General features: G+C 40.7%; 10 protein-coding genes across 21 annotated transcripts in view; 5 read left to right on the top strand and 5 right to left on the bottom strand.

Moving 5' to 3' along the window:
• The window catches only part of LOC140359705 (sentrin-specific protease 7), a 6,700-nt gene extending 4,725 nt beyond the window's left edge, over positions 1-1,975 (top strand). The window contains exons 14-22 of the mRNA XM_072444804.1: positions 170-286; positions 353-469; positions 537-632; positions 715-851; positions 931-971; positions 1,058-1,101; positions 1,186-1,254; positions 1,322-1,472; positions 1,567-1,975. Coding sequence (XP_072300905.1) covers positions 170-286; positions 353-469; positions 537-632; positions 715-851; positions 931-971; positions 1,058-1,101; positions 1,186-1,254; positions 1,322-1,472; positions 1,567-1,704 — 910 coding nt within the window. The 3' untranslated portion in view covers positions 1,705-1,975. The remainder of the gene's footprint in view (positions 1-169; positions 287-352; positions 470-536; positions 633-714; positions 852-930; positions 972-1,057; positions 1,102-1,185; positions 1,255-1,321; positions 1,473-1,566) is intronic.
• Positions 1,976-2,756: 781 nt separating this feature from the next.
• On the top strand, positions 2,757-13,630 carry impg2a (interphotoreceptor matrix proteoglycan 2a). The gene is made up of 21 exons (XM_072444803.1): positions 2,757-3,035; positions 3,127-3,333; positions 4,284-4,450; positions 4,526-4,551; positions 4,636-4,668; positions 5,098-5,138; positions 5,358-5,422; positions 5,502-5,657; positions 6,320-6,378; positions 6,459-6,479; positions 7,423-7,628; positions 8,084-8,127; positions 8,909-9,062; positions 9,219-10,045; positions 10,118-10,387; positions 10,482-10,701; positions 11,267-11,477; positions 11,703-11,891; positions 12,466-12,667; positions 12,768-12,847; positions 13,572-13,630. The coding sequence occupies exons 1-21, from the start codon at positions 2,957-2,959 to the stop codon at positions 13,612-13,614; spliced, it is 3,300 nt and encodes a 1,099-aa protein (XP_072300904.1). The 5' UTR covers positions 2,757-2,956; the 3' UTR covers positions 13,615-13,630.
• An 18,087-nt stretch (positions 13,631-31,717) lies between these two features.
• Positions 31,718-48,559, top strand: abi3bpa (ABI family, member 3 (NESH) binding protein a). 6 transcript variants are annotated; one of them, XM_072444798.1, is made up of 23 exons: positions 31,718-31,959; positions 37,617-37,796; positions 37,865-37,933; positions 38,013-38,145; positions 38,489-38,679; positions 38,801-38,847; positions 39,506-39,554; positions 39,944-40,006; positions 40,153-40,230; positions 41,191-41,676; positions 41,980-42,057; positions 42,356-42,535; positions 42,954-43,019; positions 44,500-44,562; positions 45,234-45,356; positions 45,643-45,732; positions 45,809-46,018; positions 46,233-46,338; positions 46,783-46,862; positions 47,208-47,237; positions 47,336-47,494; positions 47,591-47,713; positions 47,796-48,559. In XM_072444798.1, the coding sequence occupies exons 1-23, from the start codon at positions 31,872-31,874 to the stop codon at positions 47,909-47,911; spliced, it is 2,808 nt and encodes a 935-aa protein (XP_072300899.1). In that variant the 5' UTR covers positions 31,718-31,871; the 3' UTR covers positions 47,912-48,559. The 6 variants fall into 6 exon arrangements, with proteins under 6 accessions (XP_072300899.1, XP_072300898.1, XP_072300900.1 ...); XM_072444797.1 differs by having other exon boundaries at positions 44,497-44,562; XM_072444799.1 differs by lacking the exon at positions 40,153-40,230 and having other exon boundaries at positions 44,497-44,562.
• Positions 48,560-48,961: 402 nt separating this feature from the next.
• Positions 48,962-54,664, bottom strand: tfg (trafficking from ER to golgi regulator). Of its 6 annotated transcripts, none has more exons than XM_072444791.1 (8): positions 54,526-54,664; positions 53,387-53,587; positions 52,338-52,421; positions 51,786-51,932; positions 51,499-51,666; positions 51,278-51,421; positions 50,275-50,364; positions 48,962-50,058 (listed from the first exon to the last, which is right to left on the bottom strand). In XM_072444791.1, the coding sequence occupies exons 2-8, from the start codon at positions 53,568-53,570 to the stop codon at positions 49,655-49,657; spliced, it is 1,221 nt and encodes a 406-aa protein (XP_072300892.1). In that variant the 5' UTR covers positions 53,571-53,587; positions 54,526-54,664; the 3' UTR covers positions 48,962-49,654. The 6 variants fall into 6 exon arrangements, with proteins under 6 accessions (XP_072300892.1, XP_072300894.1, XP_072300891.1 ...); XM_072444793.1 differs by having other exon boundaries at positions 53,387-53,584; positions 54,526-54,656; XM_072444790.1 differs by having other exon boundaries at positions 53,387-53,582; positions 54,514-54,646.
• Positions 54,665-54,834: 170 nt separating this feature from the next.
• jagn1a (jagunal homolog 1a) lies at positions 54,835-55,996 on the bottom strand. The gene is made up of 3 exons (XM_072444051.1): positions 55,889-55,996; positions 55,525-55,623; positions 54,835-55,435 (listed from the first exon to the last, which is right to left on the bottom strand). Exons 2-3 carry the CDS (start codon positions 55,611-55,613, stop codon positions 54,973-54,975), a joined length of 552 nt encoding a protein of 183 aa, XP_072300152.1. The 5' UTR covers positions 55,614-55,623; positions 55,889-55,996; the 3' UTR covers positions 54,835-54,972.
• Positions 55,997-57,967: 1,971 nt separating this feature from the next.
• On the bottom strand, positions 57,968-66,657 carry col8a1a (collagen, type VIII, alpha 1a). Its single transcript, XM_072444789.1, has 4 exons — positions 66,588-66,657; positions 60,594-60,879; positions 58,320-60,509; positions 57,968-58,129 (listed from the first exon to the last, which is right to left on the bottom strand). The coding sequence occupies exons 2-3, from the start codon at positions 60,868-60,870 to the stop codon at positions 58,573-58,575; spliced, it is 2,214 nt and encodes a 737-aa protein (XP_072300890.1). The 5' UTR covers positions 60,871-60,879; positions 66,588-66,657; the 3' UTR covers positions 57,968-58,129; positions 58,320-58,572.
• Positions 66,658-79,421: 12,764 nt separating this feature from the next.
• dcbld2 (discoidin, CUB and LCCL domain containing 2) lies at positions 79,422-88,571 on the top strand. The gene is made up of 15 exons (XM_072444788.1): positions 79,422-79,572; positions 80,587-80,811; positions 81,549-81,686; positions 82,069-82,120; positions 82,197-82,269; positions 84,054-84,187; positions 84,266-84,306; positions 84,396-84,593; positions 85,048-85,172; positions 86,222-86,369; positions 86,452-86,580; positions 86,649-86,742; positions 86,810-86,859; positions 86,939-87,073; positions 87,206-88,571. Exons 1-15 carry the CDS (start codon positions 79,485-79,487, stop codon positions 87,550-87,552), a joined length of 1,977 nt encoding a protein of 658 aa, XP_072300889.1. The 5' UTR covers positions 79,422-79,484; the 3' UTR covers positions 87,553-88,571.
• Positions 88,572-89,391: 820 nt separating this feature from the next.
• tmem30c (transmembrane protein 30C) lies at positions 89,392-92,591 on the bottom strand. The gene is made up of 7 exons (XM_072444785.1): positions 92,071-92,591; positions 91,815-91,928; positions 91,638-91,745; positions 91,421-91,511; positions 91,206-91,352; positions 90,750-90,962; positions 89,392-89,665 (listed from the first exon to the last, which is right to left on the bottom strand). Exons 1-7 carry the CDS (start codon positions 92,263-92,265, stop codon positions 89,478-89,480), a joined length of 1,056 nt encoding a protein of 351 aa, XP_072300886.1. The 5' UTR covers positions 92,266-92,591; the 3' UTR covers positions 89,392-89,477.
• A 143-nt stretch (positions 92,592-92,734) lies between these two features.
• Positions 92,735-110,882, bottom strand: cmss1 (cms1 ribosomal small subunit homolog). Of its 2 annotated transcripts, none has more exons than XM_072444786.1 (10): positions 110,774-110,882; positions 94,179-94,318; positions 94,028-94,099; positions 93,785-93,923; positions 93,632-93,691; positions 93,450-93,552; positions 93,317-93,377; positions 93,163-93,250; positions 92,991-93,079; positions 92,735-92,915 (listed from the first exon to the last, which is right to left on the bottom strand). In XM_072444786.1, the coding sequence occupies exons 1-10, from the start codon at positions 110,820-110,822 to the stop codon at positions 92,841-92,843; spliced, it is 876 nt and encodes a 291-aa protein (XP_072300887.1). In that variant the 5' UTR covers positions 110,823-110,882; the 3' UTR covers positions 92,735-92,840. The 2 variants fall into 2 exon arrangements, with proteins under 2 accessions (XP_072300887.1, XP_072300888.1); XM_072444787.1 differs by having other exon boundaries at positions 93,785-93,920.
• Positions 100,862-110,026, top strand: LOC140359695 (filamin A-interacting protein 1-like). The gene is made up of 4 exons (XM_072444784.1): positions 100,862-100,983; positions 101,068-101,235; positions 101,982-102,160; positions 107,354-110,026. The coding sequence occupies exons 1-4, from the start codon at positions 100,888-100,890 to the stop codon at positions 109,893-109,895; spliced, it is 2,985 nt and encodes a 994-aa protein (XP_072300885.1). The 5' UTR covers positions 100,862-100,887; the 3' UTR covers positions 109,896-110,026.
• Positions 110,883-142,132: the final 31,250 nt, after the last annotated feature.

Below are 142,132 nucleotides of genomic sequence, written 5' to 3'. Positions count from 1 at the left end.
ACAGAGCCATTACAAAAACCAACAGTAAGAATCACTGACTGTATTGCAGCTTGTTGAAAACACAGTGCACGGCATGTGTTAAATGGGCAAAATACTTCTCAAACTTCTACGCTAATGTGCATAAAATGTGCTGTCATTCTCATCCACTGTGCCTTTCTTATCTGTTTAGGTTGATCCAGTTCCCTCCACCTCCAATGAAAGGTGGAATCACAGTAACAATGGAAGATCTGCAGTGCCTTGACATTGGCCAGTACCTCAATGATGTTATAATTGACTTTTATCTCAAGTAAGATGACAAAAGACTGAAAGATTTTATTGTGGTCCAGTGAGTTTATAGTGTTCTTCTCTTTAGGTACCTTCTCCAGAATGCCTCAGAGAATGTAGCAAAGCGCTCACACATCTTCAGCAGCTTTTTTTATAAACAGCTCACGCGCCGGGACAACGCCAGTGAAGGCAGCAACAGTGAATCGTGAGTGCGATCTTTGTTTACTTTCAGCTTGGTTGAAAACGCTATCATGAATTTCTGTGTCATTTAGTTGTCAAAGGCAAAAGCGGTACCAACGTGTGAGAACTTGGACGCGGCACGTGGACATCTTCTCAAAGGACTTCATTTTTGTGCCTGTTAATCAGGAGTAAGTCGATTTAACTAAACTGCACAATTATGAAGGACGTGTCGGAAACGAATGGCCAAACATTGATTTAATCTCTCCTCAGGGCTCATTGGTATTTAGTGGTTATTTGCTTTCCTGGACTGGAGGAGGCAAAAACTGAATCATTGTCTGAGGATCAGGATGAAGCAGCAGAAAGCCTAAAGGAGAATGCAGCTGACAAAAGTGACTCCACAGACACAGGTACCGTACATTAATATAATTTTAAATGATCAGTCGCTGGATAGTGTATGACTTTACATTGCATGTCTTTTAAATACAGAAAAAGAAGGCGCTTCCAATGTCCCAGGGCCTGGTCCAGTGGTAAGACTTATGCTGTAAACAAAGTCTTTTTTTGTTTGTTTCAATGTTAACTGTTTGTCTGTTGTTGTTTTTGTTTTTATCTTTAGAATTGTACTGAGCAGACTTGCAGAAGGAGGACCGTTTGGAAGAGGTGATTATGCAAATAAGCCACATTTAAATATACAACAGAACAGCTGTATAGACCATATTAAATGTCATGGCTGTGTCTCCATAGGCCCTGCATTCTGGTCATGGATTCCCTCAAGCGGTCACCTCATGAGAGAGTCTTCAAGCTGATTAGAGAGTAAGAGCTTTCATGTCGGAGGCGGAACCTTCAAGAAGTGACATTCATTTCATACATTTGTCATCAGGTATTTGCAGTCGGAGTGGGAAGCCCGTCGAGGCTCATCGCGGGAGTTTGGGCCAGACCAGATGGAAAGCTCACATTGTGAAGTCCCGCTTCAGGACAACAGCAGCGACTGTGGCCTTTACTTGTTGCATTATGTTGAAAGTTTTTTGAAGGTAAAATTTAGGGTTGTATATATTTTTTAATATTTATGATATATATTTTAAATGCAGAGGCTCTGTAATAATTCAAACCAATGTATCTTTCTAGGATCCTATAGTTCACTTTGACCTCCCTCTACATTTGAGGTTTTGGTTTCCACGACATCAAGTTAGAAGAAAACGAGAGGAAATCAGAGATCTGGTACTCAAACTCTATCGAATTCAAAATATGAATGTTACACCATAGAAGCCATTTGTATTTCCCACTGTTTCACATTCCTGTCAATGTTATACACCTTTGCTCACAGTGAGCAACAGTTTTTGGTTTTTTTGTCATTTAAATAATCGTTATACACATTATGGAATGAAAAAGTAATGTAGTCAATAACTGTTATGTTGTCAACTATCAAGGCCTTTTAGTTAAAAAAAATGTACAGTACTGTTTTTATGTTTTTTATTACTTTTATTAGAGCATTATTTTAGATATTTATCAAATAAAATAAACATAAAACACACCATTAATGATGTGCTTGTCTTTTTGGCCTTGCTTCATGCAAAGAAAGAAGGGTGAAGTCCAAAGCTTACTATTTATAATATACACTGTACTACTATATATTTTGTATATATGTATCTTTTAATCTTGTGTGCTGCAATATCTACAGAAAGTCCACTGCTCCACCCCCGTTGCAGCTACAAATTTAAGGAATTAGTCATCAGTGAAGTGGTTATTCCGGTGCTGCCTACAGTAATAGAAAACTGGTTTATACACTTGATATTCATCTTCACAAAATACAGATTACATGTTCTTCTCATTACAAGCTAAATATCAACTCGCAGCAAAAGTTTGGTTTTGAATAATAAATTGTGCTGGGTTGAGGGTCAAAGGTCACCTCCACTCTAAGCTCTTGACTCTCACTCTGCAGATGAGAGGATTTGTGCTCAGCCCTTGGCCTTTTCTCCAGTCCTGGACGTACCTGTCTGGTCTACAAAGTTAAAAATGGTATCGAGTGTGATGGTATTATGGATTAGCCAAGACAAGTAGAACTATTTTTATTTTGCTCTACACTTAACACACGTTAATAATTGAAGTAATTAATACATCTTCGTGGTTACATTTCTGTATTTAAATCTAGGTTAACAACACATCAACTTTCCTCCCTTTCCAGTGTTGCTCTAGTAACTTCTTGGTCAGTTCCTGTTAAAGGCTTAGGCTAAACGAGATTAGAGGGCATTAAAAATCCCCAGCTCTTCCTATGGCCATCTGCTTTCCAACCTGAGACACAAGCTCAGGCACACCTCTGCAGAGACCAGACCGAAAGACGCAATGTGATTTTAAGGGCAAATGATGTTTGTTTGGTAATGAAGTCTAACTCCAGAAGAATGCCAAACTATGCAAGCTTGTAAAGAAACCACTTCTTGTGACTTAAGAAGAGGCGCGTATTATTTGGATCTATTTTCAAGTTTTTGGACTGAAACCTAGAGGTGATCACGGATTTAGCATGTTCACCATATTGTGGAGATGCGTTTTCATCCCTGTTCTGATCACTTCTGTCGTCTTGTCTCTGGATTTAAAGACAGGTACGTGTTTGCATGACTTGATCAGAAAGTATTTGCATTTGAACCCATTTGCATTTTGAGGTAGCTCATAATTCTAACTTTGTTTCTCTAGATGCTGTTCTGGAGGGCTCCTCTATGGGCTACCTGGATGTACGTCAACAGATAGTTCATGTGTCTGATGTCAAGGCAACCAAAGGAAGCCATACAATTATTGTGCGTCGAAAACGCAACATCCTCTTCCCAAGTGGAGTCAGACTGTGTGCACAAGAAACCTTGCAGCAAGTTGTTGCTAATCATCTCAATTATTTCAATCTCAGAGGTAAGAGCCCACCCACCCCCTCCCAAAAAAAAGTATGCAAAAGTTTCATGAAACATAAAAAGGAGACTAGAGTCTTGAGTAATAGGACAGTGTACATCTAATGTCTCCAGTCTGGATAATATACACGTAAATGGGATCCAGATCTCATTGTTAAGTAACTATGGAGATTTTAGACTGGCAATAACCAGACATTAAATCGTTCCTTTCTTTAATTTGTAGTTGCAAAGAATTTACATTTTATTTCTGGTTTGTTATAATACTTTCAATATTCAGCTCTTCTACAAAGTGGTGAGTGCTGGTGAAATATGACCTGTAGTGCATGTGTGTTTTACATCAGTGTTGATGGTGCTGGGAGTGGGCAGAGACCAAGTTGTGTGAGGTTCTTGGGCTGGACAGACACAGAAGAAGGTGTCTGCTTTAGTGAAATGTTTGGATTTGTTACATAAGATGGATCTGACCGTTGGGCCCCTGGGGACAAGGAGACAGTGTTGATTAGGGTAAGAGTTTTAAACATATGTCTGAAAGCTGATTTTGGACCAATGCCCGGTCGACTCATGAAAGCAGTTACGTCTCTGCAGGCAGTGACTGTGACCTTTGTTTCTCCTAATGGCTAGTATCCGTTTCTACATGAGGACATCTTGAAATCTTTGTATGCATATATGGTTATGGTACACATTATAGTCCCTGTAAGGACATTTGTCCTCTGCATTTGACCCACCCTTCAATGGCGCTGGGGCGGCCTGCCAGGATCAGCGCAGCGCCTGGTGACCCATCTCCACATCTTGAGTTAGGCCTGGCCAGGACTACCTTAGCTAGAGGATTTTTTTTTACATGTTTTGGGTTGATGAGGGAGACCCAGGCGGCCCGGGAGTTGAACCTAGACCTTCTTGCAATGAGGCGAGAGTTCCTCAGAGAGAGAATTTGATTGATCCTATTGTTTTTTTTAACAGTCTGCCAGGAGACCATATGGGAGGCTTTTAAAATCTTCTGGGACCGACTCCCTGAGCAAGTGGAGTATGAAAGCTGGATGAATAAATGTCAAGACGGTTCCATCACAGCACACGATGTTGGCAACTACTTCAGCCACTCAGATGAACATCAAGCTCTAGTTAAAAAGGTTTGAAGATGACTATTACTTTGTGTTAATTTTGGGGGAAATAACTTCAAAGTACTTTTTTCTTCTATATTGTAGAAGATGGCACTGACAACTGTGAAAAGGTAAGAAGCTTCAATCACATTTATATTTTTATTATATGCTGAGAGACTGACTCGTGTTTGCTGTGTTCTTCCTACCATTTGTAGTGAACCCACCAAGTCCTGGCTAACTATGTGCAGGTAAGGTTGAGAACCTTACCTGACATATTCCTGTTTCAACCTCCTAATGGATTCTGTAAATTAGACTTGGATACAAGCATATCCGAGCTCTCTGTTTTTGTTGTTAGTAACAAAGTTAAAAAGAAACCATGCTATGATTTTGTTATTTCATTGTTTAATATGGAGCGTGGATTGTTAAACAGTAGCCCACAAAAGCACGGATTGGATGGATTAAAATATTGTATTGTGGGAATCACGTAACAGACCTTTGACCTCACTAAACTAATTTTGACCAAAACCTATACGACACTACTAAGCTTGCAAACTAACATACCATGGTTCTTTTTACATTGGAGTCAGTCACAACTTCCCATGTTATTGATAACTAAACACATGACACCACCTATTCATATTTTTGCTTATATTTATGCTAAATCCTTATGTTGACAGCACTCCGACCCCAGAGACACTGCAGCCCGCTCCAGAACTTGGTGAGTAACACTTTTGGCTGGTTGTAGAGTGCAATAGTGTTTTTTGTTTTTGTGTAATTGGTGTTCATGATGGACTTTAGACAAAGTAGTTCCATTGTGATAATTTGACTTTCTCCCACCAAGTGATACATGTGCTGAAAATGTGCTAGATTAATACACTAAACCAGCTGAAATCATTCATGAAATAACCCAACAATCTTATTGTGGTTCTAATTAAAGATATGGATGGCAAAGAGGAAAAGGTAGAGGAAGCAACCTCTGTTCCTGAGCCAGAGGATAATTCTGTGAGTAAAATTGACACCCCAGAAATGACTTTGCACACCACATTTGTTTAATTATTAGTAACTTGTTGTTTTGCCTCAGTTGGATAATGACATCCCTCTAGAGTCACCTACGCCCATCATTCTGGAGCAGGTGGTGGAGCTAAATATTCTTCTGACGGGTGAGACGTTCAGTGATGAGCTCAACAATCCAGCAAGTCTCCTGTTTCAAACACTCAGCCAACAGCTCACTGAGAAGGTATATCTCGTCTTCTCTGTCCAGTCACATTGCCTGGCTCACTGTCTCTCTCACTTTATAACCTAGCAATGAATGCATTTTTTTAGGGGGCTTTAAGTGTAACAAACTCCACACATATCAGTCTGGCCAGGTTAGTTTAAGGGTGTGTTAACACTTGATTTGGTCCAGATTGAACTGTGTTTAGCCTTATAGGAACTGTGGTAGTTAAACCGAAGCTACTTGCCTGGGTTCCAAATGCAATGGATAATATAGTACACATGATTTTGGTCAAAATAAAACTAACTTGACGGTGTGTTTTGGGAGAAGGCAAAACGATGTGTGGCTACTATCATTAATAATTGTAAAGTGTGGCGTGTATTGCAATCACTGGTGAAAGTTTTTGACAGCTCTCTGCAATCTTCCAACATTAGGTCTGGAGAGGCAGTCTGAGAAAACATTCACACTCTTATATCCTTCGACATGATTACATAAAATAGGCTGTGATTAGGCTGTACATAGAGTTTAGTGCATGATGACCAGATGTAAAGGATATCTCAGGAGTTATTTATGTGTTACAGTCGGTCTGTTTCCAGAATAATGAATCTGCCACATTAGGCTATAAACTAAAAAGTTGGATATTAAGGTTAATTTGATGCTGATACTCTGATACTTTCTTACTACAGATTGAAGATGCTTTGGAGGGCCTACCGGGGTTCAGGCATGTGTCTGTAATTGACTTCAGGTAAGTTATTTTCTGTAAGTCTAAATACATCATATTTATTTATATTCCAAAAATAACCTTTTTCAACTTCTTTGGCATAGACCACATAAGGACTCACAGGGGTAAGTTTGAAGCCTAAACAGTAACAGCTAGACACTGATTAGGTCTCTAGAGTTCACTGTCTTTTGCCTATCAAGTCCTGCCCTTAACCGACAGATCCACTTCAGGCGCTGCTAATCCAGGGTACAATGTCACTGTGTGGGCACCGTCCTCTCGCTCCTTAGTAGTCCCATGGCCACGTGTTAAGGTGTCACTGGTTGCCTGTGTTAATGGTCTTAGAGTGGGCACTCACTTGTTAAGTGGGATTACGACAGGACCAACGGCGAGTCCAGGTGCACCTTCATAGAGACGATTATCTTGGCTTTATGTTTTCTACAGTCTGCCATAGGTGACGGTGAAACTGGAGAAAAGTAAAAGCTGGGAACCTGTTAAAACCTCTTAATTAATATATACCACTGTTGAGATTAATGTTGGATTTTTTTAATTGACAGTTCCAAGTAAAAGGTCTAAGATTGCATTGAAGGCACATACACATTACTCACAGTAGGAGCAGAGTTCTAACTAAAAGGGAAAAACTGTATTTGACTGTGGTCGACTGTATGCCGTCAATACTCAGCCGTCCGCCAGAAAACCTACAAAGTAGGTCAGAGTGGAGGACTCCCAGTAGTCAAATGAATGCTGATAGACGACTTTTTCCTATGTCTGGAATCTCATGTGAGGTTTCCATGTTTATGATGATGATATTGATCATTGCGCTGACTCTGCCATTTTCTGGACTTTACAGTTGAGCTCCAAGTGAGACTAAATCACCCAAATCATTAGTCATCTGCAAGTGCTCCAAGTCTGATGTTAAATCAAAGTAGCACCTACAGTTTTTGTACTATGAATGGCTGCCTCTTTATTTAAGTTATTTCCAGTGTGTTTTAAGCAAATGAAAGGATGTTAAGGTTTAGATAAAAAGTGCTATAATAGCATTAAATGTAAAAAGCTTGTTTCTGTTTTCAGGCGGGGTGTGGTTGTGGACTACGCTGTCACAGTTTTAGTAGATGGAACAGGAGTGACCAGCGAACAACTAGACTATTTGACTTTGCAGTCCAATCTGGTGGAAAACTCCTATCAAATGGTGAAGGAGCTGCCCACAATGGTGTACACTATCAGCGAGGTCAAAGGTGCGGTGACAGAGGCCCTGCAGCTGTCAGAACTGGAGAGCGGTAAAGACCAAACCTTATGAACCTATGATATTTAAAAATGTACTTTTGTTTAATAATAATAAAGAGTCACTGTATATTTTGCAGATGGATTTTTGCTGGACTTATTATTAGCATAGAAACATATAGTGTAGCTGTAGTATAGTGTATCTTGATAACATTTGGATTTTAGTTTGACCAGAAATCTTAAAAATATGATCAGGACTACTGGTATTATTATGAGAACCTATTACTATAAATTGTGACACATGAAGAGATGCAGATGTATTTTCATACGGATGACACATGTGGCTGAAGCTTTCTTCTTCAGTATAACATCACATTATTTTAGCAGATGTGAGGCAACTGTAAAAACTGATGATATGAGCATTCCTTATTTCATAGAATAAAAAGGCAATTGGAAACATTTAGATTTGCAGGTCGGCGCTGTTAATTTGTTGTCTTTACTGCTTCCACAGTGTTGGAGGTCCCAGAGTCTGTCAACACTGAAGACAAAGCTACGGTAAGAGCTACTTTATAACTATCAACACAGAAACCGCTCTGCATAAATCACTTTTCTATAAATAATCACTTTACAGCGAGCTACCGCAATAGGAGTAACGCTATGCTAAGAGGTAGATGGCTGTGGATGTTAAACAGACCAGACCAGTGCAGGTAGAGATGAGTGCAACAGTAAGGATGAAGAGGGGCTTTCAGGATTACTTTGCTCTTGCCATAATAATCCACTGCTATTTTGGGGATGGGCTGCAGTATGCCTGATGCTGTACAGTATGTGTTCATTCAGACAAACCCCACCGTCTGATCCGTTTTACTTGAGTCGTACTTGTGGTTGATTCAGTCCTTTCTTTGTAATTACTGTTAAAATTGCAATAACGTTCTTTGCGGCTTTGCCTTACAGCTCGGTCTCCTCAGTGATTAATAGGACTCATTATATGAATTGGGAAAGTTTTACAAACTCCTCTTCTGTAATTGATTCACAGGAACAAGCACAGAGCTACTGTGGCACAAACGCAAAAGGCCAGTTTGGATTTGAACATTTAAGATATTGTTTATTTCAGACATTAATCTGGTTGAAATTGGAGTAGAGTGTAGACCACAACATATACCAACATTTAGATGCTTTGGAAAGAATTAAATTGCTCATTATATTTTCCAATGAGCAAGGGCTTCATTTAGATGATTTAGTTTGTGGTATTGGATGTTGATATTATAAAGAATGAAGGGCTATATTATTTATTTATTTTCTTCTAATTTTTATAATTTATATAATGTTTATTGTACAGATCATAGAGTCAGAGGCTAAAGGAGATAATTTCCTACCTGAGATGTCTGAAATCAGCACCGTGGCTACAACAGGAAATGATGTCATTGTTGTGCAGGAGATCACAGTGGGACCTCCTGAGGTTCCTCTGACCCCTGCTCCACCTGCCTCCAGCGGTAAGGATCCTTTATTTTAATAAAAGGTGCCTCAGTTTCGGTTTAATGTTCTTTTATCCACCCAGCCGTTACAATGTACTTGTTCCAGGGATTTTCCATAGACTTTGGAGGTAGCAACTGGAAACGTACAATTATCTCTCATGTATGTTTTTCCAGGCGTAATCGAGGATAGTCTGCTGGTGGAAGACACTGTCCAGACTTCTGATGTAGAGAGTCCTCCAGCGCAGGAGCCCTCCCCAGAGCTGCCTGACATCACCTCCCTGCAGGAGGCTGAGGCCTCAGGATCAGACATAAAAAATCTAGATGATCTCTTCTGGACTCCTTCAATTGAAGAATTGCCCATTGAGGAGACTGCTCAAACGGCAGATGTAAATACTGAGGACGAGGAAACGGGAGAAGTGAAGGTGTCAGAAGTTGTGCCAACGTTAGTGCATGTCCCAGCTCTGGACGAACACAATTTACAAGAGATAATTGAATCAAACTTTGAGGCAGAGCTTGAGCTCTTCACAATCACCACAGAAACAATTGAGGAAGAGGGCCTGGCTTCTCTTATTCCTGATCCGGAAGTTGTTGATCTTACAGGTGAAATTACCCAAGCAGAGGAGACCGAAGTAGCTTTACTTCCTGTCAATGAACTCCCAATAGAAAATGAAGTGAAGGATCTCTCCCCTGAAGAAGAGGGAAAAAACACCAATGTAGTGTTGCCTGTTCCTGGCGAGGCAGTGATCGAGGAGAGTGAACCTGGGGAAAAGACAGAGGAGCCTTTAGATTCAGCTGAGGACATCCCTGAGGCTCCCAGGATCTCTACAGAAGATCTGACAGATGACGGGATTATACTGGTCAATGTGAACATAAAAGATTCTGTAAACTCTGCCCAGCCAACTGCACTTTCTTCAGAAAAAGAGTCTCCATTTACACGTATCTCTGACGTTAACCCAGCCTCAGATGTGCAACCTGACATCATCATCACTTCAACTGTGGAGGTAAATCAAATTATATTAATTCCAAGTTGAATAATTAAAACATTTAATGGTATAATGATTTGTCCTCCTCAGATTCAGACCTCTGATCTAGACATAGATGGAGATAAGGGCTTTGAAGTGATTCATTATGGTATATTTAACCACACAGAGGAGGGCAGCACTGGGTTACCATTTGATGGAGCAATTCTAACAGATCACTCTAGCATTGCCATGCCGGCCAATCCTGGTCGCGCTCTCATGGTCTTCTTCAGCCTGCGGGTCACCAACATGATTTTCTCAGAGGACCTCTTCAATAAAAGCTCATCAGAGTACAAAGCTCTGGAGCAACGATTCCTTGAACTGGTACATCACCTATGTGTATTATAAATGGTATTATTATCATGTTCTTTCAGTGTTACTTTTCTTACATGCATGTGTGCTACTGAATATTTTCTAGCTTGTACCTTACCTGCAGTCCAACCTGAGTAACTTTGAGAACTTGGAGATCCTCAACTTCAGAAATGGCAGCATTGTTGTCAACAGCAGAATGAAATTTGGCAAGCCTGTCCCACGTGAGACAACCACAGTGGTCTATTTAATCCTGGAGGATTTTTGTAACACAGCCTACCAGACCATGAACTTGGCTATTGATAAATACTCTCTGGATGTGGAGTCAGGTGAGTGACGTATTATCTAATGTCTATTTTGGATCTATATAGTTCCTTTTATTATACTCAAAGCTCACTGCACCATACTCTGTGGTGGTAAGCTACTACTGTAGGTGCCAACTATTGTTAGATGTGTATCGTTTTACAACAGTAATAACTTCGGATGAGACTGTAATGGGGGAAGCAGGTGCTAAACGTCTGACAATTCTCTAGAGGTGAACACTCAGGTCAAATTAGTGGGAATCAGATGATCAGTGCCATTTAAGTTAACATACTTCACACTTTGACTGATTACCGTGTGCAGCTGTCACACTTTGCTCATATTTTGCTTCAGTGCTTTCATTTCTTGTCATCTGACAGTGCAAATATGTATTTAGTCTACTGTGTGAGTGTAGATTATAATCATAATCTTGTTTTGACATTTGAGATGTGTCAGAATGTGCCAGAATCCTACTTTACTGTTGTAATCCCATGTTTAGAATATGATATTCCACAAGTATTAATGTTGCTGTTTCTCTGCAGCTGAAATATCTTATATCCTTATAAATCCTTTTGGTCTCTTTTTGACTCTCAGGTGACCAGGCTGACCCCTGTAAGTTCCAGGCCTGTAATGAGTATGCAGAGTGCAAAGTCAACAAATGGTCGGGCGAGGCGGAGTGTGTGTGTGATGCAGGTTACTTCAGTGTGGATGGACTGCCCTGTCAAAGTATCTGTGAGCTTCAGAACGACTTCTGCCTCAACGATGGCAAGTGTGACATCATCCCTGGCCAAGGAGCCATCTGCAGGTGAGTGAACACCCTCTACCAATGTCCAAAAACTACTCAAATATTGGAAATCACTTGATAAATAATATACATCCTTTAGCAAACATTTTTATTACACATAAGCAGTTGTTTTGGTGTTGGGGGGTTGTTTATTTGCATTTTAAAGTTGGTAGTGTTTATTCAAATGACATAATTCAGTACTTGAGTAAATTGGCACTAGATTGACAAACAAACATTTGATGTCAGGTGCCGTGTTGGGGATAACTGGTGGTACAGAGGAGAGCACTGTGAGGAGTACGTCTCTGAGCCGCTGGTGGTGGGCATCGCTATAGCCTCTGTGGCGGGCTTCCTGCTCGTCGCCTCTGGAGTCATTTTCTTTTTGGCCAGAACTTTACGAGACCAGTATGACAAGGATGAGTCTGAGGACCCGATACGGTGAGCAATACTCACAAAGGAAATAGGGTATTTACCGTAGTCTAAATCCTATAAACATTGACCGCTGATGATCCACATGTATAGATTTGATTTAGCATTTCAAAATGAATGTTAAAATGATTGAAATTGGTATAATTCTTCTTCCTATTATGACTGTATTGTGAACGTATCAAAAAAAAATATCCACACTGTTCAAACCTCAAAAATTCAATTAAATAAATCAAAAATGTTCATTTCCAAAGTTAATGTTAAAATACGCTAACAAACACAAGATACATTTTCTAAAAAGCTGAGTTTTTCCAGATAAAAAAATAGATCTTACTCACAGCAACGTTAACGTGTCTTCTTATCTAATTAATGGCTCTAGTGTGATGCTGTCCCAGTCAGAATTGGACTTAACCTTTCAGGACAATACGCTTTGTGATCTGATAATGCCCGTCTGGCGTAAACAAAGAGAGGTTACAAAAAGTTTAAGAGGTTAATTGGAAGCTACATCCTCATCAACCACTTGAATCTTTGCCAAACGACCGCACGCCTCACTTACTGGACTGCGTCTTGTGTTTTCACCGTTTAGTCAAGTGGAGAGTGTGCCATCAATGGAGCGAGCCACTAAGTACAACCCCATGTATGAGAGTGAAGCCACCACAGGATACAGCCACTACTATCGGCGGTATCCAGACGTCCCCATGTACAGCAGCGCCAGCGCCGAGGCCTCCACAGACTTCAGCAGTGAAGAGATACGGCACATCTATGAGAACAGTGAACTCACCAAAGAGGTACAGTTAAGCTTGGGTTTTAATGGCCAACACGCTGTCATACCATCTGTTGTCTATTGAACAAATGTATGTGGGTGTCTGAAATCACGACTCTTTACAGGAAATCCAAGATAGGATAAGGATCATTGAACTCTACGCCAAGGACCGGCAGTTTGCTGACTTTGTCCGGCAGCATCAAGCGTGAGTGTGCTTTAGTGCAAATAAATACTATATACAAATATGAATACTGTAGAAGAATATAAGAGTTAAAGCCATGTTTGAGATTTGTGGTATTGAATTAAAACTAGAGGTGGACAATATATTGAAATTTAGATATTTTGGACATATGCAAAAAAGTAATATAGAGCTTTGTTTATTGTAAAACATGCTATAAAAAGAGCTAATTAAAAAAAATGTGCTAGAGTATTCTACATTTTTGTGATTAATTTGCCGGTCATTTAACATCTGATCATTTACCTCAACAAATACATTTGAAAACATAATATTTTAACACATTTCTGATGGACTAACATGATATTGTCTGACTATTGTTATGACTCTATGACTTTAGTCGTCTTAGTCAATCAAAAATGTTTATTTGTCCACAAATTCGTTAATTTAGGAAATAAGAATTGATTTGGTACCCCTGCAAAAAGGAGACGTGGAGTGTGTTAGTGCAAAAATTTGGTATTGAACATTTTGTCATGTCATTTCCTAGTACTTTTCTGTATGAATACAAATTTGTATACATAAAATATATGCATTTCTGTCCATATCTATCGCTCACCCCTATTAAAACTAAAGAAATCAAATGCAAATATTTATATGTTAATTGAGTTTGTATGCCCTCTTTGTAAGCCTACACATTTTCTATTCCTATGACTTTAAGGACGATTCATTTACAATTCGTTTATTTTGATTGCAGTGTCCTGGATACTCGAAGAGAAAGCTCCTCCATCCATACTTAAAATGTCTCAATCAAAAGGTATTTATTTTAGATGCTTAACCTAACTCGTTTTCTCTTGTTCCACATTTCCAAATCTGTACTATCTATTTTGTAAATGCCTGTTTCTTGTGTGTTCTGTCCTCAGCCGGTGACGCTTTCTGTCAGGACACCTCTGGAAGTCTGGGCTTGGACCACAAAGAACCTCTCCTTCCCCTTTCCTCTGTGCCTTCATTTGTCAGGATGAGCTGTTTGTGACATCTAAAGACACATCTGCTGCTCGACTGAACTCTTTTTGGAGAGAATCTGGACCACATCCTTCTACTTGAATCAATTTTGCATCGATAAACCATGGTGTAACTTGGCATGCTCAGCAAAGTTTGTTCGAAATATTAAGGACTTAAACCTGTAAATATTTGTACACGGTATTAGAAATGTATATTTCATTTTAGAGGTGATATTTATATTTGTACAGGCCTTGTAAAAGCATTGTCAGGCGAGATGGAGGCAATGGTGCTACTCTTTGTACTTTCATCAGATACAAATTACTTTAATGACTACTGTGAAATATTGTTAGATTCTAAATTATGAAAATTGTGTATCTAAAATTAGATTAGCACTTATGTCTTACACCTACATGTTAAAGAGGTCAAAGACAGTCATGTTATGTCTGTGGAAAGTGAACACCTGGTTTCTTAATAGCAGTTCTTTTTCTGTTCACTTCAGGGCTCGTTTTATCATAAGCATTGTGTGTTTGTGAATATTAGTAGCCTTCAACAGAGTGGAACAAAAATAAGGGGCAATGGCAGAAAGACATGGAGAGCATGAACTTTCTATAGCTCTGGGATTTAGAAATAAGTGAAAACACATTTTAGTGGAAAAATACTTGAGGGGAAAGCTGCTCAAATCGTCTGCATTCAGATGCCATATGTAGAGCCGAAAACTGAAAGAATAGAAACAATTATAAACTGCCCCCTGGAAAATCTGTCTGCTTGTCAAAACTTACAACCCCACACCCAAACTCTGGCCTTCGAAGACTTCATAGGCCAATGTGACCTTGAGAAACTGATTGTTTCTCTTGATACTGTGATGAGGTCGTGTCTTGACCTCTTTCAAGTGGACAATCACATCTGCGGCACAAAAGCCAATATGATTCGTGGTGTTGGCGACCATTGTGATGGTCAGTTTTTGAAGGTTAAAATCTGATCTGCGTAGATAATGTCTTAGCATCCTGTTTACATTACATGCCTGTCCTCTGATGTCTACACAAGGGGAGACACTGTCAGTAACAGTCTCATGCCTTGTGCAACAACTGTGTTGTTTTTGTCTGCTGTATTTTCACTCTTTCATAATCTCAACTGAATAATGTAAATATGTAAGAAAGAACTGCCATTTTAAGGCTATGATTATATATTTAAAATGCATGTTCTCACCATTGTTTTATACACCATCTACCTGTTCAATTTGTTGTATGAAATAAACGTTTGTTTAAAAAATAAATCAAATTCAATTGTAGTTTTTACTTTTGAGTGATATATTGGCTTCTTCCACTGTGCAAGGTGTTTAGCCACAGGAAGATAATCCAAAGAAGATTAAAGCTGGTGAGTATGGATTAGTCTTGTCTGTGGCCATGACGGTTTCTAAAAGAGCATGGAGCAGTAATCGCTTGCGTCACTGTCATGTGCCAGGATGTGGCAGTCAACAGAAGGTCAGTGTGTAAACATTAGGGACAATATTGAGTCCCAACATGGCAGAAACATTACATTTGGTATAGCAATGTTCTTAGGCCTGTTTGGCACTGTGTTGTCATCATTATTATCACTATCATATGTTAATCCTAATTGTGATTGTCACTGGCTCATTGATGAATGGGGGAAATAAAACTAAAACTGCAGTAAATGCCATCGCTGTTAAAAATCTATGATGCACGATCTAATAAATACTTGGTTGCTTATGGTTTGGTCTGTGTGCTCTCAAAGTGCTCTGTTACATGTAATGATACAATGGCATTACGCCATATAAGGTAATGCACTTTTGTCTTGTGTTACCAATTCATTTCACATTTATGTCTCTGTGGGGCAGGGCAATGAGTGAATGAGGACAAGCATCCATGGAGAGGGGAAATCATTACTGCGCACTGACAGGTCGACATGTAATGTGCCCTGGGAAGACTTGGACGAAGAGAAGGGGAACAGATGAGGTATCCCACAGTGAAGTACATTCTGGAGCAGGTGGGAGAACTTTCACCAACCAAAAAGAGCATCTGCCTTCCACTCACTGCAGGCCAAAATGCATGCCATATAATTTGTGGCAACGTGCGTTCCCATGGATCCTACTTCTGGAAAGTACATGGAAAATGAAAAATTATGAAAAAGTTATCGTAGAAAAGGCCTCGTACAGTTTTAATAAATGAGGCACGAGGCAATATTTAATCAAACAGGAAACCGATGAGCAAAGTGTAACTGATGTTAGGGCATCTTCATGTTTTACTCATAAAGACCTTGTAGAGGTAGACAACTATTGTACTCAAAAAGAGTACCATTACTTTAAAAGAATTAAGAGTTACTAAAGTAGAAGAACAAAGTAGTGGTCCAAGAGATTACTTGAGACTAAAATGTATTTTGGGGAAACTACCACTCAAGTAATTATAAGATTAACTGTCTTGGTGTGACTTCGGATTTGTTATTTGTAAAACAAAACACTAAGAAATGCACAATATCTGGTATTTACATTTGAAAGTTAGACCTAAACAAAAACTTAACTTTTGCAAACTACTTACAGAAGAAAAAAGTAATGGAATTGAAAACTACAGAATACGGTAAAGTCTTGATTTCTATCCATACAAACCTCTAGGATTTCAAGCTCTCTATTGATGCACCGAAGAGTGATGCAGCATAAATTCAGAAATATGAGCAATGAAGTTGAAATAATTAATTTGCTGGATGAACCTTTCTGGAATACCACCAAATGACATGGTGTTTTGATCTCCAGTGAAGGAAACTGTCAAAGCAACAGGCGCAAATGACACAAAACACAACACAAGAAAAAACCTAGTGGCACGGCGCCACACCGTTTACAACTCCAGTAATATGTCCATTATAAATCAGTGCCCCCATTTTATTATAAATACGCTTTATTTTTATGAGATGGTTTCTAAGGGAACTGTTGTGTTTTTCTCCATCCACAAGAGGGCCATAAATATGTCTGAAAATTACACCAGATGCTTCAATCACAGTTCAAGTTCCCGTTTGAGATTTGGGGAGTCAGAGGAGTTCAGACCATTTAAATGTCATTGCCTCTGAAGTACTTTTGAGTGGGAGGGACGGATAGGATAAATCAGCCTTGTCATGTTATTCCTACTAAAACGCATTGGAAGTCGAGAGTGTGTAAGGGAATCTGGGTTTGGATAGCACAGATATTACAGGATTCATTGACTCAAATCATTTCCCGTTGCCCGCCTTGGCACAGGAGCGTGTAATTACCACGATAAGCCTGCTGAGGTGTTATTTGATATCTCTATAAGCTAGGTCCCTCTGGCCTGTGCTGACTCTCGTTAAATGTCTTATAAAAGGCCACTGATTTACGAGCAGATAAATGACAGACAGGGCAAACTTGGCCCTGACCAGTGGAGCTTGTGTGGCTGTGAACAGCAAACCACAAAGCTTGGAAATTTACCTGTGTGTTTCCTATCACTGTGAGTAAAAGCAGTGCCTGAAATCCTGTCATGGTCATGGCCTTGTTTTGCGCACTGCAACTGATGTCTGTGTGAGTGTGCGTGTCACTTGGAATAAACGAAAAGAGTGAATTTGGGGGAGAGAATGCAGGAAGCACGTGTCTGGATGAATGCAGAGTTTGAGGCTCACGTGCCTCTCTCAACTTGCTGCATAGTTGTGGGTGACCAAGAGTTCAGTGTTTGATAGGAGTGTGCAAACCATCATCAGCTTCTCTACAGCCTGTCAGCCCTGTACAACCGCAAGCTCAAAGCTGACAAAAGAAAAATAGATTCTCTCTAAGTGCTGATTTGAGGCTTTGTTAACTAGTAGTCACAAACCTCTCCTCTTTGTGGCAGTCCCAAGCTCTAGCAATGTAATTATTTGTGTAAAACCTCTCCTCCTGTAAAGTAGTAGCTTTCTGTGTATTGATGTTGAGTCCTGTAAACCCCAAGCCTAAAATGATTGTTTGAACAGGTTAGACAAGAGTGACTACAAGCGACTTGAAGACCAGTGATATATATATATATATATATATATATATATATATATATATATATATATATATATATATATATATTGTATATTTATATATGTATATGTGTCCTCTTCCTGGGCAGGCCTGAGCACATGGTGGTAAGACAATCCCGCACCTAACTGCAGGGTTCAAGATGCTGGCAGGGACAGCATACATGGAGCGCCATAACCAGGTGGCTGACATAGTGTTCAGGAACATCTGTGCAGAGTACGGGCTGGAGACCCCATGGACAAAGTGGGAAACACCTCCAAAGGTGGTGGAGAACGACCAAGCCAAGGTCCTCTGGGACTTCCAGATACAGACAGATATGGAGCATGAAGGTATCGGTGGTGGCCGTAGTGATCGGAGCTCTTGGGGCAGTGACCCCCAAACTTGAGCAGATCCCAGGAAAAAGATCAGACATCTCGGTCCAGAAAAGTGCTGTGCAGGAACAGCAAAGATACTCCACAGAACCGTCAAGATCCCAGGCCTCTGGTAGAGGACTCGAGCTTGAAGGGGGAGAAATAGAGCAGAGGGTGAGGAAGAGTTTTAAAAAAAATATACATTTATTTAATTTTAACAAAAACTCAAAGAAATTTAGATTAAATTAAAAACCAACAACCTTTTATTCAGAAATGGCCCTTTCAAAGCTGTGTTATGTTTCCTGTCTAGACGCTTGTGGCATTCTAAATTACACTGCGAGGCACCTGTTAACACTTTAAATGCACATATAATTCATATCAGGGACACTTTAACAACATCCACTTTTGTAGATACATTAAACATAATGTGGTGCTGATTCCATGTTGTCATTGGAGTCTTTGTTTTTTAACTTGCCTTCCTTTTTGTCAGCCAAAGCTGAATTCCCCTCCTAATTTCAGTGTTTGCAGCCGTGAGATGATGCATTGCCATTTTTGTTAGTTAAATTCCTTGTTGCTAAAAGTATTTTTCTTGTGTGTGGCTGTGAGAGCCAGTGCTTTCTGAAGTAACCTCTCTGGGGCTTGATTTATACCTCACAGATGTTTTCAGATGAACAATTTCCCTGCTGTGTGTCTGAGAAAAAATTGCCCTGGTTTTAGATACAAAACAGTGCAAAGGAAAAACACTTAATGGCGCCTAACAGACTTATCTTGAATAATTTTATTTTACCTACTAAAAAGTGCCAAAAAGACATGTTTTCAGATAAGGTTTGCAGAATTGGTCTTAAAGTCAAAGTCAGTCAGCATTAGTTTGATAATGCACATTTTCAGACGTGCTTTTCTGGCAGCGACCTGAACCATTTGGCCTTATCCCACTTGGTATCAGTTGGATGTTTGGCAGTGGTTGCAACTTTGTTTTGGTGATTGTTGTTGTGCTGCACAAACACTTACAGCCGTGCAGCTAATGAAAACTAAAGTCATGATGAGGCATTTGTCTCAGCGCATGCTACAAAAATGAAGGCATTTTCCTTAATTACACTATAACCAGGACTGATGGTATTATTTATAGCAGCGCTGCGTGAAAAAAATGTCCTCAGCTGTCAGCGCTAATATGTGGGAAGTGGGAACAAACATGGTCTTTAAGAGGATGTCTAATGGTCTCAGCATGGGGCAACAGTGCGGCAACGTTGGAAGAAGCGGCTTACATTTTCCCCACGCAATTTAAACCATAGCGTCTATGATTGTTTTGGTGCCACCTAAATAAGGAATTTAAAACATTCAATATTGCTTTGTATTGTATTGTATTGAGTGAAACGTTTTTGTTTTTTTAGGTGAATCCATGTCTGTTCTGTCGTTTGTCTGATTGTCTTCACCTCAAACTCCTGCGCATGGTCTTTAACGGGTTTGATGTCATCGCAGTTGTCTGGTCGTCTTTGTTTTCTCCATTTAGACCGTTAACGTCTGTTGTGTCACAGACGGCAGAACAAATTTACATCAAAACCTCCACCGCTTCGCTCAGCTGTAAGTGTGCCGTGATCGTCGTCATTTCTTGCTCTGCTTTCTCTCTCTCTGGAAATCGATCCAAGCCAAACTCAGACCGCTCTACGGCTATGTTCGCCACATTGACCCTATTGATTCAGACAGCTCATGGAAAATAAAAAAAAAAAAACAAGTAGCCCCCGTTTTGTACCCAACTTATGTCAAAATTAGTGTTTGGGATTGGCTGCAGGGCCCTTTTTCCATCTTAACCCCGTGCATATGTTTCTGTGACTGCGTTTTTGACCCGGCGGCTGCAGCGTGGAGCCAAGATGTGTATCAAAGAAGGCAGTGTGGAAAAGGACAGAGACAGAGACTGGCATGGACAGTGTGCAGGTGTTAGGCCAAACAATCAGGGCTCTGTGTGACGGAGAGGGAACAGCGACCGTCACGACACGCTGTTTACGTTCAAAAGCGGAGAGGTAAATAATCACTTGCGTTTGGGGAACATTTGGGGTTTGCCGTGGCTCAATATTGAGAGATGGAGCAAAAATGACGTGAAATATGAGGCAACCATGGAACAGACCCCCTACAAGCAAGATGATGAGATGTTTGTAAAGGGGTTCAAGCTCCATCTGTTTGAGTTAAAATGACTGGTGACATCTTCTGCCTTGTTATAGTGTCATAAAAACATGAAGTGTGATAATAGTTCTTTACTGTTATGCTAAGCTGCACTATGTTAGTTATGTCATCTCTGCTCTGATTAAAATGTCTTGAATTTGGCCCTAAATGACCTGATAATGATTTGATACAGTTTGGACTTTCTCTTGTGTTGCAGGTTTCAATGCTTTTTGAGTTCTTTGAAACATATTTAAATAAACATGAACTACACCAGGAGTAAACCAGGACTAGAACAGGACCAAAGCGGGGAGGTGTGAGCCTCTGCCAGAGCCTGTGTAATACGGAAAGCAATCCGCTGGAGGTTTTGTCAGAGCCACTTGTGACTCCATCCGAATCGGGGCCAAGCAAGAGCTGAACGGGACGTCCACAGTCCCTCAGAGGCTGCTTGGGTGGAAGTGTGATCACTCCAGCTCCAGCTTGCTGCAAGAGTCAGATCTCCTTCAGTTGCTACACACTACAGGAGAGTCTGAAATACAACTTTAAACGTGAAACAAAAAGTGTACCTGTTCTCAGGTCTCTGCACTGGCTCCTGTGGCTCAGAGAAGAGACTTTAAAGCAGCTCTGCTTGTGTACAAGTCTCTCCATGGCCTAGCACCAAAGTACATCGTGGGCATGTTAGTGCCATATCAACCATCTGAGGACCTCAGGGACCGGCCTCCTGCTGGTGCCAGAGTCAGGACTAAACATGGACCGGCCTCCTGCTGGTGCCAGAGTCAGGACTAAACATGGACCGGCCTCCTGCTGGTGCCAGAGTCAGGACTAAACATGGACCGGCCTCCTGCTGGTGCCAGAGTCAGGACTAAACATGGGGAATCTGCGTTTCAGTTTTATGCAGCTAAAACCTGGAACAGTCTTCCTGAAGATGTGAGACAGCTTCTACTCTGACAATGTTCAAATCTAAGCTAAAAACAGTTTTGTTTAGCTGTGCATATGACTGAAAGGATTTTCTTTGCACTCTTCTCTTTTATGACTTAAATTGTTTTTAATTAGTTAATTTTATTGTATCTGTCATTTCTTTGTGATTTTAATGCATTTTTCCTGTTCTGTGAAGCACTTTGAATTGTCTTGTGTATGAAATGTGCTCTACAAATAAACTTGCCTTGCCTTAAACCACAGAAATGACTCTTATAAGGATTTAAAGCTCCTCCTCGAGGCCCATGCCAGCCTTGGGCCCTAAAGGACCCCAGAGTTAACAATGAAAGGTTTGTTTTCATTCTAAAATTCTTGTGTAGGAAAGAAATTCAATTATCAAATCAAATATCTCACAGCATCTTGCGGCTTTGGATATGGAGTCAACAGTCTGATGCAGTTATGTAACAACCATTATGTCATACTACAGACTGTGGCATCATCTTCAGATTCTTGAAAGCTGTGAGTTGTCTGGACAGGCCATAAGTTATCCGGCCTGCTGTGTTTGTTTAGCTTGGCCGTGGTCTTGGACTGAGGTGGATGGTTTTCAGTCAGAGATAATATTTGAAATACATGGATCACTGTGGAAGAAACAGTGGTTAACCCACCAATAACTCAACACAAGAGGATGTTTTAAATCATCGTGAATTAGACCAGTACTTTGTGGAATATTTTTGATTCCTCTTTCTGGTTTTCTATTTTATGCTCAAACCCAACTCTTATTTTATAATCACGGCTGTTTTATCTCAGTTTTAAAAGTATAAAAGGGACTGTCTAGTTGACACATCCTTGAAGAGCAGTCCAGGAGGATGTTGAACTTTTCCATTATTTCAAAGAAGTGTTTGAACCAATAAGGAATATTTATTGTACCTTTATTACGCATGTGCTCGAGTAAATGACTTAAAACAATTTTGTATGGTGTAACTGATACTACTGCTACCGCCCACGTTGAAATGAAAAATATTTTTCTTCTTGCAGTGACTTAAAAGAGTAGAAATATTCAACACAAATTGAATTAGAGTACTGGTAATTGAAGAAGTAGTGTAGAGCGATCATGACCATTCATGACTAGGATGCACTGATCTACATAGGAAAAATGTAATAATAAATAATAATATGTATAGACCTGCACAGTCCTGTTCTGTACAGACTCATTAGAACAGTCCTGTCACATTTTGAGTGATAGAAAGTGTCCAAAAACAGCTTAATTTGTCTCTTTTAGTCAATTGGCAAGTTCAAGCTGAATACTGGCCTGAGCTCTTGCCCTAAAGCCAATCGGCTCAACTCATTGGCCAAACAATATATCTGTCTGTTTGTAATAAGTAGTAATCAGGTCTAATGTCTTGGGTTGTCAGTAAATTGTCCAATCTAATTTTTTGTTGGAATAATTCTTAGGTGTAATTTTTCTCACATAACTCATTTAGCTGTTTTAAGCTCTTTATTCTCTCTAGGATACAACAAGCCCTTTTACTCACAACCACTTCTAGTAACGCTGATATGTTGCACTTTCTCGCCAATTGTAGAAGTGGATCCTGACAGCCATATGGACTCCAGATGCCCGCGCATGTAATCAAGAGACTAACCTGTCTTTTGGAAATAAACAAACCACTTCAGGCGATGAGCTGCTTTTTGCGTAGTGTAACACAATCTTTACATCTACCGTGTATCTCCTCCATACGTCCTTGGCTCGCTAAACGATGCCAGTCCCTCTCCATTGTTTAGCTCTGTGGTATGCATGCATCGGCGCAACACTTGGCGTCTACATCTGCTGCGAATGTAATAATGTATGAAGGTTTGGGGCAGAAAATGTGCGTCTCCATACAGCTCATGTAGGCATCTTCACATGTGTGTCGTGCGTAATAAGCCCAGGTGGATTAAGGAATGTTATGGAAAACGAAAACAGCTTGTGAAGCAGAAGATTGTTGTTTAGAAATGGATATTGTCTTTTTTTTGTTTTTTTCCCAGCGTCCACCATTTTGCCTGATGGTCACCTGCTCACGATTAGACGTCTGAGCTCCTTCCTTCCTCGATGGCCTCCGCTGTTGGGATGAGCCCTCACACGAGCATCAAGACGGTAACGCTTAGCCACCTACGTTTGTCCCCGTGTGTTCAGCTCCTATTGTAGTAGTGGAGCTTTCAGAAAGACGTATCTGGTTGCCAAATCTGCTAAGTGGGCCGCGGTGTAAAGGGAGGTTTGAAAACATCTTGGTCTTGTGTTATTGTGTTGGACATGAAAGTGGAAAAGTGCGGAGAGGCTAAAAAAAGTGAGAATGAGTTGGAGCAAATGATCCCTCCAGCCATGCCTAGAACGTGCTCGTGTGGAATGCTTAAACCAAATATCAGATGTTTCTTCATTATTTTATTTGATATATGGCACATTTGTGAGACATTAAAGAACATTGTTGTTAATAAATGGAGCAAAGTGACCGGGCTAAACATGTGAACGTGTTGAAAAATTTAGTTGGAAAGCATAATGGCTCTTGCAAGTTGAAAGCCAACTGCATCCGATCAAGATAAATGGTTGTGATCTTTTGCTTAACCACACACTGCAGAGCTTTGGCTGCAGGATGGCAATGATTTTGACAGTGGATTTTCCAATAATATTTAATGTATAGCTTGCAGTGCTGTTATGTATCTGTTACAAGAAGACGGACAAAAGCATTTAGTGCAATTGTTTTTTCAGCACATCAGATCTGCACTTAAATCACCTACTGTACTCTGAAGATTGACTGAGCCAGGTTGTTCTTCCAATACTTGTTTTCTTTGTCTTGCAAAAAGCAGCTGCACTATAGTTCACATTTTTAATTTGGCGGTTTAGTCAACAATTGCCACTAATGATTAAAACAGCTATTCAACGAAGACAATCTGTGGCTTTTCACACAAAGAGAAGTAAAATAGTGGATTTGGCAGCTGGAGGTCTGCAGAGTTCTGGATGGTGTTCAGCACCAGAGCTGGAGCCTATAGAGTTCAGCCCAACTGTCTGGCTGAGGCTGCAGCAGGTACTACCTGAGGGTGGCTGTTTCAAATCCTCTCTTCAGTCACTGGAAACTATTTTAATGGGAAACACAGGGTTGAACTGTAAAAAAGGACGAGGAGGAGGAGCGTCCCTCTTCTTCAGGTCCAATTAGATGTTGCTCTGTCGGGAATCTTTCAGCAGTTTTCAGTAATCCATATTTTATAGCCGAAGACGTACATCTCAGTCCCCATAAGAATGTGATTTAAGGAAACAAATGGTCTTTCAACACTGTCACTTGTGTTTGATGCCACATGACAGCAGCTCTAAACCTTTTAGGAGACAGATTATTTAATAATTACTCTGGGTAAATTGCTTGATAATATGCTCATTTGTATCAAATTGCAATCAGGCAGTAGCATGGTCATTTCAGGGTTGGCTTTTGTGCCGCCGTGGAGAATCTGTCCCACATGCTGCACATGACGACGGGTTAAGGGCAGTTCACTGCAGCACGTTGTGGCCCCATATACTGCCAGACCCCTCAGGTATGTTTATTAAGTTGTCTGTGATGTTCTTTTTTCTGCACCAATAACACTAGAGGACACTTCTATATGCAGCAACTTCACATTGAAACAAAGAACATCCAACTTTCCTAAAGTTGGCAAAATATTTTTGAACAGAAAATAAAACAGTGTGTACTGCTTGGACATACAGAATGAGTTAGTGTTAATGGCCTAATATAAGACCTTATGTATCTCTGTTTCGGTCTAAAAGGTTAGTGCTCGAAAAGCCATATCATGTATAGTGTGTAGTATTGCTCTTGTCTCTCTCACATGTGAAAAGCTACATGATGTGAAACATGACACTGCATCTTTCTAACATTCTCCAGATGCGAGCCTTCGCTGCTGGAGTGTGTGTTATCTCACACATCCATCCACGTTGTGTATGACAGAGTTTGTCCTTCATGTCCAAGCCGCAGGCTGTTTCTTTAATATCAAATGTTTTAATTTCTGTAAAATAACAAGTGACTGCGCCTCACTGGACAGACTATGATGATTTATATTCGTCTCCTACAGAGTAGAAAGTCCAAGTGGAATGTTGTTGTAATGATGGACTATTGGAGACGCCTTAAACAACACTTTCCTATTTAGCCAGCGCTGAGGCATGAGGCAAGTTGTGAGTCCACTGTGAGTCTTTGCTGAACACTGACTGAAGGAAACGACATTTCATTTTACAGCTCGAAAGATGATCGACCCATTACTGTCAACACTTGTGGTCATTTTGATCAGTGAAATCCTAGACATCATTTTAACCACTGATCACCCGTTTACAGCTCAAAACGCACTGGTTCACAGCAGAAGACTAAAGTAAAACATAACCAAATCAATTTCAGTTAAACATTTTTTTCTTCAGTTTATAATCGATCCTATACTGCAGTAAGGTGGTACCTGGATTTTTGTTTTGTTTTTGCATTTCATGTATTTGTTATGCATTAGTGTTCTCTTTGGTAAAACAGCGCTTCCCGTGCTACTTCACACATTTATCCCTTTAATCTGTGGTGAACATCATGCCAATCAAACACACAAACCCCTAATAGGCCTTGTAGGATCTGCAGGCACCTGTGAGGTTGAACAAGGACTACATATGAAGCTTACTTTTGCCATTGACAAAACCTGATTTACTTTGTCCAACACCAGCTAAAGGGAAATCCTAAGTTTGTATTGCCAACTTCAGGCTGTTGCCTTTCTATAGGAGTTTTTGTTTATAAGAGTTCTTCTATTGAGTGTTTTTTTTAAACTTCCTATATGTTATCTGTCCTTTTCCTCTGTATCTACTGCATTGTATCAATGAAATTTCCCCATGTGTGGACAATAAAGGATTATCTTGTCTGTGTGAAGTAAAGTGGTATGTGATTATTAACACATTTTCATCCTCCTTCCATCACACCTTCCAAACTTCTCAGCTCTAAACAAGTCTAAAACCTCTGTTGGACAGTACCTATCTAAGTTTGAGTTTATTTGTCTTAATCACTCAGAGGATCAAAGAGCATAGACGGCTTAGCATAGTCATATTAGGAAGCCAAGAAAGCAAACTCCATTCAAAGGTTAGAATGTTTCATCTTTGTCTGTCTCTGTTCTGACAAGTCCTGTAACAATCAAATCAATAGAGAAATTCATACAAAGACTTTGAGAGTTCCAAATCTCATCTGAGCTCAGAAGCTCAGCAGAGTTTGGCCTGGTTAGCATGTGTCGTAGAGGGTCAGCAGTGGCTCAGTGGTTAGAGCATAGAGTGTCAGTTTGAGAGGAAAAAAACAAATCATACCTTCAACAAGCTTAATAAAGATGGCAAAACAAATGAATGGCAATATGATCATAATGATTTAATATGCATATGAATGTATTTATTGGGGACAGTTTATGTTAAAGTTTGCTTTCCCAAAAACACTCACACACACTGCCTAAGGACACAACAACTACCACTGCCACCCCACTACAGAACGTGCTATTCCCAGAGGTTTCCCATCCAGTACTATCCAGACCCTGCCCTGATCAGCTTCCCAGGTTGAGATCGAGCATTAGACATTAAGGGCACTTCACTGTGGCACGCTAGTCGCACATTGCACAAGTTCACATCAAGTTCACATCATTGTTCTATAATTGTGGCATTGCACACTTTTTCAGGCAATTTGAAGATAAAAACCTCAAATGCGTTCCTAACACAAAAAGACAACATTTAATTTAATTCTACAAATACAACACATTTTGCTGCTGCTGAAGGAGAAAGATTTTTTTTTTTTAAATAAAAAACCCACCCTAACCCCATCCTTTTTTGTTTGACCCTTTGTGATTCTGACTGTGAAAACTCCCATTTGCTTTACTACATGTCACTTAATAGTAAGCTTACAAGGCAATTGTACTTTGTCTTTGGTTCTTAGCTTGAACGTTTTCTTTGGTTGAAATCCTAACTACAATTACCAGCCAATGTTCCTCTATAAAAGGAAATATAAGCTTTAAAACTAAGTCATAGTAGTTTTTTATTCAAATATAGATGGGGTTGAGTGGTTTTAGTGTGCCTTGGCTGGTAAAGAACTTAAAAGCATCTGTTTTGTGATTTCAGTCATAATGCATCTCTGTTTTCACTATTATCAGTGAAACCTCGTCGTTTTTCTCTGACCTGTCTGTCTTTTGCATTTGGGGGCTTTAATGGACTGGTGAAATTGCAGAGAAAGCAGTACATCTTGTAATATATGATGGCTGAGTGGTTAATAACACACCGCGGTGCCCAGGATCCGTTTGGCATTTCTTTATTTTAGCTTGAGAAGTTGACATTTTTTCTGATTCTTGTAAAAAAAAGCAGATTTTTTTTAGACTTAGTAAACACGTGATTGAATTGTCACTAGGAAAGGGAATTGCATTAGATACAGAGTCATATGTTGGCGTCCTTTTAACTGCTCCACATTGGAAACACTTATTTAGCAGGTAAATTACCACTCAGGTAAATACATCTCTTGTCTGTTCATAGAGGAACAACAAGCTGTGACTGCTGTGCTTGCATTAATTAGGCTTCTTATCTTAACATATCCTATCCATCCACGCCATCTCCTTTCTTAAGTTGTAAAAGTGATTTTGTGAAGTTTATTGGATTTCTTATTTCTGATTTGTATTATTTGTAATGAGTCATTTCCTGATTACCTGGACTTATTTTGGCAGGAAATTGGATGTTTATTTTGACACGTTGTGCATCTCTACTGTGTTTACCCTTCTAAAAAGAGTAGAGATTGTAGAGTAGAGATACCGTTTGAACTGGCAAACGGTCAGAGCAGGGATACGGATCCTACAAAATGCTACACATTTTTTTCACTTTGTTCATTGCTTTGAAAACTTAGGCCTTGATTGGAGTATGAATAATCAGAATTGAGGTTAACTTAAATGTGAAATGTGTTCATGTCTGCTAAATTGTTGGTCTTGCTTGCTAAAATACTTCTTTTAAATGTTTTGGGGAAACAATAAACGCATATGTCAAAATGACATTGCAGATTATAATGTAAAACCGTTGCAGTAGCTGAACAGTAAAAAGTGTGACTTTTATTGTTCCGACATCTGTGGGCATTTGCATGGCCAGAGTCTCCTCTCCTATCTTTCAGCCTGAGGCTCCCATGCTGTGGTTATTTATCTTGCAGATGGAGGATCCATCCATACATAAGGGGCACAATGAGCCTATTACACACAGGCGCAAAAAGGCACACAAAATGAGAAACACATTGAGTGTTTTGGTCTTCTGCTCTCTGTGCATGAGTTATTCTCTCGAGTCAGCCCATCTTCTTTTTTACAGTCTTGTATTTTTAACTTGGTTTTGGCTAAATTCTTCACTCTTCCAGATTTCATCCAGATTCAAATGTTCCCTATGGCTCTCAACGTCCTACCACATGGAAGTTGGCAGTCTGCATATCTGAAATTATGAGATAATTTCAGATATGCAGACTGTGCTCACCATAACCCCAGTGGAGTCGCTTGTGTGATGGTACATGCGTGAACATATAGAACATACCAATGAGCAGTAGTCATGTTGTGTAGGTTGTTAAGCATTAACATGTGTTTGTGTGTGGAGGAGGGTGTGGACAAACTGGGCATAAAGCAGCATCAAACTGTGTAATCATCAGTGAAGTCATCCCTCTGCTATTGTCAGCGCGATAGGTGTGACAGTGTGCGTGCTCTTAGAGAGAAGAGAGGCGAGTGAATTGGATTTTGACCCAGAACCAGTGCAAATGATCAAATCCATACATCATATTTTCCACAATATGCAGATCCGCAAATCTGGCACAAAAGCCAGACTCTCTGCCTTACCACACACTCTGAACGACACGTCATAAATTTATAAAAACAGAGCTGGGTCAGAAGTTTTCTCTCAGTAAATGTATCAGGAATGATCCAAACGGTGTTGACAACCAAGCCTTATTTTTGTAGTACACAGTGGATGAACAGTATATGCAATGTTTAATGTCACCAACATTTTTATCCTCAAACCGCTATGACCTACAATGCAAGACTGTAATTTAATAAGCTCCTTCTCTCATGGCACCAATACATGAAATGGCCTTTGGAAAATGTGCATGGAAAAAAATCCAAATCATTGTCTTTTTTCCGTCCTTGAAATCATAACCAGTGGACATAAATGCAACAGATTCATAGGCCCTTACTCTGAACTGTGGATGAAGGGATTTCTGCTGCTGTTAAATAGTCCCTGAAAAAAGGCCTGGTGCTGCCATGAACAAGTAAACTGTGTAATAACCCAGAAGTTAAACAAAGCAATGACCATTATTATCCGCTGACTGAATTCTTTAATTAAAGCTTATAAATTAAAATTTTCAAGAGTAATGATATCTAAACTATCCACTGCGTTGATAATCTTGACCGCTATATATATATATATCAAAAACAAATGAGAAAAAGGTAACCTGGTTTTGACAGACGAAGCATTTGAAAGTCTATGTACATTCCAGTGGAGGACCACCACAAGGGAATTTTCTTGGAAAAATGAGTCAGGTTTTATTTTTCATAACACCAACTGTTGGAGAAACTGTGGCAGTCAGGCGGGAAACCACTATCACAAGCTGCTGCTCAAAATATTAAACTGAAACTGAAAATACACTGCAGACTGTTTTTAGAACTATGTGTTCGGGACTCATAACTCCTGCCACAGACACAATAAACGGATACCTTTGGAACATAGATTTGGCGGCAGGAAAATAAATGACACAAATCACACCAACAATCCAAGACTTTTGGACATGGACAAATTTGATCAAGTTTAGACTGAATTGTTGAGCATCGTGTGCGGTTGTCTATCAATGACCTCCTTTTCATCTGCATCAGGTGTAACTGAGGTTTCAAAACAAACAGAAAGGACAAAGTGCAGGTTAAAAGCACAAAATCAAATGAAGGAATAGTTGTGCACAAAGCATAATTTCACACAGTTATACTGTGACTGATTGTGAATAGTGATACATTTACATTCCTTACCTAAGCTATAGTAATGAACAACTATGATCTTAGTCACACCCTGTCACAACATGATAAACTTGATATAAACCTGAATCCATTCCTCCTTCACACTGAGAGCCACTTGAGTCAGTTTGTCTTAAATGTATCCCTTGTGGAGGGGCTCAAATATGTCCATTTGTGAGGGGATTTTGGGTGCGTTGTCTCTTGGATGATATGGGAACACAATGAGCACAACTGGGGAGAACAAGCATTCCCTGCTTAGGCTCTCTTTACAACACAGCTGTGGTAAAGCTGTCGAAGATGAACTGAGCCATTTTTCACCAGCAATTTTTAATGTTCTACAGAACAAATCCTTTTGACTAAAGGGTTTCCAGTGTTTTTATTGCTCTCTTCAGATGGTGATGAATGCATAGTTGATGGATTTTGACCGTTTGTGCTCCGGAGTTCCACATCAACAGGGACTTCCTCAGAGACACACCCCTTTTGACGGGGAACATGATTTCCTGTCTCGTGCAATGACATGTGGATCCTAATCAAGTGCATTTGCGAGCAGAGATTTTGGACGAGTCAGTGGGAGTTGACATGAAAACTTAGAAGCACAGCTGACCAAGAGCAAACCCGGACTGGCAACACATTATTAGATAAACAGATGCACAAAATCACGTTTTAGACCGAACAACTTCAAAGGATATTTATGTGGATTTTTCCTTTGTAAATGGCACCGTCTGTTTGAATATGGATCTTGTGTGTTTTCGTCACTGGCAGAAATTGTATTTATAGATAGAATGATGAAAGACATTGTTTCCATTGAATATCATGGAAGGATTTTGCTGTGTACGCAAAGTTTTGGATTGTCATGGATGAAATGACTGTTCCAATACTTGTCAATTTCCCTTCATCCCTGCACTGGTGTTTTTATGACATAGTGGGGACTGTTAATGTTAAGTGACCTTTCAGGAACAAGAACTGCATTTAAAGCTAACCACATAACATTTCCACATAAAACATTAATCGGTGGCATTTGTACCAGTAGTGGTTTGTTTGGGTACTGGATGAGTTCACCAAGGGCAGTAATTACACTATTATAATGGAAATTCTAAGTTACACAGCTACATGCAATGCTCTTTTGAGAGAATTTGTCTAGTGGAATTAAATATTTACACCATTAGTATTAGTTTTAAAGACCTTAGTAAGGGTGAGAAGTTAATATTTACCGTACGTGATGCTGCGGAGGGAGATTTCCTGTTCTGAGTGGCAAGAAATCCCACCAATATCTTGCCTAAATGTCTGAAAATAATAAGTATTTTTTTTAGTTTAGTTTTTAATGATAAACATATAAATTGGAGTTCAAAATATCGTAGTAGAATAAAAGAGACAGAGGAGTGGAAGATGGGTGGGTGTGGCCTTAACATGTCGGCTCCTCCTCCTGCCACAGATGGAGGTATAGATGGTGCACAACAGCCTGCTGCATCCAGACCTCTGGTTCAGTCCAGTGAGCTGCTCTAGTCCTGAGAGGCCCCTTCTCAGTGAAGTAGACCAGCCACTGCATCCCCACCCTGCATTATCCTACACTTTTCTCCTCTGCACCTTGAAGGACGCCACAACAGGCTTGAGGATGCAGCGCCCCCACAGCTTCCCACTCATCCTCCTTTTTGTCGCTGGAATAGTTTTGTCCGGTCCATCTACGCCCATTAGAAGCAGAGGTAGGTCACACATATATGTAAATGCTATTAGTTTCAGCTACTAATATGTCATAGTTAGATTTGTTTTAAAGTTGTGTGCACCAGGCAGATGTTCATTATTATCATTCATTATTATGTGATCCAACTCTCTGCAACCTTTCCTAATGCAGGTATTTATTGCAATGATTACGTAATTGCAGAAATGTAATTGCACAATTGGACCAACTATTAGGCACATTTTTATTTTCTGAGGTCCATAATATAAAAATGAAACTATCATCATTAGGTGTCATTATAGTTCTGTCTGGGGAGGAAACCCAATGCTACTTTGATTTGACATGTATGAAACATTTCCTCTCACTTCATTATTGGATGACTCCACAACCAGTCCAAAGTCAACAATTGGCCACCTGAATGCTATAAGCTTGCCAATCGTGCTCTCAAAATATTATTTATTTTTTCAGTAATTTTCTACCAAATCACCAGAACTGGTATTTAAAGGAGTATAGCAGACATTGTGGTTGGCATGTAAGTGGTGCTCAACTTCATATAGTGTGTCCAAGAAGTCTGACTGAGAAACACATGTACTTGGATTGAATTAATAGAATCATTCACTCATGACTTCTTTCTTATTTTTGGCGCTGTTCTTTTTATCCTCAGTCATGGTGTTTGTGAGGGTGGTAATACCATGGTGGTGATCTCAGGTGAGCCCCTGGAGTTAACCCAAGTGTTAGATTCTTGACAAATCTCTGTTTGAGGCTATTTGGCCACAGATTAAAGCTGTCATAGGTTTGTGCTTTTACTTTGGGCAAAGAGTGAAACATCTGAGTGTTATGGTGCTATTTGTATGACGGCTTGTGTCATGGATACACCTTTATAACACAATATTATGGAGATATAATAGTGTCTATAATACATTAATGTAGGAGCCAAACAGACATGGTCATATGCACCACATGAAGAAGGGTCGAACAAAGACACAAGTGTACATCAGCTATTCGCAATCAGTCATAAGTATTCATAACATTTGAGGCACACTAAGTGGATTGGTTTAGTGGACAGATGGCTCCTGACACATATAGGCCAGTGAAGATGAAGAAGGCGAAGGAGACGCATGGGAATAAGATGCAGCTGTTGAGTCTTACATGGGATATAGGGCTATATATGTGTGTGAACAGACAGAGATGGATGTGGTCTGAGCACTCATTTGCCTCAAAAGTGCTGCTGAACAAATTTTCTTGGATCAGATTTGTTCAAGCCAGAGTGAAGATTATACAATTTAATATGTCAGCTTCCAGCTAGATTAAAACTTCGCAATACTTTTTTTAAGAGTGCAAATATATATTTTAAAAATATATGACTATGGCCACCTTTTATTGATGGTTTTGCAAATTTTGTCAAGCATAAACTCTTATACTGTTGTTGTTGTTGTTGTTGTTGTTGTTGTTGTTGTTGTTATTATTATTATTATTATTGTTGTTGTTGTTGTTGTTTTTCCCAGTGAGCCAATTCTAGACAAAAGTTAATAGTTAAATAATCTCTTTGCTGCTTGGTGGTCGTGCGGTTAAGACATGTTTGTTCAATTTACTGCATGTCCTCCCTTCTCTCATCCCCCATTTCACTCTGTGCTTTCCTGTCAATAAAGCCAATACATTTAAAAAAAAAAATCTTTAAAAAAAGAAGAAAAACTTCTTGTGGCCAGTGTAATCTCCCAGTAGGAACTCGGTATTTCCTAGCAATAAAGCCTGAATTATTTCACCTGGCAAAGTCAATGCAATATTTTTACACCTCATTGCTTTAAATGAAGGTGACTGTCATAGCAAAAGCCATTGAACATCTGTCTTTTCTCAGTGTGTATGAGCCAAATCTCTTCACCACATCTCCTCAGTTCTGCGTCTCGAGGCTGCATAATTTGCCAGAGGTGTCTAAAAGCACAAACGTCCCTGAGGTACAGCAGAGCGTGTCTGTGTTGTTGGGAGTCTGTCACATAGTCTATAAATAGTTATGGCCAATATACTGTACTAACAAGAGGAGTTATAGCCTCATTTGGGCAGAAGACTTTGCTGAGCCCACTGCCAAGTGGTTTTACTAAGGGGTTTTCCCTCCAAACAAATTTCATCAAAACTTCTATTTAATTTTCTACAAATGTTTTTTTATACTGTGTAGTTGTATTATCAACTGGTAATGTAAAGGAAATACATTTGACAGGCACAATACACATAAATGTAGTGCCATTGCAGAGTATGTCATGCTGACGACCTCATTTACCCCCTCCCTTTCCCCCTGGACCGTTCACCACTTCATCCGAGAACACAACACCTCGAGCCAACTCTGTGTTTCAATTTAAGGGTGTTCCTCTTTCCTGGTGTAGGATACACACAGCACTGGACACCAGGACGAGGGCAATGGTAAACTGCTGTGGTATTGTTTAATGTAACCATCCATATTTAGTTACTTTCTCCCACTAGAGTGAAAGCATAATTAAAAGTTAAGATCACTGTGATAGAGTTACTCCCTAGACTACCTATTCTTTGAAATAATATTTTATGCAATATATAATGCATGGATGTTTTTGCATTTACATATTCTTACTAAAAAGAGGATATTGCTTGAATATCTGTGTGCAGGTCTGGGGACGAAACCTTTACAATTGTGAACTAAAAAGAGTGTAGAGCAGCAGCTCTTTTTTTTGTGTGTATTTTAGTGCTTTATTATTATTATTATTATTATTATGCAGAAATCCCTGAACATGAATTTAGCTATATGATACGCTTTTAGTTTTAGTTTGTTTGATATTTACATAAAAAATATGGATGTAGTTACATGCCATTTATTAAAATCATAAATCAACTCACAGTTTGACGTACCCCTGAAAAAAATACCCACCACTCATCAATCATTGTGCTCAGGTGAAATGAACATAAACAAACAAATGAATTTTACAGCTTAGCAGTACTTTTGGCTCATTCTACCTTGAATGTTTCCCTCTGTGCTATGGGTGATTGATTATAGGGACTGTGACCAGAGCCATTCTTAAAGCTTTATTCACTGGAAATACTGATAAGTCTTAACAGCCCTGAGCAGTGTGTGGGCCAAATGGCTTGCACTGTGGAGCCGTCTGAGCCAGCATTTTCTTGTACTTGCTTTAGAGCCAATTTGTTTTATACTGTTTCATATATTCTCAGGGCTCTCTCTGTTTTGGAGATGGGACCACTTGGAATTATTGATAGGGGAAGCAAAACAAATGCTGTTTTGATAGGAAACACTTTTCTGGAAAATCCTGGGCTTCCCTCGCGTTCACTTCGTCTGTTTTGGCATCTGACAGCTGCTGGCATTAGTCCTCAAGCAAAGTTCCACTATTTCATTTAACACTGAAAAATGAGCCAGGGACGTAACCCAAGAGCCTATAGTCCCAGGACAAGCTATGGTCCACTTTTTTTTGAGTGCCATTGATGATGATGTTGAAATTGCAGTTCATTTATTATTTCCACTGTAGAGGAGAAGTGAGAACTGCTGATGCAAATGCAATTCAGTATAATGAGAGTATAATCGCACTGAAGTATCATGTTGTACTTGATAATACGATCTGTCTTTTATGGAACCTCATTTTGCCACAAATGCATACACTGGCTTAGTTGTAAAATGGTAACAAATATATAAACAAACATATACCAACATTGCTACTATAGAAGAAAACTGTGCTCTTCTCTCCTCTATTGTTGATTTTTTCCCCCCTGCAGAGGCAACTTGTGTGATATGTTTCTACTTCTGGTGGGATAGATGAGGAATGCAATGCAAAATGTGTGTTTGTCGATAAGATGACACTTTGTTTAACTAATATTTGATCAAAAAGCATTAATGTGTTCGCACCAAACACGATTGCAACTACACAGCGGTCGGATGACATGCAGCCTGTAAAGATTTATAGCTGTCCATGTGAGCGCGCCAGCTACCATGTCAAATGTCACATGTCTGGCCCAGCTGCTCCATCACAATTTGCAGATGTTGATTAACATGGTGGTGGTGGTGGTGGTTGTAAAATAGTTTCCATGTTCTGTGCAGCCATGTATGGGTAATTAGGAATGAAGAAAATAACACATTTTATTTTGTTTTTGCTGGAGTAGTTTCTTGGGTTGACCCGTTCTAACTAGTTCTCATTTATTGTGAAACTTTGACTTGATTAATAATTGTTGGCATGCATTTGGTTACAGTACAGCAAATCTGTGTTCCATTAAAGAAACACATTGCAACCTCCGCTGAGAAAATGTTGATTGGGTTAACTATGTTTTTTTTGACTGGGTGGTTCTTTTATTTGATTTGTTTGGAAAATAGTCCACAAACAATGGAATTTTATAAATAGGAAAAAAAGAAAGAAAAACCAACGACAGTATCTCAATCCAGGAAAGCAGGCTATTGTGACATAGCGACCATGTTTATATTATTTTTTTGTAACGATTTATAGCGTAAAACACATTAAAAGTAACACAACAACAACAACAACAACAGCAAATTGTGACATAGCATTATCCCTGCAACCACAAGCGGACTCAAGCTGCAGTGCACATTGATTGTTGTGGTGTAATCTTAAGTTTGGATACAATACTGATTTGTGGGCTGTTGCATGGAGTATTTACCACTGAACTAAAATGTTCTAAAATTAGCTTCATAATTTCAGATGAAGGGCACATACTCCTCAAACTTGCCAACAACTGACAACAATCACATCTTTGGGGTTGAATAATGGCAGCACTTTCTGAACTTACGGTGTGAAACTTATTTAACTTACATTTTTTGACTAAATAGACCAGATTGTGTGATGTGTGGATAAGCCCAGTAATTACAGACATTAAACCAGGTCTTTTTTGCAGTTTTGAGCACGACTTAGGCTACCCCAAATAAATTGTCTGTTTGCTGTAACCCGAGTCAACATTTTTGAAGTGGCTCGGACGGTAGGCAAATTATTTTTTTTTTTACTTTGAAGGCAAAAAAAAAAGATCAAAATTTTGTCATTTTTTGACTCGGAGTGACCACCAGGGGTCAGGCTACAACAGTCAATGACGGAAAACGTCTCTATCAACCCGATCGGGAGACTAAATCTCATCATTTTAAGATATTTTAATCGACCTTTTGTACGCCGCTATCCTTTATTTTGGTAGCTAAGGCGAGCGGGGGGAACATGCGGGGGACATGGGCGCCGCCATGTTTGTTGTGATGACGCTGCTGGGCGTGTTTCAATCCCAGAATACGTTTGCGTAAATCAAATTTCACACCCTGACAGAGAAACACATGTCCTATGCAGACGACAGTGGCGCCGACAGAGGCAAATAATTTGTTAAAAGTATTATGTGGACGACTGAAAATGAAGACGTACATGTGTAGAGCAGTGCGTCATCAGTCCTTTGAGTTGAAAGATAGGTTTAGCAGCGTGATAAAAATATTCAACACGGCGGTTCAGGAAAGACCGATCGGTGAGTCGGCGAAATAATTGAAAAATAAAAGATTTTAAAGTTTTTTCAACAAAATGCAGTTTTTTTTTTTTCAGTCGGCTAGTTTCATAACGGGTCAGTCGGGTTACGGCAAACAAACATATTATTTTGCCTAGCCCTATCTGAGGCCAGGTCCAACCTAATGCTGTGAAAAACATATACTTACTCTCACTTGTTTGTGTTTTTGTGTAGTAAGACGACAAAACATGAAAGTGCGCATCAATGCTACAGGAGACACCATCGTTATGAAGTTCCTGCGGCCCAATCCTGACACCAAACTTGAGGGTTACATCCTGGGCTACGGCAGCAGCATGTTCTCCAAACAGTTCATTCAGCTGCCGGAGAATGGAAAGCCCTACGAAACAGAGTTTGGTAGGAGATCTTGAAATCCCTCATATAAAGTCATATAAGCACAGTAAGCTCAAGTACGATGGTTTCAGATGCTGAGCCCAAATATCTTATTGCTGTCCAGCCAATTCCAGCCAATGACGTAAAAAAGCAATGCACAGGTAGATTATACGAGACTGTGGTCTACATTGATGTGAGCTACAAGAAACATTAAAGGTACTTATTGTTGATTTATGTTAGGTAAAGTTGAATTGGAAAAGCCACTTCATTTGGTCATTGGCTCTGTGACGCCTACATCGGTGCTTCTGTCGTGGGGCACCCTGCTGAAAACCCCCTACGAGACCAACATCATGAACGACTGTCTGGAGGACGGGTGAGCCATGACACTGCTATGTTTCACAGATGTGCTGCTGAGGAGAAAACCACTCATAACAAAGAAAGACAAGGATTGTATTGATGATTGTCTTTGTGCAGATGCTAGATCTGTACAAACTCTATACGACTCCCTCAAGTATCTCAGGTTACTGAGGGGATCCAGGACTGACCGCAAACAGGTGTCGAGAGAGTCCACCCACTCAGCTTACAGAAAGAATGACATTTTCCCAAATAAATTCAATCTAAATGTCTTTTATAGTGTAATGATCCATTTTTCTGGTCCACCTGGATGATTCAGGAGAAAGAGCATTAACAGTGGTTTTCCGATGTCTGTGGCCCAGATACTACACGGTTCGATATCGTGAGAGGAACAGGAAGTGGAATTATCAGACCTGCCCCACAAGTGATACAGTCATCGACAACCTAAAACCCAACACTGTGTATGAGTTTGGTGTTCAGCCCAACACCAAGGAAGGCAACGGACACTGGAGCAAACCTGTCATCCACAACATCAACAACGGAAGATCGGAGGGTAGGATGTTCTGTTTATAGAGTCCTCAAAATGATGTGACTGAAACCCATGAACACATTGAGAATTATTTATTCTTGTTTTATAGATTTTATTTGTAAATGTAATGTTTTCTTGCTTGTAGACAAGACCCAGGTCAGAAAACCAGTCAAACGACCCATAAACCATTTGGTAAGAATTACTTTTTCCTTTGCAGCTTTGTTCTTGAAACTTTTACATTAGAAAAACAATGCTTAGAATGCTGGAACAATGTAGAAAAGGTTTCAAAAGTAGTAACCAACCATCAGATTTGAAATAACTTCTGGACGGAGCCAAAACATCTTTATTTGAAAAGCAGTGACTTCCTTTGAAACCTGGTCTACCTTGGGCCACTCTCGAAAAAATAGTGATTATACCAACGCTAGAACAAATTAATGATCAGAATAACATAATATATGTGCATGATATGGGATATTCTTAGTATTGTTGGCCTTTCCATCCTGCTCACTAATGGAAAGAGTAACTAGGCCAAAAGTAACTGTAACTAACAACTGTCTAATAAATCTTACGGGCAAAAATATATTTTAAAAAGCAAGACAGATGATCTTTACATCATAACAAACAGATGAGCAGGCAGGTTTTGTAGTTTGCATGTCTCCAGTCAGGTACTACTTTTTATAGATGTGGAAATAAAGAATAGAATAGAAATTTCAAGTATAAAAAAATTGTGCGAGTCACAAAGTAATAAAATAACTCTATTATATTTTATTATAGGAGTATGTAATGACCTTGATGACAAAATTATAAATGACAAAATCTTTCCTCTGTTTCCTTCTCTGTTGCCCACCAGAAACCTTTCACATCAGGCCAGCATCCCCCCCCCTTCACTCCCCGTCATGGTAAGCCAAGAGCGCTTGTGGTGGAGCCCAGTGCGCCTCATTTACTACAGCAGCAAGACTTTTATATGATACCATAATTTATTGTTGCTTACACACTTTTCTTTCAGCTCTTTTCACCAACCCTTGACTAAATGTTCCCTGTGAGATCAATTAACAGCAACTTTGATTTATTATTTTATCGTCAATCACACAACATAACATTTTGTCATTTTGGATATAAAGTTACTGTGTTATTCCTTTACACTGCCTCCGTATTTAAGTAAGGCGTCCTTGTGGAATTGCAGATATCGTATGTTTTTTACATAACAGAGGATATAACTCTCTTTCAGGCTCTGAAGGCATCTCAAGTGTTGACCCTTGACTTTAACTGTGCTCCTTGTTCCTGTCAGTTTCCCATAACAGGACCCAGGTCAGACCGCCCCTCATCCAGAACCTCCCAAAGACAACTATTGGTAATTACTCTTTTGACCTCAGGTTCCAGTCTCACTGCCAATCTGTCTTTTGTTTCATTTATGGACCGTCTGTATCACATTTTCACATGACATCGTTTGAGTCGTATCCAGGACTTTGTTAATCTAACTTTAGCAATGTTTCTCAGCTCCTACCACTACTAGGCGAGCTTCTTTGTTGACACCTCGGCCCACAGTCCCAGTTGTGACCAAACAGCCAGCCAGTGGTAAACCATGACAATCCCAATGGGTTATTTTTCCTAAAAGCTTCATGGCTTTAGCAGTGCTTTTGCCAGATCCTGTGGACTGGAGTTGGTGCTTTAAAATGGCCTGTGTAATTGCTGCATGCTCGGTGGCATGTTGTGAGTCCAGCAGTTAGGCCCTCGCCATGGAAAGGATGATGGAGTTGGCACTTTGTTAGTTTGTTATGAGGTAGGTGACCTTGGCTGCATGGCATATGTGTTTGATGGTGTGAAATATCAGAGGATGGAACATTGTGGTAAAATTGGTGTGTTAAGTTGGCTTGTTCCTAATTGCTGCGCTTGCTGTAACATTACATTATACACAGAATGATGTAATGTTTTTAATATCTGTACAATATTATGTTTATGTTTATTATCTCATTCTTTCCTCGTGCAGTTCAGGGCTCTGTCTTTTGTGTTGTGCAGTCCTGCTGAAAATCATACAGTTTTACCCAATGTCTTGCTTGTGCTTTCAGTGCAGTGTGAAGTCTGCATGACAAGGCTGCATGAATGAGACGTTTTATATTGTTTTTTCCAGGTTTGAGGACAGCAAGATGCCTATACTGTGTCCTCCATGCTCTTACTCTTCTTTTTTCCAGCCTTTTTTCTTTGACCTGTTTGGTCCATCAAAGTCTTAAAGCCAACAGTAATGAGTCATTATTACTCTGGAGTGTAGAAGTAAAACTGATGGATTTTCAATGCCCATCACTCAAAGCCATCCTTGACCTGGTAGTTGTGTCTGTTGGCAGTAACATGGTTGTTACATTAAAATGCTTCCATATGGACCGTCTGCCTTTGAATATTGAGGCCCTTTCAGACCAAGGTTCAGTAAATGGGATTGCATAACATTTGAGCTCAGGAGCTCTGAGGGAGATTTAGTTGAAATTCTAGTTTATTTACTTGTTGTTATTGTTTGACAATATTTTCTTTTCCAACAAAATACAGGTAGAGAAGATGTCATCAGTTTCATTTTTCCTCGTCAGCCAATGAAAAATGAACTAAATCCCAAGCTTTTTAAACCAGCCAAGATTCGACCACACTTCCCAAAAAATCAGACAGCCCGAAGTCAAGTCTTCAAATCTTCTCCTTTCCAAAAACCTGACATTAAATCAACACTGCAGCCTGTTTATCTACCTAACTCCCTTCCACCCAAATTCCCAACCAAGCCTCCAGCCACAGCCTCTCCCACATCGAAACCAAAAGCCCAGACAACTCCACCAAAGATCAGTCTCCAAACTGAAACCAAATCTACAATAATGTTAAAGACAACACACACGCCCAAGGTGCAGAGCGTCCCGTCCTTATCAGAGACACACGTCCTGCCCAAAGTTCCAGGACCTCGCAGGAGACTGCCAAACCCCCAACTACAGCCCAGGCGTCAGTCTCAGGCCCGCCCTGACCCTGCTGCCCCTAGGCAGGCTCATCCCACTGGTAAACATTCAAACTAAAACTAAAGTGCATTCTTTAAAAGAGGCATATCATATTATTCATGATAATTGTTCATTTTAAAAAAGATACACATGTAGAATATTTTCACATTTTAGCAAACATTAGCTTATATCAAAGACATGACCTAAATCATTGAATATCAAATTTAGCAATGTGATGATGTTATATTTTTATACAGTAACAATTGTAAAACAACATTGTGCCTCTTTTAAAAGCAAAGAGATTTATTGAACTATTTAGACGCTACTGTACAACTAAATATACAGTACATTTTCTCTTACGCAGCTCCTAGTCCTCCAGAAGAGGGTAAGCCTCTGCAGAGACCTGCCCTGGCTACAGAGAAGGCCGGTAGTGGCCACCGGGGTAAACATGAGATGTTTGTCCCATTGCAATGTCTGTTTTGTCACCCACAACCCAGTGAGAAGTGCTACCAGTTTGAGTAACACTTCATGGTTGTCCACTGCTTCCCCCATTTTCATGTGTCGCATCACAAGCCATCGTCACCTTCACTGTTTGTATCTTGTGTGGCAGCTTGTTTTTTTCAGCCTATCATTCCATTTATTCATCTTAACTTGTCATCCTGCATTTTATTCCATCCAGGACAGAGCTGTAATGCTGAAAAAGTCCCTCCTAACCTTCCCAATGAACTTTTTTCATGTAGGTACTGGCAGCCATAGACCATCCACTGGCGATGGGTCTCATTCTTCCACTAGCTCATCTACAGTTCCACCAGTAGAAAGAAAGCCTCCGTCTCGTGGTCGTGTTGCACCTCACCCCTCTCGCACTGGTGACAAACCATTATCTCAGGCCAAGACTTCCCACTCCTCCAACACACCCAGGGGTAAACACGCACATTTATTTTTATTCCAATCCACACAAAGGTTGCTCTCTTTTGCAGGACGAAAATTCAAAACTCATTTGAATGCCTGCGGTTTCCCATTCCTTTGTCTTTTGTTCTCTTTTTCCTGCCATATTTGCTCTATGGATTAGGATTGTTAACATGATTTATGGCACCTCAGGTTGGCTAGGTAACTCATAGCTTTGTCCAGGAACACATTTTACACCAACTGTGAAAAAGCATTGCATTACGCAAATGGAATATACAAAAACCTCTTCGTTGTTAGGAATAAGTGAAAACCATGTGCGTCCTGTTAAGTCTCACTCAGATGTTATTCCTCTCAGAGACAATAACTGATTGCACTTTTCTTTTCTAACTGTGTCCCAAGTGGATTTTTTATAATGTGTTTTCCCTCCAACAGCTGGTGGGGTGCCTCATAGGGGCAATGCTCTCCCTAAACCTGTCGAGTGGCCCAAAGAGAAACCTGGTAAAGACCAACCAACATAACCACTGCTCAATCTCCCTCACGCACTAACCGCCAAAGCACCATTATGTCCCGTCCAACACAGCTGCCCCGGTCTGTGCTTTGAGCTCCTCTGTCTGATTCGCTCTGTTTGTCCACGTGACGTTTTGGTCATGTCTGTGTTGTCCATTATGTGTATTCCCAGTGGCTTGTGCTTGACTGGGATTGAAGCCACCTGTAGATTCCTTTTCATCACTTTCTTGTAGTGTCTATGGTGTATTAGCACATAGTATGCACCTCTAATGGGAAATTTTGATTGAATTATGTTTAGTCTGGTTCTGGTCAAAGTTGAATGTGATTTTTACAAAAAAGTATTATTTTTAGTTCAGACTGGCTCTTTTAATTAGAGTAATCAGCTCAATCTGAAGTAGCAATTGAAGCCCACGTCTGGACCACGTACAGTATGTTATTAATGTTGACACTGTTTGCTCCCTCTTTGGAGCCGGGCGCTTATGCTTCAGTCCCATGTCACAGCTGGCATGTGTTATTTCTGGAAACTTGGACAGTTTCAGAGGTCTTCAAAGAGTTGCGAGGCTCTGTGGAAGCATCTCTACAGAAAATGGAGCTTGGCAAACCCATGCATTTCTAATAAAACAATAAACAATGGAGAAATGAAGTTGAGATGGCAGAAATGTGTCCAGGTCGCTTGCAAATTATAGTTCAGCATTCAGAAAGCCATCTCTAGGTTAAGAAGCAGTGGATGAAAGCATTACACTGTCCCTGTCTGACTTTTTAAGACTGTATTCTGGTGTCGTTGACCATACTTGGTGAACACATGTTGGTCATTAGCTGATCATGTGAGGCAGAAACATTTTTAGAATGCACATTTTTGTTTCTACAGATGTTGGCTGAGGTTTCTCACTTAACTTCAACTTGAGTTTATGTGCCAAAGTACTTAATTCATGTCGACCAGGGGGAGGTGAGCTGCACAGCACTGAGCGATAGAAACAGAGCCCAGCCAACACAAATGTTTTTGAGGTGTTTTAGACTTGACGCAGAATAAAGTAACAAGATGACTGTTAAAGTGAGCAGATAAGACGGTGTCGAAGAGCAAAAGAGTTAATGTCTGTGGACGCCTGGCTTGCTGCTTGAAGGATGGAGAGGAAATGTCGTGTGTCAAGCCTCCCGGAGTCTCCCTAATTCCTCTGTGATATTAATGCAGTGTTTATTTTAGAACATTGGATTTATTACAACAATCCATAATTCAAGTTTGTGTTTTAAGATAGCCAACAGCATTTCAGATTAGATCTGTCATATCATACGGCTCTATGTTTCGTAGATTGCTTGGCTTTTATGCACTTTTATGTGTTTTGTATCCTGTGTTTACTTTAAGGTTTTTATCACAGCATCCATGGCTTTTGCGCTGCTCACCATCACTTTCTTCATTCATTTTTCATTGACAGTTGCTTTTTTTTTTGCTTACAAGGCTTCTCTTTTCCAGTAGTTCTACAGCCCCCGTCTCCAGTCAACAAGAAAACAAACCTGGTCGGGAAGCCTAGTGACCATGGTGAGAGAAGTTATTGTTTGTGTGTAACATGTGTGTAACGTGGGCTTTAACTACCACTAAATATCTAATACTTGAGGAATCTATTTTAAAAGTATAATTTTGGAAGTCTAAGTTCTTGCTGTTCCCACAAAATATTATTGCCGACCCGTGGCTTACTTATCATTACACAATTTTAGATTTGTTTTTGATCGGTGCAGTGGCAATCATGGCCATCTTAATACGATTAGATGAAATGTGCATGTCCTTCAAACTCTTTCTTCTCTCTGCCTCTATTCTGCAGTAAACCTGGCAGGATTTACACAAGCTAAGAGAAAGCAACTGATTGCATTGCTTATCTTTTATTTGATCAGCAGGTACCTCCGTAACCAAAGCAAAAAGCAATGCTAAAGTGTTTAACAGAGGGACATTCAAATGGCAGCTTTGCACCAATGTCATTTTTGGCATGCACTTTTGTCTGTCCTGCTGGTGTGCTTTTGGTTATCCTTGGTGTATTCTGGCACAGCTCTCCTTCCTTTAAAGAGCACAGGAGCTATTGCACAAGCCATCTCTGATCTTTCAGACGCCAGGAAAAGGCCGTTGGGTTGCTCAGTGAGGATGGCCAGAGCAGATGGAGCGCTATGTACAACTGTGAGTCAGATGATGATTCTGTTCCTACTTCTCACTGTCCTCAGATAAACCCATGGATTTGAAGCAAGGAGACAAGGAGTCCATCTTGAAGCCATTCCCACTGGTTACAGCAAAGCCTAAGCTTGAGCGCCGACAGCAGACAACCACCTTTGCCCCAGCAGTAAACAGTAGGACAAACATGTATTTCACTGTGGTTTACTGATTACGTTTTTATAGATTAAATTGCATGGATTAGGTTGTGGGTGTGGCCTAAGGCTGGTATATTTTTTGAATTTCTTAGCATTTAGTTTGCACGACAAAATCAAAGAACATGAAGATGTAACATTAAGAGAGCCAGATCAAATCAGTTACAAACATGGTCGGTAACAGCGGCCAGGGTTCTAAATCATGGACACAACGCCCTGCATGAGGCTGCTGGCACATCTAACAAACCTATCCTGTCGTTTTCTGCAGACAGTCGCTTTGACATAAATGAGAATTCATCTATATTCAGACCTCTACCTGCATCAGACGTTGACATAATGGGCAAAAAACGGTTTGTTGGTACGAAGTCACACATAATATAAGCGACACAGTATTTATTTTTGTGATGCTGAGTTAACCTTTTCAAACCCTGCAGCTTCTCATGTGATCTACAAGACGGACAAAAGGCCGGATGAGCCCTGCTCCATCACATCCTCTATGGCTTATTTCCCAGACGAGGAGGGAAATGACATCAGTGTCACTGGGCCTCCCAAAGTCCCCCCTTCAAACGTCACCGTGGTCACTGTGGAGGGCTGTCCATCTTTTGTCATCCTGGACTGGAAGAAATCTGACAATGAAACAAGAGGTACAATCTGCTTTGATTTTATGTAAACATTTTATGTGTACATTTAAGATAAGATAAGATATTCCTTTATTGTCCACACATGGGGAAATGTCATTATTGCAATGTAGGTAGATTAGGTCTACAGGTTGATACAGAGGAAAAGGACAGATAACTTATTTAAAGTGTTTATATGAAAACATTTACATATCTTAAGTTTTCCTTTAATTTTCCCTAGAGTATGAAGTTACATCAACGACTAAAGGCCCAAATGGAGAGGAAGTTTCAGTGCTGACTACTAATCAGACACATACAGCTGTGGAGAATCTGAAACCAGAGAGCAGGTAAGAGGCTGATAGACCAGAGCCAGGCACTTTTATGCATCTGGACCAGAGATGATGTGCTGCAAATTGCATGTTTAAGCAAAATAATATTTTATGTCTTGTAAACTACTTCGGATGTCAAACATTCTATTCCCTTGCCGGACATGAATTTAAAAGCACCCTATTTGTGTCAAAGTGAGCAAATACATCCAACAGCGAAAAGGCCTGGGTGGAGTGGAATCCTGGGCCGGGATACAGAGCCTTTAATTAGCATCTGGAGTCTGGAGACTGAGTTCAACCCTCAGTGGGATGGCTTTGAATCCTGCTTTTGCCAGGACATCTGAAAGCAACACATGGAATAAGAATCATATTTGTGTGTGCGAGGGAGAGCAACCCATCAGCACTGCTCATGCAAGATCTCTGAAGAAACTCACCTGTTGTTTACAACGCCTTTGTGTCCTCCAGCTATAAGTTCCAAGTAACACCAAAGAATGAGCTAGGAACGGGACCATCCAGTGACCCTGTGACCTTTAGCACAGAATCAGGCAAGTTTTGACCACTACATCATGCATTATAATGTCGTAGATGTACACACTACAACTTTATTAAATTTGTTTTACACTGCCTTTCCCCAGACTTAAAACAAAACTAAAAGGTAAAAACGACTAACAACAATGGAATGATTAAATATGAAGCTCTCTTGTCATCTAAACTATTCAATTTTCAATTCAGCTTATTTTTGTAACGCCCAAAATACCAACAGCGGAGATACTATATGTAGACAAGTTACACCAAGCTTCAAATAAGAGTTTCAAGCCTTATTTTAAACTGTGAAACAACTCACTGACTCTCTGATGAATTATTACCTTCAACCTTTCTCATCTTTTCAGCGGATCCACGTGTGAGTGAATATGTAGCAGGTACAAAGCTTTTTCTGTTTCTTTTACTGGAGTTTGTGCCAAATGTGTTTACTAGTTCACTTACAAAAAAAAAACTGTCTCTTTTAAATATCCCACAGGCAAAGATGCCATTTGGACACAATTTCCATTCAAAGCCGATGCATACTCCGAATGCAATGGAAAACAGTATGTAAAGAGAACGTGGTACAGAAAGTTTGTGGGCATCCAGCTCTGCAACTCATTGAGATACAAGATCTATCTAAGTGACTCGCTCAATGGTAAATGGCCAAAAGACCTATGTAGACTCAAATAAGAGGGTTAGGGTTATGTATGTATTAGACAGTTATGTATCATGCATTCTTTCATTTTTGTAGGAAAATTTCATAACATTGGTGACCAGACTGGGTTTGGTGAGGACCATTGTCAGTTTGTTGACTCCTTCTTGGACGGACGAACAGGAACGCAACTGTTGGCTGATCAGTTACCAAGCCGACAAGGTAAACTATTAACTATTTAACTTGAGCTGATAACTGTCATAAACAATTGAAAACCATATTGATTGTTGTATATTTATACTAGGGTTCTTCAGAGCTTTGCGACAGGAACCAGTCCACTTTGGAGAGATCGGAGGAAAATCTCACATCACTTACGTGGGCTGGTACGAGTGTGGCACGCCCATACCTGGAAAGTGGTGAAAACATGAAGACCTTGAGTGCTTAGGCCGTACACACCTGCTGTTTAAAGGTGGTGGACCTCTTTAACACGGACAGGAGCCCCTGAACTCAGTTGTGTGTAATTGTAATATTAGTATTATCTATTTATCAAACATGTCTCCATGGACACAGTTTGTGTGCTGAAAAAGGCTGAATATAATCAGACAAAACTTTGGGAAGCTGGCTCCCAAAATGTAATAACTTGTATAATATTATTTATCAATGGTTTGTTAGAGACTATTTTGTACGACTCAGTACAAGCATGAGAATGAGATTTTGTTTTTTTTAAAGTTCTGTAAAAAATCTAATTTGAGGAGTCTGTGTGGTGTTAGGATAAATGTTGCACATTTTAGGTAGTTTTGTTTACAAAGATCCCTTTTGGTAGACTAATAAAGTAAACTATAAACACCATTAATGTATGCAATACATTCTTAATACATTTTTGCCAAGAAGTAATTATAATTCCTGTCTTTGCCATTTCTATGTATATTGAGTAAAAGGATGCTGTGTGGTGGAATATACTGTACTAAAATATTGATTTAGAAACTAAACTGTAAAATATTTTTATTTACTTTGCAAAATGTATATAGTTTTGCAATTTAAAAAAATAAAATAATGTTTTCTGTGAAATGGGTGGTGCTCTCAAGACATTTTGTTGTTACTTGTTTGTGCCAAACAGCAACATTCTTAATAAGCCACATTATGTTTGTAGTATGCAGACATACCACAAAACACAAAAGAATAAAGTTTATTGTGATATTTACATACAATTCTTCTCACTTAACAGGGCAGTGACGTGAGAGAACCATACGCTCCCATGGCAAACTTCCCAGCTAACCACAGCCCAGAAGAAGGAAAAACAAAATACCGGCATTACCACACTTTTTCCAAATCCGGTTTGGGAAGAAAGGGCAGAAAGAAGCCAAACCTAACACGCAGACATGAACTCAGAAAGCATGAGCAGCATTGAGACAGACAGACATACATACAGCCAAAAACTGTTTTCTAAACAAAGTACAAATGTACTAAAGATGGGTTTCAATCATTTATTAGGTTCCAGAAAAAGTTACACTTCTTTACATACAGTTTATACAAACAACTAATCTCACTTCAAGGTGTAATTTGTGTTGATATATTAGTAAAACCAATGATAAGATAAAGCAGTATCAAGCCATAGGGTGTGATTCAACTAAACAAAGCCTTTCCAGACACTTTGCTTTTACTAGTGTTCCCAACATGGGCAGTTTCATTAATACCGACATGGTGATAATAAAATCATATGACGACAGGACACAAACAAAAACATACAAGGCTGTAACATTTAATTTAGGTTATATCGAAGTCTAAATTAAACTATTTTAGCATGTGGAGCTGCAGTCGATTCTCATCCAGTCCACCAAATTAATTGTTACTGGGGCAACAGGTTTTGGTCTTCCAGGCCTGTGATGACAGACTGATAACTACATGATAGATTCAAGAGGATTGTTCAAACAAAGAATGAAGAAATCAAACAAAAAACCAACATAATACATAAGGACAAGGACAGAGTGGTATCTTAAGACAGCTTACAAACACCAACCATCAGACTGGGAAGATTTGCTTGTCATGTTTCGATATTTATTCAATTAGGGGACAGAGCAGTAAACCGGGGATCCTTACCTACTCCAGCTGGAGCCACAGAAGAGGGAGCACGGTGCACAGGGGTTAAACATTCGTTTGACATTTTTATCGATATCCAGGGCCAGGCTGAGCGTAGCCCTGGCCATAAGGGGGGCGGTTGCGGGCATAGGGGTTAGCAGCTCCTGGTGGAGGGGTGACTGTGCTGCCGGGAGGAGGGGTGTATGCTGGGCGCGGCTGGTACCCTGGACCGGGCTGGGAGCTGGGTGGCAGGCTGTAGTTGGCAGGTTGTGCGGCTTGAGAAGTATAGTTTTGGGAAGGAAAGGATCCCGGTGGATACTGCTGTGGTCCCTGAGCTGAATGAGGGGGCTGCTGCCCGCCCTGAAAGCCAGGGGTAGGGGAAGGACCAGGGACAGGGGCCTGGGACGAGGGAGGGGCGTAGTTCTGAAACTGCGGCTGTTGAGGCTGTGGTGGGCCAGGCTGAGGCGCTCCAGGCTGAGGGCTGTATCCTGCTGAGAGGGAAAGATTTCAGTTAACTAGACAAATAAAGACCGTCACATTCAATAAAAAGCATTTACAATTTTCATCCAAAGTAGAATTTCATCGATAGTTAATAATAAAAACACTTTAGCAACTGTAATGAGTGACAAATAGTGAAATTATTCATTTAATCAACTATGCAAGTTGTTAATTTAGCATTTTATTTGAGGAATAAAGCATGCTCTTACCAGGATATTGCATACCATACTGTTGAGGTGGGGCACCTGGTTGTGTTGGGGGGTAGCCCCCTGGAGCCTGGTACTGTTGGTAAACCTGCCCTAAAAGGCACAAACAACATATACATATATATATATATATATGTTATAAAGTATTCATCAAATATTAGGTACATAAATTGCATTAGTTTGTTAATCATGAATTGGAAATATGGACAGGGTTTAAAACTAGGCAAACTTTTCCACTGAAAACACAGAGCAGCCACCTGTGTTAACAAGTCCCAGGTTTTGCCTGACGAATAAACACACTTGACAACAAATAACAAGCAAAGAGCTTGGGTAAAACGAGAGGGACACTCCAAGGTCTACTGGTTTCTCATGACATTCTGAAAGTGGAGTTTATTTTCTTTCTCTATAGAAGCATCAACACTGTGGAAAAGACAACATGTGCTCTGAAAACAGTTCCACATTGTATGAACTATTACCATACTATATCTGACCCAAGGTGGAGAAGAAAATCACATAAATAAAGACTAAAAGTAGGAGCCATTTATACATTGAGGCACTTCCAAAAGGACAATTTGGTGTTTAATATTATAGGATGGCCAAAAGTGGTATTGAATATCGGCATGGATCCAGAAAAGAATGGCAGAATATGGGATGGGCCTATAGATTCACATTTGTATTTAGACAAAGCTGTTCTAACACATTAAAAAGAAGTTTAGTTATAGGGAAATAGTAAAAAAAAGATAAGTTTTGTTTAAAAAAAATGTTGACCACTGGATACATCACTGTCATAAAGAGACTCGAGGTCTTCTGTAAAGAAATAGTTTGATAACCAATGATTTTCAACTTTCTCTGAGCTCAACTCTTAAATCTGTGACTACTTTTCTTAGGTCAACTAAATGCAGTAGTTAGATTAACAGACATAGAAATGGATAATAAACTCTCAAAATCAAGACATAGACATTTTTCTTCTTCATTAAAGTTAAATGAAACGCTGTATTTTGCCTACCATCCATGCCAGCAGAGGGCGCTTGTACTCCAGGATAAGGAGGCTGTGGTTGGGGCGGTACTACTGGCTGTTGAGCTGCAGATGAAGAAGAGGCGATGCTGTCAGGTGTTCCTGAGCGCTCTTCTGCTGCAACTGGGGGAGGAGCTACAACATAACATTCAAACAATGATACAACAAATGACAACACCCTGCATTTTATTGTGTACGATTAGCTTTCTTACCAGGAGCCTGATCTTCGCTCAGGCCAAAAGCTGAGATGACATTCTTGTTGACTTCATCTTGATTCTTCAGCGGGTCAAAGGCTGACATGCTGGCTGCACTCACTGGAGGTGCGTGTTTCACTGAGTGGTCAGCGACTACCACTTTGCCTTCACGACCATCTACCGTTTCTACAGAGGGAATGATATTTATGACATCTTTAGTTTCTAGCTTTTTACCCAGAGAAGAGTAAAGTCCTTCTGAAAACCCTACTTTTTAGGCTGAAGAAACAGAAATAAAGCGCTCTCACCACTGTGCTGAGCGGCTGGGGTCAGACCGGGCTCGGCTGGAGGTTCCAGGCTGTCCAAAAGGGTGTTGACTTTATTTCTAAGTTCAATGAGCTCCCGGCGTAGATTCTTCACCTGACTTGATTCCAAAGGCCGTGGTTGACCATTTACTAGAAAAAGGATCATCAAATTAAATAAAAGAGAAAGAAAGAGATGGAGAGCAACACATTTTATTTCAGGTCAATTTTGGTTATGGAAAATGAGTAGCACCAAATTGTGCATTAAAAATATATATATATTTAACAAGCACAAGAAGAGAATACATTTTATTTATCAATCTGGATTGATAAATAAATCATGACTGTTCATTAACATGCACTATCCTGACGAAATAAACAAATGATAATGATTTTTTTAAAATTAGCAACTACCAAACTACAAACAAACAGCTGTGTGAGAATGTGAGGTAAACTGGAAAGCAACACTGCCCTCGAGTGGCCAAAAGAGGTCAATGAATCTTCACAACTAACGTCATAATGTTTGACAAATACATCCAAATATGCAATAAGACTTACCAAACAAGGTCAGTTTTAATATCCTACTACATTGGATAGCAAAAGTGAGGTCTGAACTGTCGAAGATCGTAATGAGGTCATCATCTATAGAAAACAAAATAAAAAATAGGAGGAATACTGTAGTTAACATATTTCTGGATCAATTTAAAAAAGAGAATAACAAGCAACATACTAGGAGTGGACGATATTGCTAAAAATTTATATCTTGATTACTTTTGTTGATTGTATTTGCATTATCTCAATAATGATATTCAGAGAATATTTTAACAATGTATCAATAACAGAGCTAGTTGTGACTTGCAATTGGATTTGTGTTTAAGGTTTTGTACACGGTTCACATTTTCAAACACACTGACAAAAAGAAACAGGCCTATGAACTGACCGATAAATAAAATAATTCCATGTATTCTAGAACATGTTTGTACTGATCTAAACTACAGAGTGGCAGTCTTTATGTGCAATAAGACTGGGTAGTTTGTTATTGTATTTCAAAATTTGCAGCCTTAATCAGGAATGTACAAAATGTGCCTGCAAATGTCTTGGTTGAGGTTCAAGATTATCACAGAATGTGAAAGGATCATAAAATTCACCACAAAGAGCAGTAATATTGTTTAGGAGAATCCACTGGACCAGACCTGTGCATTTGCTCCAATTAAAGTGTGTTGTTTTTGAAAATAATTATTACTCTTGCCATTTCTATGTAATTATTGTCTTCACTATTGAAGAGGTGTCTGCACTTGTGTCCCAAGTAAAGATCACACGAAATGAATGAATTAATAGATTAAATAGCCGGTACAGAAAGTGCTTAAAATGATTGTTACTCCAATGACTGCAGTCCGGCTGATCATTGGTAATGTTCAAATAATAATTGCCCATCCCATCTGTAGTTTTGTTTTTTGTGTCGTTTGGTCAGTTTGAATCATACTAATTATAGATATTATAGTATAACTTTATATATCTCCAAAACAACAACTGAAACATCATAAATGTTTTGATACATCTCCCAAAACATATACAACACCACACCAGTACACAGACTCCAGACTTACCTTCATCCTTGTACTTTATGGTCACCTCGTCATTACTCTGCAGTTTGCCCCGAAAGACACGTTGCATCATCAGCACCAGCTCATCATAAGTGATGTCTTCATTGTGGATGGGAATCCGCCTGATGTCATCCCCTAACTGGGCTTTGATAATCAGTTTGCCGCTCAGATCCAGCTGGCCGTTCATGGTGAGCCTGTCCTCTTCTAACCACCAACGAAAGAGTTAATAGGACAAGAAGCAAAGTCCAGGCTTACTGTACAGCAGATGACATGAACTTTGACCCATAGATGGCATGTAGGCCTTCACTAGTGAACAACTCAGTCAAACAATATGGGAAAAATGTAACAAATGTTGAGGTTTTTTGAAATTCCAGATATTATGATTTGAGGAAGAGCTGCAGAGAGATGAGCAGCAGCAGCAGCAGCAGCAGCAAACTTTAGGACAATAACAGTGGAAACGCGGTTTCCTCGTCATGGCCGGGGAATAATTAGGTGGATGCTAAGGATTGTATGCTAACAATAGCATGCCATTTTGAAGACCATCGAATCCACAAGCTAATTCTGAATAAATTATGAACACGCTCACTGCTCATGGCATCCAGGTATCAAGTGTTGAGTCACACCGTCTTTAGGAGAGACAGAACACGCCTAAAGGAACAGTCGTGTGTTAATGGCGTATGAATGACATGTATAACCGTCTGTAAAAGGTCCATTCCTCAGACATCCCTCCTGACCATCTACTCAAAGCACTTTGGCTCCTCAAAGCATCTTTACCGTTCTATGGATCAGCTGTTCACACACAGATGGTGTTTTAACACATCTATAGATGTCACTGACAAACATGACACATGCTAAGTTAGCGACATTATCCAAACCTTGTGACGTATACATTCAAAATCCATGCAAATATACGTATACCATCTGAAGAACATTCATTTGATTAAAATACAATATCACATCAGAAACTATACTTGTTCGGGAGACATTTAATGTTAGCATTTGACGTTAGCTGTGTGCGAACACATTAGCCACCCAATGCTAACCAACGTAGATTGATTGCAATTGTAATGTAACATCTAAAACAAATGAGGTATTCACGTTGTATGTAATGAGTTATAAGTTAACTAGACGCAAACATTCACCTGAGTCAGACCACTTGACCACGCCGTTTTTCACAGGTTTCAGCTGTTTCTACCACAGAACCTGGGCCAGCATCAGGAAGTGACCAGAAGACTGTCGACGTCAGCACGTACGTGGCACTCCTCGTGCGCAGACGCAGTTCATTAAAACGATTTTGACAATCTTTACCAGTGATACTTTGTGTGCACTATTTATTTTATCTCTTTTTTTGGGGGGCAAATTATATGTCTTTATTACACAGCGTTTTACTTGGCAAGTTAAGTCAAACTATCAGCCTGGCTGGATTTTAACATATTGACAAACAATGCAAAGTATATACATTATTTTATTTCAATGTAATGTATACAGTACGATACAAGATTACAACGTAAACTACAAAATTTAATTTAAAAGTAAAGTTAGAAACAAAAACAATTTAATAAAATAGCCATGGATATCCTCAGGTTTGGTTATTTCTTCTTCTTCTCTTGTGTAGCACTAAACCATGAGTCCAACAGTTTTTTCATATAATAAAGCTGCCATGCATGTACTTGAACTGCAACCACCATGACAACGTACATAACAGTCACTGCAGAGAACCCAAAAATGAACCGGTAAGCCTTGCCATGGCGGTAAAGCTGCTTTGCAACAGGAAACATCTCCATGCCACCGTAAATTAGGGGTGCTACAGAAAATAGTCCTCCGCTAATCATGGATAAGACAAGATAGCTTATGTTATTCTTTGGAAGTGACAAGCTGCTACAGAGCAAAGGAAGAAGACTGAGAAGGTATGGATACTCCCATTGATATGGCTTTGAGATGGTGTCATGTGATACTAGATTGAAGTGACTAACTACCACTTGTCCTGCCACCAAGAGCCAGATTAGAAAGTGGACCAAGTTCAATTTCCTGACCTCCGATTTAAGGGCAGCGCTGCAAGAAATTAAATAAATAAATAAGCACACAGTGATCATACAATATATTGACTTTTTGACAAATGTTCAAGAAGGAACTGGATTTACCTCATCTGAAAAGGAGGGAGTAGTCTTTCTTTTGGTTTCTTGTCATTTCCATTCAACCCAGTTAACCTGGAACCTCCACGTGATGTCATGATGAAAAACCTATTAAATGAATAAATAAATAAAATATAGAAACGGTTACATGAAATTCGGAGCACTACGAATTAGGATTAGCAAACACTGGAGATGTGATAATCATGATACAACAATGTTTTACAACCATTTCAAAACAAGATGGATGAGTAAGAAGCGTCGCTGAAACCCATGAATAGCGAACCAAACACTCCAGCTGTTCAGCACGGATTATTTTGTAATAAACACGAAAACGTCGTAATACACAGTGTGTCACTTTAGCAGAAATATTCACCTGTATATTGTACCGTGCCAAAGAGCAGCTTTCACTTCGATTCAGACAAAAGATGAGAGGGAGGAGACGGGAAAGTCTACAGCGATTCACACTGCGCACGCGCGAAAACTCACCGGAAACAGCTCACGCTCAGCATCAGCATCATGGAGCTATTGTCCTTAAAAATAAATCTAAATAATACATCTAAATTCTTATTAAACGAATTGAAACATATTTGCTCACCATATCCAAAAGCTTAAACTAAAAGCCATAATTACTTACAAAAATGGTATGTCCCTAAATATTTTTGATGTATGAAATGTAATTGTTTAAGCTTAATATGGCCTGTTTTGATTTGTTTTGTTGTAAAAAAAAAAATCTTTACTACAATAAAGAAAGGGAAAAAATAAATATATCTAAGGATCTATATCAATTCAAATATATATGAAGTCAATGATCAGTGAATTTGACATTAACAGACAGAAAATGCATAAACAAATTAATAAGAACATCAATAAAATTCCATATAATAATCTTAATTAATCACGTAAGTGTTTTTTTCTTTTCTTTTTTCTGTATGTTAGTTATGGTGTTGGCCCAGTCCTTAATCATTGGTGCAGTTTGTGCAATAAATCTTTTTTTTGGATGGGCCTTTTCCCTGCGCCAGATGTATGTTTCAAAGGTATTCATTTATGTTGTCCTTGGGATGAGTTTTGAGGTCCAAATACATAGCTCTGAAATTGAGTGGGATTGTGGTGTCAAAAACTGTTTTCAGTGCCTTGTTAATTTCTGTGCAATACAGAACACATGTTAATGGCGGGCCTCCTGGTTTATCCAGCATTCAGAATTACCCAACATAAATTGAATTGAATTCCTTCCAAACATGAGATTTTGTGGTCCTCGTCTGTCAGACAAAATTCCCCTCTTTTTCCTTTCTAATTTAGATTTTTTTTAGTAGATTGGTTGTCTAGGCATTTATGCATTTATGCATAATGCATTTATATACTTTGGATATTATTCCGCTTGAAAGTTCAGATTTATAAGACTTGATAAAGATTATAATCATTACTTTCTTTTATTTCTTGATTATATGTATATATATATTTTTAATTGTATATACCTAAAAGTCTTGTCGCTCCAAGCCAAAGTCAACATATCAAAGATTTTAATTTGATTTCCTTTTATGATCTGGTAAAATATAAACAGATTAAACAGTTTACACAATTAGCAGTTCAACATTATTTTTTGCTCTTCAGCTTTTTGTTCAGGAGGGTATACATTCCTACCCCCCCTGTCCTGTTAGTACGGTTCACTTGGACAAGTGTGAACACAAAACAGCATGGACTCTCTAACATGTGTCAATCGTACAAGGTCAGGGAAATGAAAGTGGACTCTGCAATCACTGCAACCATTAAATCCAATGTGCTATTTTTTTTCTCATTGTGATTTATCTGACAGCTTCTCAAATAATAATACAAGTTAAAAACTTGTGATTTGGTTTAGGTTGATGGATGGCTTTAAACAAACAATGCTGTATTGTTATATTGTTATATTGTTGTTTAGTCAGAGTAGACTAGGCCTGTAGCAATAGTGGATTTTTAAGAGGTCAATGTAATTTTGATAATACTTTGTATAATGCCTAATGAAAACAAAAGAGACGTAAAATAGAATGTTTTATTAAAAACAACATACACACTATTAACAAATCACAAAATAATTATGACAACGTAATGACACATATTCTTTGGTTACTTTTGGTTACAATACCATATTAACGCCATGAATAATAGAAGGAGAAATACTATGGATTTATTAGTTTGATTGATTTTTATTGCATTTTTTGCAGATTAACTGTAAATAAATATACATTGCAAAGTTCTAAATATTTTATTGCTCATTGTTGACTTAAAACTCTATTTTCAGCACTGATTAAGTGACAGACAACAACAAGGATCAGATGCTTATTTAAACATCAGGCTTGTTCATTGGTTGGATGCTTTTGGACAGAACTTATTTTCTGAGAAAACATACGTTGTGCTCACTGTGTTAACGTTCCATTTGCATATCAATTAAAATGTAATTTGTCTTGAAAACCTGTTAATATCAGGTAGAGAGTCAATTTAGAGAATAATAATATATTTACGAATAATTTACAAGTCTCCACCACAACTCCTCTTTATTATGCAGTCCTTTGGAAATCAAAATTTTCATTCTATTATTTTACATACTCGTATTTGTAACCATATCCTATGTTCTTGTTCCCTTTTTAATTCAATTCAATTTATTTTTGTAACGCCCGAAATTACAACAGTGGTTGCCTCGGGGCGACAGTGAAAAAATAGATTAAACAATGTTCATAGGGACTTGGCAATGTCCCAGCATCCCGTGTCCTTAGTCAAATGTCCCAAGCTCCCCTGTCCTTAGACCCTCCTTCTCGGCCAAGAAAAACAACCAAAGTACTTTCCCATAACAACAAACATCTGCCACCTTCGCAAACTTTCACAGTCTCCTCCTTATCTGGGTAGCTGCCACTTTTTCTTTGAAAATATTGGGTGCCAGCCAAAATATCTGCAAACATTTTAAGCCAACATGTCTTTCGGTCATTCTGAAGATATTTATTACCCTTTATTTAAAAACCTAATCTGATTTACGTCTTTAATTTAAACATTTGTATGCAATTTAGTGTACAAACATAGCACATGGTTTTACATAGGATATAACAAATACCCAGAAAATGACGAGTGCACGTACTCCCCTGCATAAAGTCCTGAAGCCTGTTCTGAAGGCAGCTGAATATAGACAGTGTCCCCTGGTTGGAGAGGTAGTACTGCACTTCCAGATGCTTGATCCAGAAAACCCTTTTTATATTCATCATACGTATACATTACTGGTTCATTGTTCCTCATCAGGGACACCCACACGTTGGCTCCTTTGCACTGAACATGGTAGGCAAAGTAATAAATACCTGGTAACTCACAGGTGAAAACTCCAGTTTGGGGATTAAAGTTTTGCCTTCCATTGTACAAAAGCCTATCAAAGATCACTGGACTGCCCACTGATGGAAAAGGTGTTGTTAGAATTGCTGTGAATGCTGGCATTTCCAATCCACTAGCTCCCATAACCTCTGCTCCATTTGTACCATATTTTCCTTTTTTGCCATAACCCCCAGCCTTCACCCCATCAAGTCCAGGTCCCATCTCAGAGAGTACTCCAGCCATGTCAGGTGCTAATCCAGGTTCTCCGGGAGTACCTGGTGGCCCTGGTGGGCCAGGCACACCTGGTTGTCCTTGGGGTCCAGCTTGACCATCTTTTCCGGGGGGGCCAATTGGGCCAGGCAGACCAGGACTTCCCTCCCTTGCAAATCCTGGTGGACCAGGTGGGCCACTCTCTCCTTTTGGACCAGAAACTCCAGGTGGTCCAATTGAGCCTGATGCACCATCTATTCCTGGAATTCCTTTAGGACCTTGAGGTCCAATCTCACCAGGCAAACCATCTAGTCCATTTGTTCCAGGAAACCCTTGAGTGCCAGGCTGACCAGGAAGTCCTTTGTGTCCACTCTCTCCTTTCACACCTGCTGGTCCTGGTGGCCCCCTTGGTCCTGGTTCACCACGATCCCCTGGAAGTCCATCCCTACCAGCCAGGCCAGGAGGTCCAACATCTCCCTTGGCTCCATTGAGACCTTTTGGTCCTCCGTCTCCGCAATCGCCTTTTGGCCCAGGTGCACCTAGACCTCCAGCAGAACCCATGGGGCCTTGAAGACCTGTTGTACCCTTTGGTCCTGGAAGCCCAGTCATACCAGGAGGTCCTGAAAGACCTTTATCTCCTTTTGGTCCCAGTGATCCTGGTGGCCCATTCATACCTTTATCACCTTTTGGTCCTGGAAGTCCAGGTTTACCAAATCCAGGTAGTCCCGGCTTTCCTGGTAGACCGGGTGGTCCTGGGTGACCTTTAGCCCCTGGAATACCTGCCTGTCCAGGAAGGCCATTTGAGCCTGGCTTTCCTACGCCAGGTAAACCTTGTGGGCCTGGAGTTCCAAGCTCTCCCGGTGGTCCAGCTGGTCCTTGCAGCCCAGGATGTCCTTTTTCTCCTGATGGACCTTTAGGTCCAGGTGCTCCATGTAGCCCAGGTTTTCCAAAACCTGGAAGTCCTCTTGGTCCAGCTGGTCCTGCTGGCCCTGGAAGTCCTTTATGACCGGGTTGTCCCGGCATACCGGTTCCTTTGTCTCCTTTGGGTCCTGGTAAACCTGGCAAGCCTGGAAGTCCTTTGTGGCCTGGTTCACCTTTGGGGCCTGGCTGGCCTGGTAATCCTGGTACACCAGTTTTGCCTATTCCTGGAAGCCCAGGCGGTCCTGGTGGGCCTTGGGGTCCTTGCTGTCCTGCTGATCCCATTTCACCTCTAGGGCCGATTTCTCCTAGCATTCCAGGCTCCCCGTCTGCTCCAGGTCTGCCTGGCAATCCCTGTGATCCAGGTTTGCCAATTCCAGGTAATCCTGCTGGACCAGATGGTCCTGGTCTTCCTTCAGGTCCTGGTAGTCCATTGCCTGAAGGCCCAGGAGGACCTGGTGGCCCCTCTGGTCCTGGTGGCCCCATTGGACCTGGTTCACCCTGAGGAACTCCCTCAGCACCACTGGGAATGGTCTGACCTGATTGGAATGAAATATAAACTCTGTCATATCCATGTTTACTATGTGTTATAATCTACCAAAAAATACAGAAAACCTCAATACCTTTGTCCTGTCCACCATTAATGGCACCCCCATTTTGTAGTCCTTTGCCCTTGACTGGCATCTGTGGCATCTCCTTCCGATAGTGCGGGTACTGCATGTAAGGCATCTCTTTGCCCATGTACTGTTGCTGAGGGAAGCCCTCCTTGCCCATGCCCATATGTTGGTACTGTTGTACTGGCTGGTATTGTTGAGGATGTTGCTTGTAGAATGCCCCATTAACGCAGGTTAGGACAGCCAGCTGCAGGGACAGAAAGAGGGGGGCAGGGAGGGTAGTCATGACGAAGGCCTGTAATGAAAGCATACAACAAAGTGTTTAAAAACTGTTTTTTTTTTTTTTTTTTTTCAGGTAAGGGCATTATGTACCTAAATGTAGTAATATGTATAAAAGAAAAGAAAAGTGGTCCAGTTTTTAGACTGGGATAAACACTTCCCCCTTATGAACTCTGGACTCGATGGACTCTTTATTTTCCATCCGTTCCCATCTCTATATGCTTGGTATTACATCAGGACCAACTTCTAGATCATTTTAGCAGTAGGGGTGGACAACATTGACAAAACAAAATATCTCAATATTTGTTTGGATTATCTCAATGACAATCAGATGATATTATGCTCATATGTCTGAAATGGGCTAAAACATGTCTGCAAATGTTGTTGAGGTTCAAGTGTTGCATAAACAGTGAGTGGACTCTAAAACTAAGTACAGAATTATAATTTTACATAAATATATTTATAAATTGTTATTTTGCAATATACTTTTTTTGAAGATTCTTTGACAGAAAAGACAGCGTGAAATGGGGGATGAGAGCGAAGAAAGGACATTCAGTATTTGAATCGACAACACTGCGGCCGGCTGCACTTGGAGCCTGGCATACGGTGCCTTAACCACTCGACCACTGGGTAGCAATAATAATATTCTACAACTATGCAACTAATACAATATTATTACTTATATACTGACATCTATCCAGACTTATATAAGCTCTATTGATCCACAAGGGAAAATATATAGACCCTGTGGCTCACAAATGTTTAGTATTAGTTTATTATTTTTCAAATTCAAACACATTAATCTTATAAAAGAGAAAGTGCTTTTGCACCAGATCATGAACAAGTGCTCAAAAGGTAAAACATTACATAGTTCATTAATAGTTACAAAAATCTCTAAAAATGTTCCTATTATATCAGGTCATAGTGAAACAAACATTAAACTATTTACTGATGTTCTACAAATGCAAACAAAGGCAGGAGACAGTGGCGCAGTTGAAGATCAAGAGTAGTTTGTGGGTTTGTGATACAGTATGCTATTTCTATTCTATTTATTTTTTACCCAATCCAGAGACACACAGCGGATGCCTGTGAGCCTTGCCCCATTTCTCATCAGACTGGTGATTTTGACATGGTTGTGCCACTAACTCCCCTGATCAGAGTTTGTCTTTGAAAGCAGCCCAGTATAGCATCCACGGTAACAAGTCAGACACGATGAAGAGGCCAAAGACCTACTTCATTCAAGAAAAATTATACTTATTTTTAACTTGGTTGTATTGAAAGAAACATGGTCAAGTCTAACTAATAATGTATGGTGTATGGTTGATGTATTAACGATATTGCGATCTTGTTTACAGAACATTTTGAGAAGCTATAAATATTCTCCTGCCTAACTTAGCTGCCACATGTCAGAGGTCAAAACAGATGCCTTTTAGTTGTAAACAAAGCAAGTTGCCATGGTAATTGGCAAGGGATGAAAACTCTTTCTGTCTTTCTGCCTCACTCACTTGATGTGATTTTCTTTAAAGCAGTATTGCATGTTTGCAGCTGAGTGGTCTATTCATAAAGTACGTCCACTTACACACTCAGACACAAACATTAACTGGTAAATTCCACCTTACAACTTGTTATGAGAGAAAACGGTGAGAGAAGGGACTTCTCTCACAGAATTTACGCGGTATATTACCAGTGTCATCCATTGCTCCGTACCCAAACAGAAGACAATATTTTAACACAAAAAAGAATCATGGTTTCATATGGAAATGATGAAATGCAGCTCCAGTCATATTTCACCACATGTTGCAAGAGGCATTCTTCGACCCATGTTTGCTTGCTAAAGTCATGTGCTCTATTAAATGTGTGATTTGTCAGTGCTGCTCCAGACAGTTCAGAAAATAATCAAACTTGTAAGCAGATGTTTCCTGGACCACTTCCAGATGTCTGTCCTTTTGACATCTGCAACGATAACTCTTTGAACAGACAGCTAGTGCTAGTTGTTGAAGGATTATGATTCTCATCAATAGTGTCGTGACTGGCATAATGACTATATTGACTTAATGTTCAATATAGCAAAAACAATATTTTTGGAGCTCTATGTTTATTGTGTACATATTTATTTCAGCATGCGGGGAAATTGAACTTTAGAGGTATTTTTATGATTTATATGATGATTTCAATTACGTTATTAACACTAATTAACTATTTATATCTTTAATTCTGCTTTTTGTTTATTGAAGTTCATGTTTGCAATATATTTTATTATTCTGCTTTAGAGTTGTGAGTGCAACAAATTAATTCCAATATGATAATTTATCGTGATATTTTCTGTAGAAATATATTTCATATTCAAACTCTGTTATGGTGAGAAGAAGAACCACATACCAAAACCCAAACATACACAAGCACTCATGTACTTAAATAATGCACAGAATTACTACATTTCAGAAAACATTTTTATTCAACCGTATTACATGTTCTCCTTAATAACTTTATAATAAACATGTTACGACAACAATACTGAAGGTATCAAATACCAACAGCAGTACTACAAGTTTGGGCAATTTATTGTACAATTGAAATATTCTTAGTCTTAACTGTATTCATATTTCAGTGGATACATTTGTTTTGTACAATACATTATTCATTTAAAGATATATTGTGATGGATTTTGCCATGAGTGCAGGAGACCTGTTACACAAATACACCTGGAAGAAAACACTGGTGTGAAATATACTCAGAATAATAAATATTAGTTGTTAGTCTGGCTCCACTGGTCAGACACATCTGTCTCGCTGTCTGTCTCAGCGAACAGAGAGCTGACTGTTGAGGCCTGTCTTCACCCTCTTTCTAATTCCTTTCCTTTCTGAGCGAGTGTGCCCTCCTGCCCTTCTGCCCTTATCCCAGCAGCCTCAAGCATCCCGAGTCACTGACCTACGCCACTACATGACCTTGTAAAGTGCAGTGAAACTCTGCAGTTTACTGTGTGTTGCTACATTACCATGCTAACAGAACACCAACTATGAACAGAACATAGTGGAGCAAGTATGAGTGTCAATACAATGGCTGTTTCTCAAATGTAAGGTACCTGGCCTTGCCTTGTCTTTGAAGTGGGACCTCCAAAGTCAGCCTCAGTCCAAACTGACAGCTAATGGAACAGGCTTCAGAGGGAACGAGCTGTCACACAATAATGCATATGATGGTCACAATATAACACTTGAATACACATCGGGGGTCACATATATTCTGGGGGGTGTCTTATTTATTTAGGTTTATATGATAGGGTATGTTTCATAAGCTTATGTCACACACTACACATTTTAGCAGGGGATGATTCTCAATGTCTGTCCCTATTTGGGCTTTACTATAAAATAAAAATCAACACAGTATTAAAAAACGCAATGTATTACAAAAGAGAACATCATAAATATATAAAAAAATAGGTTTACACATCTGACCTGAGTTCTCATTTGGAAAGGACCCATATATATTTTAGATATTTTCAAAGTATAATTTTTAGTTTGTATCAAACAATATGATAAATTAAAGCAGTACAGGTCCATGCACCTTTTTCTAAAATGATCATAATGGTCAGTGAAACAATTAGCCACATGCAAACACGTGCCTCAAACAAGTGCCTCTGGAGGACATGGTCATTTGAACACAACTGGGCAGTTAGTGATGACCTGGGGGCCTAACCATGCCCAAGATCAGACCAAGGCAAGGCACCTTGAGAAACAGCCAATATATAAGAAGGACATTTGAAGATTAGATTAGATGGAAAACAACAAAACTGTTTCTTGAATCAAATGCCTACTTCTATCAAATGCCTAATTCTATAACCACAAGTGTCCTCGCTACTTAAACCACTCCTGCTACTACTCATTTTAAAATATACTGTACCTACAAAGGATACAAAGTTCATTCTCCGCAACATTCCTTAAAGGTGCATTTTGTAACTTTTCTGGAGGGGGGCCTACTACTTGCTTGTCTGCATGGAGATATTATTTCTTTGCCAACAATGTTCCACAGTATGGTATTAATTGTATCTGTTTCCAGATAGAAAACAGGCCAAGTCACAGGTCTGATCTGTGGAGAGGTGAATGCATGCATGTACTGTATTTCAGGTGATTTTAGGGTGATAAAAACACCTGTAATAGAATAAATTTAAGATAGATATGCAATCCTGACAATGTTTTTGATGACTACTAACTCTGAAGCTTTTTCTACTATAGATAGATAAAGTTGTACTGTGGAACATTCCATGCAAGGCAATAGCATCAAGACAAGCAGGTGATGTACTCCCCATCCAGAAAGGGTGGTGCTAATTGCATTATTTAACTCTGTACAGCAGTATATTTTATGCTGGGGTATCTTGGCGTGTCTAAAGACATTTGTGGGCCATAGTTTAAATTTTACCACAAAGCACACCTCATAAAATTAACACCTCCTCAAGTCACGCTGCAAACATTCTCGCCCAAACAAAGCCAATATAAAAAGCAAAAGATACACATAGCGCCCCACAGCTGTGCAGCTAAATAACAACACTGTTTACTTCTTCCTGCGTCAGTCTTTTGTCCCATACATTCCTATAGTGGCGCAGAATAGAGCCGACTACAGCAGCAGCTGCAAACAAGCGGGCGCACAAGGAAGGTCAATGAAGGGCCAATGTACTCATGCAATATATTATGTAAAGTGAGGTTCAATTTACAGTGCAGGCGAGTTTGGGAAAGGTTTGCATTTGAATCAAGAGCATTGTAGTTGTAGTTACAATGGTGGAGTCGCAGTTGTCATAGTAATAACAGCAAGCAGCAGCAAAGATCGTTAGAGCCAGCTGTAGCAGTCTAGTATGATGATATGTTTCGCACGTGACCAAAGTACTTCAGTAAATGTTCAATTGGGATGCTATTTTATATCATGGTATTTTTTCTCTCTGTGTAGATTGGTTTAATAAACACATAAGCTCACAAGACCAATAATCTGTGCTTTATTGTGACAAACAGCAGCAACAGCAACAACAGCAGTGGTAGATGGAAGTGGTAGAAGAGACATGCATGTGACCAAAATGACTTCTTGTTTCACACTCTCTGATGAGTTTCAGGTACAGAAAATCCCACCATTGAGCAGCTGAATATGTGACGTTATAGTCCAGACATCAAGCGGATGTGAGGTGAGAAGAATCATAACAAATCATATCAACTGGAGCCGGATCTGTTCAGGGCTTGAAGTTAGTGTTTGCCTGGAGTCTCTTCTCACCAAACTGCCGCCCTTTCCTCTAGCCTCAAACAGTTTACCTCCAGCCATTAAGATGCACAACACGGGGACATGCATATTTGTCTTCACTCCAACCATCCTCACACAGACAGGTATAGAAAATGATTAAGAATGGATCCTGTGCATGCACTGGCCTGTAGCATGCTTTATAAGGTATAATCTGTGCAGAGGGATGCCAAAACCTTAGCTAAAGGCCATACTTTAACATTTTAATGGATCCTACACCTGCCAATGCATTTTATACTCTTTTATTAAGTAAAAAGTCAAGGGAGATCTACTTCAGTATGAGTAGTGACGTAAATTATCAATTAGAAAGATTTTATTGAACATTGCATTGAAAGCTTGCTTCTAGTTGCATTTTAAGTTTGTGCTGTGAGAGTAATATTCAAATTTGCATTTATTTCACAAATTATTGTCGCATATAAACTAAATAAGGATTAAAATGGCGCTGCTTACCTTTGAGAGTGGCCGTTTAAGATGTAAAATGACTGCAGCCTCACCCCCAGACAAAGACAAAACACTGAGTGAACCCCTAGATGCACACCTTGTAGTTTAAGCTTATATCTGCTGGTGGGCGGAGCCTCTGTGGGTGGGTGGGGAGCACAGAGGTATAGAAGGAGTGATGGAGGAATGGGAACAACTCAGCTGAGAGCAAATAAACCTCCCAAACCATAATTTATAGTGGTAAAACATGCTCATATGCCCCAGCTGAATGGTCAGAGAGGCAGTGAGTGGCAGACTGGCAGGAACAGAGGAATGTTTGCCTTGTTGTGTACAAATGTCATCTGGTTTTAGTCATTAACAACTAAAAGGTGCACTCTGTAACTTATCCTGCCACCTGTTTGTCTCACTTGCAATATTCCCCAGTATGCCATTAATTAATTGCTGTTGTTTTTCATTGCATGAGAAAAACATACATTCTTTCCCTGAGAAGGGTCGCCCGACCATAGATCTGACATGTAACTTAACTTAATGTCACCTACTTGTCTTCATAGACACAGATAAGATTCAGGTAAGTTTCAGGACAGGGTAAAAGGCCTTATTGGGCAGGACAGTGTAATGGGAAGTGGGGATGGGAGAGGGAAGGACATTCAGCAAATTGTAAGAGCCAGAATCAAACTCACAGCTGGCTGCACATAGAGGCCGGCACACGAGCTATCCACTCTGCCACCGAACGGCACAGTTACGAAAGCAACCGCCAAACAATTGTGGATTGGACTTTATGTGAGAAAGTTTATTTGTTGGTGAAGACGTCTGTCTGTGAAAGGGGCTATGCAAATAAAATGTACTTTACTTACTTAAGGTTTAATGTCAATGTAAACTTTACATTGGGAGATTTACTGATCGACCTCATTGATCAGTCAAGATCTTAATCAAGTGTCAATTTGAATCACCATTGTGACCAACAATAATTATAATAATAATACCAATTAGAAAAAAATTATAAGAATAAGAACAATGATAATAAGAATATATGAGATGTCAAGTATGTCTAAAAGGTATTTAGGCCTGGGATTTTATATGGCCGTTTTTTTTCCATTGATAGATTGGACCAGTGTTGGCTGTTGCCAATCCACTGTTTTAAATCATTACTTCAAATCCAATACATTTGGCACGGTAGATTTAATAGCAGCGTTTCCATTACACATATTTAATACCTTTGCTTTTCTATGTCAAAGCTGTCATTGCGTTTGTGTGTGAAGTCAGTATGAAGCTTAATGACAATCTTTTTACAATAGCATTCATTTATATAGGTGAATGCTAAAAATAACTCAACACATTTAACATTCTGTGCAGTGATTTTATTAGTCTGTCCTGACAAACTCTTTCCAGGGCAGTTTGACACCTGTCTACAACAACTTACTCACACACACACACACACACACACACACACACACACTGTACTGTGTGTGTCCATTGTGACTTGTGTACACTAAATGACGTTTTAACATTTCTGAACAGTGGCTTTTAGTGTGTGCAGGTTTGTTGAAGGCAGCCTTGTCAGTGCACGTGTGTGACTGTACATGATGGGCGTGCGTGTGGGTCAGAAATGGCACTCTGGTGTAAAAGAGTGGATGTCCTGTTCCAGCCACAGCAGGTAAGTGTCAGCTTACTCAGCGTATGGTCCTGTCTCAGCATCTGTCACCGTTTGGGATGAGGACTGATGGGAGGATGTTGTCATGGTCTCTCCAAATATTTCTAACGTGTTAAAGATCATAATAAAAAAACAACAACGGGATTGTAATCATTTTATAATATCACTGCAGTGTGTGTTCAATTTCTTTTAGTGTTAATATTAGCAGTAATCAGAGAAAATCGCAGTATTAATAGTGGTGCTATAAAGTTGCTATTTACACTATGTAGTAGATTAAAACTTGATTTGCCTGGAAAACCAAAGTAAAGACGTTTGTACCTGAGTATCCATTCGTTACTGTGATTTAGTGTATGTCGCTGCCTCAATTGTTACTCTGGGTATACAAGGCATAGTTTAACCAGTAAGTGCTGAGTTGTGATTAGGGATGTCATAATATAAATATTATATGTCACAATTGTGAGAAGAAACTTCATTATTTCACCATTATTTACACGTCCAATTCCTCTAGTGGGCTCACTGACTTTATGAAATAACACTTGTAATGATAAAGTGATGTTAAACATAAACAGCCAGGAATCTTCTATATATGAAGATGTACTTTTCTAGAGCGGAGATTTAATTGAAATGACTGAATTTGCTTCCAAAATGGTGATAATAATAATGATGATACAAAACAACTTTTTGTATTAACTGCACTTTCACTTAAAAAATGATTCAGGCTTCGTAACAACTTAATTAATATCCTAACCTAACCCTTAATTATTTTCTTTTTTTATTATCTTGTACCATAACTCCTAATTACTAAGCCTGAATAATTCTGAATAAACTATTCAGTTCATGTTTTACTAAGGCTAATTAAGGTGTAGATATTATAAAGTAATACGGATTTTATTATGTCTTTTTATCACATTTTCTTTTCTCCAGTGGTGATAAATTGGTTCAGTATTCTGTTTCTGATCTTTTCCATTATATTACACTGATATATTACAGCATTTTAAATGGGTGCTTTATAAATGGACACGCTCAGCTTCCATTACTGAGGTCCTAAGCTAATATAAAGTAGTAAACCCAGCAGGCCCTGTCCATAGAGGCTCGCACTTGGAGTGCTGGTGTGAAAGGTACACGTCGGCCAGGCTGTAATGAGCTGTGTGCGTTTGCTCTTGTGCTTCACTTCTCTTCCTCCACCATTAATGAGGCCTCAATGGGCTCTGCAGCAGCCTGCCTACACCTGCAGCACAGAGGAGGAACCTTAGGGTTACATACAAAACCTATTTGACCTCTGCCTTTACCAGCGATCATGAGTTTAAATGGCTAAGGTCAGAGATGTGTGTTAAAACAGACAGCTAATTAGTGTTACAAACATTTCAAACTCAATTTTAATGCCAAGGAAAAGACTCAATACTCGAATCCAATGCCAATACACAATCATAATAAACCACTTAACAACAGAATGTTATTTTCAACATTAAAAGTAGTTTCTTTAATTGTTTATTTTAGTATGGATTCTTGAAACGAGTATTTAGTTTGAATACAGTTGTTTTTTTTAAACAAACAGATTGAACAATTGAACCATGTAAAGCTTAATGCAGTATTTTAATTCTGTTTCACGTAAAGGGCACTATTTTATCTGTATTATCGTTTCTAATCAAAGTTGCCCTGGGGCAAATTGATAGTTATGTGTCAGGTATTTGCAAACAGGCAGAATTCAACCATCAACCTTCTGGTCTTGGAGTGAGTCCAGATCTGTCTGTGCGAAGTATGTACTATTAGGCCAAACGTGGACCATGTACAGTCACTGAAAGGATCTAATTATTTTTGATTTAGCCCCGAACTTGCTAGATCCTACTAGATCCTACATCAGACCTGAGCATTTGTGGCTCCAGGGGCCAGATGTTTTAATTCGGCCCCCTCAAGATTTTAGTTTCTATTTTTTAACTGTCTTAGATATGTAACATGTGTCTGCACTTGTGTCCTTAATAGAGGTTACGTGAAGCAAATGAAATAATCGATTCAATAGCCTATATTTTACAAAAAAAGTGCTTATAATAAGAATTTGTAACACCAATTAACGCAGTCTGGCCCTCCACCACTTAACTCGATCCAAATATGGCCCTCAGAGAAAAATAATTGCCCACCCCTGTCCTACATCCTTCTAGTCCAGGTCTGTATACATGAAGTACACACTGGAGCCGTCTAGTGGGTGAGGTTAAGGCACCTTATTATCATATTTAAGACGTAAGAAGCTTCACTTGTGTTCCCAGCCGGCCACTTCATAGGAATTAGAAACATGTGTTTGACTCTATAAAATACTCTATGGGAACAAATTGAAGACAAACCTCAGCCAAGTCTTAGTCTAGATCTCCTACATAAACAGTGCTATCACCACATACTTTGCATTCACTCTCCCAAACATAGAAAAGCAAAGTTTGTAAGTTTACTTTTGGTCCTGAGAAAGTTTATGATGCATATTACTTGAGCTTGAGCCAGTGGTGAAAATCGGACTTGACATTTGTATATTCTGTTTGTGTGCCAATTGACCACTGTAGAGTCAGATGTCTTTACCATACATAGTGAAAATAAGTATTAGTATGATCAATCTGACAAGGTAGTGTTAGTATTTAGAGTAAGAACAAGGTCATCAGTAAAATATGTTGTGTTAACGTGGCTCGGTCCACTTCTGTCCCAACAGAACCCTCATCATTGCCATCACTGTATTTACAGAGAACTTCAGTTGTTTGTACCTGCAGTAGCCAGCTGTGTATGTCGTCCACTGCACAATGCCACAGCAACTGGAAAATATTTGCTCTTTTAATTTACATTTGATAGTACTAAGGGTGGGACTGACGGCCCATCACCGCAGCTACTCTGAAGAATGTCTTGATTGTAAAAGAATAGCAACTCGTCAGATTTTTAGAGGAGTTTATGACATCTAAGATTGTCCCAGCATTCTTTGCTCAGGCCTTCTTCACCATGAGGTAATCCAGGAGTTTACTATGCAAACAGAAGTAAACATCTATGTCATCTCACGCACAGAGAACAGAGACAAACTGTAACACAGCAGAGGAATGTTTATCAGTCATCGAAATACATCCAGTTTTCCCCCTTGTTCCTTTCTTTTAAAAATGAATGCTAAAAAGTGGAATGTAGAAACACAGACTTGTGATCACTAGTTTTACATAAATGCATTTTTCTTGGCAAAAGTATACTTTTGTAATATCCGATGTATGATTTTCAGTGCTTTCAGTTTTAGGATGCCTTTTTGAGCTCATATCAGCTAAACTCAGGGAACAACGTTGATTAATGGACAATGTCCCTTTTCAAATAAATAAATGAACAATAATAAAAAATCCTCTGGTTATCCTGAAGACAGACATTGCATCCACAACCCTTACAAACGAGACACAACTAATGGAAGCCGACATGTCTTCCACTGCAGCCACGTTGGGAACAGTGCAGCACACAAGGAGGCCAGGGGCCGTAACACACTATCGTGTTGTAGAGGCCAAATTCAATTCAATTGTTGTGACATGACTCATTACTTGCCGTAAAGGATAATGATAATGCAAACTACTTACATAAGACTTACACTTTTCTCACAAAAGTTACTATTGTCCAACACTCACTGTACATGTCTCTTTCATTGAGCCTCAGTCTTGATGTGGCGTTTTGTGCTTTGAGAGTTTGCTGTGAATGTGCAGGCCCCTCTCACTCACAGCGGAGCTTCACAGTGCAGTGTCGAGCAGGGCCTCTTACCTGTACACATAGACATGCACTAACAGTCCCCATGTCTCTACATGTGACAAACAAACACCAGTCCTCAATCCTTCTCTCATGCAGCAGAAACAGTCACACAGGACGTCAGGAGGGACACATGACATCACTGCCCCAAGAGAAAGAGCATATAGTTTACAGGCCAGCTAAAGTCAGAAGGAAAACAAGTATTCAGCCAAATACAACAATTCATGTGACATGAAAAAGCAAACCATTCAATAGAATATCAATAGATCACAATGTTTCTCTGTGAGAACACTGAGAACCAATAAGAACCAAATGCAAACCCATTTTTTCAAATATACAAATGCAGCAATATGCAAATCCTACGTTACAACCAAACAACCAGCATCAAATATAAAGTAGGCTATAATACACTGCTAAGGCATTTTCTTTTCCATCACTAAAACACTGTAGCATATACAACACCAGATATAATTGTCTTTTCATACAATTATTTTACCCCGTGACCTTCGTGAGGTTCTGGGTAATAAGTAACACTTGTCTTTACTGCACATATGTTATTTTGACGTCTGTGGTCCATTTTGTGGATGCGATTGTATGGTCACATCTACTGGACAACCCAAAAAGACAGTCACACCCCAGTTCAACAGCATTTCCCAATGCACCTGCAGCCACAAACTGGCACCAGACAGAAGTAGAGAGATGAGCCAAATAACACGAAGACGTGCTGTCTGTTTGGAAGTCTGTAGCATGTAGTCGATGTGGAGCCAAGACACAAGACACTAACCAAAAGGCTGGAACACTTTCCTTCTATGGTGTCATAACCGTGTCCTGCCACCTTTACGCCATTGCAGGAGTAAGCACTCTTTCTACTGCATTGCACACAAATGGTGTCTACTTTGTTTATGTTTGCCATCATCACTATATTCAGTCCTCTGTCAAATTTAGAGATTTTGTTTTAGGAAATTAGAGCATTTTTAATGCATACATGCACATTTTATTAGGATTTATTAGGAGGACAAACGGATGGAAATTAGCCTTCAGCTACAATCCGGTGTGTTTCATTCTTTTTGTGTCATGTCTGTTCATTAACATGTTCTGTCCCAATCAAATACATAATAAAATATGAAAGGGTTTAGTAAGAAAAAGGGTTACTCAAGTTGAGCGCGAGATGGCACCAAATTCTTCAACATATCACAACCAGAGGCAGGTCAAAAGAGATCAGTCATTTTTTAATCTTCTTGGATGTTTTTTACAGCCCAACAATAAGCAAACATATATTGCACAATCCTTGCAAGCATGCAGTTTATAATCCCCGTACCTATGTGCAGTTTCAACAGTATGTACATTTGTTTGGTTGTTTATTTTTCTATAGGCCTCTTTTCCTGAACCAGGTGCAGCAGTGTTTTGAGAATGAACAATACTACACACCTCCGTCCTGATGCATTCCATGTACTCATATACACTTTATGCCATATAAATACATAATATAATCTGAGACTCACATGTTGTCCAAAAGTATGTGTTATCGGCAGTGCCATGTTTCTGTCACATTGTGAGGGGGTAAAGGATTAGGCCATAAACACAGGTGCTTGGTGAAAAGCATCATGGGTATTCTGCAGTGAGGTGCCAGTATGTCTGGAATGCTCATGGGGTCTCTGTTGACCTGGAACAAACAGATGTATGCTGGGATTGAGCATATGGGGACTATACAAGTTTGGCTCCTGCACTTTGTCTTGAACCTGCCACAGTCGTTACTAAAGTGAAAGGACCTGAGGGCATGAGGCTCCGCCATCTTGTTTACGCCCTGTGAATGACAAATCCACATCATTGTAATGAGTCTCAATATAGAAACTAGGTCCAATCATGTCAGTTGATTGCAATAAATCTGTACTGTACTATAACCCGTCCAGAAGGGCTTGCAAACATGCTTAAACATATAATATATAATGGGTGGGTACCCACCAAAACAAATCTACTTTGCTCTACTCAAAACTACGTTTTTACAATAGATTGCACTATAATAAAGTTACTATTTCCCACCCTGATCCCAAGACTTTACAGAGCTTTGACTATATAGTAACATATCATATATTCAGACTGAAGGAACGGGATATGTGTTTTTAAAATGTTTATTTTTCCACTCTCCACTTCACTTACTGAAAACATGCATTGACCTTTTTTTTGCTTTAAATGAATAAAAGGTACAAGTTAAAATACACATATACGATATACATCCATCCTCAGCAGATCTTTTTGATAAATGGACAGAAGCACCTGGTTTCAGCCAAATATTTGAAAGTGTGCTGATTGAACTGCTCTGATGAATGAATGAAGACATCTTGGGAGGCCTGTGTGAGTGAGAAAAAAACACAGCAGCTGGAGCAGGAATGTGCCCATAGAGACCAAATATGTGAGAGCAAGAAGGTCCATAAGCACAGAAATCAAAAACTGGATGACCCAAGATCGCTGTGGCCAGAGAACAGACAAAGTGAGGAGAGCATAGTCTTTGTGTACTGTTGAACTGAAGCTTTGGCATCTCTGAAAGGCGTCAGTGTATCTAACCCCAGTGTCCAAACATGCTTACTCAGTTTAAACTGTAAATACTGATGACAATAAGAGGTCAAAAAGCAACGCAAAAGTCCAAAAATGCACAGACATTTTGTATGATGGTGTTTGGACATGAAGGTCATCTCTTGCACCTTGTCATTCACATGAATTTCTTAAAAAATAGGAATAATAGTAAAAGGTATGAACAAATAACACAAAAGTAAGCACAGGTTGATTTATGGCTTTTTCTTTGTCTTGGTTACTATTTCTGATTGTTTCATTTGCTGTTTTAGTTTTTATTGAGGGATTCTGTGATATGTTGAGTCGCTGACAATGTTGGGCCAATATTTCATATTTTTAGAATATCTGCCATCTGCATAGGTAAAAGAATCAAAGAAATACATTAAGTTTATCTCAGGGCAGCTACTTAAAGTTATTTACCACTACTGAGTGTGGAGTGAAGGAATAATGTCTAGTGTGAGAGACTAGATCTATAAAGTTTCCAGAGCAAAAATGATTGATTGTTAGATATTATATTTACTTTTAATAATAATTTGCAATGTGGAGCTTGAACTCAGTCTGAACTTCTTCACAAAATGTCGGGAAATGATCGACATTTTCAAATATTGGCAGGTATTTAGCCACATTAACTGCTCTGGATTATAAAAGTCACTGTTGGCATTATTATGCTAAATGTCCTTCCAGTCACAAAGGCTCACGTCTGTCTGGGGGTGTGAGCTACTTTTGTCCTCACCTTTCAACAACAGCATACAAACACAGTACCAATTTGTTTAAAATAAAAATACAAAATTGGGATGTTTTAACAAAACAAATAAAAAAATAACATAAAATACAGAAGAATAGTGAGGGCCTCCAAAACCCCCCAAAGGAAACACTTAAACACCCACTGTTTTTTATGTCGGCCGATGTTTGAGCCCTTGGTCAGTGGCACATCTTTGTCTATAACTGCATGGAAAATATAATCCTGTACTTCACCCCGCACAATCTCTTTCTTTGTTCTAGATTTTACCTAAAAGGAATACTGATCTTATGAACGTCATAATAAAAGACTTACAATGCTGTGTTTAACATTGTAACTGTGTTAACATGTGTTCATGTGCATAGCTGTGGGCTTTTTCCATATATTGAAGACGAGACTATGAAGGGCGTAGTTTCCATAGCAAACAAAAGCAATCATGTCCACAGACATCTATCTGTGCAGTGGATTTATTTCCATAAATAGTTCTGTTTCTGAAGGGAAAGCAGAGGATGGACATGTGTCCCACTGAGGGGAGCTGTAGTAAAAACAACTGCATCGCACCACCTGAAATCACCTCCCAATAGACATGACCATTCACTTTCTGGACAAATCTGGTTTTCTTCCACATTTCTATATCCCCAAGTGTTCAAGCAGGGCACAGAGGTGATGATGGATGTAGGATGACACATAGATCATTGTCTTTAGTGTATACAGTGGGATTTGGCACACAAATACAGTGGATCGTTAATCTTTGACACAGTGTCTGTAAAAGCCCACCACAGCAGTTATGACAAATGTCATGTTAAACTCTGAGAGCATCACAGACCAGGTCAGGCCATATTAATGTATTCAAAAGTGAGATATAGGCTGTATCAAATCATAAAATCATACAAAATATGCACGCCAAATCTAGCATGCAAATAAATAAATAAAAATATAAAAAATGAAAATTTAAGGGATAGGTTACAGAATTAACATAAAACATGAACACATTAAAAAAATTAGACAATTACAAACACAAACTCTATTGCTCACTACTCCCGCCCTCTTATTCTTCCCAACATTTTTTGACATACAGCAATATTTATCAGTTTTTCAGATGCATGTCACTAGTTTAATTTTAGGCAGTGGCTGCAGAGCCGCGGCGCGGTCAAATGGCCCAGCAGTTTCAGGAACCGCAGCACTGCCATATAGCCTCATGGCTAACCCTAACCCTAAGCCTCATGGCTAACCCTAACCCGCGGCACTGCCATATAGCCTCATGGCTAACTCTAACCCTAACCCGCGGCACTGCCATATAGCCTCATGGCTAACTCTAACCCTAACCCGCGGCACTGCCATATAGCCTCATGGCTAACTCTAACCCTAACCCGCGGCACTGCCATATAGCCTCATGGCTAACCCTAACCCTAACCCGCGGCACTGCCATATAGCCTCATGGCTAACTCTAACCCTAACCCGCGGCACTGCCATATAGCCTCATGGCTAACCCTAACCCGCGGCACTGCCATATAGCCTCATGGCTAACCCTAACCCTAACCCGCGGCACTGCCATATAGCCTCATGGCTAACCCTAACCCTAACCCGCGGCACTGCCATATAGCCTCATGGCTAACCCTAACCCTAACCCGCGGCACTGCCATATAGCCTCATGGCTAACCCTAACCCTGCCATATAGCCTCATGGCTAACCCTAACCCAACCCAACCCAACCCTAACCTTAACCCTAACCCGCGGCTCTGTAAACACTCCCTTAATTTTAATACTTTCAATATTACATTTTGACCCATAGGCTGTGGGCACAACCTTTGATGAGTAATGGAGGCCGTAGCAGAAATGTTTCTACCAGATTTCCTTCATCGGGTAATTTTTCATTTCCCTTACAACAATCTCCCATTTGAAGATATTTCCAAAAGTGATAAAGCCCCTCTAAATGGTTTTTTTCCCTTGAAGATATAAATCACCAATTCTGGTAATTGCCTACCTTTCTGTAACTATTGAGCCCAAAATATTGTTTACCAATATTGAATCTTATTTAATGCAATAGACGAGCTTTTTGAACATAGGGAACACTGAAATAGTCCAGTGAGTAAAGGGTTGGCTACTCATCTGTGTACTTGTGCTTTTGAGTAACTGGATGTTGCAGAGTGTCTTTTATGTCTGGTCATGTATCCTAAAATAGAATGTTTTACTCAGTCTGAAGACGTAAAACAGACGTAAAACATTGCTTACCTGAAAAGTCTTCTATCAGTACACACTTTTCACCACTAGAGGGAGTCCTGAAACTCGCCAGGTCACGGGACCCGGCTCTCGCTGTCCTATACGTCAACCTAACACAGGACCAGAGGCAGTTTTATAATAAACCATTTATGTTACTGCTTACTACTTTTTTAACTTCAGACAAAAAAATCCATATTGTATTATTTTTAAAGATAATAACTTATTTACTTATTTGTTTAACTTCAGAGAAGTATATATAATGATGATAAAAATTAAACGACAGCCCTCACATTTCCGGCCCCTTTAAGATAAGATAAGATAAGATAATCCTTTATTGTCCACACATGGGGACATTTCGTTGTTACAACGCAGTAGATACAGGAGGAAAGGACAGATAACTTATAGGAAGTTTAAAAAAACCAAACACTCTTAATAGAAGAACTCTTATAAACAAAACAAAAAAACTCCTCTCATATCTTAATAGGGAATGGAGGAAAATAAAATAAAATAAGATAAAAAAGATAAAAATGAAATAATAATAAAATAAAATAATAAAATAGTAGAGTAAAGTAAAGTAAAAATAGCTAGCATAAGACTAAATAATACTAAGACTAATGGTAAGTAAAAAAACACTATTATTTACATTAGTTGTATGCACATGAATATGGCCTTAATTGCTTGTGAGTACGACAGTAATTGCACACGAATATGACAGTATTGCACATGGTTAAGTCAGTATTGCACGTGTTCAGGGCTAGCAGTGTTTGTTATACAATTTGTCTGAGCAAAGTATAATTTTTATTATTATAGTGTATTTCTGTAGCATTTTTCCGCCTTCAGAGCACTTTAAAGGTAATGTGGCTGAAGTGTCTTGCCAAAGGACACAGGAACATTCCCTCTAGCGCCCCACTGTGGCACCTGGTGTTCCAGCGGTCTCCCCTCAAATACTGACCAGGCCCTGACCTGCTTTAGTGCTGACGAGATCGGGCAGTGACGAGTAGGTATTGTATATGGTTATCATACTGGGCTTCTCATAGAGATATTAAAATGCACTGTATGATTGTAATTACAGAGTTTTAGTTATATGTCGGTAAAGTGGCATAATTGACTGGTGTTTGTGGCTTGAATTCTAGATTTCCATTCATTTTGCACAATACTGCCATCTAGTGTTATCATTACTGTCTGCTTGTCAGGCTACTATTTATCGTCCACAACTGCATCTTCAAGCTGTTACACTTACGTACATTTAAGTAGGTCATTAATTGAAAAACATGAAAATCAAAAGGCCAAATTTCCCCATAATTGTCAAATTATAATAACACTGAATTACCAGGGATTACCTCCCCACTTTATTATCATATCTCTTTGCTTTTTGCCTGAACCACACAGACCCAAATGGAGTAAAACTCTGGAACTCTTTGGATAATAATCTCTTTATCTTTAAGAAACAGTTCCAAGCAATACCAACCAAATCATTTTAATTAAATAATAACAATAAAAAAATCAAAGTGAAGTGTGGCATGTCGTAAACGTAAAACAATTTGTGTCTAAACAAAATGTGTTCAGAAGCATCTTGTCTTTTTTCTGTGTGTTCTTTTCAAGAAAGGGGCAGATATTTATAAGATGTGTTTCTTCTCTTGCTCCTTTTGTGATGGTAATGTATGTTTACGTAAATAACACACAATTGAAATAAATAAATGAACGTGAACACAACGGTCAGTAAAGGCCCCGCCGCTTGAGGGGCCCGGGGCCCGGATCAGAGCCGGGGGGAGGGGCTTAGATGGAGGAAGTGCTGTGTGAGTGAGAGTGTCGCAAACCACTGGATCCACGGCAAAGCTCAAGCCCACGACACGGAAACCACGGGCTTCGTGGCTTCGTGGCGCTGCACTCGACCTGTTGTCCACTTCTATTCATGTTTAGCAGCAGTTGAAGCGGGGCGGCCGGTGACACAGCAGTATGCATTCAGACTGCAGGCTGCTACGGGCAGAGTGGTAATGGTGGGCAGGGGACCGACACGGGCCGGGGGTCTCGTCCTGTCGATTCTCATCATCCTCACCACGGAGGGCTGTCGGGCGCAGAAAGGTTGGTGCCGTTACCCCGCGGGACAGGGGCGCGTGGCGGCGGCGTGCGGACGGGACGGGGCTACGGGGCTACGGGGCTATGGCTGCGCGGACGCGGAGTTCAGTTACAGCGCACACCCTGGGTCTTTCTGGCGAAGCCGAACTCGGCAAACCGGTTTCACGAAACTAAGATTGCGGTTGCATCGCTTTCTGTTCTGTTTTAGGCTGTTTGTTTAGTTTAATAGCCAGTTTTCTTGACGGTAAGATTAAGGGTTTGGTCACGTTGTCCACAAGATTGGTGCCTCCTTCTAATTTATGGTTTGTATACAAGTGACAGCGATTTTGATTAACACGTTGGGCCGTTTTCTTGCCACAGATTGTCCAAATACTTACTGCACTTAATGTCCTGAGTGTTCTTCATTAATAGAATACTGTACACTGCCTAAAGTTTGGACTTGCTTTGGTTTGAAGGCCAGGCTCAGGTGGGCTTGGTGGTGGGGGTGGGGAGCAGGGGGTTTGCACAAACACGTGGGCACTTTGTCGATCCCTGTAACACATTCTCTGTTTCCACTGGTTTAACCTTTAGTCCAGAGTTTGTGTCGAGGGATGGCTCTTCCTGAACACCACACAGTTGTTCTTTAACGATTGTCAGAGCAGTTCTGTTTGTGTCCAGTTCTTCTGGATCATGTCCACAGAGGAGCTCTTGCATAAGAAGAGACTCACAAAACATCCACTTTTTAACACCATGAAGATGACTGCAGGGGTCATCTGCCCAAACCTGCTATCACTCTGTCTTTGCCTTTTAGATCATTGCGACTATAGCATTTCTTATCATTGTCAATTAACTTAACCTGTTTATCACATCCTGGCATGCCAGTATTTGTTTATTGTGTATGTTTTACACTGGATGCCCTTCCTGACGGTAACAGCACTTTTATCCAGACGTGTCCTCTGTCATTGTTGTATTAACGTGTCTGTTAATCCACACACCATGGGTTTGAAATAAATTAAATGTAGGCTGTGTTTACTCGTCCAGGTGATGGCTGTGGTCCCAGCTTGCTTGGCCCCATCAGTGGGACTCTGTCCTCTCTGGGTTATCCCAGGACATACCCCAACAACACAGTGTGTGAGTGGGAGATCACTGTCCCTCGTGGGAATAGGATCCACTTTCGATTTGCTGAACTGGACATAGAAGACAGCGACTGTCAGGTCAACTACCTCCGCCTTTACAACGGGATTGGGCCTGACAGAAGTGAGATTGGTAAGAGAACCATAGCTACATAACCACGCTCTCACCTCAAGCACTTCACCTGTCCTGCATTACAATCATTCTAGTTCTATATTGTAGGGCGGCTGGATTATGGACAAAATAATAATCAAACAAGCATTTAAATGAAATCACAATTGAAATCATGATTACTCAAATGATTTGCTTAGAGAAAAGGTGGGGCATCAGTGCTGCTAAATCACAGAATGACAGAAGGTGACGTATCGCACAGAAATGGACTGTTGTAAACACAATCTGTATATTGTACATGCATGTGGTTAGTGGCATCAGGAAAAAGGTTTATTCCTATTGTCATTAAAGTTCACACTCATAGGAACTTGTTTTGGTGTCAACACAAAATAATGAATAATAATAATGGCAAAGTCTATCAAATCAAATAAGAAGAAAGAATGTACTAATAAAATTAAATGGACAAGAGTACAACATCACCCACTATCACTAATCTTTTGGTCAGACTATGAACATACTTACTGTGGCCACGCTGCCCCTCGTGTGTCGTCTTTTGTATATTTCATTTATGTTTTAATTTACAGCCCACACTGTTCCATTGGTTGGTTATAGTTTAAAAGGGAGTGAATTGTTATAAAGAAATTATACGACTGTTGAGAGAGCATATTGCAAATTGTTGTAATCCTGGTTTCGTTGTTACATAAGTTAAACGTGTTACAAATGATCACATTTAATTGTGTCGTCTTCTATGTGGGATGCAGTGAAGTTCTGTGGCTTGGGGCTGAAGTTGAACGAGCTTATTGAGTCGAGTGGTCACCAGGTCACGGTCCAGTTCATGAGTGGGACCCATCACAGAGGAAGAGGCTTCTACCTGTCCTTCTCCCTGACAGAAGACTCTGGTAAAGCATTTAGGATTGTACCCGTCATCCATATCAGACTGAAATAATCAAGCCAAATGCATACAATGTGTTTTGTGTGTTTTTAAAGCGCCGTTTCATAGAGCTGACATTGTTTTGTTCTTCTAATGTTTTAGCTTAGCAGTAAAAAGTGCATGCCGAGATCCAGTGCGTCTATACAAAACATATACTTTTTGTAATTTGACCCTGTGTGATGAGGCTAAAGCAGTCACTTTTCTACTGCCGGTACTGCTTTACTTTCCATTTCACTTCTTAGGTCTTGAAAATTTAGTTTGTCCAACTGCTACAGTCTGAAACCCAAATCTACTTTGAATTTGGTGTTGATTTAGTGCCTTGAAACAAGTCCCGACACTTTGCTTTGCAGATCTAATCACCTGTTTGGACAAAGGAGCTGATTTCCCCGAGGCTGAGTTCAGGTGAATGGTGTTGCTTTTTGTTTGCATTTGTCGCTTTGAAGAGTCCTGAAGTTCATTGTGTCTGTCTGTGTAACAGTAAATACTGTCCGGCGGGCTGCCTAACATCTAAAGAGGAGATTTCTGGCACCATACCAAATGGATATAGAGACGTGAGTACGGTATCTTTAATTGACAATTGAAATAGTTTGTCTGACAAGCAGAGTTTTTCAGAGTCTCTCTGGGTGTTTTTTGGTTTAATTTTTGTACCATTTAAAACAGGACCAAAATGATTATATTTCTAGCCATGATGGGTCAGATTATTTAGTTTTACTATTGTCAGATAAGAACAAAGGCTTCTAATTTAAGAGTAAACTCAGTTATTTGTGTCGGTTTGATTAAAATGACCTGTTGTGAATAAACTCAGTCCGCTGCTTAGATGACCTCATGACGCCTCCACTGTGAGTTAGGTCATAGGCGCTGAGTCTCCTGTTGATGACCTCATGCTCAGAGCATGGCGTTGTAGCCAGAGAAGAAGAAGTGGCTGATGGGAAAAGAGGGAGGGGGGTGGCCCCGGGACAGACCAAGCTGCCCCTCAGGCGCAGAGGAGGGGCGAGGTCAAGGGGTGAATGTGAGGTGAGATAATAATTTGGCTGAAAATAATAGGCAACTAATCCATTCCAGCTGCAAGAGCGCGCAAAAGTGAGCGACGTGTTGAAACCTCAAGAGTGCGAATGTGATGTAGAAATACCAGGATGCAGGTGTAAGGGTTTGGCCTGTACTTTTGAATACATTTACAAGCATTATTTGTAGTATGGTTCTATACTACATGTATATAAAGTGCTGTAATAAAGTAATCTTTCAGCTTCTGCATTTTTTATATATATATATATATATATATATAAATAATCCAACAAAGAAGAGTTCTATTGCTTTAGACATGTTGGCTTTTTGTCTATTACAGTTTGTGTAATGGTTCTCATGACTATTGCTCACACAATTTGTCATTTTGACTTCAATTTCTAAATTGTAGGAAGATTAGATTTCCAAGAATTCCTGTCACGCTGCAAATCTCTCCTCCCTAGTTCATGTGTTTGGTTACTAATATAATGTTTTTATGGTAGAATTCAAATAAAAAACTGAAATGATCAACCTAAACCCCTTAGTTCATTGATTTGCTTGCTCTGTTCATGCTCTGCAGGCTCATGTTAAGTGCGACACAGTGGTTTGAGCGCACTAAGCTCTGTTTGCCTTCGTGGTTTGGAACAGTGCTTTTTAGGATGTGGCTTGTGTTCTACAGGCGTTTAAGAATAATGGGGGGAAAAGTGTTGACGACTTGTGGCTGCTCTGACTACTGTGCCTGTGTCCAGAGTATGTGAATAATACAACATGCATGTATTCAAGCGTGTCACTTTGTGGGTCACCAGAGTTTTCCCACAATTGTGTCAGCTGTGAATTCCAGTGAGCCTTTTCCAGTAAAAACATTCCACCTCAGGCCAGCAGCTGCTGTGGAGAGGCTCATGGCCAGAGCAGACTTTGGTTTGTGCGTGATGTGACGGCAGGTTCAGATAGCAGCGCAGCTGGTGGTGAATCATTATCAATGTGCCTCGTTATTTTGCTCTGCAGAGGAGGAGCATATTATCTAGCCGCTATTATTATCTTGTCATCACACTGGGCTGAATGTCCTTGCCTAACTCACAAAATGATGCTTTTGTGGCCATTTAAATTGTACATGCAAACCAGACATCATCATGCGTATACTCCAATTCATGAAAATAATCTTCTTTAGACAAAGGCGTTGCCTGTTTCCCACAAGATCAATAGTAGAGAAAAAAGAAGAAGAGATTGTATTTTATTGACATTCTTGTTATTGTAAGCCTAGATCTTGATTTGGCTTTGGTAGTCTAGTATTCTGTAATTTTGCAATTGGGCATGTTTGTCCCCCTCTGCCATATAGTCGTCCCCTTTGTGCATAGCGGCCATCCATGCAGGAGTTGTGTCCAATGCTGTGGGAGGAAAGATCCATGTGGTCAGCAGCAAGGGCATCCCTCTGTATGAGGGCACACTGGCCAACAATGTCACTTCCACTGGGTAAGTCGAAAGTGTTGCTTATTCATTGGACGTGTCTAATATCTGACCATGATGTCATTTTGCAACTCTCTTTTATAGAGGAACTTTATCAAACAGCCTCTTCACCTTCAAGACAAGCGGTAAGTTTGTTCATATTCACCTTTTATTATTCAGTTATAAATATTATGATTGTGGTCTGGTCGCTCAGCTCTGTGTGAACCTCTGATAGGCTGTTTAGGGACCTTAGGTTTGGGGTCCGGTGTGTTGGCAGACAGCCAGCTCACTGCATCGTCTGCGTGGGAGTGGAGCGGGATGTGGGCACCAACTGGGGCGCGACTCAAATCGGACAAACCACCCTGGGCTCCTTCTCAAAGCGACCAGCAGCAGTTTCTACAGATTGACCTCAAGAGGGAGAAGAACATTACAGGTACACATACTTTTACTAAGTTTCATCTTGTCAAAATAGTAAGCAAATTCTATCATGGTATTTACCTTGTTCCGCCCCACCCACTTTTGCTTCTTTTTGCTACGGATTGGCACTTCCGTCAAGCGGGAACTTGCAGCTAAAATTTGCTATAAAGTAGATTGACAGCTATACATTGCGTCTCAATTATTTTTGCACAATATCTGACTAACTGTAAATTATGTGTATTGTGTATAAACTCGGAGTCTATCTTTATTGTATGCCTTCTTGTTCTTCTTCTTGTTCTTGTTCTTGTTCTGTGTTGCACCTTAACACCTAAACAAGTTATTAGTTTGTGATTTGTGTCCAATATAATGGCCTTTTTCCGATTCTGATTCTTATGGCGACGCCCAGGGCAGCTCCCGGAATAAGGCGAATAATGTCTGTGTTTATGATGTTCCTTTTATTCTCGTTGCAGGCATAATCACCACTGGTTCCACCATGAGAGAGTACCAATACTATGTATCTGCATACAGAGTCCTCTATAGTTCTAATGGCCAGCAGTGGCAAAGCTTCAGAGAAACCAACTCGACAAAAGACAAGGTAATACGATCAGAAAATCAATACATCCAATAACTGCAGTGTTACATCATTGGCATTCAGAGTTAGTTTGGACTCGTATTTGTAAAAATGGACTGGCACGTCTGTGTAAATGACATATAGACATATTGGAATTGTTTCCATAGTAGCCGTTATCGACTGAGGGATGTTTATGGCAGGAAATGATGCAAGTCAGTGGGGTGAGTTAAGTGCTGTGGTGGACAATTTAGGACACTGGGGAATAAATAATGAATGGATATGGATTTACTGGAAAGGTTTGTCTGATATACTTCTTCACAGGCTTTCTATAAGTGAGGTAGTTATTTCTAACTGGCAAAGCTGCAGTGCACATGAATAAAGTGTCTTGTACACTGCAAATGTTTCTGTTCTTACAATGGCAGCAATACTTCTCACTATGTTTTATTATGTAAAGGTTTATGTTGGGGCTGTGTGATTACTCATAATTAATCAAATATAGCTTTTGCTGATAACAATTGTAATGTTGATGAATACCGGTAAATAAATACAAAAACATTGGACATGATGTCTGATTTGTTTGTATTAATTATTTTTTTTCATCTCAAGACTATTATCCAATCGGAAAGCAGAATGAGCTTAGGAGTCTATTAGTCCCCACTTTCAAAGCTCCTCTCTCTGATCTGAATGCTCACCTAAAGCCCATCATGAATCAGAGCTAGTGCAGCCTCTGCAGCTCAGTGAGGGAATTCTGGAGGTTTCACATGAACCATGACCTGTCCATACACGGAAGGAGAAAAACGTGTATGTGTCTTTTATCGGACACAGGTTCCGTTTTTAAACTTTAAGAGTGTAGGCTACATATAATTCCTTAAATGTAAAATGTCCATTAGTTAATTGGTAAACTTGTGCGTTTGAAGAGAAGTTCAGATTCTGGAGGAATAGATTGGATGATTTTTCTTAAATGTCTGTTTTCTAGCTTCACTTGTAATTTCTAAGTATGCATGTAATGTAGTTTTCATATAAAATGACTTGGACATTTGTGCTTTATAAACAAATAAAATATTTCAATACAGGTTTTTCAAGGCAATATTAATTATCTTCATGAGGTGAGAAACAACTTTATTCCTCCAATAGAGGCCAGATTTGTAAGGATAAATCCCTTATTGTGGCACCAAAGAATTGCGCTCAAGTTGGAGCTGTTTGGCTGCCAAAACCCCACAGGTAATTTTCATCACTCCGATGGCTAATGAGAATGAGCCACAGTCGTTCAAAATGTTAATCTGTTTTTAATCTTCGTGTGCAGTGAAGGCAGGGCCGAGAATGATGGCTCCATTTTATCCAACTCCACGTTCCAAATATCCCCCTCGACTCGGGCTGACTACAGCCACACCAGACATCAGAAACACCACTATGCCTCCACACTCGGAAAATGGTGTGTACAACTTTTTAACTTCATCTTCTAAAAATGAGCTTTAACTCAAACTGTTTTCCTGGTTCTAGGTATAGCGTTGATTGCAGTTCTGGTTCCAGTGCTGGCTATGATCCTCACTGGTCTTATTTTGACTGTGGTTTGTGCTTGTCACTGCAGAAACAGGTAATCTAACTAAGAACACTCCGAAGAGGATTACACTATTACTATAAACTGCTTATGTTCTTCACAGAAAACAAAGTACTGACGGCACATATGATCTCCCTCACTGGGACCGCACAGGTATCCAATGGGGATGGCTATTTTTGCATGTTTTTGGTATGTTTTAGTTTACCTTCAACATTTTTTTTAACATAAACAGATTGGTGGAAAAGCATGAAGCAGCTGCTGCCATCAAAGATGGTGGACGCAGATGAGACTGTTCGGTATAGCAGCAGTGAGGTGGGCCGGCTCACGGGGAGGGGGGCAGTCCCCATCCTACATGCAGAACAAGCAGGTACAAATTATACGTATTGAGTATAATATAATGATTTATCACTGCTTTAATCACATGGAATAGTTAAGTTTATCTAATACAGCACAAAATATTCTGCAACATGGCTTAATTTGAGATGTTTTTGTTTTAAAGAATATGCTCAGCCTCTGGTCAGTGGAGTTACAACTTTGGGTGCACGCTCCACTTTTAAACCAGATGAAGGGCCTGAACCAGGGTACTCGGATCCAGACCTGTATGACGCTCCCATCTCGCATCCCTATGCAGAGCCCCTGCCTGCTTCGGGGTCAGAGTATGCCACTCCCATCGTAGTAGACATGAGCCAGTCCACAGCCGTCTGCAGCTTCATGGGATCCTCCTCCATGCTCCCAAAGCCTGAAACGGGCAAACTGGGCCGTTCCGCTTACGATACGCCCAAAAATGTCACTGGACAGGTCACGGCCTCAGAGGACCAGACCTATCAGGTACCTCAGAAGAGCTGAAGAGGAATGAGTCTTGATGCACATAATCTTACCTTGCGCCTCACTGCTGGCTCAAGACTATAGACTGAAATATGAGCTGCAAACGAAGAGGCAGCAACCCCCCGAGCCTGAGCTGGAGTCTTGAATGAACTACCTGAACTTTAGGTTCATCTGGAGATGTCTGTATTCCCTAAATTAATTGGCATGGCCACAATCTGCTTGTGTAGTGCCATTACAGTCCAATCACTGAAACACAGATGAATGTGCCTACGCCAGGTTTGAGAGAGATGAAAGATGAATGAGAGGTGACTACTAGATGTTCTGTGATTTTTATGTTTTGAAACTGTGATTCTCTTGTTTTTTTTGGTTTCATAGTCAACCAAGTTCAACCAAACAACCTAATACATTTTGAAATCCCTCTTTACATACGGTACGGTTTCTTTAATATAAAACTAATCCTAACTTGGAGAGAATATTCAGCAAACCTTTTAAAAATCAATATTTATTATATCACATCCTGCTGAACATCTCGACTGCCTACAAATACAATATTGCACTGTGTAATAAAATACATTGGTGACCAAAATGTTTCACACATCTTAGAGGCTAATCAGGAGGACCAGAGCTTACTGTGCCAACAGATCTTAGTCTTAATGCCATCCAGACCATTACAACAGGAAACTGCCCATCCAAATGGTACAAGGAATAAGATGGATGTATTGCAACAAGTACTTTTTGTAAATGTCCTCTCAGTCCTAAATGTGATTTTATTGAGGTTGTTTACTAATGGTTTGTTTTACTGTGTCGTCTAACAATATGCACCAACACTACTTAATGTGGACTTATTTTCTTTGACAGCATTCCTTCCCATCTTCTCCTGGTGTTGTCTTGACCAAACATGCATTTTTAGCTGTTGCCACATAAGATAATGCTGAACAATCACACCAATATTTCTAAATGCCAGTGTTTTCTGTTCACTACGGGACTGTGCTATGTTCACACTGTGTAAATAGTGAAATAAAGATTTTAAACAAACGTTACTTTGGCTAATGTGTCTTTAAATTAAAAAAAAACCAATGCTTTACATCAGTGGTTCTCAGACTTTTTGTGTCAAGCCATTTTTTCTAATTGGACCCAAATACTTAGGCACGCACTGCATCAAGGGCTCGTGCTATATGAGAAACCGGTCTCGGAAGGTGTTTTTGTTTTTCTTCATTCTGCCACGAACGTTTCTGATGATACACAGCCCCCAAAACATGCTGCATTTAGCAAAGGCGCCTGGAGAGTACGCGATGGAAACTCATTGTAACATTAGCCTATATTTGAGATTAAGGGGAACGTCACTGGAGCAATACAGCGCATCCGGAAAGTCCACCATTTCATTTTATAAACCTTTTTCCAAAATTCTTCGATGCCCTCAATGTGAAAGTTTGTAAAATTTTGAGGCAAATAATGAATTTGGCCTCAATGGGAAGAAACAAGTGTAACAGGTGCTGCAGGGAACTAATTCCAAAAGGAAACGAGTGTCGGGTAAGATGGAGAGGAGAGAGAGCACTGTGCAGGGCAAGTTTGAGAACCAATGCTTTAGATCATTATAATATTGTACATAACATTTAATCATAACTTTTCATCGCAAGCAAATACTTAAAAAAAAAAAAAGGGAATTTGAGGATAGCACTAAATAGTTCTGGTCTCCCACTTAATGTTTAGATATACATTCATATATTAACATTCTTCATTATTTAATACACATTTCAACAACTTGGACTGGATTCCAGTAATAAATTCAATATGTAAATAATTTACAACCAAAACAGAATCAAGAATCTTATCCTATTTGCATTCACGCCATCAGTGCAATTTCGGATTAATTTGACGACATATGTAAACTTCCTAATGTAAAACATTATTATTTAAAAATCACTGCATCTTCTCACAGCAGTTCTTCACTCCTCCATATTTTTGCCGTCCTTCCCAAACTTCCACCAGACTACAGTTTGGACAATGGCCAGGAGTAGTATGAGGCTGCTGGTCACTAGGTAAGCAATGGGCAGGAAGTGGTTCTGACCTCCAAACCAGGTCAGTGTAGTCAACACCACTTCCTTTCGTCCTCGGAAATATTGCACAGGGAAGTCTAGAGGGGAGGCAGGAGTCAAGGCTGAAAACAAATGTAAATGTGGCTTTAAAGTGCTCCTATATCTATACAATTGGCTTCAAAGAGTACCTGTATGTATACACATGGCTTTAAGACGGGGATCTCCAAACTTTTCCGCCCAGAGAACTACTTTTATAAAATAAAAATGGCAGAAAGCTACTCCCGTTATTAGTTGCAAAAAAATATACATCTGTGACAGTTGAATAAAACATAAACCTATATGTTTTATATTGATGCAAGTAGTTGGACATGATACATGTACAGATATACATATATATAATCCCTAAATCCTACTTGGAGTGCGTGGAGAGATACTGGTTGGAGACCCTTGCTTTAAGGAGTACCTGTGCGTGCAAACGTGGCTTAAAGGAGTACCTGTATGTGTGTAAACGTGGCTTAAAGGAGTACCTGTATGTGTGTAAACGTGGCTTAAAGGAGTACCTGTGCGTGTAAACGTGGCTTAAAGGAGTACCTGTGCGTGTAAACGTGGCTTAAAGGAGTACCTGTGCGTGTAAACGTGGCTTGAAGGAGTACCTGTGCGTGTAAACGTGGCTTAAAGGAGTACCTGTGCGTGTAAACGTGGCTTAAAGGAGTACCTGTGCGTGTAAACGTGGCTTGAAGGAGTACCTGTGCGTGTAAACGTGGCTTGAAGGAGTACCTGTGCGTGTAAACGTGGCTTAAAGGAGTACCTGTATGTGTGTAAACGTGGCTTAAAGGAGTACCTGTGCGTGTAAACGTGGCTTAAAGGAGTACTTGTGCGTGTAAACGTGGCTTAAAGGAGTACCTGTATGTGTGTAAACATGGCTTAAAGGAGTACCTGTGTGTGTGTAAACGTGGCTTAAAGGAGTACCTGTGTGTGTAAACGTGGCTTAAAGGAGTACCTGTGTGTGTGTAAACGTGGCTTAAAGGAGTACCTGTGCGTGTAAACGTGGCTTAAAGAAGTACCTGTGCGTGTAAACGTGGCTTAAAGGAGTAGGAGTACCTGTGTGTGTGTAAACATGGCTTAAAGGAGTACCTGTATGTCGGCCTTAATCACACACAATAGAACGTGGTTAAAGGATACTGTAGGTGATGTGAATGCTGTAATTTCCTGCTGGCAGACCCTTGTCAAAAGGGGAGATATCTCGGTTCAGGATGCCATAGAGCTTCTTGAAGTTTGGAAAAGCTGCCTCTCTCATCCACACAATTAGGTCATCATTAATAAAGCCATTGTTGGTGGGATCAGATGGGTCCAGGTTGTACACGTTCTTTTGCCAGTAAAGCGGCTTCACTGTGCCTGGAAACAAACAAGGCAGACGGGATCAGCGCTCACAGTGAGGAAACCGCGGGAGGCGCAGCTGCTGAAGATTCGTTGGGTTTCTTTGGGCGGGAGGTTGTACAGTATCAGGGAAAAAGATATATTAGGTATCAGAGTGAATCTACTTTATATTGGTAAAAGGATGCTGACATAAGAGCTGCCATACAGGCTTCTCAGTGGAAGACTACAGAGGATGTGTACGAATGTAATGCTGTTAAATACCATTAAAAACTTCAGGTAGAGTCAAGTTTCCCATCTTTGGATTCCTGTACTTGACATTTTTGTCTGTGTACCATGTGATGTATTGTCGCAGAAGATGAACCGGGTGTGTTTTGCCACTTGAATCGTGGTAGAACAGACTGAAACTGTCTGAAGAGAAACACTCGTCAGGAGAATATAGACAGACACTAATGATTATACAGTTATACAGAGTTTACCATTGAACATGCTGTTGGCCACAGCACCACAAGGCGCAATAGGGAATCCATTTGCATCTTTGTCAAATGGTGTACAGTAAGAGCTCGGGTTCTAGAAAGAGCATAAAAAGTCAACTATAAAGGTAAAAAAAATAAATAGAAATGTATTACAGAATAAAAAAAGCACAATTTATCTCAGTACAACTTGCCCATGCCGCTCACTAAAGAGTTGGCCTACCTTTAGATTGTACTTTCTGCCCACCATCTGCCCATCATCTCTGGAGTCCATGTACCGCCTCAAGTTCTGATGGAAGTTTTTGAGGCCATAGTAGAAAAAAACATTACCCTGGACAACAGAGATCCGCACGATCGTTAGACATAAACTAATTATACCTTAAAATGAATACATCATTACCGTAAAAGCCTTTTCAAGAGAGAAATCCACAGTACAATAGCAGGGCTCAGCAGCAGAGCTCACATTTTTTCGTTTTTCATAGCATTTATTGCATGTTCCGTCTGTGTAGTCCATCTAAGAAGAGAGCAAAGTACATTTATATTTGCAAATAACAAACATTTTCGCCTCTGCATATTTATCTTTCTTAAGTCCTCTCAGTGACATAAACCTTTCAACTTTGCATTAGCATATTTTTGGCAGTAGATGAAAGACTTACCTTCTTTTCCTGAGTGCTCTGTACAGTGAGAAGCAGCCACACTCCCAATAACATGCATACTACAGCCGTGATGTAAAAGAAAGGCAGCACTGTGTTAGCCGTTAGCATTGGAGACCAGGCGGGGAGTCTCTGCTGTTTGAAAGCAGAGTTGTCCGGCCTCCGAGCCAGTGGGCCAGGCTTAACAACTTTACCCATTTTACTGCACTCTTTGGAGGAGCAGCAGAGGAGCAAAAGACTGAAGTGAGGCAAAAGAGAAACGGTCTTTAGTGCTCTTCCTGTTTTGCAATATCTCTAAGCACACGCACGAACAACGCTGCCTGCCAAGAGACTTTCCCAGCAAGCTTTGCAGGGTGGGACAGAGGAGGCCTGTTACTTATTAACTACAATGCCTTGCTCGATAACTTGCTCTTTTGCATTTTCTCTGTGCTTTTTATGGTCTTGACGGTTCAAAAACGTCCTCTTCATTTGTTTCTAGTTTGAGCAGATGTTTTTATAGTTTCTTTAACAGATAACACGATTTGAACCCCGTTGTCTGCATTTAACAATAGCTAACAGACGGATGTTTTGCTAACTGTAACTTCCTTGTCGCGGGCGAGTAAACTTATGACCTCATGTTGTCAGCTAGAGCCACCTCCCAAGTTCAGAGTCAACTGACAGATGCAGCTTTCTCTCACAGCCAGTTTATTTGTTCCAGAACATATACAAGTTTGGCCTTCAAGAAACACATTTGGCCATTTGTTTTGCAAAAAATAGAAATAAAAATAAAACACTTAAAAAAGCCCAATTTTGAATTCTTTACAATTTCTAAGAAACTTCTCTAGCAAATTCATGAAGTCCAATTTGATCTGGAGAAAAAAGTGACGATTGATATAAAATCTTAGAAGAGCAAATAAATAAAACAGCTTTAAATTGTCACTTACCTCAGGAATGTCCACCATCCTTCTTAGCTTCTGATCCCTCCAGTTCCAGTCAAGGACGACATAACGCAAGGATTGCAAATGCAAACCTTCTGAATAAATAAACAAAGAAGTGAATAATTAAGGCACCTTTTTCTAAAATATAAAACTACATTTAAATCGACTTCAAAATTACCTTGCTCAATAAGAGCAGATATTCTTCCAGGTGTCCCCACTCCAATGTGTGTGATGCCTTTCTGTAGCAGTTTGACCTGCTCTTCGATCTAAAAACACATGCACCATCAGTGGATTATACAGTGATAACAGAACAATGGCAAACTAAATTGTACCTTAATGTGTTTTGCAAAAAGCTTCAGTACTTTTGCTTCTCCCTTGAATGTTGTCAGTTGCCTAGAAACAAAATGTTAATGATCTCAGACACACATCAAATCAAAAGCATCATTCTCATTTAAAGCTTCTTACTTGATGAGCTCAATGGTTCTTAGAGCCGAGCTGCAGACAATGAGTATCACGGCTGAACTCTTCTCTGTGTGATGTTTCTGAAGTTTTGCCCATTTGGGACAAACTTGACACAATAACAACAGCAGTGAATACAGCAGAATTTGTACATGTACTGTTTATATTCATAAAACCTGTACACTTACTTTGTTTGAGGTAAGACGAGAGGCTGTGTGTCAGGTCATTACAGGTCAGGAAGCTGGAGTCTGGGAATATTCATAAGGTTTAGCAGGAGGAACATTGTACTCAAAGGGAGATATCTGACACTTTTGCAACCAACAGTATGATTCTAGTCTCACCCTTTAGTTGAAACTCCTCCTGCTCAATGACAGATAATTTGTCCTTAAAGAACTTTGTCACTTCACTTTGCAGATCAGCTGGACAGCCAGGTTTAGGCTCAACCGCCGCCAAAACATCCGTTATAGTTTTCTTCTTCTTCTGTAAAACATGTATTCACGCATTTAAATAAAATTCTATTGATGCACTAGTAATTGTAACTCCCTTTTCAAACAGCAGATGGCAGCTCTGGGTTTTCTACTCACCTTCCTCTTCTTTTTGACTTTGGTCGACTGATCAGGGTCAGGCTCTTTCTGTTCAGACACGGCGGGCGCTTTCTGTTAAAGCCATGAAACAAAATCTTTTTTAATGAAAATTATATTATTATTATTATCATTTATATTATTGTTTGCAAACCTGTTCATTGTTTTTCTTCTTTTTGGGGTTGGCATCTTTTTCTGTTCCCCTTTTCCTTTTCTCTAGTTTTTTGTTTATTGTTATAGGTTTTTTGTCTGTGGGTTGGTCAATTTCTTCATTTGCTTCTGCTTCACAATCACCTGAAAAAAATAAATATAAAAAAATAAATCATAAGAGCCTTTATTTGTCACATAGTGGGGACTTTCTCGTAAAATGTTATGTGATAAAATGTTTAAACATGTCATTGTACTGCAACCAGGTGTCATTTTTATTCTAATCACAGCCAAGGCAAGAGTCTATGTTTGAACAAACATTTCTTGTTACAATAAATATCAAGCCCCCATTTCAAACATGACTTTCAATAAAGCAAACACCACCATCCTGATCTTGTGTCCAAGAGCCCAGCCCTAATATTGATGTTTGAGGTCCTCTTCTCTTCCGCTCTGCTCAGCACACTGCACTTGACACAACAGACTGTCGTAGTCAAGAATACGCTATTACACACTTTTACCAAGAGGAGATCACATCAGAGGAAAATGCAATCTGCACAGACGATGAAGTCAATGGCTGGTCCTCCAATTTGAATTTAAGTAAGTCATTTTAGCAAATAACATTTAGTAAATCAAATATATTTTACTTTACAATTCATACTTGCCCTTTTCACCTTTTATTTTGTTTTGTTTTTAATACATTTCATTTTAATTTAAAAATGTTAAAATGTTGTTAGTCAAATTACAAAACATTATTTGTAATTTTAACCATAACTTTTTGTTTTTGTTCTGGAACACCAGCAAAAATATAAATCTTGTGTTCCTCATATATTACGGTTTTCTATAAGTCTTGATGATAATAATAATTTATTAATCGTGTTGTAAGAGCATGTAACAGTGTATTAAGAGCTTTTATTATTTTGGGATCTTGTGGAAATTTGCTACTGAGGAACAGCAATTTGTACACAACAGACTAAGTGGCTGCGCTGACGATGCAAAAACTCCCACCTAACATCGCGTTTCTGTGTTCAATTAGCTGTAAAAGGGCCTAAAAGGGTCACTACTAAGGTCTGGGATGAGTGCTGACAGTGCAGCTAGATACAGCGAGAGCACAGTCTAATGGCTTTAAAAACTTCTAATTTTATCACTGTCAAGAGCTGCTGCAAACAGCGGCTCTGGAAACTGCATGAGCATAATTTACATTTTAATACATACAACATACACCGACATGATGACAAGGATAAAAACGTAAAGACAGCCATGTAAAACGAGTAAATAAGAGATGGTGGGTCTTTTTAGTGTCACCTGAACCTTGACCTGAATAACGTCACAGTGACTGCAGATGGACAAAAAGATGCTCAGGACACTCACTTTACAGCTCGAATGACCAGGAATCAATGGCCGTGGCTGTGGTGACGAGGCCTCAGATGGAGGAAAACACTACAGACTGGTCATTCGTAAAGTGGGATCAATAGAGGTGACTGGTTTTAATGGACAGTCGATGGTGCCGACTCGATGTAATGAGGATGAATTTGTTCACGCATTTCGGTTCACTTTGTGTGTCCTACTTGTTACTACGGCTGTTCCGTGTTTGCATGTTTCTCCCTGTGTAAGGATTAAATAATCAAATTCATAAATATCCAACTTTCAAAACAAATGACAGAAAAAACATTTCTGTGTCATTTAGAAGATATTTGTCAGCATTAAAGTGATATAAAAATGAGAATAAAAATAGAAATAGTCCAACAGCTAATGCATGGTCACATTTTCAGAATTTGCGGATCTAATGAAAACAATAGGATATAGCTCATAAAATCAATTCAACGGTGGTTTCAGCGATCAATAATTCATCTGGAGGCGAGTAACAAATGCTAGATATTGAAAAATGTGGATGCCTGTTGCCGTTATTGGTTTTGGATGCCTGCTGCTTCCTCCCTAAAGCCACAATTGAGCATGTGTTATTGTCAAATCAATGGGGACTTAGGGCTGTATGCACAAATCTAACACGCTGGCTTTTGGGGAATTACTGTGAGGAGAGTGCTGTGATTACAAACTTGGGCTGCGTCCCTATTCAGTATTCATCGCACAACCTGGAGTTTGACTTGTATTTTACTACTAGTTACAACGACAAGCTACAATACGTTTTACACTTTTGGCAGAGAATGGAAAATCGACTGTAGGCGCGAGTGGCCAGGAGGGGGCGCACCAACTGTAAAGCTCTGCTGCCGAGGTCAGAACGCAGTGACTTGAGCAGCATACCTTTAAACACAGATCATGGTGGAGCCGATGCATGTAAGCCATTTGTTTTGATGAATGTGCAGTGAAGCAACACAGCGTTTGTCCGCACTAATAAACCAAGGCCTGGGGTTTATTTAAATATCTATGACGTTAGCTCCAGAAGAATTTAGTCTCGCACAGGGCTTTTGCTTTGGACAAAAGTTTGCATTATCTGCTCCATTTGTGCTTTAAGATTGATTTATTTTCAATACAGCTTTGCACCGTGCAGTTCAGTCGCACTGTACCATATCATGCTCTGTTTAAAGAGATCAAACTCTGATAGAACAAACCAACCACAAAACACAGCCAAATATGACTAATTAATTATTTCAAACCAATCCACAATAGTATGTCTATCCGAACACACTAAATGTCTTTCTGGACTAAAGTCATAAAAAGTAATAATTTCAGTGCAAGAGGTTGGCTATACATTAAATGTTGTCATCCTTTTTCATGAGAAACAAACTAAATCTAAAAAGTAGGAATACGTCTGAAGGCTACACTTGCATTGACTGAACAGTACGTGTGTAGGTATTGTAGTGCCAAAAAGGGAAAAAAATCTAACTTCCTGTATTAGAAAATACAATGAATGAAATGAACAATGGACAAGGTAATCCGGGTCTCCAAATGTGATTAAAATTGATTGTAATAATAATGTGTTAGTGCTACTAAGCTACTGCAGAAGCCCCTCGGCCCACCACATTCATATGTAGGAAGTACATAGGTGAAGTATATTGTCCAAGGACACAACACCTGTGGCCTCTGGTTTTCACAGTAGTCTCCCATCCAAGTACTAACAATCTAAGACCAAGTAGGAGGTCAGGCATTTACATGGAGGATTGACCACAAAAATCCACAAATAGATGTTTTTAATTAAACTTACATAAGAAAATGAATTTCAATGCTAAAGCTAGTCATACTTATGTAAACACAATCAAGCTATTAAGATTTAACAAATCCCACATGAGCAACCCCGTTCCTTCTCCTAATTACAGATTATACAAGTCAATCCATGCAACTCAATTAAATTTAAAATGCCAACCAGTTTCAGCTGCAACAATCACACCAATGTCATTTGTTCCATTCTCTTTTCCTACCAATTGTTAAATAAATGACCTGAAAATAATTTGAGTTATAAAACCATACATTACCTCACTGCTCAAACCTTTGGCTTGCCTTCTATTTGAGTTCTATGAGATAATCAAGACTTGGCATAGCGGCGCCTGGCAGATATACGGTGACGGCGTAATGTTGACGGATGGCACTAGAGCATGATTCTCATTCACAGATCAAAAGTGGAGCGGGAAATTAAAACGGCGGTCAAGCAAAAATGTCCACTCCAGATCATAAAGCATTTGAAGCCATGTCTGCCATAAAACGGCCTTTATAGGTTTATACAGTGCACACAAACCTTCAAAATTACAGGAGGATATTAAACATTGCGAGGCAGGCGCACGGAGACATCTGGCACTTCACACCTATCAATGGCCGTAAAAAGCAAACGAGACCCAAATATTTAACACCTTCTTCCTGGCACGGAGGGAGAAACACGGTGAAACAATGAAGGTCACTGACGTCAAGGCAAAAATGACTCGCTGGCCTGCTTTTCCAAAGAAAGATCTTACAGTGGTCTTCTGCAGTACTGAATATCTTTACTTTTCATAAGTTGCAAGGATTTGTAAACCGATTGGAATTTCAAGTTGCTACAAAACCCTATAAATCACCAGAAAGTACACAGATAGCAGTCATCCACTAAACCGTAGGCCCTCTTATCTCAGTCGTGGATGAATGTTATTTAAAGAAGTAGACATGACTTTTATATCCCTCAAAAAGGTAAAGATGACATGTTGCTTTGCTAAAGTTAGTATCTTAGTATCAAGTAATAACAAGCACCATTTTTTTCTTTGCATAACATAAAGACAAATACAACAATACACGAACACGCATAAAATTAAACCAAGAACGAGATCAAAAAGCCCCGGACTGTCATCACTTTTTGATCCAAACGTTTCTTAAGCGGAGAAAACACCACAATCCATCAACACAGGAAGCGCCGTTGTAATGAGAAGTATGCTTACATTTAATCACAGGAATGTCAGAAATGTGGGCTGGCCAACATCACACCTGGGTGCGTGTGGAGACCAGATTTGAGATGGGAGCGAGTGCAAGTGGAGGCATTATTACTGAAAGTGCTGATGATTTATTCAGGACAGACAGTCGCCTTTGGCGGAGGAAGAGCTGGACCAGAGTGACATGGGCCCAGGCAGCGGTGTGGATGAATAAACAATGACACAGAGCCCAGTGTGTGCGTTTGTGTGGGTGTTTGCGTGTATCAGTGGGGCGTCCTCCGTGGGGCGTCCTCCGTGGGGCGTCCTCCGTGGGGCGTCCTCCGTGGGGCGTCCTCCGTGGGGCGTCCTCCGTGGGGCGTCCTCCGTGGGGCGTCCTCCGTGGGGCGTCCTCCGTGGGGCGTCCTCCGTGGGGCGTCCTCCGTGGGGCGTCCTCCGTGGGGCGTCCTCCGTGGGGGAGCCTGGCAGACATGAACGAGGCTGGATCGGAGCCAGAGAAGAAGGCCTTCTCATGTCTAGTACCGCGAGGGTCAGCTCTAGTCTAGACACTGCACTGACTCATGTGGCACAGTGAGATACAGAGTGCAGGCCCAAGTCAATTAGAGGCCAATGGCAAGTAAACACAAACATGTGGTCCATCTGGATTGGCCTCATTAAGTGTTTGCATACAATAGAGCTAAAGGAAAACACACTGTGGGCTATAACCTTCTAGTACATACAGCCAATTCAATATCTCTACAAAAGGTCTCTGAAAGTCTGTAAAATCCCTCATTCATCCAGGAGTGATTACTAAAAATAAAAGTTTCAAAAAAGGTACTTATCTGGACAATGTTTTAAATCAAAATTAAGGTTTTGACTTTTTGTTGGAAGTCGAAAACGATTATTTCTCATTTCATGAACATATTTATGAATATAGCGGCCTTTGTTAAAAATTGTCCATGACTGATACAATTAATTCAAAACTCAATATTTTAAAACAGGTAGAAAGATTTAAAATGCTGCAACCTGAAGTTAAACATGTCTTTGTTTTTTTTGCATTATGTAATTTAGATCTACTTGACAAATGTTTAGTATCTAATTAACAGAAAGGTTCAACACACATTCTCGTCGAGCGATCACGGTCAAAAGTAAGACAGATCTGGATTACAACTTTTGGGTGGTACAGTTCTAAAGATAAATAATTTACAGTTCTTAAGATAAATAATTTACACTGACATTGTTTATGCTACAATAAAAAAGACCTCCAAACTCAAGGCTCCTCATAGCAGTGGACGTTATGTAGGAGTGCTGCTAAATGTGGTCGGGGTGTTCCTTTGACTCATGAGAGGCCGGTTAAAGAGGGAGCTATTAAAGCCTCCCCGGTGATTGTTCAGCGCCTCCATCATCCGTGCCTGTCGCCGCTAACAAGAGGAGGACTTCGGGCCAGGACAGCCTCATTCCTCATTCTGAGTGATGCCCAGAGAGTATCGAGAGGGAAGAGGCTGTGTTATTGAGGATACTGAAGGGGCCATTTTGTCTGCTACACCATGTTCGGCGCTTACAAATCGGTGTTTAGCTTGTTTTCAGACTCAAGGTTATTCTCATGTCTTGCAGAGCAGATGTCGGAGTAAAAAACAAAAGGCAAGCACAGGGAGGCCAGTCAAGTGGAGAAAAACACGATGTCTAACAAACACCATTTCGCCTATGCTACAAATCTGCCCTGAATAATATACATCCAGAGCGCGCCTCAACACAAATGGAAACTTGCCTGAGTAATAAAAGGAGATCCCTGCAACTGTGAACGGTTGGACTGCAGGATCACGGCTGCAAAACAAAGAGATGACATCATTTTTTGCACTAATCTGAACCGTCTTGTTTCTCTCCTGAGCTGGAACATGTTAGCTCCTCCTCATTCACACAAAACAATAGATACAAAAAAAAAACTTCTCTTTTCGCCAAACATGGTCCTTCTGTTTGGCAAACATTTTTAGGGCCAAACCGTTTTTGATTTTGTAAATGGAAAAGTCGGACAATGTCTTTCAGAGACAGTTATGATAGAAACGCTCAATAATGTTTGTGTTGATGGATTTGTATATTATGCAAGACATAGTGATACACCACATGACTTCAGCTGTTTATCAAAATGGCTAACACAACAATAAAGGCTTATCTAGTAGCAATCTACATCTCCCCTTAAATGCAACAATGAGTCAAAAAGTGGAATCATGTTTTACGCTTTAATTTGTTACATGTTATGACAGGTACATGCTAACTGACTGCTGGCTTATAAATATTTAATCTAACAGAGACCGAAAGTGCTTATTTTGAATACTTGGTACACTAACCAGCACAAAATCTGTTTTTGTAGGAGTCAAAATTGCACAACTTTGTGAGAACATGAAAGCCAGAAGACGACACAGCCAGCCTTCACACGACCGACTGTCTCGGGACGACTTGTTGTTTCTGCTCAGCATTCTGGAGGGAGAGCTACAGGTTTGGCTTTTTAGCTCAGCATTAACAACCCAAAACAACTGCACAACTATATAATAACTCATTTGAATGCTTGAACTATGCTAGGCCCGGGATGAGGTCATCGTTGTGTTGAAATCAGAGCGGACAGACAGGGCGCAGCTGGGGGCCCACTATGGAGCGAGCAGAGTAGATGAGGCTTTCAGGGCCCTGCACAGAGACGGCCAGCGAACTCAACATGAAGTCCTGCAAAATGTGTGCCACCCGACAGCTCAGGTACCACTGTGGGCGGCTAATGCCAACTGAGCACCATGAGGCAGATGATCGGCTTAAAGAGGAGAATGCATTAGTGTCAGTCACTGGACCAGACTAGTACTGCACAACGGTAGACCGTTTGCTCAGGGTAAGGATTATACTTTAGAACCAAAATTTAAACTATATTTTGATACTGAAAAAAAAAATAAAGGTAATTGATACCTCAATAATAATAACAGGAATAACAAAAAAAGGAATTAAAAATTCCAATACAGATCAGATTTTTTCTCTAAAACTATTCAGGAAGGTTCAACTGTGCCCCAATTAGTGATTTTGTCAGTATCAATAATGAGCATCTACTTTCAATACGATTTGGAATCAACTAGAAGAGCTGTGCGAGTAATAATAATTACAATTATTGCTCTCATCAATTACTAAACATTGTGTAATTGATGGATTAATTAATTGACAATTAAGATTAACTCTGCTCACATTACCCACAGATGGCAGCTTTCTTATAAACACATAACATTATTCATTTAATCTGGTTCATTTGACTAATTTTAGGCACGACTATGCTCCACCTTCTCTCTAAGCAAATAATCATTTGGATAATCATGATTTCATTGATGATTTAATTTTATATAATATATATATATATATATATATTTCTTCTTTCTTTTTTCTTCTTAATCGAGAAGCACTATCAACAAGTCTTATGCGTTTGCAATGATGTTTTTGTCCTGTTTTTGTCTTGCTTGCTGCAGATGGGTGCCCTGGTCCAAGCCCAGAGGCAGTGCTCTCTGAAGGTGATGGAGCAGGTGCTGACGGTGTCCCGCTCTCACCAAAACACCATACAAAGACTGGAGGAGCAGGAGAAGAACCACCGGGCACTTGTCCACAAGAGCAACATGCTTCTCCACGTACTGGAGCAGGACAGACAGAGGTGGGTAAGCATCCTGAAAGACACTGTTGATTCTAAACTCTTCAAACTTACAGCTTGGTTTGAGATTTTTCATTTCTGCAGACTGAAGTGAGCCATATCTGAGTTTTTGTGATGTTCATGAGCAATATAGTCCACTTGCAGTGCTGTGTAACGCTCTTCACGGTTGAGTGAGGGAGCAAATGCAGTACTGGCCAATTTGTTTCTCCCATAGACACTGGATCTGACCTCAACGCCGTACTTAAGAGTTACTGCACTCAGATACAGTCCATTACACCCTGGACGTGGAAAGGGCCAGTTTCCAGCTTGGCTCTGTTCTCATCCCCTCTGAAAACATAATAAACATGCACGCACATACAATGATGACTATAGCCCCAAATTGCACCCTACTGTCCAATTGAACAACACCGCAGAGCACAGCATGGAGCCCTCATCTAAATTAAGATAATGGGGTTGCGGGTTGGTCAGAGGAATTCCTATCCAAAAGAGAAAGCATTTAGATGTGGCCAGTGTCTAACATGGAGGTGGTCACAAGTTTTCCGATGCTTTTTGGATCCCATAACTGCGCTTTATTGTGCCAACCAGACCAGTGTGCTCTGTAATCATTCAGAGTGGACCCACAGAAACAATTCAGCTTCAAAGTCAGCTGAAGTTATGATACTCGTTATCAACCAAATCTAATTTTGAAATGGCTGTCCAGTTATAGTTAGCGGAGTTAAAACATGCAAAGTACTGTACAACACAGAGGTTGATCTGGGTTATAATGATTAACATGGTGGCAGCCTGCAAGTCTGGTGTGGTGGAAACCCTGTGTGGCTCATACATTCCTGAATACTTAATCACAAAGGTTTTCCATGACTTGTCCTCTATAGATTCCTTCTGTGTTTAAAATCCTAGTTTAAACTTTCTAAGAGACTTTGATGGATTTAGTGGCAGGTGTTAGATCTTTTTTCGGACAAGAATAACAGTTCCACTCAGTTGACGGGAACTTTATACTCTTTATACTTTTGAAACGCTTTGTTAAGCTTGGCACCAAAAGGCAGTTTACATTGATCCCAGGGGTAAACAGCATACCCACCTTTTCATGTTTGTTTCAATCCAGTTTGCTTGATTTCCACTCAGAATTCTCCTTCAAATCAACTGGTTAATTTAAAGCTGCTGGAGACATCCTGGAATCAGCCAGGACTTTCTAGCTCTTATAGAGGCAGCGACCCAAGGTGCCATGTGCAGAGCAGATGACCTCTTCCAGTCCAGATCTATCTATACGCTCAAATTCCAGTCACGCTATATAATCACTTGCCATACAAAGACTCCTGTTGCGTGTTAGAGGGTGATTACATGTGCACATCACAATGCAGAGTTCTGACTGCACTGGCTGCAGTGATCAGAGAGATCATTTCCTATAGAGTGCATTTCCTATAGAGTGTCACTGGGTCAACAGCATCTCAGTTCTAAAGACACGTGTTCAATGTGAAAAAGGCACCATCTCCTCAACCAATGCATCTCTTGTCCAAGAAACCACTTCCACCAGGCTTGAATTGGTCTTTGATCAAGTGATATGACCCAATTAATAGCTCAACTTCAAGATCAAAATTCTCTGTGAAAAAGAAACATTTTGTAGGTCCAAAACTGACAAAGTAAAGTTGGCTTTGTGTAAGAGGAAACCCACATAGCTGTCCGGTCTTCCTCTTACAATCAAACACTTCCACAATCTGTCTGCTTAACCAATAACGTGTCAGGAGAGAAAAATGCATAAATTATCCCAGAGGACTGGCAGTGCTTCATTTCTGTGCAACGGCCTCGTTTCCACTCACTACAGTGTGGCTAAGTTTGGTCATTTGAGCAAGGCCAACCACAAGGTCCATTTTCTTTTTTGTTTTAAATGGAGGAGTTAACGCCATTAGAGTTCCAAATATGCAAATAACAAAAGACGAGTCTCTGGTTAGAATTGGTCCTGGTTAGGGCTTGGTACCATTAAAATGTACCTCTGGTACCCAAAACAATAAAGTAATTTTGGATACTTGAGACCAGACGACTATTAGACAGGAGGTTCTGCATGAACCAATTCAAGAATAAAAAGTTCTTGCTTTGCAAACAAAAAGTATGATATCAAGGTCAAGATAGTAAAGATGTCCTATTGTAGCCATTGGGCATCATTTTGCATGCTAAATTCAAGACATATAATTTCATTATATAAGACAAAAAAAGTGAAAAATATAAATGTCACAGTTCACTAATCACCACGGACCACATAACCATAATGACTTTGAGTAACTAAAACTAGTGCTGCTGACGGTAGTTTTGCTTACCGTAGTCTTTAATTCCAACATAATGAGAAAATGAACACCATCCATTCAAACAAATTAACTTCACTTTTCTCTCCACACTGTAGGCAAATGATCAGAAGAGAATGAGTCATTTGTGAGGGAGAAAATCCTATTGCAATTGTTGGATTAGGAATAAACACCATCTTCAAATTATAACCCTGGATGACAGGACGACTTCTCTCCTCACATTCAGCCCACGTTACATATAGGCAAAGTTGGAAAGTGTTCTTGGAAAAGCCTCTGAGTCGGATCATGCTTGTAATTGAGAACAAGTAAAGCAGATGCCAGGGAAATCGGCCATCATGAACTCTGCTTTTGGATTGTTTCTGGGTAAATTATGTGAAAACCAAGAAGGATTGATCTGACATTCCTGAACAAGAGAGCCCACTAATATCTCGCTATGCTAATTTACAAAGCAGAATTTATAGGAACAGTTACAAATATTACCAGATATTTGGATCTTGCTCTAATTTAGCTAAAAACAAATTAAGTGTTCTCCAACAGTCAACAATTTTGAGGTAATATTTGAGGAATTACAGGAAAAACATAAGTGATGACCAAAAACGAAATTATTTTAATGAGACGGATCAGAAAAAATTAATGCTATCATGCATTGCCAAGCTCTTAGGACACACATGACAAAAGAAGTGCATGACGATAGGAGAAAAATAAATTGTGGCCTCCAACCCAAGTAAATGATAGAGTGTGGAGATAAAGTGGTTGGGAAGAAAGAGAAAAGGACAAGAGAGAAACATATGGATGTAATTGAAGTGATGATGTCATCTCAGTCAGGTTATCAGGCCCCAGGCGCAACCGCTGTGGTGCACGAAACATTTCTGTCCTCTTAAAACCAAGAAGAACAATGTGCGCACACATACACACACACACACTAACTAAAGGGGGCACAAGAAGGCAACAAGATGTTTGAGCCTCTGTAAGAAGCAGGTTCATTACGCACAAGACTTAACTCTATGATTATTATGTCAGCTTTGAGTAATCGCGTACACTTACAACACCAGAATATGTAATTGGAACACACACACACACACACACACACACACACACACACACACACACACACACACACACACACACACACACACACACACACACACACACACACACACACACACACACACACACACACACACACACACACACACACACACACACACACACACACACACACACACACACACACACACACACACACACACACACACACACACACACACACACACACACACACACACACACACACACACACACACACACACACACACACACACACACACACACACACACACACACACACACACACACACACACACACACACACACACCCCCCCCCCTTTGGCACAGCTACACAATGACCTCATCTGGGATGGGCTGAACTCCAGTAAAAAACACAAACACACACTGCTCTCAGGCCTGTACAGCTCTTTCCTTATAAGGACGTGCTGATGATGTCATGGGCGCCACTGACTGTGAGTGAGACTCAGAGTGCAGAGTACTTCACATAACGTTGAGTTTTCCACATGGAAGGTCCACATCACCAGGAGAGGTGAAAGAGCGGAGACAGGGTCTTCTTGGAGGTGTAGGACATAGGGACGACAGCAAAGGTAAGGATGCTTTGGAGAATAGTAATAGCAGAAAAGTAACTTCTCAGTCAAGATGTAATTTTTTTTCTTCACAAATTGAGTTAAAAAGTATGATTGAATGCCGAGCCATGAAAGAAAATGTTTATACAAAAAGAAAACTAGTTTTAATGATTGCAACTAACAATGAAGTGTCAGCTACTTTAGATTTAGATTTGTCCAACATCAGGAGAGCTGCATGCGATTTAAGTGAATTGATCGCTTGATTAAATTGAGCAAATGTTGTATTGAGCAATTTTCGACGACAACAGAAGGATGGAGTGAGTTAGCTGGAGTTTTTGAAGTGATTGGACAATTGAATCTGCCTTTTCACTTACAATAAAAATGCTGTTAACTAGTACTAGTGTTACTAGTATTTTTTGCACAAGATCCGAATCATTTTGAGAGCTTTTACCAACACCATGCCACATACACTTTTAGTTGATTAACTCAAAGCACGGGGCAAGTTTTTAGATCAAGAATTTCTTCACTTGACTACGGCACCAAGCACACTATAGGAGGCCGGTGATTTTCACCATCTTTTCATCTACCAAATTAAAGTACTTACCTTTCTTTTGTCTTAAAAAAAAAAAAAGAGCATCACACATTTACTAAAATATGACTAAACACCCATCTTCAGTGGGCATAGTTCAACAAGTGCACACAGGTTTAAGTCTCAACAGTATCAAATTGTGTGAGAATGATGTGTGAAAGTGCTCCCATTAGTCTTACATGTGGCTTGTTGTGTGCATATTTGTACTGTATCCTGGAATGTGTCTAGGGAAAGGTACAGAGTGACAGTGCTTGGTAAATCCAGCCGCAGCCTGTAATTACTTCTGGAGCAGGGGGAGCCGCCTCTTCCAAATGGAAATGATGTGCCATTCAAGGTGCTCAGAAGGGGGAGATTGGATGCCGCATCGAGGGTACTCAAGGGTAGAGGAACTTCTTAATTAACAAACACACCCCGCTAAGGGACCATATGCCGTGCAAGCCAAAACATGCCGCAGACAATGACTGGAGAGAAATTAGGCCTGACATGGGTACACATGTATTATGCTGCATAGGTAGGTCAGCTGTCGAAACTATTCCCAGTTGTAAAATACAGCTGTGATTAATATGATTCATTTAAGTGGTTGTTTATTCTGGAAATAAACAGCTTAGGACATTTTTGGTGTTTAAATTGGGGCTAGCAAGACATTGAGATTTATAATGTCTTTGTTTTTTTCCTGCAGACTCAAGCTCCTGATTGTGAAAGAAAGAGAATCCCAGCAGATAAAGGACAAGAAGAGTGAGAAAGAGGTGTCTGTGCTGAAAGAAGAACTACACAGGCTGAAGGCAATCGCTCTGCTGGTTGGAAGGGAGCATCAATTATTGACAGAGGAACTGGGGGAACAAAAAGATCGGGTCAAAAAGTTAAAAAACGTCACAGAAAAATTGAAGAACGGAACATCTTACCACAGACCGGAGAAGCAACAGGTTGAACAAAGCCAACAGTGCACCATGACAGCAAAACAGGCTGGACTGCCGGAGAAAATGCCGCTTCTGAGAAAGACTGATGGATTTTGGGAGCTAAACGGTAAAGGGCAAAGGCCAGGAGGCCCAGGTTTGATGTCAGAGGTGGAGTTGCTGAGGAAGAGAGTGGTGGAAATGGAAGGAAAGGATGAGGAGTTAATACGTATGGGAGAGCAGTGCCGCGAGCTGGAGCAGAGACTGACAAAGGAGAAAATCAACAGCGGTAATCTCCGGGATGATGTGGATAAGCTGAACAAAAGAATTAATGAATTGGACAGGATCGAGAGTGCCTTGGCAAAGAGCAGACAGGAGTGCGGTGCGCTAAAAGGCAGTCTGGAGAGGGAGAAAGAGGTGTGCAAGACGCTGAACATTGAACTGGACAAACTGAGAATCAGGCTGAGCGAGTCGGAGGTTTGCGAGGGTCAACTCCAGCAAAGTGAGGCGGCCATTAAACAAGACCTGGCCCATCTCAGATCACTTACTGTAGCTCTAGCAGAGGATAGGAATAGTATGAAGGAGAGGCTTAGACAGGCCGAAGAAACACTCAGTAAGAGGAATGAGCAGGGCAAATTGGCAATGACACCTAATGAAAGGCTTAGAGAGGAGAGGCAACATGCAACAAGGTCCCAGGCAGATTTACAGGAAAGGATTAAAAGCATTGCTAAAGAAAAGGACGAGCTCCATGCCAAACTGAGAACAGAGGGGGAAAGGAGCAGCGAATTGGAGGCTAAGTTGTCCGTTGTGAAAAGACGGCTGCAGGTTTTGGAGAACAGGAGAGAAAAAGAGGAGAAGAGGGAGAGCGTTAAGTACGGCTCAGTTCCAAACAATTCCGGACATCAATGCCAAACGCAAAACAACAAAGTGAACGAACTGAGCCAAGAGTTAGAACGGTTGCGAAAGACCCTTCAGGACAAAGAGGTTTTAGAGGGGGCACTAATGAAAGTGGAGGAGGATTACGAGGTTATGGAGAGACGGTTCAAGGAGGAACACAGAAGGACACAGGTTTTGGCACAAGAGCTAGAAGTAGCCAAATGTGAGGTGGCAAGGTACCAACAGGCAGAAAAGGAGGAGACCAACCAGGAACACCAGCTCCTGCAAAGGCTGCAACGCGAGCAGGTCAAGACCAGGCTTTTGAGCAGAGAAGTGGACTCACTGAAGGAGAAACTGCAAAGCATGGTGGGAACAGATGACTCGATAAGCAAAGTCCAAAATGACCACTCTACTCTGCAAAGAAAACTAACGCAACAGGAGAAAAGAAACAGAGAGCTGGCAAGGGAAATGCTCGAGTTGTCCGATGAGCTAAACCGATATAAAACATGTAAGGATATGCCATATGACACGAACAGATTTGTCATGTCACGCCAAACCAAGGAAGTTCAAACTGACCCAAGTGACTTCCATTACAGCGCTTCAATATCACCGCATCAGGATGAAGACAAGGATGAAGAGGACCCAAACCAAAACGCAGAGAGCTCGTCTCACGTTCAAAACCTCAACAACCTGAACAGCGCCAACAACAATATCAGCGTGTACAGCAACAACGGAGCCGGCGGCGTGGAGGCGGTGAACAGGGAAGTGATGATGCTGACCCACACGTCAGGTCAGCCCTTGCACATCAAAGTCACGCCCCATCACATGCTCAACACGGCCACACTGGAAATCAGCAGTCCCTCGTCAGATGTGGCCACTTCCTACACCAGCACCGCGGTCATACCCAACAGCCCCGGCCAGTCTAAGCAGAGGATCACCATCATTCAGAATGCAAACAGTCGGAGCCCTCCTTCAAGTCCAGACCGCACCTTATCTCTCAGTACGTCGCCCATAGCTCGGGTGAGGAGTCCAACTTCTTCTCGCTCGGCAACACCGGACCAAAACTCTCCCATACAAATAGTGACGGTGAGGACGTGTTCTCCAGAGCTCGAAGCAGCCGGTTTGTGCAAAAGTCTTGAACGTCAGAGCAGCCTGCGTCATGAAAGATCAAACAGTATCGATACATGTTCCAGTATCAGCAGTCTGGACGACAGTAAGATCCATATCCACCTGGGGAGTCCTTACATACAGGCCCTGAATGGAGTGAGTCACAGTATCCCACATTCTCCAGGCCCATACTTTGTCCGACATGAACAGAGGACGCAGGTGCTCGCCAATGCTTGTCACGTCAAAGGGGTTGGCAAGATAACAAGCAGCATCACAATTTCCCCCGCGACGTCCCCAGTCTCAAACTCTTCAAATATAACAGTGAGTGGACTGTGTGACTTGTAGTACGTTGTACTATGCAAACACATCACATGACAACGTTTTTGTACTCGTTTCTATCTACAATCTCATTATCTTTTCTGGTTATATTATCCTTTAATTGTGCAGCATGTAAATAGATGAAATGGACTACCATGATGCAATGTTAATCAAAAGTTTTGTCAATGTTTGGATTTGTAATTAAAGATTCAACTCTTACCACGATGTTTATCTTTTTTTTTTTTTTTTGAAAATTCCAGGTTAAAATGCAGTCAGTTTATTTAATCTACAAATTTAACCAAAAAATACACTTAAATGGACAGCATAGATGGGCCTTCGTATATTTATTCTTTAACAGCACTATAGATCATATTAACTTAATTTCCACATTAAGAATAAGTCATTTAAGTGAAAATGTTGAGATGTGAAACTACAAGTCCTCGGAGTCGTAACCTTACTGCCCTCTGTTGGCTCACACAGAAGACAACATGTGCAGAAAGACTGATACAGATACAGTATATATAAATATACTCTCCTCAGACAGGGGAGATGACACTCTTCACATGTGCACAGGGCACATGTTTGTGACATGTATGTGAAACACATAAAAGCAGGAGCTTATGGACTCAAAACAGAAACACGTGTTTCTCTTCTCCATCGTGCTACAGTTAGCGTAGCTTCAACATAAACATGCAGGTACAGAAAGCCTTCACTAGAACAATTATGTCAACCATAAATCCATAAGTCCACGTTTAACTCATTAAAACACTCGGGTGAGTGAGTATATTTTGCGATTAGCCTGGAACAGACGCGTCCCGTGCTAAATGCTAACTGTATTTCTTCACCGATCGGACTTGAACACAAATGTAAAGTATTTAAAGCGATGTTTTAAAGTAAGAACATACCTGAGTTCCCCTCTTTCGTCCACCACTCGTCCCCTAAATCGTCCCCCATGTTCTGAAGTTAGATGTGATGGGTTCAGTGCTGGATGTGTGGGATGTGTTAGTGTAGTATGTGTTAGTGTGACAGCGTGTGCCGTGGGGCGTTCAGGGGCATCACGTTAACAACAGCGTCTGCTATGGAGCGTTCAGGGGCATCACGTTAACAACAGCGTCTGCTATGGAGCGTTCAGGGGCATCACGTTAACAACAGCGTCTGCTATGGAGCGTTCAGGGGCATCACGTTAACAACAGCGTCTGCTATGGAGCGTTCAGGGGCATCACGTTAACAACAAGCGCCCTTCTGTCGACGGCTCGATGTAAAATAGAAAATTTGCTTCTTCTTTTAACCTGTGCAGCATCGGTTCTATTTAAAGGGTTTCCAAATAGTGAAGGCAGGTCTCACTCTGAAAGTAGAAAGAGTGATTAATCTGAACTCCTCAGCTTTTCTGCTTTTTCATCTAGGCAATTGCCATACAATTATTATTAATTATTATACGTATGGAATCAAAACGAAAGCATGAAAACAAATAAAACACAACAAGCATGTAAGGATAGTTGTTTGAACATCTCCACCACGCACTCACTCTCCCGGGCTGGGCACTGACTTTCATGCTGATCGAAACAGAATTATTTGCAGTTTGATTTTGATTCAGAAAATAGTGGACTCATTTTGGGCATAGATCTTTTCATCACATATTGACTGCCCTGCTGTGTTCGCCCTACCTTTGATGTTGAAATAATGAGGACATGATTTAGGGAAGGAATACTGTATTTATGTTTTATGTCATTCCGTCTGCACTTATTACATAGCACTATTATATATGTATATGTATGTTATTTTGGCACTGTTATCCTTTTATTATTATTACTACCATATAGCCACCATAGTAATCAGTGTCCTCAGTTTTCCAACAAATTAATGATGAAAACATTTGGCCAAGTGTTGGATTATATTGGTTCAATCCTGTGTAGATTTAGCCTACTGCCAACAACAACATGATTTAATATTTGAAGTTACATTTTCATAAAGCGATCATCTTGAGGAGATGTGGCGGAGGAGGAGCAGTTACTCTCATGTTCTCTGTATGTTCCTGTTCCTTGTCATTGTAGAGACAAAATGGAAGAGAAAGGAGGAAAGTGCCCTCTTTTCTGCAGCTGGTGAAAGGAGGGACAGGTCCTCTGGGACTAATTGCCTGCCTTTTGTGTCAAAATAACACACATTTGCTCAAAACAGAGTAATTACTGGAAAATTATAAAGGCTTTACACACCACGTTATATGATGCATTTACATAGAGAAAAACAAAATCAAGACAAGAAAGGAGTTGACAACTCTTTTCAGGCGTTCATTCCCCATTGAAAAATCAGCTTAAAAACACAATGTCTTAACTTTTTACATAGATTTAGGCTTAAAAAGATTGTAAAAAGATTGATGGAAATAATAACAGTTTCAGGGTTTTAATAAATGCAAGACAAATGTAGTTATAGTCCGTTTGATCTTTAATTCTTAATCAGACGTCCCACAGAATTAAAAAGCAGGCAAAAACAAACAAAAAACACAATGATGAAAGTTTTAAGAATGAGAATGATTGGGAAAGCAGATAGATGTGATAGTAATTAACGGCAGGCAGCTGTCTCTTTGGGGCTCTGCGAGTGCATGCTGATGGGTAATGTGTTTATTTGTTGTTAACAGATGTTTTTCACTTCCTTTTTTTTTAATGATCAAGACATTTCATTTTTTATCTGTTCAGTGGAAGCAAGAAAAGGCTTTATTGTAAAAAAGATATGCTTAGGTTTACCACTTCAGTGTCTTGTCTCTGTTTTGCGCGGCAGTGCCATATAGCCTCATGGCTAACCCTAACCCTAACCCTAACCCTAACCCTAACCCTAACCCTAACCCTAACCCTAACCCTAACCCTAACCTTAACCTTAACCCTAACCCTAACCCTAACCTTAACCTTAACCTTAACCCTAACCCTAACCCTAACCCTAACCTTAACCTTAACCCTAACCCTAACCGTAATGTTAGGGTTAGGGTTAACCCTGACCTTGACCCTAACCCTAACCCTAACCTTAACCCTAACCCTAACCCTAACCCTAACCCTAACCCTAACCTTAACCTTAACCCTAACCCTAACCGTAATGTTAGGGTTAGGTTTAACCCTGACCTTGACCCTAACCCTAACCCTAACCCCAACCCTAACCTTAACCCTAACCTTAACCCTAACCCTAACCCTAACCTTAACCTTAACCCTAACCCTAACCCTAACCCTAACCCTAACCCTAACCTTAACCCTAACCCTAACCCTAACCTTAACCTTAACCCTAACCCTAACCCTAACCCTAACCTTAACCTTAACCCTAACCCTAACCCTAACCCTAACCCTAACCTTAACCCTAACCTTAACCTTAACCCTAACCTTAACCTTAACCTTAACCCTAACCCTAACCCTAACCTTAACCTTAACCCTAACCTTAACCCTAACCCTAACCCTAACCCTAACCTTAACCCTAACCTTAACCTTAACCCTAACCCTAACCCTAACCCTAACCCTAACCCTAACCTTAACCTTAACCCTAACCCTAACCCTAACCTTAACCCTAACCTTAACCCTAACCCTAACCCTAACCCTAACCCTAACCCTAACCTTAACCCTAACCTTAACCTTAACCCTAACCCTAACCCTAACCCTAACCCTAACCTTAACCTTAACCCTAACCTTAACCCTAACCCTAACCCTAACCCTAACCCTAACCCTAACCTTAACCTTAACCCTAACCCTAACCCTAACCTTAACCCTAACCTTAACCCTAACCCTAACCCTAACCCTAACCCTAACCCTAACCTTAACCCTAACCTTAACCTTAACCCTAACCCTAACCCTAACCCTAACCCTAACCTTAACCTTAACCCTAACCTTAACCCTAACCCTAACCCTAACCCTAACCTTAACCTTAACCTTAACCTTAACCTTAACCTTAACCTTAACCCTAACCTTAACCCTAACCCTAACCCTAACCCTAACCCTAACCCTAACCCTAACCTTAACCTTAACCTTAACCCTGTGTAATACCATCTACAAATTCTTTGTAGAAAACCTAGTGTACAGTGGGAATTGTCAGAAACATCACGCGGCAGGTCAGCTCTGGTGATTTAATTGTTCCTTTCTCACAGTCAAACTGTATTGGTTAGATCCTCAGCTGTATGTGAGGATAAGGAAAATAAGTAACAGATCTTTTTAAAATGTATGCATGAATTGGTTCTCCTGCTGAGTGGTTCTTCTTGCTATCTGCAAATTGCAGCGCGTCCGCCTGCTTTTTCAAGGTAGTCGGATATTTCCTTCACTGTGGAACTCCTCAAGGTTTCTATTTTTTCCCATAGGGGTTTGGTAGTTTTTGCTTGCTTGTCTAAAGACAGGGGACCTTGAGATACTTGTATAAGGACAGGGGATGCTGGGACATTGTCAAGTTCCCAGGCTGCGAAATAGATGGGGGGCCGGGGCCCGCAAGTAGTTAAATCTCCGGCGGGCCCGCGGTTTGAAATAGGAGGGGGCCCGCCTTGCCCCTCTTCGAAAAAAAAAAATCAAGATTTAACTAGTAATTTGGCCATATTTGGGGCATTTTCATCGCTTAAGTTTTGTTTTGACAGACATGCCCATTTCGCACGTCTTCTCACTTCTCATTGGCCCAGCGGTCTCCGTGATGTAATATCGATGAAAGCGGGCATCTGATCGGCCGCTGCGTTCGTGTTGCGTTCACACGTGTCCTTGGAAATGCCCGGTCTAATTTTTGGGGCAATGTATATATGAGTAGTTTATTTTGTAGGACGTGATTTCATATATTCATAAGATCTCCTTGTGTCAAATGCTGTAAACAGTATTTATTTTGTATCTAAGAAACATTATTATATTGAATTAAACAGTTTTAAAGATCATGATCTCTGGTTTATATGACTCAGTATTTGTGCTCTTCATATCAAATAACAGATAAAAGTACTTTCAAATGTTTTACATGCTAATAACCAGGTTCTTATGACGCCGCGATGCCGCGTGCGCTTGTGGGCCCCTGAAATTGCTTGGGGACCCCTAACTAATCCCTAATCTATTTCTCAGCCTGGTTCTTATATACAAAGTTTAATCTGTTCTCACTGTCGCCCTTCTAGGCAACTACTGTTCTTATTTCTGGCGTTACAATGATACATTTCATTGAGTAAGTTGTATGGAGGTATTTTCTTGACGTATATTGTACAAATATGTCAATGAGGTTGTGTATCATTCATTCATTCATTTTCCACCACTTGTTCCCGTTCGGGGTGCAGCTTATCCCAGTGACTTCGGGCCTTAGGCGGGTACACCCTGGACAGGGGCCGGCTCATCATAGGGTTAACAAATGCCAAATGAACCCTAGGAACACTAACGACCACTTGTGGAAGCTAATGGGGGTCCAAATATATAAATAAATAAAAAAGCATTCATAATGTTTTATTAGCAGTCTTATAATTCACACAACATAATCATTTTTAAAAATGGCGATGCTTGGGATTATTAATAAGATAAGATATTCCTTTATTGTCCCACATGGGGAAATTTCATTGATGCAACGCAGGTGAGACCACAATACTGGCAATTTTCTTATGTCAGTATGTTGTGGCAGCAGATTTGGCAGACATTTGTCTGTCAACCAAATGCAAGTTAATAGAAGATCCGACCTTGTGAAAAGTTTTTCTATTAATATTCCCTCGCCACAGAATTTCCACATTATTCATGAGCACCTGGGTAAGTCTGACCTGCTCAGATATGTGCAGAGCCTTCTGAACCGTGTTATGACATTTAGACTTACATCTGCAAGGCCCACACATTATTATTTATGCTGTTTGGGAGAGTGTTCAGGAGATAAGATAAGATAATAATAATATTGTTGTCAGATGCAGAAGATGAAGTGTGACTGCTTACAAATGGGGCTTTAGCTGATCTCTGGAAGAGGTTAGGATGGTCCTCTTGATGTTGTCATTTTGCTTCTGTCTACACTGACTGATTATGATGATGCTCGATGATTGGCCTATAGTGCCAACGTCTGGCTGTACTTTACCTTCACGCAGCCTTACATTTTAGTCCATAAATCATAAGAAATGGGTCTTGGTTGATGGCAGTAGCTCCATGATCCATGATCCATGAACAAATCTAATTTAATATAGAGGATCAAGACATTTGGAATTCGTAAAATGTTGTCGGTTACAGTATATTGTATAAAGCAACGTTAGTTTTTAAATTATGAAAACATTTGTATTCAAAATATGTATTTAGTCTATAATCTACATAAGTGTTTTAGAAACTTTCTTTGCAGTTGGAACAAATCACCTTTTGACACCTCTGAGTGGGCACATAATAAAGTACATTCTGTATTCACCGGAGCAGTGTGAACCAAGGTAAGATGACATTTTTTCTTTTTGCCTCTAATTACTTTGACCGTTGTCGTCTGCAGCAGTGACAGCAGCGTTAAAGGGCTGAGGAGGGCTGTCCATGCAGCTGGGTTAGACACACATACGCACGCACACACTTTTGTTTACATCACCACAGGGACATAGAGGACCAAAACAAGGTGAGGCGGACTTCTGTGTAGCGCACCTGTCACATCGGACCTTAGTATCTGGAATATGTTAAAGCTTTGACCTGCGTAAGAAAGGACTTGACACTGGGGAATATAAGCAACACCTGTGAAGTTTAAAGCCTTAAATTCATTATAAGTTTGGAGAAAGGATCCCATGAAATAAAATGTGGCAGTGTCTCTCAGGTTGCCCCAGCGGGCATGGTTGCTGATTGGCTAGCACTCACCTCACAGCAAGAAGGTCCTGGGTTGAACTCCCGCCAGGCGGTGTAGCGCCTTTTTGTGCGTAGTTTGTGTGTTTATCCCCATGTTTGTGGGTTTCCTTCATGAGTTTGTTTACTAAAGAAACTCTTGGTTGACCAATGACATGCATAGAGCAATTCATTTACTAAAATGGGGTGTGGGGTGGTGCTTGTAAAACTCTCAAAATGTTTATGATCTTGTGAAAAAACTACTCTGCATACAGAGAAATACTTCACAATATCTTCACTCCATGTCTTTCTGCTGTGGTCTATAAAAATCCTCATCATCCTAACCAAATAATTGTTCGACTAATAAAAAATGTGGTCAAACAAGACTACAGCCCAATAAAATGTGCACAATAAAGACAGAAATCTCCAGCTAGGTCTGTTTGGATATGGGTCCCCGAGCACTGCACCCCATTGACAGGAGGCTCCAGCGGCTTTGAAGGATGGCACAAATGCAGCAGACAAATTTTCCCTCAAGAACAATAAAATGCTCCTTATTTAACCAGTGGAACAGGTGAATGATGGGTCAAATACAGGGACTTGGGCTAAAACACTTAAGAATGAATTGATCAACAAAAATGGTGTACGGGCTTTACTTTACTGAAGTCCACAATCATCTCCACTGTCTTCTGGACGTTGAGCTCCAGGTTGTTACTGCTGCACCAGGACACCACCTGGTCCACCTCCAAATGAGAGTGGTTTGGACGTGAGGTTGTGTTCTCATTCTAGTTTTTGATTAGGTGTGGGCAATGTTAACCTGATTCACGGCAGCTTGATCTGTGTCTTACTCTGATTGAGTTTTTCACATGAAAAAGAGTTTGTGAGCTCAAAAACATCACAGGAACTAATCTTGCTGACACGTTTAGGGCAATATACAAACACATTTTCTTGGAGCCAGATCTCCCTTTATTCGTAGTATCTTTATATTGCCTTTTAGAGAAGTATACGTCATCTGCTTCTCGTGAGAGGTCACACTTCACTGACATTTGTTTAATCCACATGTCACTCTCTCAGAGCCTAAGGAGTTGACCTGGAGGGTGTGGGTGGGAAAAAGTGTCCCGTACTTGAGCCTAGATCTGCAATTAGTGATTCACGATACGCTGATTTCACCAAAAAAAGCAGATTGTCACAGAAATCAGCTCACTATTAGAATTGTTTTCACCATTCCAGGCCTATTTATCTTAGATGGGGACATGTTTTTGAAGGAAAAATACAAACAGAAAACAGAAAAACCAGACAACCAGCTCATAAACCAGACAACATGTTTAGGAGAAACATGGCCATATTGTTCTTTTGTCTTAAAATCCATTCAACTGACAAAAATCACAGGGACAAACTAAGGGACAATTATTTAATGAAAATAATACTCCCTTAGTTCAGAAGATTTTGCATTTGCCCATTTTGTTTCATGTGGATATAGTCACAGTAATTGCCAAGATATTAAACAATGTCATTTCAAAATTCCACCAAATTCTACCCTGTTCTCCAGCTCACTTTGAAACTATAGGGATTCTAGAACGTGGTGAATTTACCCTGGACGACCTAACTCCATCCCGTGCACATCCCTGAGCTCCCTCCTGCTGCTCTGCGCATCCAATCAGCACCCAGTCTGCTCTATTTAAACCCTCACGCAGTTGGCTCGCCCGCTTTCCGTCTGTGCTGCGCCCCACCACCTCCCCATCTCCTCCCCAGCATCCCATACACTTACACTCATCGTCCCCTCAACCCTCCTCTTCATCATCTCTTACCACCACCAGTCTCCAGGCCCTGGGGAGAGACATCTAATATAAATCTAACCTGTCATGCCCATAATCGCAATGTCTTCTGCCGGGGTCTGAACGCAAAATAACCCATGTAATAAAGCCCTCTAAATGCTTCTTCTCGTTTCTGTCTGAGTCTCTCCAGGGTGAACTCAAGGGTCATGTGGCCTAACTTGGACAGGAGTGTTTTTATGAATCGAGTGTAGCTTTGGTTGGAGCTGCCGGCTAAGAGGCCCAGAGGAATAGCTGATTGGAATATTGTGAAATTAAACATAAAGCTCTGAGCTAAATCAGTAGATAGTAGATTTTCATGTTTGTTCAGAGCTTCTTGTTAGTCACACTTTCATGCCCATCAAAGTTGATGTTAAATGTACATTTTTGAAAAGGCCAAATGTCTTGCATGTCTGCCGCCATTATAGCACGTATTAGATCACTTGACATTTACACAGTTTGATTTACTCCCTTGTTACAAGCTTCACAATTTATGTTCCCTGTTGTGGAGCGATCAGGTCATTAATTTTAGCCGAAGAGATGAGGCAAAATGTACTGAGTTTTGTCCATTTCTAAAAGTGTCCTCTAGTGAATGACACTGATTGAACATAAAGTGAACATAACGTGACAAATTAGTAAATTGGCTGGTGGAAGACCGTTGAAATCCAATGTTGGCATTTGATAAAGTGAACATGATGAATAGTAGAACAAAGGCTTTTTATAGTAGTCTAAAGTAAGGATGCCAAGATTATTAATTTAATCGATAATGTTATTCAGGCCACAATATCATCATAAAAAATCATAAAAATCAAAAAGAAAAAAAATCAAAAACAATACATTTAAAAAAACCTACATGTAAGTTAGGTTTTCAGAAAGCTGGTCAGATACTAGATTAGAGAAATGGTTATCTAATTGGCATTGTGTGGATTAAAGTCAAAAGTGCAGCTTTTTCCTGCTGGTTTGGTAAAGGATTTCACTGTTTGGTCGTGTGGTCAATACAAAAAATATATATATTTACAATCACAATAATCAAAACACTCTTGATATTGTGACATCCCTAGTGTAATGTAATACAAAGCAAAAGCACAATTTCTAAAGATTGACACTGAATTTAGTTGAACAAAGGTTTTTAACTTTCATAAAATGTCTCTTCTTCCCCAAGTTGTCCCCAAGTTTAATTTAACCTCACTATGTTCTACCTCCCTGAGTTAAACTTTGGGCCAATAACAAATAAAATGCTAAAGGTTAAACAAAATGTGCTTTGCCCTCTCACTGCATCAGCTGCATCTTGTGTTTTATTGAACAGAACAATGTCAATTATCTCAGAGTGCCAAATAAGAGTGCCATTAGCCTGCTTGAACCTAACCCCACTACACCACACTTCTATATAAATAAGTAATTACTCACGAACGCGCGACCTTTGTATGATCTCCCTCACAAGGGACGGACGATATGTCAGTAAATGAAAGAATGAGGAGAAGTCAACAGGGAAGAGCACAGAAGGGGAGTTTGACTTGGGAGTAAAGCTCAGCCACTTGGGACAATAAATAAAAGAAGAAATAATAAGTTTGGCTGTAGACGTAAGGAAATCAAACAAAACCTTGCATTCAAAGCCTCATAGTGGTTTGCTTGCCCCTAAAAGTATTTCAAACGAGGTGGATGGTAAACTGAGTGTCCTGTAAGTGGAGCAGCGGGATTTGCATGGCGTAAATGAGTTCGGATGTGATCCTTAGGGAGACTATTAGCCCCTCATCATGGACTTCAGCTCTTGTACATGTACGTGTGTAGTTTACAGTTTGATCTGATCCGCAACGACATAGAGACTGACTTACAGGCTACACCATGAGCTCTTATGCATCACAAGTTGACAGATAAACACACCAGAATAGCTTTGGTTATCCGTGGCACCGGCTTTGCAATCCCAATTTGAGAAGATGAATGCGGCTTTTTTCTGTTCTGTGCCACAGGTTTAACAGGACACTAAGCTCTATTATCTGGTTGTGAAGAGCTGAGAAAGACATTCAGTTATTTGTCAGAACCACACTGAGGATGATACAGAGTCTGCACGTGTTCTTTGATCAGACTTCTTGCCTTTAGTGCAAGTGCAGGCCTTCCATTCTTGTTTCTGTCGGTGAAACTTGGTGCTGTGTTTCCATTGATTATGAAGCCATTTAAATGTTATCTTTTCACACGACAGCATGCAGTCAGGCCTCTCCTTGAACCGACACCTTAACGTGGTGGAGGGGTTTGAGTGCCCGAATGATCCCGGGAGCTGTGTTGTCGGGGGCTTCACATGCCCCTGGTAGGGTCTCCCAAGGCAAACAGGTCCTAGGTGACGGGTCAGACAAAGATCGGTTCAGAAGCCCCCTATGATGACAACACGAACAAGGCAGTTTACGTCGCCCGGATCGGCGTCACCGGGGCCCCATCCTGGAGCCAGGCCTGGGATGGGTGCTCCATGGCGAGCGCCTGGTGGCCGGGTCTTACCCCACGGGGCCCGGCCGGGCACAGCCCGAAAGAGCGACGTGGAGCCGCCCTCCCGTGGGCCCACCACCCGCAGGAGGATCCATAAGGGGCCGGTGCAGAGAGATCTGGGCGGCAGTCGACGGCAGGGGCCTCGGCGACCAGATCTCCAGACGCAGAGACTAACTCTGGGGACATGGAATGTCACCTCGCTGGGGGGGAAAGAGCCTGAGCTTGTGCGGGAGGTTGAGCGATACCGACTAGATATAGTCGGCCTCACCTCCACGCACAGTTTGGGCTCTGGAACCCATCTCCTCGAGTGGGGCTGGACGCTCCACTTCTCTGGTGTTGCCCGCGGGGAGAGGCGGCGGGCTGGTGTGGGCTTGCTGATAGCCCCTCAGCTCAGCTGCCACGTGTTGGAGTTTACCCCGGTGAACGAGAGGGTCGCGTCCCTCCGCCTTCGGGTGGGGGACAGGTCTCTCACTGTTGTGGCGGCCTACGGGCCGAACAGCAGTGCAGAGTACCCGGCCTTCTTGGAGTCCTTGGGAGGGGTACTGGACAGTGCACCGACTGGGGACTCCGTTGTTCTACTGGGGGACTTCAACGCCCACGTGGGCAATGACAGTGACACCTGGAGAGGGGTGATCGGGAAGAACGGCTTCCCCGATCTGAACCCGAGCAGTGTTCAGTTATTGGACTTCTGTGCTAGCCACGGATTATCCATAACGAACACCATGTTCAAGCACAAGGGTGTTCATCAGTGCACATGGCACCAGGACACCCTAGGCCGGAGGTCAATGATCGACTTTGTTGTCGTGTCATCAGACCTCCGGCCGCGTGTCTTGGACACTCGGGTGAAGAGAGGGGCAGAGTTGTCAACCGATCACCACCTGGTGATGAGTTGGATCCGCTGGCGGAGGAGGAAGCCGGACAGACTTGGCAGACCCAAGCGCATTGTGAGGGTCTGTTGGGAACGTCTAGTGGAGCCCTCTGTCAGTAGGGTATTCAACTCGCACCTCCGGGAGAGCTTCTCCCATGTCCCGGGGGAGGCTGGGGACATTGAGTCCGAGTGGACCATGTTCTCCGCCTCCATTGTTGATGCGGCTGCTCAGAGCTGTGGTCGCAAGGTCTCCGGTGCCTGTCGTGGCGGCAACCCCCGAACCCGGTGGTGGACACCGGAAGTAAGGGATGCCGTCAGACTGAAGAACTATCAGGCCACTCTGGCTTGTAGGTCTCCGGAGGTCATCGACGGGTATCGGCAGGCCAAGCGAGCCGCGGCTCGTGCTGTCGCAGAGGCAAAAACCCGGGCCTGGGAGGAGTTCGGGGAGGCCATGGAGGAGGACTATCGGTCGGCACCAAAGAAATTCTGGCAAACCGTCCGGCGCCTCAGCAGGGGGAAGCAGTGTCTCACCAACACCGTTTACGGTGCGGGTGGAGGCCTGCTGACCTCGACTGGGGATGTCGTCGGACGGTGGAAGGAATACTTTGAGGATCTCCTTAATCCCTCAGTCACGTCTTCCAAAGAGGAAGTAGAGACCGGGGACTCGGAGGCTGGCTCATCCATCACCCAAGCTGAAGTCACTGAGGTTGTTCGCAAACTCCTCGGTGGCAGGGCTCCGGGGTGGATGAGATCCGCCCTGAGTACCTAAAGTATCTGGATGTTGTAGGACTGTCTTGGTTGACACGTCTCTGCAACATCGCGTGGCGTTCGGGGACCGTGCCTCTGGACTGGCAGACCGGGGTGGTGGTCCCTCTGTTCAAGAAGGGGGACCGGAGGGTGTGTTCCAACTACAGAGGGATCACACTCCTCAGCCTCCCAGGTAAGGTCTATTCCAAGGTATTGGAGAGGAGAATCCGACCGATAGTCGAACCTCGGATTCAGGAGGAGCAGAGTGGTTTTCGTCCCGGTCGTGGAACACTGGACCAGTTCTATACCCTCCATCGGGTGCTCGAGGGTTCATGGGAGTTTGCCCAACCAGTCCACATGTGCTTTGTGGATCTGGAGAAGGCTTTCGACCGTGTCCCTCGGGGTGTCCTTTGGGGGGTGCTCCGGGAGTACGGGGTCCGGGGCCCTTTGCTCAGGGCTGTCCGGTCCCTGTATGACCGGAGCAGGAGCTGTGTTCGCATTGCCGGCAGTAAGTCAGACCTGTTCCCAGTGCATGTTGGACTCCGCCAGGGCTGCCCTTTGTCACCGGTTCTGTTCATAATTTTTATGGACAGAATTTCTAGGCGCAGTCGGGGGTCGGAGGGTGTCCGGTTTGGGGACCACAGGATCTCATCTCTGCTGTTTGCAGACAATGTTGTCCTGATGGCTCCATCAAACCCGGACCTGCAACATGCACTGGGACGGTTTGCAGCCGAGTGTGAAGCGGCTGGGATGAGAATCAGCACCTCCAAATCCGAGGCCATGGTTCTCGACCGGAAAAAGGTGGCTTGCCCTCTCCAGGTGGGTCGGGTGTCCTTGCCCCAAGTGGAGGAGTTCAAGTATCTCGGGGTCTTGTGCACAAGTGAGGAAAGGATGGAGCGTGAGATCGACAGGCGGATCGGTGCAGCGGCTGCAGTGATGCAGTCGCTGCATCGGACTGTTGTGGTGAAGAGGGAGCTGAGCCGAAAGGCAAAGCTCTCGATTTACCGGTCGGTCTACGTTCCTACCCTCACCTATGGTCATGAGCTTTGGGTAGTGACCGAAAGAACAAGATCGCGGATACAAGCGGTCGAAATGAGTTTCCTCCGCCGTGTGGCTGGGCGCTCCCTTAGAGATAAGGTGAGGAGCTCGGCCACACGGGGGGAGCTCGGAGTAGAGCCGCTGCTCCTCCACGTCGAGAGGAGCCAGCTGAGGTGGCTCGGGCATCTGTTCCGGATGCCTCCTGGGCGCCTCCCTCGGGAGGTGTTTCAGGCATGTCCCACCGGGAAGAGGCCCCGGGGAAGACCCAGGACACGCTGGAGAGACTATGTCTCTCGGCTGGCCTGGGAACGCCTCGGGATCTCCCCGGAGGAGTTAGAGGAAGTGTCTGGGGAGAAGGAAGTCTGGGAGTCCCTGCTCAGACTGCTGCCCCCGCGACCCGGCCCTGGATAAAGCGGCAGAAGATGGATGGATGGAGCATGCAGCACAGCCTCTACACACAGCATATTGTTTCTGTCTCTTTTTCACCATAAATAGTTCATCTGTTTCTTGCGCTGGAGCCCGGACAGGACAAGCTCAGATTAGGAAGTGCTAGCGTGTTGCTTTTTATTTTGTTTAATAATGCAGAGTAAGAGGGGGAGGCGCCGATCCTTTGTACAGCAGCAATTCATTTTCTGATCACGCTGGAGATAGTAACTGCACGGGACACGTTGTGGTTCCTAAAAAGATGTACTTAAGCAGAAAGATTTGTCTTGTCACCGCTTTCCTCAGGTCTGTGTAGCTTATTACCATTTAGCCGTCACTTCCTCCCCAGCTGTTTCCTGTGATAACAAATGTGATGTATTTGGAAGCAAATGTAGAAGATGAGCGAACATTAACACGTGTGTGAGGTTTGAAACTGCCCTGCCGACCACATGCAGAGATAGTCATCTACTACTCATTTATAAATATTTCAGTATCATAGCCACTATCATATTTTCCACTTCAGCTAAATCTGAATCACAGAGAATGTCCCACAAGCCCTTGCTGTTGGCCGGACAATTTTACAAGGAGCCACACAATAGATTTGATTATAGTGCTGTTCTGCTGTCGACTGTGATAAGAAATGGAAGAAAAGTCTCAGCCAGCAAATGTAAGTCGAACGGGAATGCTTCATGCACCGCTGTTATTATAATAGAAAGCACACCAAGAAACCAAGAAAGTTCTTATACTGAATATGTGTATTCAGTGAGGCAGTTCTTATAAAGAGCATTCTTTGTCACCGAAAATATAGTGGGATGATAAGACATGTCATTGTATTCGTCTCACCTTTGTAGACATTGTTGTTAGAAATGTACACGCAAAGTCAGTTACTGGCTTTATATGACTATAGAACATCCATCTCGGGCTAAAGAATTACCCAATATCTGAACTTGAGTAAAATACTGTCAAGTTCTACTTCTATGACGACTATAACTGCTAGTATTACTGGTGCAAGGCTTTGGTACTGTTCTGTGTTTTCTTCTCAAAGCAAATACTAAATATTTTGTAAATTTACTTCTATAACATCTTTGTGCCATACGCTATGCGCTTGAATCATCTGCTGTCATATATTCTTTCAAATAGTGGGACAAAACTCATTTAAAAGTACTCCCCTGTCTGTCCCAGCTTGATGGGAAGTCTTTATAGATGATAAAAGATAGTGTGCTCCTGCAGTGGCACACTGTATCTAATCATGCCAGATTAGTTTCTTGGCTTTGAGGGAGGTGAAAATGGAGAGAGCGAGGCTTGGCAGAGACAGTAGAGAAAAAATGAATGTGTTTATTTCCCCAATAGCTATGACACTGCAGCTTATTCACAAGGTTACCAGTAGAGGGAGCTGTAAACCTCCCTTTACACTATGGAGGCTGAGGCCGGCACATGTGTGTATTTGCTGCATTACTGTAATGTTTTTTCTTGTTTTGGTAAATGTTCTGGCTGTTTCTTCTATCCGGTAATAATTGCTATGGTCTCATTAGTTTTTCGTATGAGGATACTTTCTCTCAGAGATTTTCACTTTGCTGTAGGTCAGAGCAGGACAAGACCTAGTGCTCAAAGGCAAACTTCTTAAAGTGCAGTTTGTCCCGGTGGGTACCTGCGGGTACCTGTGGTGAGCCAACGCGTCACAGGCTCACAGTTGTTGGAGCCAGAGCAGCAAAGAGAAATCACAGCTAGCTTTTGGTGAGCTCACCTCCCATGTTCTGCTTTTGCTCATTTTGTTTCTCTCTTTAAAGTTTGCCGAAGAGTCTGTGACCCAGAGGAGCATCTGCAACCCTGCTCGTTCCCCATATGCCCGGTGCCTTCAAGCCTCACCCCCAACGCTTCAGTCAATTACTTATTCATTAGACATGAATTAACTATCATCTTTTTCCACCAACAACCTGGCTAATTCACACTATGACCTTCATATGGGGTTGGCATTGTTGATCAGGATTCACGTACAGAAGACATATACAAACATATATAAGTGACAAGGACGGGGAACCTAGATTCAATGATGTAGTGAGTGTCCACACTCGGGTACAACATTAATGTATTGTTTCCTGGTTAGACTGGAGAAACGCATACATTCCACTAACGCACTTTGTTTTCAACCCATTTGTTGCTAAAAATACATCAATAAAACAGCATAAATGAGGATTTATTTCATATTTTTTGTTCACCCCCATAATAGCTTTTATAAAGCGTGGGTCTCCATGGCCATAATCTGCTGTGTTTATCATGTATGTGTATCATGTATATTCATTATCATGCCCCATACCAAACAAATAGTAGCTCACACATTATATGTAATATAATAATATAATATAATGATACGGGCCAAAAATAGTAACTAGTAAATCTTCCAAATAATTTGATTAGCAAAATATTTTTTTGTCTAGATGAGTGAAATTAAATATACTGAAATATAGCAACAGAATAAAGTGCAAAGATGAATATGGTGGTTTTGACTTGATACAAGGATATTTATTACATAAGGTTGAGTTGTTGTACAGGAAACTGTACAACAAACTGGATTACTCTTCCGTGTATACTGCATTCATCGTGACTCAGCCGTGTATACTGCATTCATCGTGACTCAGCCGTGTATACTGCATTCATCGTGACTCAGCCGTGTATACTGCATTCATCGTGACTCAGCCGTGTATACTGCATTTATCGAGACTCATCCGTGTATACTGCATTCATCGTGACTCAGCCGTGTATACTGCATTCATCGTGACTCAGCCGTGTATACTGCATTCATCGTGACTCAGCCGTGTATACTGCATTCATCGTGACTCATCCGTGTATACTGCATTCATCGTGACTCAGCCGTGTATACTGCATTCATCGTGACTCAGCCGTGTATACTGCATTTATCGAGACTCATCCGTGTATACTGCATTCATCGTGACTCAGCCGTGTATACTGCATTCATCGTGACTCAGCCGTGTATACTGCATTCATCGAGACTCAGCCGTGTATACTGCATTCATCGTGACTCAGCCGTGTATACTGCATTCATCGTGACTCAGCCGTGTATACTGCATTCATCGTGACTCAGCCGTGTATACTGCATTCATCGTGACTCAGCCGTGTATACTGCATTTATCGAGACTCATCCGTGTATACTGCATTCATCGTGACTCAGCCGTGTATACTGCATTCATCGTGACTCAGCCGTGTATACTGCATTTATCGAGACTCATCCGTGTATACTGCATTCATCGTGACTCAGCCGTGTATACTGCATTCATCGTGACTCAGCCGTGTATACTGCATTCATCGTGACTCAGCCGTGTATACTGCATTCATCGTGACTCAGCCGTGTATACTGCATTCATCGAGACTCAGCCGTGTATACTGCATTCATCGTGACTCAGCCGTGTATACTGCATTCATCGAGACTCAGCCGTGTATACTGCATTCATCGTGACTCAGCCGTGTATACTGCATTTATCGAGACTCATCCGTGTATACTGCATTCATCGTGACTCAGCCGTGTATACTGCATTTATCGAGACTCATCCGTGTATACTGCATTCATCGTGACTCAGCCGTGTATACTGCATTCATCGTGACTCAGCCGTGTATACTGCATTTATCGTGACTCAGCCGTGTATACTGCATTCATCGTGACTCATCCGTGTATACTGCATTCATCGTGACTCAGCCGTGTATACTGCATTTATCGTGACTCAGCCGTGTATACTGCATTTATCGAGACTCAGCCGTGTTTACTGCATTTATCGTGACTCATCCTTGTATACTGCATTAATCGTGACTCAGCCGTGTACTGCATTTATTGTCAACACTACAAACTACCCATGTGAACTACACAGGAAATGCAGTCAGCATAGGCACACTATATGTTCATTACTGCATCACATAATTTGTTCTCCTTCAAAGTTTCGGTTCATTCTGAACATTGTTTTACAAACCTCTGTTGTACATTTGTACTGCAATCGAACAAAAACGTTGCTAAAGAACTCATTGAAATAGCTTGAAATGGGACACCAATTACTTTTCAACCTAATGAAATAATATTACAAAGATAATTGTGATTTATGAGCCGCAAATAGAGGTTGAAGAAGTAGTTTTTTAGATGTTTTTGACATTCTGTCCGTTTAAAGTTTTGAAGGAATGTTGGAAAGGCTAGGTTTCCTTGCTATGTTTCCTTTCCTTTGCTGTTTGACTGCAGCCGTGAGTGGCGTACACGCACGTGTGGAGCCATGTCGAGATGTCAGTAGTACATGGAGTACATCTGTCTGAATACATGAAGTTTGTAAGTAGTTGATTAAAGCGCTGTCTGTCTTTTTATATGACAGTCCAAGGACAGAGTTCAAAGCATGCCCAGGTGTCAGTCAGGCCCTTTGAAGCCTTCTCTGTGTGTGCTCTCAAAGGGGAGATGGATACGAGGAGCAGCAGATAAAAAACGAACCACGCTTTGCCTTGTTGGATCAGATTGTGGGGAATTAATCAGCTTAAAGCTACGAGATACACCACTCCCAAGTGTTTACGGCTTATAACATGCACATTTCCTATCCCGGCCTGTTATTTAACTCTCCTAAACATGCCATCTCCACACCTCCATCAGAGAGTTAGAGGCCAGGGCTGGCAGTGCTCAGAGCTGTATATGCATGGCAAATCCAGCATGACCGCGGTTTTGCCACAGAGCGATTGTGATGGATTGAATATGCTCACAGTTTGCACTGCTCGGGGGTAAAGCGGTTTCTCCAAAGTGTGTTATCACGTAGCCCCCAGTGGAACCAGTGGGGAGGAAGGAGGTTATGCGATAGGGGGGAGGAGCTGGGATGGGGAAGTGGTAAAGGTGCTGTAGGGAGAGAGAATGGAGGTGAAGAGAATTCAAGTTCAAAGCGGCGGAACGTGACTGTGAGCGGTGCTGGGAGGAGCAGCCAAGCAGACCGCGCACAGGGAGCAGAGTGTGCAAGGAACGTGCCACGCAGCGCTGACAGTCACTCCACACCAGGGTTTGAGTCAAAGAGGAGGTGACAGCGGTGCCTTTATAGAAAAGACAAGGAGAACACTGCAATCAGCTCCTCTCCGACAAAGCTCTACCCTCCACCAAACTGAAACCATGCACATTCAGAGTCAGAAGCAACCATCTAGTGAGGCCTCAAGAACACATTTTGAAGTGCGGTATACTTTGTCACTGACACAGTTGTTAGTATCTTTAATGTGATAGAAGTGATTTATTTGACTCTCTGTAGTGCCAATCTCAATAAATGAACTCTGCCCACCCGGCTGCTCCGTTTCTGCGATGCCTCGCCCTGGTCGACGTGGAGGAGGTCTGGCAGTTGTGTCCCAGGACCGTTACATGTGTAAAGTCATCGACTCACACACTTTCACTTCCTTTGAATCACAGATGATTAAGGTTGGTTCTTCAAGTCCTTTTTACTGTGTTTTAGTCTACCGGCCCCCTGGTCCTGCTGCTGTCTTTTTAAAGGACTTTAGTGACTATTTATCTTCTATTAGAAAGCTGGAAAACGTTTTAATTCTTGGGGATTTTAACATTTGGGTCGATGGCTCATCATGCCCTGCAAAGGATCTTTTAACCTTGACTGAAACTGAGCGTCTGTGGAAAACCTCCAGCCTTGAAGTCCATAGGTTACACCTCAGAGATCTTGTGTCATCTTACAATGAAATGATGGAAAGTTCCAGATCTGATTACTTCCGCCAGCTAATAACATCCAACATGAAAAACCCCAAAGTGTTGTTTGACACTATAAATTCTATTGTTTGTCCTTCAGCTGCAGTTACTCCTGTTTCCTGCAAAGCTGACAGCAATGAATTCCTCAGGTTCTTTATCGATAAGATCAAGATGATCAAAGACCAAATCCCACTCCCATTGTCTGATAAACCTGTTTCTGTGGAGCCTGTTTCCCAAAACTGGTCTGCTTTTAACCCTGTCACTCTAGAAGACATCTCAGCTCTGGTGACCAAGATGAAACCCTCCTCTTGTACATCAGATGCCCTTCCCTGCAGGCTCTTCCTCAAAGTGTTTGATGTTATTGGCCCCTGGGTTACCAAAATGGTAAATCTCTCTCTTTCTACTGGTGTGTTTCCTGGTCCATTTAAACATGCCATAGTTGAGCCTTTACTGAAAAAAACAAACTTGGACCCGACAGACCCCAAAAGTTTCAGACCCACATCAAAGCTCCCGTTCATGTCCAAGATCCTAGAGAAGGTGGTCTCTGAACAATTGTCAGATTTCCTTGATCAGTCAGACATTCACGACTCTTTTCAATCTGGTTTCCGCAAACATCATTCTACGGAAACCGCATTGTTGAAAGTGTCCAGTGACATTATGATGTCTGCTGATTCTGGAAAATGCACGGTTTTAGTTCTGTTGGATCTGTCTGCAGCCTTTGACACTGTCGACCATCATATCCTGTTGAACAGACTGAAGGACCTGATTGGACTGTCGGGGTCAGTTCTTCATTGGTTTTCCTCATATTTATCCGGTCGGAGCTTTAGTGTTGCTGCAAACCAAATAATGTCCGACTCAGCTGATCTGTTGTGTGGAGTTCCTCAGGGCTCCGTCTTGGGTCCCGTCCTATTTCTGCTTTATATAATTCCCCTGGGAATGATCATTAAAGAGTTTAGTGATGTGTCCTATCACCTGTTCGCTGACGATATTCAGCTCTATTGCTCTTTTAAACCTTCTGAGATCCAGAAGCTGAACTCCTTGGTCAGTTGTTTAGTGCAAATAAAACAATGGCTGAGTCAAAACTCCTTGCAGCTAAATGCTGACAAAACAGAAACTCTGATTATTGCCCCTGATGATGCCATTCCAGGGATAAACCAGTACTTGGGTGTTTTAGGCCAGACTGCTAAACCAAGTCTTAGAAACTTGGGTGTTGTCTTTGACAAAGACATGTCTTTAGAGCACCACTCTAAGCTGTTGACGAGGAACTGTTTCTTTCAGTTGAGGAAAATCTCTAAACTCAGGAAAATGGTGTCTCAAAATGACCTGGAAGTTATAATTCATGCATTTGTGTCTTCACGTTTAGACTATTGTAATAGCTTGTTTTCCTGTCTTAACAAGAAGGAACTCTCTCGTCTGCAGCTGGTCCAGAACTCTGCAGCGAGGATCTTAACCCGCACAAATAGAAGGGCCCACATTTCACCCATTCTTAAAGCCCTTCACTGGCTGCCGGTCTCCTACCGGATACAGTTTAAAATTCTTGTTTTAACTTTTAGAGCTTTAAATGGTCAGGTCCCATCGTACATCAGCGATCTGATTAAACCGTACGCTCCCTCTCGCTCACTAAGGTCCTTGGACCAGAAACTGTTGTTGGTTCCTCGCACCCGTTTTCGGACCAGAGGAGACCGATCCTTCCAGGCTGTTGCCCCCAGACTCTGGAACGATCTTCCGCTCTCCCTACGGTCACTGGACTCAGTTACTGCTTTTAAGGGTCAGCTTAAAACCTTTTTATTTAGTCAAGCCTTTTAAATGCACTTGTTTTACAGACTGATTTTACTGTATATTGTTGTATATGTATTGCTCACTGTAAGTTTTTTGTGTTTTTATTGTTTTATTCTGTGTTTTGTGAAGCACTTTGTGACCTCTGTCTGTGAAAGGTGCTATATAAATAAAATTTACTTACTTACTTACAATCTGGGCTTACTACAAACAAAAGGTTTAATTAAGGATTAATGTTCTGCCCCCAAAAATATTGTTCTGTCTATTATTAATTGAAGTCAATAATTATTCTGACAGACCTAGTCCTGTGTCTGCCTGATATTTGAGAGACTTCTCACCATTTTGAGTGCAGACTAATTATTAATGATTTAAAGTCTGCACTATTTCTGTTCAGGGAATATATGGTGGAAGTAATTTCTTGTTTTTGAAAGATAAGAACTAATTTTAATCAAAATGGTCATATTGTCCTGCCCTACTGGATGAGATGACCACAAGTTATTAATATTTCTTTTGTATATTGGTAGAACATGGAGTACTGTACATCCGTCTCAGCAAGAACGTTGCAGACCTGATTAAAGGCAGTGTCTGTTGTTGGTTTGACGGTTCAAAGCACAATCTGATATAAATCTAGAACCTTTTATGGACGCTGAGGCTGGCACAGAGTCTGGCATATGCTTGATTGGACAGCCAAGACCACATGCTTTTACAAAACTTTATAAAGACTTTGATTTCGCCCTAATTTGTTATGGCCATGATTGACAGGTGGATTTACAAATGAGATGATTCCATGATCCATTTGTGTTAAAACAAACAGTTTTGGTTTGACATCATTTGAATTTCTTACCAAAAGTTGCATCTTTTCATAGTAAAAGCTGCAGTTGAGTTGAGCCAGCAAAATTCTATAATTTAAATAGTTACTCTGATGTTTTGTAGTCACCATTATCCTCTTCACTGTAGTGTTGCTCCAAGAAATTCTGCTCCCTTCTTACAAATAGCATTCATTTAGTTTCACATTATTTTGCTTCATAATTACAGGCCCAGAAAGAAAACGGTGCCACAGATGGGGTGGGGGAGGGGTGGAAGACACATTTGATAAACGGGCTAATCAATTTTAGCCATTAAAGACAGTTGTGGTGGCGCTAGAAGATATTTATTCATCCAACTACTTTCTGCTAAATACATTTGTAGCGTAGCTGATGCTGGAGTTGTTTTTTCCCACCTGATTATTATAACAACAAACCAAGTGCCAGGTGTTCACACTGGCACAGAACAGAAGTCTTCACTACCATTGACAGCAATTAGATCTTTGTATAAAAATATCTTGTTTTTTTCACTGCAAAGCCACAAACTGTCAGTTGTTATATTCGTGCAATAATGTTAAATGATGACTTTTAAAACCTTGCACACACATTAAGTGAGATTCGTAATCGTACAGTAAAGGTCACTGTGGGTATGATTGTCTTCAGCTTTAAACTGTAAAAACTCTCCTTAACCTTCTTATCCTCCTGCCCGCCTGTGTTTCTGTTTTATTATTTGATGATCTATAGTTGTTAATTGCTCAAAACGTTTTAACAGGGTAAACTTGTATGGCCTTTAGAACGTTTTAAGTCTGAAATCTGGGTCCTCCAAGATTTTAAATAAATCTTTCTCAGATGGGAACCAGTGGTGAGGCTCTTTTTTTGTATTAAACTGCAGCCTCTAAAGGCCCCCATAGACTCACAAAACAAAGTGTGTCATTAAAAATGAATGTGGGGTGAAAGAAACTTGGTCACTGAGGAAAGGCTAAACACAAGCTGAGATCAGGAGGTCTGTAACTGTAGGCTGGACCTGAGAGTAGGATGCACCGGTCTGAGACTCAACCTCTCCCTTCAGACAGCCTGGGCATTTGGGGACTTCTTTCTTCACAAGGTTACAGCTATATGAACATGGAAAATAAATAAGAAACCTGTCACTTTTACGGTTAAAATAGCAATTGTTTAAGTGAATTGACAATCTCTCCACATGTTCTGCCAAAATGTCAGCAATGTTATTGCATTTTCTCTTTTGTTGAGTTTTTTTGTGGAGCTTGGGCCTTTCAAATGTGTACCTTTGTGACAGCAGCTCTTCTACAGGTGTCCAGCCTCAGGCAGAAACAAGCCCCCGTGTGCCTCATGCTGGAGCTACAACACTGTCACTGCCACTGATCTGGGATCTGCAACTGTTCATGCCATGCTTTGACAAGACAGGCCAAAACTATGGGGACATCAGTACTTTTGTGGCCAAGGAATAGGTAGAGCCAAATGATTGAATCAAAAGATTGTTCAACTTCTTAATTAACAAGGTATGGGACGAGAAAAAGGGTGTATCGCAGTCTTAAAATGGGCTTCCTGATGGTATTGACAGAGATTTATTTTTAATTTTTTTTTGTGTGGCATTTTTTAAAATTCAACAAAGAAAACATAGAACAAGAACAAACATTATGGATCACACCAGTTCAGCAATGCTCGATTTGATTTAATTTTCCAGACAAGGCCACAAGCCCTCTTTTTCTTTTTATACTCTTAGAGGTTTGAATAAGATGCCTTGCCATACAAATCTTGAGATTATTTTGTTCCACTCATCAAATAGCTAGATTTTTTTTTAATAGTGGTAAAAAGAGGGGTACAATTTTTCTCTGAAATGTTTGATAGATATTTATGGAGGACCACATCTAAATACTTTTGAGATTTTTTTTAAAAGGATAGGTCTTTCTAATGGTAGAAGGGGGTTGCCAGAATGAAATAATTTCAGTTTTAATTTCTATCCAGACATTCGACCAATTTTTTGAAGACCGTTACATCACATTGGGTATGGAAATTTCTGGTTTGGTTAAATATAATAGAATATCATCTGAGTAACAGCCAATTTCATGTTCCATTCCATCAACTGTAACATCATGAATTGTTTTTGATTGTCTAATATATTGGGCCAATTGTTGCAAGTACAAGAAAACAGGTGGAGAGACCTAGCAAAGCCCTGCGTTTGTCGTATATTAATATATCCTATCTGATCATTGTGATTTCAATTTGGGAGTATTGTTCCATTCTTTTGGACATGATTGAGGTTGTTGGCATGCTCGTTTATGAAAGAAAGGGCAAGAATCAAAATAGTTCAAATCAGTCAAATGTTTAATCCCTGCCAGTACAATTCTAATACAGAGATAACAGTGTGCTTACCATCTGTCCCTATCGAATGTGATCGGCAACTTACACGGGCGATCCGGACGCACCGCTTTCCCTGCTCTGCTCGTACATTTATAACATTTTGATATTTGACGTAATATGAAGGGTGACGCCTCGCTGGTCTCCTCCTCTGTACCTCTCCAGTTTCGCACAGAGACGTCCTTGAGCTTGTCTGCCGCTTCCTCCGGCACAGCTGTCTCTCTTATCATAGTGTCTTAGAGGAACAATGGAATATGTGTGTGCGTGTGCGTGTAAAGAGTTCTTCACAATATATCAAAATATAGTTTAATACAGTTTTGTAAAATTAATATAGTTGGTAATACAATATAGTAATGTTTATAGTTGGTAATACAATATAGTAATGTTTATAGTTGGTAATACAATATAGTAAAGTTAATTTGGTTTCCCCTTCAAAGTCTTTGTACAATGGGGCACATTCATGATTGAGGCGCAATAGAGTCATCCATCTAGGGCTGAAACAATTAAGCAAGTAAATAAAGTAATTTGATTACAAAAAAGCTTTGATTATTATTTTATTGTCTCTGTGATTTGTTTATTTTATCTTATTAAAACCACGTGAATCTCTGGCACGTAGTGGGTCCATACCTATCGTGCCCCTTTTCTATTAACGTGGGAACTATGCTAATACTAGCATAGGCTACTGGTTCAGGTTCCACATCCCCAATAGTTCATAGTAATAATAGTGTATGGTTTTACAGCATATAATATAGCAGCATATAACCCAACCCCAAACCCTAACCCAGGTCTCGGGAAAATAAGTACCGGAAAACAGGTCTGACCCCCACAGAGCACACGGAACTACTTTTGCCACTTGTCTATGTGCAGTGCCATTAGTATTTACAGCACAACAGAGGAGAAAGCGGGTCTTTTTTACACTCAGGAGTGTATCTATGGAGCGCCGTTTTGTTGTGTGAAAGAGCACGGAAGACTGCAATGATGAAACGAAGCACGCGCCCAGGGTTGAAGACACAATAGCTAAATAGCACGGAGCTAGTGCTGCTAAAATACTTCTAGTATTCATGTGCTCAAAACACAACACAAGGTAATGTTCAACCAACACTGGCCTCACCTACTCTTAAGTGAAACGGAGGAAAACAGAACCTGAAAAGGATTAATTGCGATGTAATCCCTCTTTGGTCAAGGAGTGATCCACTGTAGAAAAAGCTTCAGTTGTAGTCATTTGGACATGCCAAAAATATGCAATCAACCCAAAAATATAAATTGGACTAAAACGCCTTAAATAATTAAGTGAAAATTACTGTCAACGTAATTAAATGTTGAAATACATATTCTGATCAGAGTATAAAAGATATAAGGTGGTTAATGACAGTAAACTCCTGGTGTGTGCTGTTATGTGAAGTAAGAAGTGTTCAATGCTGAACTGTGAGAAGGATGAGACTTTCGAGCATCTCTTATTAAACTTCTTCTGTTCAAAAGACTTATGAGACTGGTTAAAAACAATTGTAGTCATTGTTAACTCATCTTACCGCTCCATCATTTACGGACAATTACAGGATTAATTCACTTGAAAACACAAAGAACTGTTTCAACTCATCACTATCGTCTCTACAAAAAAATATATGGAGGACACGGACAAAAATGACAACTACACAAACATTAGATTAAAGATGAGCTCAATAAAATAGATACATAAATACATTTTTTAAAAGACATTTTAGGCCCATAGGCTTTATTAGACAGGACTGCGCTGAGTGTGAAATGGGGATGAGAGAAGGGAGGACATGCAGTAAACTGTCGGAGCCAGCATTCAAACTCTGCAGCCTGGCTTGTGTGCTGCTGCATTAACCACTCCACCACTTCTATGTATAAGTGTATATCATAATGTGTACAGTATGACATTATTGTGAAATCTATGTGAAACTTAAAAAGTGTCATCACACTGTGGCAACATTATACTGTCCATCCCTTCTGTACTTGTAGATAAACACATTACATTCAATCATATCATTAATATAATATAATATAACACTACTGTCTGCTGTAAACGTCATCCTGCATGGCCCTGTCACTCAGCCGAGAGTGTGGATGTGGAAGACATGAGATGTGCTCATGGTGGATGGAGGCTGTGCAGAGGTAAAGGATGATTATATCCTGTGTGCTCTCTCTGCTGTCATCTCTGAACACTTCTCCACACGGTCACAGGGAGCTGCCTTTTGCCTCATGGCCTCATGTTCTTTCAAGAGATCCACTTTTCTGTGTCTTTTTTGGTGGGACAGCCAAACTATCTGAATCACAATTACAAAATTCCTTACAATAAAAAAGTTAACATCTACTCTCATTGCAGCAGCCTTGGACCTCACATAATGTGAAGGGGGAGGAAATAAAGCAATTTGGATCCTCATTACATTTTTAAAGTCTTGACGGTCTTTAAAATATGTAACCAATGGCTCCAAAGCAACCTCAATTTTATGCTACAGTAGGTACAAATTAGTTTCAGAAAAAATATTTTTAATCACACTCTACTAAGTTAATTTGCTGTAAGGTAATTCTCCATGCTGCTCTAGTATCATGATCACAATTAGTTATGGAGTATGACTTGTATGATCCAAGCTAAACCAAACTGGTAACCCAGTTACAGATCAGATTTATCGGTGTGTGTTCATGAAACGCACACTTGCATAACTAAATGGACCAAATGTTTTTGGCACCTTTTAGTACTTTTCCAGATCTTCAAAAAGGAATATATTTTAAAAGGTAAATATATCATATTTTTATTCTTGTGTGTTGAAATTTAATTCAAATTTATTGTTCACATAGATAGTTCAGGATGGACCTGAGAGCAGTAGGAACTCTGATAAAGCAAAGTAAACATAAAATGTATCAGTTGATCATGCTAAAAATAGTGAATAACCTAGTTACCACTTTCTGGTGCCATAAGATGCATTGTTGAGAATCTAAAGATATTTTTTAATTAAATGTAGTAATTGCAGTAAGAAAAAATATCAGTCATTTTTTAACTCGTGTTAACTATTACACACATTTGCTTGCTCTATATATTGACCCTCACCAAGTGGATGACAATATTTTAAATACATTTTTAAATAGAAGGTGTTTAATGGCTTTATATCTCCATATGTTCTATGCGATCACCCCCAGCCTCTGCAGAAGGAAAAAAAGATCACGTAATTGGCTTTAAGCAGCAGTGTGTGAGGAGCTGAAACTGACCAGCACTGACAGATTGACCCAGCTGGAGACCTGGGAAATTGAAGGGAACATAAATGCACACGAGGGCAAGAGCAAGCGTGAACTGAAGTCTGTCGAGAGGAGGCTCAAGATTAGGTTAGAATGAGATTAAACAACGATGAACAGAGGGTTACTTCAGGAGATGGCGCTGAGTAGGTTTTCATTATAATATCAAACTTTACAGATCAAGCAAAACTTCACTGCTTTTGGGCCTGACACACGGGGGGCACATGGCTCCTTCTCCATTCACTTCCAATAGAACTTGAAAAGGGAAAATGCTCCTTCGGATGGACAAAAAGTGAAAGTAATGCTCCTGAAATGCATGCAACATGATCCTGAAAAATGTTCAACTTGCCTTCAGTCGCCCACAGCTAAACGTCAAGAGTTTCTTTGATGGAGCAAGAAAAGGATGGGGGAACTGTATAGTCCAATCCAGAATCAACATGAACACATTTTATTCTTATTTTTAAATTATATTTATTTATACAGGGGAAACACTCTTTTGCATGAGTACCCTGTTGAATACAAAACTGACTAAAAAAACTCACACAAAACAAATCGTAACCGAATATCTAGATAAAATGTCAATAAAACAATTAATAAAACAAATGTATTAAACAATATGTATAACACATAGTTAATATACTCAAGGTATAGCGAGTTGGACTATTCGTACTGCAGTTCAGAAAGTAACAAATAAAAACAATTGGTCTTGCTTGGCTGAGAAAAAAGTTTGGATTTTGTGGCAATTATTGATTTTTTGTTTTTTTTTAGATAATTCAAAGACTTTCAGTTGTCTTAAAAACATTTAAATATTTAGCTCTGGCTCTCTGTTCAGCTTTAGCCAATTGTTGCTCTGAATTGTCAGAGCGGTCACAGGTACACGGCCCACTGTCCTTGGGCCCTCACACAGGAGTCAGGATCAGTTAGAGTTCTGGTAGAGTAGTTGGTAAAGTTAGACTGCGATGCTGATGCCGTTGGCTCAAACTGGCAGTCATGTTTGTTCAGATATAGAACTCTGCATTGTGTCGTCACAGCCCTTAGAATTTTCACTTGACCTAAGCAATGGATATTGAATCCTAAGGAGATTGAACTGCCAAACTTGGCTTTAATGTAAAAGTATTCTGACTCTTTAGTGTTGTTGCTGTAGTAGACAATATATAGACATGGCAAAGTTGATGGACAACCAAAGTGTGGTACTTCTAATAGCAAGAAAAGGTGCTGTCTGAATGGGAAAATCTTTTGGTTTTGTGTTTTTTGATGCTGTGTTGAAAGTGTGAAGTGTCCTATACTACAGTAAGTGTCTGTTACTTGGCCACCACATCCAGGCCTGTCCATCATAAGAGAAAGTCCAAGAGAACAATAAAAAGCCCCATGGGAAATATGCCAGTCTCATAGTTGGCCTTCTGTATGAGATATTGCACTTCCTCCCAGTAGCGGCACATATGTTCTGTGGCTCTGCCTGGGAGAATTGGGGGGGGCTGAGTCTCCATCTGTCTGGGGATCTGGAGTGGGGTAAAGAGGGGTAGCACTCAGTCCATAATAACTCCCCTGAAAGTGATGCCCATAACGGTTCATTCTTTTTGTTTTGTTTCAGATGTCTGGCTTCAATCTCTGGAGCTGCCGTTTTACAGACAATATTTGCCCACAATGGGATGAGGGACAAAAACTGCATATGGCCTCAGAAAGCACATATGTCTCTAAGCTTTTACTGTAATGACTGCATATTGAACTACTTCCCAACAGTTTTCAAAGAAAACAATGCTTTATGTTTTGTTTCAGTGTGAATAGTCACTTTAGAGTTCTGGTTTCCTCTGAACAAGATGTTGTATAGTATGTTGTGTAATGTGTTATACTTGGTCCACTTGCACGTGTGAACCAGGGGAATTGGCTCTTTCTCTGACAGACACAGGCCATCTGGCCGAGGGCTTCAGAGACAGACTGTCTGTTAAGTGCTGTAACTCCTATATTTAATTTCGCTGATGCTCCAGCAGTGTCTTTCTGTGCAATATACATACGAAATACATTTAAGATAAGATGAGATAAGATAATCCTTTATTTTCCCACATGGGGGAATTTCATTGTTGCAACACAGGTAGATACAGAGGTAGATACAGAAGAAAAGAACAAATCACTTATAGGAAGTTTGAAAAACACTCTCAGTAGAAGATCTCTTATAAACAAAAACTCCTATAGACAAAACCTCCCATTTCCCAACAAGGGATGGAGGGGAAAATAATAAAGATAAAATAAATAAATAAACAAACAAACAAACAAACACCATTGCATGTGATCACGACAGTAATTGCACATGAATATGTGTCACGACAGTAATTGCACATGAATTGTACATGAATTGCACAGTAATTGCACAGTAGGACTAACAGTGTTTGTTATAAAGTCTGACAGCAGCAGGAAGGAAAGACCTGCGAAACCTTTCCTTCACACATCGAGGGTGGATCAGTCTCTCACTGAAGCTGCTCTCCAGAGCGGAGAGAGTGTCCTGCAGGGGGTGACACTCATGGTCCAGCATAGATGTGAATTTAGCCAGGACCCTCCTGTCTCCCACCTCCTGCACCGAGTCCAGAGCGCTGCCCAGGACGGAGCTGGACTTCTTGATGACTCTGTCCAGTTTCTTCCTCTCCCTCTCTGTGATGCTGCTGCTCCAGCAGGCCACACCGTACAGGAGCTGATGCCACCACAGAGTCATAGAAGGTCTTCAGGAGTGGCCCTGTCAATCCAAAAGACCTGAGTCTCCTCAGGAGGTAGAGCCGACTCTGGCTCTTCCTGTACAGTGCGTTTGTGTTATGAGTCCAGTCCAGTTTGTGGTTCAGATGAACACCCAGGAACTTGTATGAGTCCACTCTCTCAATGTCCCGTCCCTGGATGTTCACTGGTGAGGGGGCAGTGGGGTGGCGCTCCTAGTTATTGCTCACTTACATAATAACTTCTGTGCATCCTAATTGTTCATCCCAATGAGTTTTTGCACAACTTTTAGGGTCATAACTGGAGTCTTTTCCAGGAGGTCGTTCCAGGGCGCTGTTTTGCTACCTTCCCGACCTTAACGTTGACTTAAAGAGGATATACTTGTTTGCTGGAGGCTGGAGTGGGATAGTGCCAGTCCATATATGGTGATAGTGTTTGTACCAATGACTGATAACTGTGGCATTCAAAAGCACCTCCTGTGTGGGAGATGTTTGCGGTCATGCCTCATAAACAGGCAATGAAAGAAGTTTGCAATAACATTGTAAATTTGGAAAATTGGAAAAAATAACTAATAATAAATTATTGAAACGCAGCCTCAGAGCTTTGTTTCTTGTTAATTCACCTACATTAGTTTTTGCGCAACGCCAAGCTCACCTTCATCCCAGGGTTGCCAGACTAAACCCAGAATAAACCAGGTGATCGCAGCGTATGTCCTCAAGATGGGCTTGTGCCAATTTAACCGGACTAAACCAAGACCAGGTCCAGGACAACAAGAACTGCATGAGTCGCGTGCAGCACCGCACCAGACAGCTGAGTGCGCGTGGGGTGTTGTCTCGTGTTGTGCCAGTTTTACGCAGACTGGGACAAGGATTTTGGGTGAATGAGGTGGGGATCTATCTAGTTTCCCAATAGAGGTTCCTCTCTAAGCTGAGCACATGAGATACGGTCCATTCTGGCCCAGACCCCGCAGTACCAGGTGGAGGTGTTCAGCAAAGAACTTTAAGAGCAGAGTGTGTAACAACACTGCACTGTTTACTTGAGTGGGGGGAAAATAACCATGTACAATTTGACAATTTGTCATCAATTGTGCCGAAGCAATATGTCAGGAAATGAGCTCAGCAGCGCTCAAGTTAACGCTAAAACTGGGGGCAAAATACGGCCCTTAGAGAAGAGTTTACCAGTCTGGTAAAGCTAATAAACATTATCATGCTAACAGCACACTTCTGCTTTGGGGAGAATAAAACGTTTTATAATATTGCTTTCACGTTCTATAATTTGATGTCATAATTTCAGATGGTGGGTAAGGGCGAACTGGAACACACCAATTAAACCTTATCATTATTTGTTTGGGATTGGCTTGTTTTGGGGAGAGCTAATTTTCTGGTTTTATACGGGTTGTGACCGCCAGGGGGCATTGGCAAGAATGCACTGGGAGAGATGATCCAGGGTTTTCTCTTTATTAAAGATTTTTGTCAAATAATACTGGTGGTTGGTATTTACAGAGCAGTTATTGATCATGCAAATACGTGTGTGGTTCTGTAATATAAACAAGGAGAA

Source organism: Eucyclogobius newberryi, unplaced genomic scaffold (genome assembly GCF_026437365.1).
Source record: "Eucyclogobius newberryi isolate DKJ021-1_F unplaced genomic scaffold, fEucNew1.0.hap1 SCAF_14, whole genome shotgun sequence".
NCBI classification, from domain to species: domain Eukaryota; kingdom Metazoa; phylum Chordata; class Actinopteri; order Gobiiformes; family Gobiidae; genus Eucyclogobius; species Eucyclogobius newberryi.
The sequence above is the reverse complement of the archived record's forward strand: the minus strand, read 5'-3'. Positions and strand labels throughout refer to the sequence as shown.

Bases quoted from the DNA above. Each gene is read 5' to 3' on its own strand.
- impg2a (XM_072444803.1), top strand. From the start codon at position 2,957: ATGTTCACCATATTGTGGAGATGCGTTTTCATCCCTGTTCTGATCACT. The intron at 4,669-5,097 runs GTAAGGTTGAGA...TTATGTTGACAG, and splicing joins TCCTGGCTAACTATGTGCAG to CACTCCGACCCCAGAGACAC. The intron at 5,658-6,319 runs GTATATCTCGTC...TTCTTACTACAG, and splicing joins GCCAACAGCTCACTGAGAAG to ATTGAAGATGCTTTGGAGGG.
- abi3bpa (XM_072444797.1), top strand. From the start codon at position 31,872: ATGCAGCGCCCCCACAGCTTCCCACTCATCCTCCTTTTTGTCGCTGGA. The intron at 45,733-45,808 runs GTACGAAGTCAC...CAAACCCTGCAG, and splicing joins GGGCAAAAAACGGTTTGTTG to CTTCTCATGTGATCTACAAG. The intron at 47,714-47,795 runs GTAAACTATTAA...TATTTATACTAG, and splicing joins TCAGTTACCAAGCCGACAAG to GGTTCTTCAGAGCTTTGCGA.
- tfg (XM_072444791.1), bottom strand. From the start codon at position 53,570: ATGAACGGCCAGCTGGATCTGAGCGGCAAACTGATTATCAAAGCCCAG. The intron at 52,422-53,386 runs GTAAGTCTGGAG...TGTTTTCTATAG, and splicing joins CATAAAGTACAAGGATGAAG to ATGATGACCTCATTACGATC. The intron at 51,667-51,785 runs GTGAGAGCGCTT...TTCCCTCTGTAG, and splicing joins CCCAGCCGCTCAGCACAGTG to AAACGGTAGATGGTCGTGAA.
- jagn1a (XM_072444051.1), bottom strand. From the start codon at position 55,613: ATGACATCACGTGGAGGTTCCAGGTTAACTGGGTTGAATGGAAATGAC. The intron at 55,436-55,524 runs GTAAATCCAGTT...AATTTCTTGCAG, and splicing joins CTCCCTCCTTTTCAGATGAG to CGCTGCCCTTAAATCGGAGG.
- col8a1a (XM_072444789.1), bottom strand. From the start codon at position 60,870: ATGACTACCCTCCCTGCCCCCCTCTTTCTGTCCCTGCAGCTGGCTGTC. The intron at 60,510-60,593 runs GTATTGAGGTTT...CATTCCAATCAG, and splicing joins TAATGGTGGACAGGACAAAG to GTCAGACCATTCCCAGTGGT.
- dcbld2 (XM_072444788.1), top strand. From the start codon at position 79,485: ATGGTGGGCAGGGGACCGACACGGGCCGGGGGTCTCGTCCTGTCGATT. The intron at 86,370-86,451 runs GTAATTTTCATC...CTTCGTGTGCAG, and splicing joins TGGCTGCCAAAACCCCACAG to TGAAGGCAGGGCCGAGAATG. The intron at 86,581-86,648 runs GTGTGTACAACT...TCCTGGTTCTAG, and splicing joins GCCTCCACACTCGGAAAATG to GTATAGCGTTGATTGCAGTT.
- tmem30c (XM_072444785.1), bottom strand. From the start codon at position 92,265: ATGGGTAAAGTTGTTAAGCCTGGCCCACTGGCTCGGAGGCCGGACAAC. The intron at 91,929-92,070 runs GTAAGTCTTTCA...CTCTCTTCTTAG, and splicing joins AGAGCACTCAGGAAAAGAAG to ATGGACTACACAGACGGAAC. The intron at 89,666-90,749 runs GTATCCTTTAAC...CCTCCCCTCTAG, and splicing joins CAGCATTCACATCACCTACA to ACTTCCCTGTGCAATATTTC.
- LOC140359695 (XM_072444784.1), top strand. From the start codon at position 100,888: ATGAAAGCCAGAAGACGACACAGCCAGCCTTCACACGACCGACTGTCT. The intron at 100,984-101,067 runs GTTTGGCTTTTT...GAACTATGCTAG, and splicing joins TTCTGGAGGGAGAGCTACAG to GCCCGGGATGAGGTCATCGT. The intron at 102,161-107,353 runs GTGGGTAAGCAT...TTTTTCCTGCAG, and splicing joins CTGGAGCAGGACAGACAGAG to ACTCAAGCTCCTGATTGTGA.
- cmss1 (XM_072444786.1), bottom strand. From the start codon at position 110,822: ATGGGGGACGATTTAGGGGACGAGTGGTGGACGAAAGAGGGGAACTCA. The intron at 93,553-93,631 runs GTAAGTGTACAG...TATTGTGTCAAG, and splicing joins CTCGTCTTACCTCAAACAAA to TTTGTCCCAAATGGGCAAAA. The intron at 93,080-93,162 runs GTAATTTTGAAG...TTATTTATTCAG, and splicing joins ATCTGCTCTTATTGAGCAAG to AAGGTTTGCATTTGCAATCC.